General features: G+C 43.3%; 3 protein-coding genes across 4 annotated transcripts; all 3 read left to right on the forward strand.

Annotated features, from left to right (window-relative positions):
* Nucleotides 1-15,591: 15,591 nt before the first annotated feature.
* LOC109869707 (polyhomeotic-like protein 2) lies at nt 15,592-22,022 on the forward strand. 2 transcript variants are annotated; one of them, XM_020459975.2, is made up of 7 exons: nt 15,592-15,743; nt 16,368-16,579; nt 16,815-16,944; nt 18,728-18,839; nt 19,708-19,834; nt 19,980-20,253; nt 20,558-22,022. In XM_020459975.2, the coding sequence occupies exons 2-7, from the start codon at nt 16,427-16,429 to the stop codon at nt 20,710-20,712; spliced, it is 951 nt and encodes a 316-aa protein (XP_020315564.1). In that variant the 5' UTR covers nt 15,592-15,743; nt 16,368-16,426; the 3' UTR covers nt 20,713-22,022. The 2 variants fall into 2 exon arrangements, with proteins under 2 accessions (XP_020315564.1, XP_020315565.1); XM_020459976.2 differs by having other exon boundaries at nt 16,371-16,579.
* Nucleotides 22,023-45,677: 23,655 nt separating this feature from the next.
* On the forward strand, nt 45,678-102,783 carry LOC109869324 (ephrin type-B receptor 2-like). The gene is made up of 15 exons (XM_020459401.2): nt 45,678-45,838; nt 74,688-74,752; nt 76,249-76,933; nt 90,296-90,451; nt 92,524-92,859; nt 93,832-93,956; nt 94,047-94,209; nt 94,357-94,530; nt 94,810-94,932; nt 95,296-95,543; nt 96,571-96,786; nt 97,522-97,671; nt 97,934-98,127; nt 98,547-98,702; nt 98,966-102,783. Exons 1-15 carry the CDS (start codon nt 45,742-45,744, stop codon nt 99,072-99,074), a joined length of 2,997 nt encoding a protein of 998 aa, XP_020314990.2. The 5' UTR covers nt 45,678-45,741; the 3' UTR covers nt 99,075-102,783.
* Nucleotides 102,784-104,831: 2,048 nt separating this feature from the next.
* LOC109869811 (leucine-rich repeat-containing protein 38-like) lies at nt 104,832-121,469 on the forward strand. The gene is made up of 3 exons (XM_020460068.2): nt 104,832-105,622; nt 105,766-106,950; nt 119,124-121,469. The coding sequence occupies exons 2-3, from the start codon at nt 106,323-106,325 to the stop codon at nt 119,369-119,371; spliced, it is 876 nt and encodes a 291-aa protein (XP_020315657.1). The 5' UTR covers nt 104,832-105,622; nt 105,766-106,322; the 3' UTR covers nt 119,372-121,469.
* Nucleotides 121,470-134,271: the final 12,802 nt, after the last annotated feature.

The following is a 134,271-nucleotide window of genomic DNA, read 5'->3' on the forward strand; positions in this document are numbered from 1 at the left end:
TCGCCCAAGCCTCTCCAGGTTCTCCTTTACCCAAATCCAGATAGCAGATGTTCTGAAAGAGCTGCAAAACCTGGACCCGTACAAATCAGCTGGGCTTGACAATCTGGACCCTCTATTTCTGAAACTATCTGCCACCATTGTCGCAACCCCTATTACCAGCCTGTTCAACCTCTCTTTCATCTCGTCTGAGATCCCCAAGGATTGGAAAGCTGCCGCAGTCATCCCCCTCTTCAAAGGGGGAGACACCCTGGACCCAAACTGTTACAGACCTATATCCATCCTGCCCTGCCTATCTAAGGTCTTCGAAAGCCAAGTCAACAAACAGGTCACTGACCATCTCGAATCCCACCGTACCTTCTCCGCTGTGCAATCTGGTTTCCGAGCCGGTCATGGGTGCACCTCAGCCACACTCAAGGTACTAAACGATATCATAACCGCCATCGATAAAAGACAGTACTGTGCAGCCGTCTTCATCGACCTTGCCAAGGCTTTCGACTCTGTCAATCACCATATTCTTATCGGCAGACTCAGTAGCCTCGGTTTTTCGGATGACTGCCTTGCCTGGTTCACCAATTACTTTGCAGACAGAGTTCAGTGTGTCAAATCGGAGGGCATGCTGTCCGGTCCTCTGGCAGTCTCTATGGGGGTGCCACAGGGTTCAATTCTCGGGCCGACTCTTTTCTCTGTGTATATCAATGATGTTGCTCTTGCTGCGGGCGATTCCCTGATCCACCTCTACGCAGACGACACCATTCTATATACTTTCGGCCCGTCTTTGGACACTGTGCTATCTAACCTCCAAACAAGCTTCAATGCCATACAACACTCCTTCCGTGGCCTCCAACTGCTCTTAAACGCTAGTAAAACCAAATGCATGCTTTTCAACCGGTCGCTGCCTGCACCTGCATGCCCGACTAGCATCACCACCCTGGATGGTTCCGACCTAGAATATGTGGACGTCTATAAGTACCTAGGTGTCTGGCTAGACTGCAAACTCTCCTTCCAGACTCATATCAAACATCTCCAATCGAAAATCAAATCAAGAGTCGGCTTTCTATTCCGCAACAAAGCCTCCTTCACTCACGCCGCCAAGCTTACCCTAGTAAAACTGACTATCCTACCGATCCTCGACTTCGGCGATGTCATCTACAAAATGGCTTCCAACACTCTACTCAGCAAACTGGATGCAGTCTATCACAGTGCCACCCGTTTTGTCACTAAAGCACCTTATACCACCCACCACTGCGACTTGTATGCTCTAGTCGGCTGGCCCTCGCTACATATTCGTCGCCAGACCCACTGGCTCCAGGTCATCTACAAGTCTATGCTAGGTAAAGCTCCGCCTTATCTCAGCTCACTGGTCACGATGGCAACACCCATCCGTAGCACGCGCTCCAGCAGGTGTATCTCACTGATCATCCCTAAAGCCAACATCTCATTTGGCCGCCTTTCGTTCCAGTACTCTGCTGCCTGTGACTGGAACGAATTGCAAAAATCGCTGAAGTTGGAGACTTTTATCTCCCTCACCAACTTCAAACATCAGCTATCTGAGCAGCTAACCGATCGCTGCAGCTGTACATAGTCTATTGGTAAATAGCCCACCCTTTTCACCTACCTCATCCCCATACTGTTTTTATTTATTTACTTTTCTGCTCTTCTGCACACCAATATCTCTACCTGTACATGACCATCTGATCATTTATCACTCCAGTGTTAATCTGCAAAATTGTAATTATTTGCCTACCTCCTCATGCCTTTTGCACACATTGTATATAGACCCCCCCTTTGTTTTCTACTGTGTTATTGACTTGTTAATTGTTTACTCCATGTGTAACTCTTTGTGGTATGCTCACACTGCTATGCTTTATCTTGGCCAGGTCGCAGTTGCAAATGAGAACTTGTTCTCAACTAGCCTACCTGGTTAAATGAAGGTGAAATAAATAAAAAATAAAATAAAAATTAGAGTGTCTAGTTTGAGAAACAGACGCCTCACAAGTCCTTAACTGCTTCATTAAATAGTACCTGCAAAACACCAGTCTCAATGACAACAGTGAAGAGGCGACACTGGCCTTTTCGGCAGAGTTCCTCTGTCCAGTGTCTGTGTTCTTTTTCCCATCTTAATCTTTTCTTTTTATTGGCCAGTCTGAGATATGTCTTTTTCTTTGCATCCCAGAGTCACCTCTTCACTGTTTCCTATAATTTTGTCATTTAGCAGACACTCTTATCCGGTGCGACTTACAGGAGCAATTAGCTAGGGGCCATCAACAGATTTTCCATTTAGTCGGCTCTGGGATTTGAACCAGTGACCTATTGTTTACTGGCCCAATGCTCTTTTTCCCTAAGCTATCTGCCGCGCTGTTCCTCTTTTCCAACTAGAACTGACTTTGCTGATAACTTCTTTATTGAGGAGTAATGTACTTACTACGACTGTGATGTGTGCTAAATGTAATGTAAAATCCTGCCTCCATATTTATTATGCTCCTTCTTTCCTTCTTTTGTTTTTTCTTTCTCTCCCCTCATTCTTTATCTGTCATTCTTTCTTTCTGTTTCTCTCGCTCTCTCTTTCTATCCCTCTCTCTTTGCAGGTGATGCAACAGGCGCATCATAGACAGTCCAGTACTTGCAGCAGATGTACGCACAACACTTCATGTTATAGACAGCAGCCCTCCAACAGCAGCAGTAACTAAGCAACGCTCAGTTCCAAAATCTAGTCGCTGTGCAGCAGGTGTTTGTGTGTGTGTGTCTGTCTGTATTTGTTAGAGCATTAGTTGTTTAGAAGTTAATTAGAAATAGGGTGCATATTAATGACCTTAATAATAGGGGGTGCCCTTTGAGCCTAACAAACCTATTCAAAAACAGTGTGACAGTGACATGTCATTTATAGCGTTTATGGTTTTAAGGGACATTTTTTAAACAAGGCATAGGTTGTGTGCGCTATTGACTTGCTAGCTGACAGACTGCCAAAAATACTTCCCAACGCTGCCTTCCTTCCCTCAATTTTTATCTGCGATGGCAATGCTTCCTGTGGGCTAATGTGTGGATGGATGGAGAGCCCTCTTTTGTACACTGCACTTGTTTGTACATTGTTACCTCTCTCTCTCTCTCAATTAAATTCAATTCAAGGGCTTTATTGGCATGGGAAACATGTGTTAACATTGCCAAAGCAAGTGAGGTAGACAACATACAAAGTGAATATATAAAGTGAAAAACAACAAAAATTAACAGTAAACATTACACATACAGAAGTTTCAAAACAGTAAAGACATTACAAATGTCATATTATATATATATACAGTGTTTTAACAATGTACAAATGGTTAAAGGACACAAGATAAAATAAATAAGCATAAATATGGGTTGTATTTACAATGGTGTTTGTTCTTCACTGGTTGCCCTTTTCTCGTGGCAACAGGTCACAAATCTTGCTGCTGTGATGGCACACTGTGGAATTTCACCCAAAATTGGATTTGTTTTCGAATTCTTTGTGGATCTGTGTAATCTGAGGAAAATATGTCTCTCTAATATGGTCATACATTGGGCAGGAGGTTAGGAAGTGCAGCTCAGTTTCCACCTCATTTTGTGGGCAGTGAGCACATAGCCTGTCTTCTCTTGAGAGCCATGTCTGCCTACAAAGCTCAGAGGGAGAATGTATGTATACCTGGGAGACTCCAAGGCATATACCAGTGTCAAGGGACCCACAGCATACTTCATATACAGTACCTTGTTAGAAAGAAAGAGTTTTGTTTTGTTTGGGGAAACGAGGGAAGGTCCAGAAACAGGAATACAAAGGTCGGCCATTTTCTAAACACACAGAGATGATAGCTCTCGCAGTACGTCCAAGTAAACACGTCAGTTGAATGGAGAATGGAGTCCTTGCCTATGTCTCTGTCTCACTATCCTGGGGTTCAAGGCATCGACTTTTGTTTAGAAATCTGTGAAAAATGACAGTGACATGGAAATGGACCTCAATAGGATGACATTGAATTGAGAGTATATCTTAATAGCACAGGAGACTGCTGAGGGAGGCCGGCTCATAATAATGGCTGGAATGGAGTAAATGGAATGGTATCAACCACATGGAAAACATGTGTTTGATGTGTGCGATACCATTCAATTTATTTCATTCCAGCCATTTCTATGAGGCCGTCCTCCCCATTAACATTTTACTGCAGTGAGCTAAATCAGGGTCACAGAGTTTCTTGGTAGTCTTAAATAAATCTACTTTGAAACAAAAGTATACACCTCACACACATGATTATGGGCTTAAAATAAGAGGAAACCTTTACCATGTCGGATATAGAGGTGAAATGTATTACATTAGCATTTGCATCCCAACATTACACTTTATATATATCACAGAAGACTGAAATATAACAAAAATAGTTAGATTTTTAAAATTTGTATGTATGTTTAATTATTAAATTAATTATGAAATTATGAAAAATATCAATAACGTTACACACGAGGCCACTAGAGGGCAATATGGTAATTTGACTGCAGGAGAGGGCTACGATGCCGCCGGCCGCCTGTGCTCAGTAGAGATGGTTAATAATTAACCTATCTGATCAGTGGTCAGTGAATCGCGTATCTATCCTCCTAACAACATTGATTAAAACAATGGACAGTCCAGCATTGACAGCAGTCATTATAGCAGTAACACTTCACAGCCTGCCGGTATAATGCTTTATAACTTGCTATAAGCATGTATGAGCCCCATTACAGCTATAGCTAAAGAGAACTACTGGTTGCTCACAACTAACCAAGTTAAGACTCCCGTATAGTTTCCCCCAACATAACATGAATTGGTTCTCCATCAGTATGAGGCCTGGCTGGGTAACAACTCTCGTGGGTTGAAGAAGGAGACCAAGGTGCAACGTGATTTTTAATTAACTGAACACCGCAACAAAATAACAAAGTAGAAAAAACGAAAGTGCACAGTTCTGTCAGGCAACAAAACAGCTAAACAGAAAATAACTCCCCACAAAACCCAAATGGAAAATCACAACTTATATATGATCCCCAATCAGAGACAACGATAGACAGCTGCCTCTGATTGGGAACCACACTAGGCAAAAACAACAAAGAAATAGAAAACAGATTCTCCCACCCGAGTCACACCCTGACCTAACCAAACATAGAGAATAAATAAGGATCTCGAAGGTCAGGGCGTGACAGGCTGGTCAACATGGGCTCTTGATGGCTGACGTGTCAGTCCCTCCGTGGTGGCACACTCATCTTACATCTTATGAAGGTCTTCACCCTCCATTAGAGAAGCGTAGGCTACACTTGGGGGCAAAAACTGTCCATTACTCTGGCCTGTATTGGATTTTCCCTATGTAGTGGCAAATATAAGTAATAAAGTATGTAGAGCCATTCAGAGCCAGAATAGTCCATAGAGCATTAGCCCGTGTCCTGTTTCTGTAGCCTGAGGCAGCTTACAAGTACACTCTCTGGACAGGACGTTAATCTATAGCATGGCCTACTTATAAGGGACAACATGAATGAATGTTTAGTATATTGCAGGGTGGCACAAATTATCTATTGATGGTTTTGATATTGGAACCATTTCATTTCCTACATTTCCCACGTTACCATAGTGGCAGGATGACAGAGCTACAATCTGAGTGGGAACACTTCTTAGCAGACAGGTTCCACACAGACCACTGTAAGTAGAACTGTATAGCTGTCTTAGTCTGTAGCTAGTCCACTGAGTTCAATGACTGTCCCAGTTTCTGTCTGCTTGTGTCCTTGTATTCTTGTTTATCTTGGTGTGTGCTGCATGTCCATGTCTGTAAGTCTGTTCCTGCATCTCTGTGTCTTTTTCAGGACTTTCTGTGACTGATTATATATAGGGCGTGTTCATGAGGGGGCAATCTTACAAAACATTCATCACATTAACATATTGTGCTGAAGAAATATGTTTGGAATTGTGTTAGTATAGTCATAACAGTACACTTCCTTCCTCCTCTCCCAGGTAAACCTGGCCACACCTCCAGCAGCAGCCCAGCTAATCAGCAGAGCCCAAAATGTTACCTCTGCCCCCACATGTATCCTCCAGCAGGCCATGCTCCTGGGCAACGCCTCCAGTCCCGCCCTCACCACCAGCCAAGCTCAGATGTATCTGCAGGCTCAGATGGTAAGGAAATGGCACACACGCACGCACGCACACACACTCCACATTTCTCATTCCTATTTCACCTAGGTCAATAGTCATCTCCTCTCCACATGACTGGATGGGCACCCTTCATCTGAATAGTGATGGAAAGTTTGGATATGGCTTTATTTTCTGAAAACTTTCCTTCCTCTGTCTACCTCATCTAGTTTTTGTTTTCCATATGATTCAATATGATGTTTTCTTTCATGTGGCCAGGGTATAGAACTGTGGCACAGCAGAGGCTAATTTAGGTGAAAAACAAAACTCAAGACTTGAGTGTCAGTCATATTTTTCCTGGTAGAAATACATATGATTTTTGGAGTCATGTATTTTTTTGGACAACGTTGCAATCTGTAACCATCAAGCGCCACTGAGTTGCTATCCATTTTAGATCAGAGTAACACAATAGGTACAATACTGCACAAGACTGGCCTTATTCAAAATTCAAATTGCTGCCATGGAAGAAAATGCCTTAGCCATGTAGTTCATGGAGTGCGAGATCCAGTTGAAAGAGCTTTGTTACTGTTGTTATTTTTTTGTATTAGCACAGTGGGATAACACAACCTTGGCCGAGGGCTTAGCTGGTCCTGATTTGGAGCAGTGTTAGTGCCAATATTTGTTGTTCTTTGTCCCCCCAGCTCATCTTCACCCCAACTGCAGCTGTTGCCACTGTCCAATCAGAGGCCTCCGTACAGTCCCCCATCAACCAACAGTCTAATAGTGCACAGGTAATATTCACCCCACAACATGCACATCCATGTGCACTCACAACCTCAATGAGCACACATACTGTATGCACAGACACAGGCACACACATTATCACACAACACACATCCTCACCACACACATACCATGGACACTATATTGTCGCTCTAAATACCCTGATTCCCACAGGTGCAGAACATTGCCATCCGTAGCCAGCAGGAGGCTCCCTCCTCCTCCTCTCAGCTCCAGGGCCTGTATCTCAAACAGATGTCTGGAGAGGCCCAGCTCTCCCTGGCTGGCCAGCTCAGGAGTCCCACCCTGGGGCCACAAGGAGCCCAGCTGGGGCCCCTGTAGGCCCCTTCAGAGGGCGGGCAGAAGGGCGAGGGCCACATGGAGCTGAGTGCCCACCTGGTGAGTGTGAGACACAGTTTGACAGCTGTCAGCAGTCAACCCAGGTAGATAAAATTCTAAGCACCCTGGTCAGGACTTCCATGCTCAAACACATTATTAGGTTAGCATAACAGAGAAGCATAGGTTTTCATAAACATGACAATTGTAGTGCATGTAGCCGCAGCCAGAGCTGCTATTTCTGCGCCATGCTGAACAGATTTGGAGAAGTGTTAAGCAACATGAGTGTCCACATTCAAAAGAGAATCATTCTGCTGTTGATTTTTTACTTTTGTGATATAGACATCACATTTCACGTGTTCTTTCATCATTTTGTCAAAAGGCACTTCCATAACCTCGTCTCCACTATAGGGCCTTTTGAGTTCTACAGTATTTCCTAACCACATCACCAGGGACTCACAGGGCTGTCTGTCAGACCTATCCAAAGGCTTTTCTGTAAATGCATGCCAGCCCTTCATTAGACAGACAGCCCTGTCCATGTGAACCCACTAACAGAGGAAATGGGTTATTATTACAGGACTTAAAGGGGAAATGGCCTAATCAGACAGAAAGCCTCAGCCAGACCCCAGTAACAGCTCCTATACTGAGCAGACATGGCAGAGATGAGTCCTAAAAGTATCTTAATGGCAAGAGGAATGACAGATTCAAAACACAGCAACAGCAGCAGTACACTCAGCATATTTCTAATATAAAGAGTTCCTTGACTTTAACTAGATTTCCAATAGTCCATCAACATCAACATTCAACCTCTACTGCCTGTGTGAAGTATGCAACACTATGTGAAGACAGTGATCCAATTCCGTCTTTCTTGTTATTGGTAGAATTCTTTAGAAATGTTGACAGTTTTGTGCTGAATCTCTCCGCTCAATTTTTTCCTCATGAGGATCAAATTAGAATTTGGGATAAAGGGGATCTCCCAAACACTGTCTTACACAATCACCTCCTTCCTGCAGCAGTGTAGCTTTAAGAAGCTCTAAGCAGAACCAGACCGTTTCCGTAGTAAAGCTAAAGGTGAGGAGGACAAGCTTGCAGCGGAGGCCTGACCCATGGGTCTCCACAACCGAGCTAAGGTACTCCTAATCAGCTACTACCAGATGGGGGTTGGCTGGGTGCACGCCATTCAGCGCAGCACATCTTCCTCTCTGCCACCATGTGCGCACAGGAACCCCCCCCCCCCCATCTCAGGGACCAAAATCAATAGATCAGAGGCAGTTTTTGGTGGTATTTCCTTTTGATTTAGTTGTGTTTGTTGGGTTACTTTGACAGGCTCAATTGGTTCATGTACGGAACATTGTGTACTGGATTCTATTATTTATTGATATGTGTAAAACCAAAAATACACTGCGGGGGGTGAGATCTAAAAATAGTTCTGCTTTATGGCATTTCGCGAAGGCTCTATGTTATACTAATTGCCCTATACTTTTTTGTGCATGTAGATATGATTGTCCTTGTTCGATAGAGCCATTGGATGTCTTTCAGCGATATTTGGATTCATTGCTAAATATACAAGCAGACCATTTTTTTTCCAGTCTCTGAAAGCCTACAACTTGTGTTGGGTGGTGCTTCGTGGTCTGGCGCCCATCACTCCCCCAAGGCGGGCCTTTTTGAAAAGGAGGCGGACACTAACAACAAAATCGTTTGGTCAAAACTGAAAGAACTGACCAGACGCAATGGCTTCAAGTGATTCCTTTTATCAATACGAATCACGAAGCATTTTTTATAGGGATGCACGATATATTGGTGAACATATCGGAATCGGACGATATTAGGTAAAAATGGCAACATCGGTATCGGCCGATGTCTAGTTTAACGCCGTTGTGAAAAACAAATGTCAAAGCTGACGTGCATACCTATATAATGTAGGTACATGACGTTATGACGCCACATAAAATTTTGCGCTGCACCTGCAACACAGTATTCCTAATAGAATGCTTAAAATGAAGCAAATTTTTTTTTATATCGATATCAGGTTTTTTTGGCAAGAAAAATATCGGATATCGGTATCGGCCAAAAATGTCATATCGGTGCATCACTATTTTTGTTCTGACCTTAGTTCCTTTGTTTTGTCTTTGTTTTAGTATAGTCAGGGCGTGAGTTGGGGTGGGCAGTCTATGTTCTTTTTTCTATAATTTGGGATTTCTGTGTTTGGCCTGGTATGGATCTCAATCGGAGGCAGCTGTCAATCGTTGTCCCTGATTGAGAACCATACTTAGGTAGCCTGGTTTCCCCTTTGAGTTGTGGGTGAATACTTTCTATACTGTGTTTTTGTATATTCACCGTATAGGACTGTTTCGTTTTGTTCGTTGTTGCTTTATTGTTTTCGTTCTTTAGTGTTCTGAGTTATAATAAATATCATGAACACTTACCACGCTGCGCATTGGTCCTCCGATCCTTCCTACTACTCCTCCTCGTCAGAGGAGGAGGAGGAGGACCACCGTTACAGATTCACCCACCACCAAAGGACCAAGTAGCGTGGTAACTGGCAGCAACAGCGATCTCCAGACTCCTGGACATGGGAGGAGATCTTGGATGGCAAGGGACCCTGGGTACAGCCGGGAGAATATCGCCGCCCCAAGGCAGAGCTGGAGGCAGCGAAAGCCGAGAGGCGGTGGTATGAGGAGGCAGCACGGCTGCGCGGCTGGGACGAGAGGCAGCCCCAAAAATTTCAGTGTTGGAAAAAGTACCCAATAGTCGAATAAAAGTTGAAAGTTACCCAGTAAAATTCTACTTGAGTAAAAGTATTTGATTTGAAATATTGTGGCAGATGGCAGGGAGAGGTGAGGGGAGTGGTGATTGAAGGGAGATATCTTGCAGCCCGCTGGCTCCACCCCCGTGCCTTATATGGACTTCCTGCCCCAACGAGGCAAGCCTTTGCATCATTAAGTCATGGATTGCTTGGGGATAAAAGAGGAAGCGGGCTGCACTTATTGGGAGAGGACTGAGAGTGTTATGGAGAGTGTGAGAAGAGAGAATTAGCTGTCTAATTACCCGCCCTCCCCCGTGTACCGAACTGGTTTGGCTGAGGAGCCGAGTTTTAGGATTACCCCTGGAGAATGGAACGGACAACGAGAACAGACTGTGAACTGGTTGCTGAATACCCCCATTTCCTACAGTCCGCAATTCTCCCTAATAAATTCCCCATTTGTATTCTAGTTGTGCTTTGTGTGCGTTTTTGGTTATTGAACTTGGTGATGTGGAAACCCCACCCCCCTTGAGCCTGCTATATGTGGTGGAGAATGCGGGCAAACCAAGCTCAATAACTAAACAGACACAGAGCACAATGGAAGCATTGGTGAAACAGCTGGTGGAGGTGAACCTAGCGCATCGGTAGCTGCTGGAGGAACAGCGTCAGCAGACCGCTCTCCTGTGAGCTAGACTCAGCCAGCTGACAGCCGCCCAGGCTGGCGTGGCTGCAGGTGCAGCAGTCTCTTGTTCCAAACTCAGTAGGTTTATACTGTAGCTGACAGAGGCTGACGACATCAAGGCTTACCTCCAAGCCTTTGAGAGGATGGTGGCTACGAAGAAATGGCCCCATGAGCAATGGGCCAGCCTGCTAGCACCCTTCCTGTCAGGCACAGCACAGAAGACCTATCAGGATCTGACGGCTGACCAGGAGATGCATTACAAGGGGCTGAAAAAGGAAATCCTGAGCCGGTATGGTTACACCCTAATTAGGCTGGTCAAGAGCTGGCTAACTGCTGAACCACTGATGCTCACACCCATCGAGAAAGTGGTCATAGATACATTTCTACGCTCTATCCAGTTCAAAGCTAAAACGTAAGCAAGCTAACCCGCAGAGCGCAGATCAGCTGGTGGAACTGGTGGGAGGTCAACAGGTGGCTTTGAAGGTCCTGCACAGCGGACAACCATGGAAGGCTGAACCCTCCACTCGCCCAATGGAGCGGAAAAGGGCGGAGGACAACGCTGCGACCCAGGCTAAGGACCATGCCGGGACCCCCAACAACAGCCAGCTCCCCGAGACAACGGCCCTTCCTGAACCTGGACAACAGGAAGAACTACAAGTGTGGCGAGCAGGGACACATCACCTGGAACTGTCCAAACCACGATATCCCGATGCCTTAGCCACTAAGGTAGCCACCGGGAGTCTCTGCGGCTTGCTGATGACATGCTGGGCTAAGGAGAGTGGTCCTTCCCCTGTCACCCCGGTAAGAGCCAACAGAAAGGACACCACAGCACTTTTGGACTCCGGGAGTATGGTGACCCTGATCAAACCTGACTTTGCCCAGTCCCCGAACCTGACTGACACTGTGGCCATCACATGCATACACGGTGAGACCAAGGACTACCCTACCACACTCATCCACCTACAGACCACTAAGGAACAACACACAGGGCCAGTGGGAGTTGTCCCAAACCTGCCTGTGCCCGTCCTTATTGGGAGGGATTTCCTGATATTCCGCCAACTGTGGACCAGTATGTCCAGAGACATGGGGTACCAGAAGGGAGGAGGAAGCCAGAGAGGTGGGAGGGATGCCAGAAGGAGGGATGACCGGATGTGTGGATTCCAGGAAGTGGACCCCCAGGCTTCAACAGAACCCCTCTCGGAGGGTGACTCGGGTGAAGCAAGACTGAGTCTGGAAGACATGTTCCCGATGGATCATGAGGTGGCGCCAGAGCACGCCTCCCTAGCGGTCCGGTTCTGCACTGCCCAATTGTAGGATCCTAACCTGGCCAGCGCTCTCCAGCAGGTGACCTTAGTGGATGGAAAGCCCATGGAGGGGGTAAGTCAGATCACCTACCTCCATTTTTCTATAAAGAAGAAATTGCTGTATCAGGTCATGAAGAAGAATGACGAATGTATGGCATTGTTTTTGGTGCTCCATCCCTTTGTACAATCTGCCCTGCAGTTGGCGCACTCACACCTTCTTGGGGCTCGCCTAGGGGTGGAGAAGACCTTAGACCAGATCAAGGCATGATTTTACTGGCCAGGTGTGAAGAGAGCAGTGGAAGATTACTGCCGCAGTAGCCTGAAGTACCAGCAGGTGGCTCCAAAACCACACTATCAGCCCTTTAATTCTCCTACCGATTATTTCAGTCCCTTTCAGCAGGATCACAATGGACCTGGTGGGACCTCTACCCAAGAGCATCCGAGGGCACCAATACAGCCTGGTGATTTTGGATTATGCAATGGCAGTTCTCAAGTTCCTAATTCTGATTGTTCGCTTACAACGAGGGATTCCGACACAACACCTCCAGCCCCAACTACCCAAAGTCCAACAGCTTAGCAGAGAGTTCAGTCAAAATTGTCAAAGGTCTGATGAAAAAGGCACACGATGGAAATGAGAATTTCCTAAAAAGTCTGATCTACCGCAGCGCACAGCTGCAGAACAGACAAATGTTGATGGGACATTGCATCAGAACCAACCTACCCATCCATGAGGACATGCTAACACCCAGAGGTACTCACAAGTCAAACTCGCAAAGGGAAAAACAAAGAGAAACAAAAACAGCGACATGACAACAGTGCAAGACATTTATCTGAACTGAAATCTGGAGATCATGTATGACTCCGAGACATCACTACAGGAACCTGGATGCAGCAAGAGTGTGTGCAGAGAGAAGTTGCACTGCGATCCTATGAGATCCAAACGGAGCATGGATCACAACTGAGACGAAACAGGGTGGATCTAAGGCTTCAGCCATTCAGTCAAGAGACTGAGGATCATCAGGAGGATACTGCTGAAGTGTCTTTACCAATGGACAAAAGAGTCAGAACAACCCTGAGTGACAACGACCACTGTCCAACTTTTTCAGGAAGCACTTCAGCAGAACGACCAAAAAGGACTGTCAGAGCCCCAGAAAGGCTTATTGAGAATTGCTCAAAAATATAAAAGCAACTGGACTGAATGTTTTCGTTTATGTGAAAACAAATAGAGCCCCAAAAGAGTATTGTTGGACAGAATGTGTTTAGTTGAAAAATAAAAATGTTCACTTCCTCTTAAATGATGAGAGCGATTTTGAAAAGAAAAAGGAAGAAATGTATGTTATTGAAAATTGTATGTTATGCAGGTTGAGTAAACAAATGTGCGATTTGATATGTGACATGTTTAGTTACAGAGAAAATGTGTTTTTTTAAAGGAAGGAATATGTGTTATTTCTTAATAACATGAAGACTACGTTACAGCAATCTATGCGAGGATGGGGGTAGTTAGAAGTATGCATTGGATGGCTACACAAGGATATTGCTAGCTGAAGTATCAGTTTATTAAAAGCAGTTAAATCTTTATCTTTATCCCCAGATGTTTGTTATCTTTAAGTTCCATAGACCATGATAATGTGTTAGGCCTCAGGGCATCTACTGTTTGGTTCACTTTCTGTGAGCGGAAGCCTCACTCCAGGCTTCACCGACTAAAGCCAAGACTAAACATCCCCTGGGGTGTCTGTCTGTTTGGGAAGTTATTGCTGTGGTAACCATTGTACAATATACCTGGGGCTTTATAGGCATACACACTTGGGGCCAAATCCTAACTCAATGTGCTCAACATATAATTGTGTACATGGACTGTTTGTAGTTTATTGTTCGTTTTGTGAAAGAAACCTGACATTTCTTAGTTTAAAGCAAAGACTAATGTTGATTTGTGTTGTTTTTACAGAGTACACATAAATCCAGACACACCAGATCCTGCAGCAGCATAAACAGCAGCAGTTTGTTCTAGCATCACCAGACCCAGCAGCTTCCTCTGAGGGGCCAGGCCCTAGTGCTGTACACATCCTCCATCCACAGCCACTCTCATGCCCAGATGCTACAGGCCCTGTTTATCCAGCACCAGCCCAAGCAGGGCCTTGTCCCTGTGCTGTCCAAACCCCCTGTTTATGCTCCTGTTCCCAGCCAGCAGGCCACTATCTCCACTATCAGCTCCAAGATCCTTACCCACAATGTGCCAGACCCAGGCTGCCCCTCTGCCCAATACTAAGCTAGGGAAGCTAGCTGCAGTCAACCTCCAGATCCAGCCAACAGCTTCTGCCCCGGACTCTCAGCTGGTTCAGGACAGTGCCAGCAAGGAGCTGCCCACATCTGAGGTAGTCACGGAGAACAGTTTCACTTCCCTCGTACAGCAGCCAACAGCCCCTTGTACTCTTGAGGTCATCACTACTGAGCAATGCCCATTGGACCCCAGCAGCCCCACCGCACACACTGGAGGTAGATATTACTGTATATTTTATATTTCACATAAGGTTGCATCTCAAAGTCATTAGACTTATGGATGACCAGAAGCCCTGACGCTGTTCAAGTTGATACAGTAATGTGAAGGTCCACCCACTTGGCAGAGAGGGGTTCACACTCCCTCCCACCCTCAGACTCACTCCGTCTGTAGGCCTAGGCAGCCCAGGCACAATGGCCATCCCCACTCCAGCACTCCCCTCAAGCGGAAGACTAAATCTGTCACGCCCCAGAGTCCATTGTTCTGCCCTGCCACTTGGGGGAACGCGACAGCTTTAGCCATAATTAGGGGAGAGGGGCCGGGCTTTGTCATTCTCCCCATGGGCTAGGGGGAAGAAAGGAGCACTTGTAATGTCTGGCAGGTGTATACGCGCAAGGCCCATCCACATTCAAACATGAATAATATACAGCAGTGGAGGCTTCTGAGGGGAGGATGGCTCAAAATAATGACTGGAACGGAGCGAATGGAATGGCATCAAACACATGGAAACCATGTTTGATGAATTTGATACCATTTCACCTATACTGCCCCAGCCATTACCACATGCCTGTCCTTCCCAAAACTTGCCACCAACCTCCTGTGATATACAGTACTTTCAAAGGGCCAGGAGGCTGTTACTCAGCGTATACTGAAGAGTGTCCAACAGTGCCACTTCGCTACTTCGAGTTAGACCACCATGTGATCAGGGCAGTCCGCCTCTAAGTGCTATTATTAGGTGGTCCATATTATAGCCTTCATCTAGCAAGACCAGTGGTGCCTTGGACTAATTCTCAAGGCCCAGCATGTCTGCTTGTCTGACATACAATGAACATTGTCTTTACCATTTATGTCGTTTTTTAAAATATAATGATAAGATATGAAATCATTAGAGGCCCTACCTCTAGGGCCATAGCTCAAAAGTTGAGAAAATCCATCTTTCAACAATTCCCATTCCAATGATTTGTCTCTAATCAAGGAAAATTGTATTTTTACATAGACTTTCACTTCTGTTTTGACACTATATTTCTCAAATAATGTGGTAGATTAAACTTGAAATGAGTGGGAGGTGAAAATAGTACCAACCAATCAGAGAGGAAGTCCGTTTGAGATACTCGCCGCCATTGGATCACATTCCAAATAGCACGGGCCAATGGTGGGGGCGGTTTATTTCCTATTCACTTCCCGCATACAAAGCGATTAAAGTGTGTACTGTGTGCTTGCTGCAGGGGTAATAGCGACCGAACAAACAGAAGAAAGCACGTTAAAACGTTGGAATGATTGCATTGCTTGTGTAGCTTCTACTGATGTAACGGGTGCGTATTTCCACGGAATATTTGAGATTTTTGAGCACATGATTTGTTTGCTTCATGTTGCCTCGGCAGAGAGGATATGAAAGGGAAGGTTGTTTGGAGCATTGGAACAAAAGGGTGTTCTTTCGCTCCGTGTTGACCATTGTCCGGGCGTTTGAATCAGTTATCAGATCCCCTATATTTGTAATTTCTTGTGGCAGGTTTCTCAATTTAAGTTAGTGTTAAAATGTGGTCACATTTACTTTTCAAGCAGATGTCGATGAAACCTTTGCTTTTTGTTATAATGGATTAACAATACGAATTTGGGATAATCAAATTGCGTAATATCATTTAGTAGTTACAGTACACATTCATTGTATGAAGTACAACCAATTGTTTTTTGTTGCCCTAGGTGTAGAATTAAGTGGGAAGAAAAGTAAACAAACAATTACTAAGTGTTCCAGATATTCTGCTGAAAATATTATCCACTGTATAAAATGTTAACAGATTAATCAACGACATGAGTGATCATTCACTTTGAACTATTTTATTTTTGTATACATCAGTACCGACTCTTGCATGATGTCAGTCATTTGACATATCAATATATAATTTTATTTACTCGCGTTTGAATATTATTATTCCCAGCAGGTAAGGGAGACGCTGAGGGGCTGAATGCGCAACCAGGTGCAGGCTCGCTTCCAGTCATGACCTCGGGGAATGGGAACAATGCGCCCACGGTGACCGGCAGCACCCCTCATAATGGCGAGAGCAAACCGCCCCAGGCAATAGTGAAACCCCAGATCCTCACCCACGTCATTGAGGGATTTGTGATCCAGGAGGGAGCCGAGCCTTTCCCTGTAAGTAGTAGGATAATGAAGAAGCTTTCCACCCACTGGGCACATGGCTGTTCAGAAAAACACACAATATGTAAGGTGGGCTTTCAACTGAACCATAAGGACACAGTTAGCCCTGTCCACGAGAAGGTGTGCACTTCCCTCTAGTGGACAACATTTGACTAAACCCTCCATTCTGTACTGTTCAGCATTTTACTATGGGGGTAAAGCAGCATGTCTAAAGTGTCTGTTCTTTCAGGTGGAACGTCCGTTGTCATTGCTGATCGAGAACCTGAAGAAACACAAACAGCAAACACTTTCCGACTCAGAGAAAACGACCTCCTCCAACAGCACCACAGACTCTGAGATGGAGGACTTATCACACCAAGGTAAAGGGCCTGGAGGACATAGGGCTGCACAATGAATCAAATTCACATCAAAATTGCAATACTGACATGTGCAATATCCATATTGAAAGAGATCATATCGCATGCAATATTTTGTTTACTGTTTTTTTTGTCTCTCCCTCTTCTTGCGGCTGCTTCTCACACATATAAAGCCCTCCCCACTGTCACTCAAGCAGTGCAGTTCTTCCTCGCTGTTAGATACACTATACATTTGCATGATGTTCTTATAGGTCAAGTGCAGTCAACAGATTGTACCAAACAAGAACGATTCTACTTTTTGTTTTAATGTAAATGGCTATTTTTATGATTCCAGTTCACCCAAGTATTGGTCACATATTTACCAGATGTTATTGTGGGTGTAGCGAAATGCTTGTTTTCCTAGCTCCAACAGTGCAAAGTATCTAACAATACACCAATCTAAAAGTAAAAGAAAGTCATTAAGAAATGTATAAATATTAGGACGAGCAATGTCAGAGGTATTGACTAAAATACAGTAGAATAGAACACAATATATACATATGAGATGAGTAAAGCAGTATGTAAACATGTATTAAAGTGACTAGTGTTCCATTATTGAAGTGTACAGTGATTCCATGTATATAGGGCAGCAGCCTCTAAGGTGCAGGGATGAGTAACCAGGTGGTAGCCAGCTAGTGATGAATATTTAAGTCTGATGGCCTTGAGAGAGAAGCAGTTTTTTTTTAGTCTCTGTCCCAGCTTTGATGCACTTGTACTGACCTCGCCTTCTGGATGTTAGCAGGTGAACAGGCCGTGGCCCGGTTGGTTGATGTCCTTGATGATCTTTTTCGCCATCCTGTGACATCGGTGCTGTAGGTGTCTTGAAGGGCAGGCAGTGTGTCCCTGGGGATACTTTGGGCAGACCGCACCACCCTCTGGAGAGCTTTGCGGTCGGTGCGGTTGCTGTACCAGGTGGTGATGCAGCCTGACCGGATGCTCTCAATTGTCTTTCTGTAGAAGTTTGAGGGTCTTGGGGGGGCCAAGCCAAATTTCCTCAGCCTCCTGAGGTTGAAGAGGCACTATTTCAGATTTTCAGTGACGTGTATGCTGAGGAACTTGAAGTTTTTCTACTTCTACACTTTTAATTTTGTTGAGGGAGAAGTTATTTTCCTGACACCACTCTGCCAGGGCCTCACCTCCCCTGTAGGCTCTCGTCATTGTTGGTAATCAGGCCTATTACTGTTGTCTGAACTTGAGGATTGGCCACGCAGTCATGGGTGAACAGGGAATACAGGAGGAGGCTGAGCATGCATCATTGTGGGGGCCCCCGTGTTAAGCATCAGCGAAGTGGAGATGTTGTTTCCTACCTTCACCACCTGGGGGTGGCCTGTCAGCAAGTCAAATCCCAATTGCAATATTTGGTTACATTTGTTATAATAATGATTTTGCCCTTATTGTGCAGCCCAAAGAGGACATCTTGCTTGGCCCACTCTAAAACCAGAACTACAAGTTTCTCATTGTGTCATTGGCTACCTGGCTTCATAATCTCACTTCAGCTGGAATTTCATTGGCTCATTGTTGGCACAAATTGGCACTTTGATAAGTGCCTTGATATTTGGCACATACTGTACAAATGTCTTGTATACCTTTTTTATTTATGTGTCAAATCAGCCAAATGTCTGAGCCATGTGACCATGCCACTCACTGCCTGCCATGTCAACTGGGATTCAATGTTTATACCAACTGTATTTTTTACCACTGCATCCCTGGTTCCCATTTGTTGATGTGTATCTGTTTTGCTGGGCAGAGCTGAAGCAGCAGCAGGAGCCCACCCTGACGTGTGAGCTATGTGGCAGAGTGGACTTTGCCTACAACTTCAAGAGATCCAAGAGGTTCTGCTCCACTGTATGTGCCAAACGGTAAGGCCTGGGTAGAGAACATGCTGGGACTGAACTATGAGGTGTATTCATTAGGCACCAAATGGAAGGATACAGACTACAACAGGGAGGGACTATTTGAACTAATTTCCTTTTCCCATTGTAAAACATTTTCCTTAGGTGTGGTTTAATGCAGTGGTTCACAAACTGTAGGGGGCGTTCCCCCTAGTCCAGCTTTAAACTTACTCTTGAAAGTTGTAATGGTAGAATGTGCAATTACGAAATTGGCTAGTGCATCATTTCATCTTGTCATGTTAGTTATTGTATACGTTAAGTTAAATAGCTCTATCAGAAATGTCCAGATCAACTAGCCCATGTCAGCTGTTTTTTGTCTGTCTTTTTTTTTTTGTCACTCAAATACAGTATCACATGAATACACTATAGACTTGGCAAAATGTATAGAATTGCAAGAAGATATTTGCACCTCATGACGATGTGTAAGAATTGCACTAAATTACCTTCAAACTTCCAAATCTCAACATCAACAAGTTGTCATGAACAGTGCTCGTGCCCATAGAAATAGACATGGTGTGTGCAGGGTGGAAGCAGGATTTTTTCCAATATTGGAAGGGGGGCCTAGAGTGGAAAAGTTTAGGAAACCCTGGTCTAAATAATACAACTCAGGCTTTCTGAATTACATGTTTGTCAGCAGTTGTTGCTGTAGTAATTATAGCAGTAGTACACACAAATAAATTGCTTGTTCTTTACTTTAGCCTATAATTTGTTTCTCTGACAAATGTAGACCCACAATTAAATGGCTTGCTCAGCTTCTGACATACTTGATTACCCAAGCTACTTGTTGATACATTGTCCATTCTCCACCCCTACACACAATTTCATTTTTGTGCAGGTATAATGTGGGCTGTACAAAGCGAATGGGCCTCTTTCCAAATCGACAAACCACCATGGAGAAACTGAAGAAGCAAAGAATGTTGGATGGAAACCAACAGAACTCAAGTTCAGAAACCAAAAAACGGGTGAAATGGCACTGTTCAAAATATAGAGAATAAATGCAGTATGACTTTAAAAATGTATTTCCATTGATGCCCTCTTTGCAAGGCAGGTTGAGGCAGACCTGTCCTATATGATCACTTAAAAGCTAAACCCTTCCTGTGCTTTCAGACTCTCACCACTGGCCAACAAACTGGGGGTGGATCGTTGACGTCCAGCCACCCCTCTCACGGGGAGTCCAGCCAGTGTTCGGACATGTCTAGCTACGAGGGTCCTCCTTCGCCCCCCCTGTCTGCTGCCAGCTTTGGTGCTCACAGGCCTCAGGTGGACAGAGGGCCCGAGCACATGGAAGGCTGTGGACAAAACCTCACACAGCACTTCCTGCCCAGCGATCCAGCCAAGTGGAACGTGGAGGACGTCTACGGGTTCATCTGCTCCCTGCCAGGTTGGCATTGCCACATTTTCCACATACCCCAACAGATGCTTAATATCAGCCAAAATGGTGGAGTAGCAGCCCCATACAGCAGTGGTCACCAACCTTGGTATTGGAGGCTTTTGTTTTAGCCCTGTAGTAAAACACCTACTTCAGCCAACAAACTTAGTTCAAATCCAAATTAAATCAAACTTTATTTAGAGGTTGAAGTTAATTTTTATTTTGCACATGATACAGCAGGTGTAAAACAGTACAGTGAAATGCTTGCTTCCAAGCTCTTTCCTAGCAATGCAGTGGCTGTTTGATTTGTTCCCAGGTTGCCTGGCGATAGCCGAGGAGTTCCGCTCCCAGGAGATCGACGGCCAGTCCTTGCTGCTGCTTAAAGAGGACCACCTTATGGGCACAATGAACATTAAACTGGGGCCCGCACTCAAGATCTTTGCCCAGATCAGTGTGCTGAGAGACTCGTAGCCCCTCTCTGGAGTCGCTACACACTGTCTTTTTCTGCAATGTTCTCTGTCCTCAACTCCGACCATGCTCAAGCCTACTGCTGTTGCAGGTGTGTTCCAGGGTGGTGGCGGATGGACGACGGTTGTGTCTCTGTCCCATAGAAGATGATGGTCCACAGGATATTGACAGCGCTATTGAATTTTAGAGCTTTGACTCTGGACTGTCTCCCATGCCATGCAGGAACGGTTAGCTACTGTATGAGTTGTACTGTGGATGTTGTACTGTGCACAAGTAGCTCACCCAGCCAGACTCCAAGTGGACAACGTGGTACTTAAGTAAGGAAATGCCATTACTAGTAGTCAGTTTCTAACAATTGTGAGGTAGTTGCATCGTATAACTTTTCCATAGATAATATATATTTGGTTCTTGACTGGAAGTTTAGGGCATTTTGGTCTTGGTGGAAAGTGATTGAAAACCTGCCTAGGACTGTATTTTACAGTTCATGCCTTGGAATGTTGTAATTAAGTATTTTATATATATATATAAATTCAACTAAATATCCTCAAATCATTGCAGCCTTTAAACATTTTTTTAAATAAATGTTTGTCTGGTATTTTCTCTACATAACCAGTGTTTTGAGGATTGTAAATTGGAATTACTTTGTTCAATTTCTCAAAATTCTTCCTACTTCTGCGAAGGCCATTTTCAAAGGGACAAGCTGTAACAATATGTAATTGTCTGTCCTAACTGGCCTCAGTCGTGACCCTGGCCTCCAGAAATCAGGGCTAATAGAGATGGATTTAATGTTATGAACTCTGTGTGAAAGCCAGAAAAAGTAACTCTCATTCCAACTTTGAATTATTCTGTGTGATGTACTATTAAGGTTTAATTTGGCAGGAACATTGTGGAGGGGCATTCAGTTTCCCTCACCTGTTGTGGATGAAATGCCTCAGTGACATTTTGAATAGACTGGTGGGTTAAAATGATAAAGGAATTGATTTACCAGACCATCACCATTCCATTTTGTACTCAGTATTGAATTAAAGGGTTAGTTCACACAAGGAAAAGCAGGTGTTATTAGATTTAAATCGCTCTGAATTGAGTTTATTTTGGTCATCACTGCAACATGTCTAGTAGGCATTTAGACTTTTATTGAAGCCTGTTGTAACACTTAAACCAAAGCAGCATCATGTTTATCTGATGTTTAGCATTAGAAACTCACGTGTTTTTCAAGTTCTAAACTTGTTGGTTGAGTATTTGTAGTTATGGAACTAGTTCTCTCATACCACATTTTGTACTTAAAAAATAAACATTTAAATGGTATGTGTTTACTCTTCTTCACCAGACCATACTGTCATTTATTACAAATATATTCAATTGTGACAAATCCAGATAAAGATTCGACTGTTTGTGAATGTTTAATTGAAATACATTTTGAGTGGTGTATCCCATACAAATAATCAGTTAATAAGCACTATTCAACTGGCTGATTTTAAAAATAGAATCATCTTTCACAAATATGCTCCTCTACTGTATTATCAAAATAAGACATGTAAGAACAGCAATTGAAGATTAATATTTTTCAATCAGACATATTACGGAAGAAGCTGACAATTTGTATAGAAAAATAATATCTAGAATGTCTTATTTTAGAAAGGTTGGCAGCTGTCTATTTCAACAGCCAGTACAAGCAGCAAACATGCAGATCTCAGAGTCATGAGGATGGGCAGCCACAAATGTTCACAACCATTCAAATTACCACAGATTATTCTTAAGTATTTACACAAGCATACACTGTATTTATCGGTGCTCACAAGATTACAGTAAGAATCCACTAATCAGCAAATGAACTAGACAACACTTAGCCTTTTGAAGATAAATTTGAAAATACCAATGTTTTCAGCCAATCAATCCTCGGGTTACTCCCTCTTCTCGTGACTCCCACAAACTTCCTTTAAAATTTGTCTGGGAGCTTAGTTGCTAATTAGCATGGTTTCCAACCTGGACCCCAAACTGCGGATCTCTGATCCAGTTTTAGTCATGAGTGCCCCTAGTGGAAAATGTTATGGAGTGCAGCTTTAACTCACCTAGCCTGGTACAAAGGCATGAATTCTTCGGTTAGAGAAGACTTGGCACACACAGCCACTGTTGGTCTGCGCCAAATGAAGATTCTGCTTAACGGTCCCTTCACTTCCAGAGAGAATATAAAGTCTGCTTCCTGTGGAGAAAATAGAATACGAAAATGGATCATTGCAGCAGCATCATGTGCATAGTAGTGCCCAGCTCACTCTCTAGGAGTGCTTTTGGAAAAACCGCAACAGAGAAATACAATGCATTCGAAAGTATTCAGACCCCTTGACTTTTTTCACATTTTACGTTACAGCCTTACTCAAAAATGTTCCTCATCAATCTACACACAATACCCAATAATTACAAAGCAAAGACAGGTTTTATATTTTTTTGCAAATTTATAAAAAATGAAAAACAGCTTATTTGTGTAAGCATTGCAAAAAAAATAAAATGTTTTTGCTTAGTCATTATGGGGTATTGTGTGTAGATTGATAAGGGGGGAAACTATTTAATCAATTTTAGAATAAGGCTGTATCGTAAGAAAATGTGGAAAAAGTCAAGGGGTCTGAATACTTTCCGAATGCACTGTCTATACTCATTGATTTAACGTTTCCAGGTTTCTGTTCTGTTGTCCGCGGGAAGAGGTTTACATTTGCATAGTTGATATGTAGCTACCTGATGGCTGTTTCACTTAGTCTTTTTCCTCTAATTATTTCAATGCTTCTTTGTGGATGCTGTTCAGGTGAACTCTATACCACACAGGCTACCATCTAACCTGACAATACATTTACTTGTGTCTCTCTCATCAATGTACTCAAAATAATCCCATATGGGGCTTTGTCGTTATTGACCGAACACTGGTGGTTTAGGGTTTGCTGCTGCCATTGTTCACGCTCTGTGCGCCCTTTGGCTAGTTTAAGTACCTAGCAGATTTATTCACTGTTAGCTAGTGGTAATCTACTATTTGTTTTATTTTATTAAACAGTAACATGCAAAACACAAAAAAAACAGAACAGCCAGAGGGATAAATACAGACCAAATCAAATACAGACATGTAGCGATTACATGTTGTAAACATTTTGTTTTGCATACGTTTTAATGATTATAAATGGTTTTCCAAATCAGATAATAAATATGGTGCATTTTGATTTGTGTATGAACATATTTCCTAATAAAATAAAGAGATGTATGACCTACTGACATTCAATTGTGGAATCAGTGTTGTAAAATAATATGTCAAACAATATTTCAATGGTTGTAAAACTTTTGTTGCCCAGATATAGATCTCCTTTACTTAATTTGTCACTTTAAATATGTGTGGAGTGAGCCAAACACGGCACCATTTCACATCAAATGATGAAGCCCAACAAATATAGCAGAAGGAATAGAATTCCCGTATAAAATATCCCTTAATAAACAATTGTTGAATTGCTTACCTAGTAAACCTATGCCATTCAGCTCGACATTGCTTACAATAGGTGTTCCAGAATATGCATTATTCTGTAGTAAAGATTTTATCCCACTGGGTATAGCTTTTATAACAGTGTCATATTCCTTGCTTGAAACTTCAAAGTTGTATCTTTCCATAAATTCTCTCCGTATAAAAAAAGATTCCCACTAATACTAACTAATTGGCTGACAAGGACAATGTTTTTTAAGAACCAATTATGGTAAGATAACATCTTGTTTCTATGTAATGTCGACCCATAATTCCATATAAAACATTTATGAGGTAAAAAGTTGTGTTTCTACAGCAAAGCCCAGCACATTAAAGCCTGCTTGTGAAAAGTCGCCAATTTCACGGGAAGTTTACTCACAATATAAGGACATTGTAGTAAACAATTAAGCTCTCGGAGTTTATTAAAAAAAAAGAACAATATTCCAAAAACGATGAGGATTTTTTAAGTCCCTTTTAATCCAGTTGACTTTTGATATTTGATTAAAGAGAGGGAAGTCTAAGACATTTAGACCGCCATCACAAGCCCTTTTTATCTTATGTGGCTTGTTTTTCCATATGAAATTGTACAATAAACTTTCTAAGGATTTTGGAATGTCAATAGATGAAAAAAGATAGGATTTATGAGATAGCCCCTCAGCTTTGGATAAAAGCACACTCCCTTGAAGACTTAAATCCCTCTCTAACCATGAGGATAATTTAATTTTGATAGATTCAGTTACAGGATTCAAATTAAGATCATTAACAGCCATAAGATTTTTGGTGATCTTTACACCAAGGTAGGCTACATTATCTTTTTCAGAGATGTTACAATCTGCTGGATTGACAGCTCCTTTCAGAACAAACATCTCACATTTGGACCTGAGAATTTGAAGAACTGCTTCACAATATCCAATGCCAATCTAGCTTGTGACACATTTTTTTATTTTTTTTAAGTGAGGTGTCACCCGTCAGTCAGTTGGGATATCTTGAGCTCTCTGGCTTGGAATGTAATGCCTTCAAATTGACTTTGAGAAACTAATGAGCATAAGGTTTGAGATACTAACAAAAATAAAAAAGGTGAGATTGGACAACCTTGTCGTATTCCTTTGTAAATGTTAAACCTTGAGGAAGTTCCATGACAGAGTTTGATTCAGCTATTGCCACCATTATACAGAGTTCTAATAGCATCAACAAAAAAATGACCAAACTTCAAATGCTTAAGACAATCAAAGATAAAATTGTGACTTACGGTATCAAATGCTTTCTGAAAATTGAAAAATACGATAACAGGGAAGTCATCCAATAGATCACCGTACTTAACCAAATCCAACACCAGCCTCAAATTATTCGATATATGGCGCCCTTTCATAAACCCTGATTGACATTCATCAAACAGATCATTCAAGCTCGACTTGAACCTTTTCACAAATATTGAGGCTATAATTTTGTAGTCGTTATTGAGGAGTGTGATTGGACGCCAAATATCAATAATTAAGAGACCCTTGTGTGGTTTAGGTATAAGAGTAATAACCCCTTGCTTCAGAGAGGCAGGTAGTTCTCCCTTCTTTATAGCCTCCTTGAAGGTTTCTAGTAAAAATGTTTTGTAAAATTCAGAGGTTACTCCATCACAGCCTGGAGATTTGTGCTTTTTTAATTGAGTAATTTGATATTGGATGTCCATAATGGATAACTCTTGACAACAAGACCAATTGAATGATTTACTAACTGAGTTAACATTCTCTATAGAATCAAAGAGATCCTTAGAGTCACTGAAACTGTTATCTATGGAGCAAAGATTCTCATAAAACTTAGTGTTAAAGTCTGATAACAAATCTCTATCCTCAGAGTTTACACCATTAATCTTACTTTTCCAACGTGTGTTAAATTCCCCACTCCTCTTTAAAAAAGGATTTACTGTTCTTTTCGCCTTTTTCAATCTAGTGTTTTCTGGACCTTATGAAGGATCCTCTAGCTTTTTCCTCATAAAATGTATCTATTTCTTTCTGTAAATCATTCAATTTAGCTTTCTCATTATTATTACAATGCTCAATCTCTGTGATATCAGCAATTTTCTTAGAACGCTCAGCTGCCTCACATCTCCTGTTTCCCATAAGTAATACAGGTTGAGGGGATTTTACATTTCTGCAGTTCCCAATATTTCCCATATTCTGCATTAGAGGTAGCTAAATTCCAATAAACAGAAATTTGATTCTTAATCATCATTAAGAAATCATCATGCAATAACAATGAGTTATTCAATTTCCAATAACAACTAGAGTATTTCTTACCATCATTACTGTACATTATTACAGACAGCCATATGATGTTATGATCCATCAGGACTGCAGGCTGTATTTTTACCTCTACAGTGTTGGGCTCAAGGCTAGAGGTTATCACCCACAAGTAAATTCTTGATTGTACTGAACAATCTCTATTACTACATGTGTACTGTTTCTCTCCATGGTTTTTAACTCTCCATATGTCAATTAAGTCCAGGCTTTGGCAGAAATTCACCAATTTGTTCACACCAATGTTAGGCCTATGGGGCACTCTATCAGTCTCATTAGAATAAACAATATTAAAATCCCCACCAACTATATTCTGACTGGATGAGTATTTTCCCAAAATACTTTTCTCAATTTCCTATAGAAGTAAGTCATTTGCAAGACTAGAACATTATACATATACAGTACCAGTCAAAGGTTTGGATGCACCTACTCATTCCAGGGTTTTTCTTTATTTTTACTATTGTAGAATAATAGTTAAGACATCAAAACTATGAAATAACACATATGGAATCATGCAGTAACCAAAAAAGTATTAAACAAATAAAAATATTTTTTATATTTGAGATTCTTTAAAGTATCCACCCTTTGCCTTGATGACAGCTTTGCATTCTCTTGGCATTTTTATTGAACCTTTATTTAACTAGGCAAGTCAGAAACATTGAGCATTCTCTCAACCAGCTTCATGAGGAATGCATTTCAATTAACAGGTGTGCCTTTGTTAAATTGGAATTTCATTCCTTCATAATGCATTTGAGCCAATCAGTTGTGTTGTGACAAGGTAGGGGTGGTATACAGAAGATAGCCTTATTTGGTAAAAGACCAAGTCCATATTATAGCAAGAACAGCTCAAATAAGCAAAGAGAAACGATAATCCATCTTTACTTCAAAACATGATGGTCAGTCAATCCAGAAAATTTCAATAAACTGAAAGTTTCTTCAAGTGCAGTCACAAAAATCATCAAGCTCTATAATGAAACTGGCTCTTATGAGGACTGCCACAGGAAAGGAAGACCCAGAGTTACCTCTGCTGTAGAGGACAAGTTACCAGCCTCAGAAATTGCATGCCAAATAAATTCTTCACAGGGTTCAAGTAACAGACACATCTCAACATTAACTGTTCAGAGGAGACTGCATGAATAAGGCCTTCATGATCACATTTTTGCAAAGAAACCATGACTAAAGGACACCAATAAGAAGAGACTTGCCTCGGCCAAGAAACACAAACAATGGAAATCTGTCTTTTGGTCTGATGAGTCCCAATTTGAGATTTTTAGTTCCATGAAGCATGGAGGAGGATGTGTGATGGTGTGAGGATGCTTTGCTGTTGACACCGTCAGTGATCTATTTAGAATTCAAGGCACACTTAACCAGCATGGCTACCACAGCATTTTGCAGCGATACGCCATCACATCTGGTTTGCGGTTAGTGGGACTATCATTCGTTTTTCAAAAGAACAATGTTCCAACACACCTCCAGGCTGTGTAAGGGCTATTTGACCAAGAAGGAGATTGATGGAGTGCTGCATCAGATGACCTGGCCTCCACAATCACCCGACCTCAACCCAGTTGAAATGGTTTGGGATGAGTTGGACCGTAGAGTGAAGGAAAAGCAGCCAATAAGTGCTCATCATATGTGGGAACTCCTTCAAGACTGTTGGAAAAGCATTCCAGGTGAAGCTGGTTGAGAGAATGCCAAGGTTGTGCAAAGGTGTTATCAAGGCAAAGGGTAGCTACTTTGAAGAATCTAAAATATATTTTGATTTGTTTAACACTTTTTTGGTTGCTACATGATTCCATATGTGTATTTCATAGTTGTTGTTTTTTATTCTACAATGTAGAAAATAGTACAAATATAAAACCCTTGAATGAGTAGGTGTATCCAAACTTTGACTGATACTGTACATTACACAACAAAAATGATATGTCCACTAGCCAATGTCCATTGGTTTCCATTTGAGTAAAAAAAAAAAGTTAAAATTGTGTGCTAAAATTGCAACCCCAGTTGAATGATTCACTGCCTTACTGATTTTTCCCCAAAATATAGTCCTCTTTGCATGAATGTGTCTCTTGCACGAATACAAGATCTGCGTTGCAGTCCTTACAAAACATAGAAAAGCTTTCCTCTTCAACAAGTTTCGTATCCCCCTGGCACTCATTTACAAACTTCAAGTCCATATATACAAAATAGAAAGGAAAATCATATACAATCTCAACTCTACCCTCTCTATAGAAAGATGCTTCATAAATGTATTAACAGAAGTCAACTTGTAAACCATAACACCACAATTAAAAACTAGAACAGTAGATAATTGTGGAGGAAGGGGCTAACTTGTAAGCCTACCGGTGGAGCAAATCACCCCCAGTTGAGCCAATCAGAGACTTTCCCATCTGCGAAAAAGGTGGAAAAGATTCCCTTGTAGTATCCACCCTTTCCTTGATTTCGGGCCAGTTGGACAAGAAGCCACAACTTTGCCTTTGCTGCCTTGTCTGCTGCAATCAGGTCACCAGTTTCCTTTGCTTTCTTCCAAACTGCATCTCTCGCTGTGCGAAAGCGAACTGGATGAGGATCGAGTGGCTGCCGATGGCATCTTGCTTCTTCCCAATACTATGAGCGACATCCACAGCCATGTCAATATATCCTTCTGGGAAGTCTGGGGCCACACGGTTATAGATGTCACTTACTTTGCACATCACATTCTCACCCTGGTCCTCAGGACACCTTAAAGCTGTAGCCCCTACCTTCTCCGGTATTGCTCTGCTTCCGACAACTGCTCTTGGATGATGGCAATGGTTTTCTCCTGTGCAGTACATTTATCAGAGGTTGCAGTGTTTGCAAGTTTAAGATCTTTGATACTCTCCTTTTTTTGTGTTTTCAAGTATCATTTTCTCCAGACCATCAGCTCTTTCATTTATCTTTGCAGTGACATCATCGATTCAATTGACCTGGAGTTCACGCAAAGACAATTCTTTGTATTTTGGGGTGCAGATCTACTGACTGGAGAATCAGAATAAACCGAATGTCCAGATTCCTCCATTTCTTCTCCTGAGGAGTTTGGTGGCGGTGTCTCTCAGGTGTATGGACTGGCGACCTGTCATTCAGGGCAGAAAATATACGGAGAGTTGCACCGTGATTGGCTCAGTGCTCTGTCATTCATGGGGACACTACATCACCGCCAAGTCTAACGGTAGAGCTTGAATTCAAGCCCCTTGGGTGCTGCCATAGAGTTACATTAGAAGTGCCCATCCAAGAAGGATCAGGGTTATTGCTTTTTCACACATATTTTTCTTCCCTTTAGCCAAGTTTCAGATTAAATTAGCAGTTTACTGAGTGTTGTTCTCTGTTGTGTTAACTATAAACCGAGTTTTGTTACATTTATGTAAGTTTGAGAAGGATAAAAGTTTAGGTTACTCGGAGTAAGATAAATTACCGTCTGTACGCATCGCCATCTTCTCTCTTTCCGCTAATTGGCTATTCTGAGAGCAACGCTAGCTTCACCCTCTTGTGGGTTCTAGCAAGCTAGCTAGCATGCTAGGTAGTGCTATTTATCAACAGCCAATCAAGTAGGGGCTTGAAGCTGTAGTGAGCTTCGATTTGTCATTGAAAATGAATCGGCTTCTGTTGTTTCATCACCCCCCAACATGCTTTACTGATCTCGGCCGTTATGCACAAGCTAGGCCTATTTGAAACATGGCAATCTCCTGGCAGCATTTACCCTGCCAGCTTCAGAAGCTTTTTTTTAAGCTTAAAAACCCCATTAGATTTGAGCCCAAAACTAAGATGAAAAAAATACTAAAACTGAATCTAATTGATTATGGTTTTTATTTTACGTATCTTTTCAAACAGGTTTCTTAGTTATTTTATGTCAGTTTACAATGTCTCTTTTTTTAATGATTAGTTTTTGTTTCATTTTTCATTTACTACAATGACCTTGCAGTACATTTTTATTAAAGCTCAGTTCTCCCTAAGTAGGATTGGTACTTACCTGGGCAAGAACAGCATTAGACACAAGGAGGCCTGCATGACCAGGTCCCTGTCTGCTGCTGGCGCCCTCACTCCGGCCATCAGCACCACAAGGCCCACCTTCAACCGGAGAACCAGGGAGAAGGTGGCGGCGTAGCCGTCCTGTTCTGCGTCCTTACGGACCACCTCATAGCCCAGCTGCTCATTGACCTCCCAGGGTGTGCCAGTGTAGTTGGTGAAGTAGCCCTTGTGACAGCGGAACAGAGGGGTCAGCAGGGTCTTTAGGGTGTCCTGTTAGAGGAGGGACCGGCTGTAAGCCCCCAGAATCACCATGGCCAACCACCCTTTACAAAAATGTACTGGAAAAGATGTTGACAGGAAGGGGAATTAGGTGTACCCTACTTGGTGCTTGGGTCCTGCCATTAGGACATCATCCTGTAACAGATCTATAGCAACCTCTGTGTCTCCACCCCACAGTCGATTTGTTGCCCGAAGCTGCCTTGGTAACCCTGAAATGGAAACACAAATTTGGGAGTCAACCGCTATGGTCAAATGAATGACAAAACTGAGTTCTGGAGTCAGAGGAATGTACAAGGGAACTTTCCTCAGATTTAATCCAGTGAAAGTACAGTAGAGTACAATACAGCACATACAGAGGGATCTGGTCAGGAGAAAAGGCTAACAAGACATGAGCTCATTAACCTCTAAGTATAGCCTCTCTCTTCTCTAATCAAGTAATGGCCAGGGTAAGCTAGTCATGATGAGGAAGAGTGCCTTTACAAGAGAGCTGTCCGGCCATCAGGGTGACAGAGGTTTGAGTGAGGCTGGGTATCTCTGAACCAACCTTCACATCCACATCATCCCGCCACTTCCCCAGCAGGTTTTTGATGGTGACGTTTGCTGCATACTTCTCCAGAGAGTCATCCAAGAAGGCCACCTTCCCTTCCTCCCATAGCTTGTACAGCATCAGTGTGGGAAAGATATTCGAGAGACTAGCGATGCTGCGGGAAAAACAATTGTCTAGTGTTATTCCTCCTGCAACCTGTGGATGGAAAATACATTAAAGTTGGTCTCCAGTTATCTTACAGATATTGCACCTCTTAAAGTATTTTCCTCAATCAAAGACTTTACCTAACTAAGCATTCCTTGGCAGATGAGGATAAATTGGTTAGTGGACAAGAAGTGTCTGATTAACACAACAGTGCCTAATATCTTTTCAAAAGTAAACATGACATTGAACCAAAATATTGTTGCATCAAGCACATGGCAGTCTATAGCAATACAAGCCAATAGCAAAACAAACCAGAACACTGTCAATCCCAGGTGCTAATGCAATCAAATGTACTGTCCATTGCTATCTACCCACACTTAATCCCAGCCGGTGATCCCTGAACGGGTGATTCTATTCCCTGTCCGCCAACTAGGGGATGTGATGTCATAATCTGCAGAGATTCTGCTGTAAAGCCATGTTGGAGAAGGCCTAGGAGAGGAGGGAACCCTTAAGCTCAGCTCTCATCCTCAGCAATCAAATCAGTTCACGACAAACAGGGGGAGGGCAAATTGATTCACTACACAAATCAACCATCTATACCATTCTCTTAATTACACATGGTTGGTGTGACCATTAGAGATATATGGAGAAATACTCGTTGATGATTGTAGATGTGGTCTAATTAGAAATTGGCCATGTACATTTGACATGTAATATTGTCTCTCTGTAACACTAATCTATCACACTGTCTCTCTCTACTTCCACCAAGCCATTAGGTTTGCCTCTGGTTGAAGTGATGTACTTACAGCATTGAGGATGAGGATTTACACCAGCTAGAGACAAATTATAATTCACCTCTTCACGTGACAGCCACTGTAGCTGAGATTTGGTTTGGGGTGCCAAGATTACCACTGCCTGTATATGTTGCTTTGGAAGAAGGATTACATTTGTATGACATATGTAATATGCACTCAATTCCAACACATATTTATTCAAGGGTAATGTTGCACCTTTCTAAACTGATTATGTTAACTGGGTCACTGTATGGGCAACCAATTACTAATTACTATCTTATATATATATATATATACACTGCTCCAAAAAATAAAGGGAACACTAAAATAACACATCCTAGATCTGAATGAATTAAATATTCTTATTAAATACTTTTTTCTTTACATAGTTGAATGTGCTGACAACAAAATCACACAAAAAGTTATCAACCCATGGAGGTCTGGATTTGGAGTCACACTCAAAATTAAAGTGGAAAACCACACTACAGGCTGATCCAGCTTTGATGTAATGTCCTTAAAACAAGTCAAAATGAGGCTCAGTAGTGTGTGTGGCCTACACGTGCCTGTAAGACCTCCCTACAACGCCTGGGCATGCTCCTGATGAGGTGGCGGGTGGTCTCCTGAGAGATCTCCTCCCAGACCTGGACTAAAGCATCCGCCAACTCCTGGACAGTTTGTGGTGCAACGTGGCGTTGGTGGATGGAGCGAGACATGATGTCCCAGATGTGCTCAATTGGATTCAGGTCTGGGGAACGGGCGGGCCAGTCCATAGCATCAATGCCTTCCTCTTGCAGGAACTGCTGACACACTCCAGCCACATGAGGTCTAGCATTGTCTTGCATTACGAGGAACCCAGGGCCAACCGCACCAGCATATGGTCTCACAAGGGGTCTGAGGATCTCATCTCGGTACCTAATGGCAGTCAGGCTACCTCTGGCGAGCACATGGAGGGCTGTGCGGCCCCCCCAAAGAAATGCCACCCCACACCATGACTGACCCACTGCCAAACCGATCATGCTGGAGGATGTTGCAGGCAGCAGAACGTTCTCCACGGCGTCTCCAGACTGTCACGTCTGTCACATGTGCTCAATGTGAACCTGCTTTCATCTGTGAAGAGCACAGGGCACCAGTGGCGAATTTACCAATCTTGGTGTTCTCTGGAAAATGCCAAACGTCCTGCACGGTGTTGGGCTGTAAGCACAACCCCCACCTGTGGACGTCGGGCCCTCATACCAGACACATGCACATTTGTGGCCTGCTGGAGGTCATTTTGCAGGGCTCTGGCAGTGCTCCTCCTGCTCCTCCTTGCACAAAGGCAGAGGTAGCGGTCCTGCTGCTGGGTTGTTGCCCTCCTACGGCCTCCTCCACATCTCCTGATGTACTGGCCTGTCTCCTGGTAGCGCCTCCATGCTCTGGACACTACGCTGACAGACACAGCAAACCTTCTTGCCACAGCTCGCATTGATGTGCCATCCTGGATGAGCTGCACTACCTGAGCCACTTGTGTGGGTTGTAGACTCCGTCTCATGCTACTACTAGAGTGAAAGCACCACCAGCATTCAAAAGTGACCAAAACATCAGCCAGGAAGCATAGGAATTGAGAAGTCTGAGGTTATCACCTTCAGAACCACTCCTTTATTGGGGGTGTCTTGCTAATTGCCTATAATTTCCACCTGTTGTCTATTCCATTTGCACAACATCATGTGAAATGTATTGTCAATCAGTGTTGCTTCCTAAGTGGACAGTTTGATTTCACAGAAGTGTGATTGACTTGGAGTTACATTGTGTTGTTTAAGTGTTCCTTTTATTTTTTTGAGTAGTGTATATATATGTATATATACAGTGGGGAGAACAAGTATTTGATACACTGCCGATTTTCCAGATGTTATTGCTGGTGTAACGAAATAGATGTGTTCCTAGCTCCAACAGTACAGTATTATCTAACAATTCACAACAATACATACAAATCTCAAAGTAAAGGAATGGAATTAAGAAATATCTAAATATTAGGACGAGCAATGTCAGAGTGGCATTGACTAGAATACAGTAAAATACAGTATGTAAACATTATTCAAGTGACCAGTAATCCCATGTCTACAGTGTGGCAAAAAAGTATTTAGTCAGCCACCAATTGTGCAAGTTCTCCCACTTAAAAAGATGAGAGAGGCCTGTAATTTTCATCATAGGTACACTTCAACTATGACAGACAAAATGAGAAAAAAAATCCAGAAAATCACATTTTAGGATTTTTTATGAATTTATTTGCAAATTATGGTGGAAAATAAGTATTTGGTCAAGAACAAAAGTTTATCTCAATACTTTGTTATATACCCTTTGTTGGCAATGACAGAGGTCAAACGTTTTCTGTAAGTCTTCACAAGGTTTTCACACACAGTTGCTGATATTTTGGCCCATTCCTCCATGCAGATCTCCTCTAGAGCAGTGATGTTTTGGGGCTGTTGCTGGGCAACACGGACTTTCAACTCCCTCCAAAGATTTTCTATGGGGTTGAGATTTGGAGACTGGCTAGGCCACTCCAGGACCTTGAAATGCTTCTTACGAAGCCACTCCTTACGAAGCCACTCCTTCGTTGCCTGGGCGGTGTGTTTGAGATCATCGTCATGCTGAAAGACCCAGCCACGTTTCATCTTCAATGCCCTTGCTGATGGAAGGAGGTTTTCACTCAAAATCTCACGATACATGGCCCCATTCATTCTTTCCTTTACACGGATCAGTCGTCCTGGTCCCTTTGCAGAAAAACAGCCCCAAAGCATAATGTTTCCACCCCTATGCTTCACAGTAGGTATGGTGTTCTTTGGATGCAACTCAGAATTCTTTGTCCTTCAAACATGACGAGTTGAGTTTTTACCAAAAAGTTCCATTTTGGTTTCATCTGACCATATGACATTCTCCCCATCTTCTTCTGGATCATCCAAATGCTCTCTAGCAAACTTCAGACGGGCCTGGACATGTACTGGCTTAAGCAGGGGGACATGTCTGGCACTGCAGGATTTGAGTCCCTGGCGGCATAGTGTGTTACTGATGGTAGGCTTTGTTACTTTGGTCCCAGCTCTCTGCAGGTCATTCACTAGGTCCCCCCGTGTGGTCCTGGGATTTTTGCTCATCGTTCTTGTGATCATTTTGACCCCACGGGGTGAGATCTTGCGTGGAGCCCCAGATCGAGGGAGATTATCAGTGGTCTTGTATGTCTTCCATTTCCTAATATGTGCAGGTCTACAATTTTGTTTCTGGTGTCCTTTGACAGCTCTTTGGTCTTGGCCATAGTGGAGTTTGGAGTGTGACTGTTTGAGGTTGTGGACAGGTGTCTTTTATACTGATAACAAGTTCAAACAGGTGCCATTAATACAGGTAACAAGTGGAGGACAGAGGAGCCTCTTAAAGAAGAAGTTACAGGTCTGTGAGAGCCAGAAATATTGCTTGTTTGTAGGTGACCAAATACTTATTTTCCACCATAATTTGCTAATAAATTCATTAAAAATCCTACAATGTGATTCCCACCACAAACCCCAGATCAGCAAAGATGTTGAACTCTCTTACTATAGAGATGGGACTGATATCTGGAGAGAGAATAATGGCTTATCTCTGGACTATACATACTATTCCAATAAAACCTTCTCTCGTACAGATTACATTTTTATCCCTAAGATTTTCATAAATTCTGCCACTTGTACAATCAGACCCATAGCACTTTCAGATCACGCCTCTGTCTGCCTCCGCTTTGACCTCTATAAAAACATCCCGAGGTCAAAGAGCTGGAAATTCAACATCTCCATGCTATCAAACAAAGGATACCATACATTGGTCACTACATGGATAGACAACTACACACAAGACAATTAAAAATTGGGGTGGCAGGGTAGCCTAGTGGTTAGAGCATTGTCCTGAACAGGCAGTTAACCCACTGTTCCTAGGCCGTCATTGAAAATAAGAATTTGTTCTTAACTCACTTGCCCAGTTAAATAAAGGTAAAATAAAAATGTAAAATCTCCTGTTTCTCTGGCCACAATGCAGGGCTCTGCCAAAGCCACACTAAGAGGTCATCTGATTGCATGTGCTTCCTCTAAGAAAAAAGCAATGGAAGCACACAGGTTAGATCTTGAGAAGGACCTGGAATGCTATGAAAAAGTACATAAACAATCCCCAGACAGTGCCTCCAGAAGTCAACTTAAAACAGCCAAACTTAACTTTGGCCAAACTTAACTCTTTACTAAATAGAATACCATGAGTATAGCAATAGGCCTAAAAGATTGCTTGCATACCAATTTTAAAAAATGTGTACAATCATGGCCATCAAAACAGCAGATGATCCAAATAAGATACATTTAACTTTTCATTATTTTTTTATGCAAATGATATATTTCTGAGAGAAAACATACAGGTGCAGAGACCGACCAAGAACATCTCAACTCCCACTTACTCCTGAGAAGGTCCTAGAGGCAATTATCTCCATGCCACCTAACAAGTCGCCAGGTCCAGACCGATTTCCCAGATTCTACAAAGCCTTTTGGCCCCAGTTTAGCCCTATATACATGCCAATCCTGGAAAACGGAGCTCTCCCAGACCATATGTACACAGCCTGCCTTACAGTGTTTCTCAAAAAGACAAGGACCCTCTCTCCTGCTCGTCCTTCCGGCCAGTAAACTTGTTCGACTTTGACTACAAAATCATTACCAAATTGCTCACCAAAAGACAAAACATACTTCTTCCCAAAATAATAAAAGCGGAGCAAACTGAATTTATTAGAGACAGGTACTCTTCTGATAACATTCACCGTCTTTTTGATATCATTAAACACACAGAAGACCCCTGTCCTGCTGGCTTCATTGGATGCTGAGAAGGAGTTTGACAGGATGGAGTGGAGCTTTCTGTTCTCAGTCTTAGAAAAGACATTTGGCATTTCATATGCTGACTGCAGAAGGTTTATGAAAGCACTAGATATAAGTTCATATGTATGAGGAAGAGTTTATGAGTTATACAAGTACAGGTAGGAAGCAGATGGGTAGGAAGCTCAAATACGTAAGAGAGACAGATACAGTAGCTTCCTACATAATGTATCAGGCATGACACATTCGAGTCATAATGCATTCCAATCAGACCACAAGAGGGCAGTAGATACTGTGGCTATAACCAGGCTGCGGCACACTCATCACATCATAAAAGATTAAAACTGGATTTGGTAATAACAACCATGATAGCAACATTAAGCACCAGTAAGGATTGATTGGATTTCTCCAGGATCTGAGTTAAGCCAGCAACAATATTATTAGGACAATATAATTGTGTCTAACAAAACACATTTTCCTCTAATAGTTTACTCAGAGTAGGTTCTAGATATACCACGACAACTCTTACAAAATCTAAACTAATGTATGCTTTTAGTGCAGAAATTGAGGAGGCCTTATCAAAATAATTCAAAGTAAGGCTTGTAAAGGGATGGAGGTGCCTGACCTAGTTAGAGTAACTACAGTAGTCATGTGAACTGTGTATGCTCACCCATTGGTCAGTTTAAATGAATTGTTTCTGTGCTCTGACTGGTTCCAGGTGTGACTATGAACAATGCACCTCCACCTGTTCTCTCAAAACGGTGGTGCATTTCCTGGAGCCAGGAGACGGCAAGCCCAGGACAGTCCTGCTGTCTGCAAAGCCCCGCTCCAGCTATAGTCCATGAACATTCCGTTTGTAGTTGACAATCCTTTTTCAGTCTCTGTGTGTTTTTTGTAAGGTTAATAGTAGGTATTCTGAAAACAACTATTGTGTGTTTTTTGTAAGGTTAATAGTAGGTATTCTGAATACAACTTTTGTGTGTTTTTTGTAAGGTTAACAGTAGGTATTCTGAACACAACTATTGTGTGTTTTTTGTAAGGTTAATAGTAGGTATTCTGAATACAACTATTGTGTGTTTTTATATTGTGTTGGTTAGTATATTTAAGGGCTTGACTTATTTGTATGCATGCAGCACATATAGTCCCACTGTTCATTGCTTCGCGTGATGTATTGTTGCCTCTACCTTCTTGCCTTTGTGATATTGTTTGTGCCCAATAATGTTTGTACCATGTTTTGTGCTGCTACCATGTGGTGCTGCTGCCATGTTGTGTTGCTACCATGTTGTTGTCATGTGATGTTTCTACCATGCTGTGTTGCTGCCATGTTGCTGTCTTAGGTCTCTCTTTATGTAGTGTTGTGGTGTCTCTCTTGTCTTGATGTGTGTTTTGTCCTATATTTTTTATTTTTAATCCCAACCCTTGTCCCCGCAGGAGGACTTTTGCCTTTTGGTTGGTCGTCATTGTAAATAAGAAGCAAATGTTATGCAGTGTCTTTGTTTACTAATGTCACCCCGCACACACACTTCTTTACATATATCATTAGTTCTTCTTCATATTTCATATACATTTCATGGTTTACAATATCAGATTAATTCATACAATCAGATGGGTCATTACACAACTTTTTAAACATATTTTTTTGTAAAGCTTGCATTTAATTGCCACTCCTTGTTGCACACAACAACAAGCTTTCATTCCCCCTGTCATATGGGGATTCATGGCTGATTTAAGATTAAATCGTGAAACCCTGTTACAGTCAACCCTGTTATTTTATTTGGCACTTAATAGGCTCTTACTATAGTCCTTTTTAAAATGTAACCTCTTGAGATGGGATAACTTGTTTTTTATTAAGTTGGACATTATGCACTTCATGACAGAATGTTCAAATTATTGAAATAATAAGTCATTTGTTAACTAAGTTATACTTCTCAAAAGGCACCAAACTGGTGGAACAGCCAATATATATTTATATGGGTAATGGACATGGACATTTTTACATTGTTAGAAGGTCATGCCTCCACATACCTAAAATGAATGAGAGGTTAGATAGGGCCAGGACCAAGAAGCACAGCTCAGAGGTATATGGACAGGTATGATAGAAGATTCTCAGCGGGACCAAGCCATCCACACATAATGGATGCAAATCAAATATTTTAAAATAAATAATTATAACAATAGCAACAACATCAGTCAGGCAAGCAGTTTTCATATTCAAAATGAAAGAGGTAATAACTTCATCTAGATTGTTAAAGAAGGATTTAGTAATAAAAACTGGAACACATTGAAATAGATGGATTAACCTTGAAAGAAGCCTCCAGCTCTCAAAGTCTAGTTTGGTATGTTATAGTAACTCTGTTTGGTATGTTATAGTAACTCTGTTTGGTATGTTATAGTAACTCTGTTTGGTATGTTATAGTAACTCTGTTTGGTATGTTATAGTAACTCTGTGGTATGTAGTACTCTGTTGGTATGTTATGGTAACTCTGTTTGGTATGTTATAGTAACTCTGTTTGGTATGTTATAGTAACTCTGTTTGGTATGTTATAGTAACTCTGTTTGGTATGTTATAGTAACTCTGTTTGGTATGTTATAGTAACTCTGTTTGGTATGTTATAGTAACTATGTTTGGTATGTTATAGTAACTCTGTTTGGTATGTTATGGTAACTCTGTTTGGTATGTTATAGTAACTCTGTTTGGTATGTTATAGTAACTCTGTTTGGTATGTTATAGTAACTATGTTTGGTATGTTATAGTAACTATGTTTGGTATGTTATAGTAACTATGTTTGGTATGTTATAGTAACTCTGTTTGGTATGTTATAGTAACTCTGTTTGGTATGTTATGGTAACTCTGTTTGCCTTTAGGAGGTCTTTCAAATGGCGGGTAACTGAGACACCCAGATATGCAGCTAAACTGATGGAGCCATCATGAGAGAATACAAAATATTTGACTTTTATGCAGATTCATCTCACGTCCAGATATTTTCCCAAATGTTTCAAGAACATTCAATTAAATTATACTACTAAGGAAGTGTTGCTCACCAGAACAAAGGACCTCCAACTTCCTAACATAACTTTATTATTATTCGTTTGGAAGTTAATATGTATCACAGGCAGTCGGCCATACAGTAGCTACAGACAAAACACAAAGTGAATCCACACCCTTAGAAAAAAGCGTTCCAAAAGGGTTCTTTGGCAATCCCCATAAGACAATACTTTTGGTTCCAGATAGAGCCCTTTTGGGTTCCATGTAGAACCAACAGGGTTCTAGCTGGAACCAAAAAGGGTTCTTCAAAGGGTTTTCCTATGGGGACAGCCGAAGAACCTTTTTAGGTTCTCGATAGCTCCTTTTTTTTCTAAGAGTGAATCCTCAGAATGGATTACTGCATGTGAGTGTAGGAGGAATTCCTAAGTCTCAGAGCCTGTCTTATATTCACAATTTGTGTTAGATATGTGCTTATGTGAGTAACTATGGACTGTACCAAAATGCAAAAGAGAGAGAGAATGCAAATGAGAGATTTTCTAGACACCTCTCCACCCTCGCTCCATAAGCCAAGCCACTTCCGGATGGAGTGAAAAGAGGAAGATGCTATTTGCTGCTGTCCATTTCTGACCCCTCCTATCTCTGCTGTGACCTCATCACTGCAGCCAAGCAGGAGAAAGTGGAAGGTCACTGACAGACAGATAGACATTAACCCCATGCAGCGTGAATAGTTTTTCTTCACATTGCCATCATACAGGAGTCAAAGTGAGATGTCAATTACAGTCATCTTGACATTTATATGTTCTACATCATTCCTTAATTAATATTGACTTTTTAAATTAAGATTTTTAATTATGCAAAATTTACAGAACGTAGGTTTTGGGCACAAGTCATGCATGACTGACTGCCTATTTCTGCTAGTTTCTTCTAAACAGCATTTATGAAAATGTTTAAATAAAAAAGATGGTGAATTCTCAGGAGAACAATGTCTGGCACAAGATATTAAAGTACTTTTTAACTACTGTATTTGCTTCTTCCTGCAGCTGCGTGGCAGTCTTTGTAGAGACCATTTAGCTCCGGAAATGTCTTCCAGAGCAGGCTCGTGTCACCTCCATCAGCAAGGTCAATTTTTTCAATTTAGTGCAGAGGCCTGAAAGGCCAGACGCACTTCAGTACACATCATAATCAAGGACAAGTTCACTGGGTGCGTGGGACTGGAAATAGTCAGTGTGGTGTTTACTTACTGTACTTCTCATTTCAGGAAACAGTTAGGATTTGTGGTGGTGAAATACTGAAGAAAAAAAAAATCAGGTATGGCATTAAGTACGGCATCCATATTAGGACATCTTCGGACATCTTCAGACATCCACCATGTACCTTGTCACCTCTTCACCTCACGCCTCACTCTGACTTATCTCACTCTGCACTGCACTAGTCAGGGGTCACCGAAAAGTTACCTTGACCATTTCAACCTTATTCTTTGCAATTAATTAATTGCAATAATTTTTTGTCTAGTAAATACTTATTTCCCAAGCATTGGTTTTTGCCTGGAGGCCCAATTTGTCCACATAATGATCCAATCCCTGATGGTTTTGTTTTGTCATTACAGGCAGGAAACAGTCAGGGGAGTTGTTTGATCATAGTGTCTTCAGCATTTGCCTCGAGGAAAATCAGGAAAGTGAGTGGGTGTGTGTCTTTTCGTAATGCATGATGTAAGTCCATAGACTATTGAATTCTATAAAAAGACCTTTATCCAAGACCACACTAGTTGTGTAGCTCTTTTGTACACCGTGTTACCATGTGTGTACGTATCTGTGTGTGTGTGTTTGTGTGTTTGTGTGTGTGTTTTATCCCTTTGTATTTGAGGGTATGAGCTGACCATGGATCAGTTTTATAACATTCATTAAAAAATCTGTGGCCAACTTTACTTCCCTATCTAGTCAGGTTGTGTTGCTAAATTTGGCTGTGTGGCAGGATCGACATTAGATAATAAAGAAATGAGCGTCATCAGTGAAGGAAGCCAGAGAGGGAACCAGCTTCCAAGTTCAATTTATGACCCATAAATCAAGACAGATTAGACCTGACTGGATTGTTGGTGCCATGTGTGACCTACAATCTGTGCTCAGCTCACATTGTCAGACTAGAGGGTGGCCAAACTCCCTGTGCAAAGGTTTCCATGGGAACGACCTCTGGCTCCTCTTAATCTGCTGTTTTCCAGCCCTCACTCATCTTGAGACTGAGTTATGCTGGATTCCTTTATGTCAGTCCCATAATCTTCTGCTCTATTTCCTCACCCTAGACCCACTCCCTCTTTGCCTCCCCCTGCCCCCCTCCTCACTTCCTCCCGCCCTCTCTGGTCGGCAGGCGCTGCTCTGTTTTATCTTCCTTACATCTTTATCTACCAAAACTCTACTGTGTTTTGCTGTGAATCAGCCTGGTTTTCCAACTGAAATCCCAGCAGCATGTTTCACATTCATCTGCTATATAATTGAACTGAAATACTCGAAAAATATGCCAGATATCAATTTTTCCACAAAATTCATTGTATGATTAATGTTGGCAAATATTCTAGATGTAAATATGAAATACACAGAAGCGCGACTGGGATGCTTTGTCATTATTTTGTTATTTCTCATTGAGCGGATCTCAGCTGTCCACAGGCAGCACAGGAACACAGATCCAGCGCCAGCCTGCTGCGCACTCTCTGAGAGTGTACAGTGACAATAGACATGCATATGGTTTTGATCAGCACATCAATGTGTTTGATGTGTCCCTGTGCATCAAACATGTATAATTCAGAATCCAAACAGATGTGATGTGCTAGATCCACCTAGCCGCTAAATGATGCTAGTACGACCCATAGTATACTAGTAAGTATGTATGCTAATAAGTATGCTAGTAAGACCCATAGTATACAGTATTCAGGTAGGATCAACATTCAAATGATTAATGCAGTGGCCAGTGGGTGGTTTAATTGTTTTCATTCTAAATAGTTTTTTCTTTGGTTGTGTTATTCTGTTTTTATGCAATATGGAAACAGAAATAGCAGGTGTTTGTTTTTTTACTACAAAATATAATCTTAAATACACATTTATTCAAACTATTAAATTAGGACTGTATCCAACAATCTTATCATAATTAATTAATTTTATAATAAATGTAATTAATATAATAAATAATTATCTCATCATAATAAATGTAGTGATGGGCAGATCTTAATTAAGGTGTTGTTGGGAAATGAACGTACTGTTCTTACAGTAGGGGGTTTTAAGGCTTGATATCAGGTGCCCTGCGCTCCATGTCTGTCACATTACTTTAAGTGCTGTTGATTAGAGAAATGGGAAGTGTTAATCCATGACTAAATAGGGGTCAATTCCAGGATGCATTGCTTTGTTGATGTTCTCAGGTTAGGGTCAAAGACCAAGTGTGCACTTGACAATTGGCCACTTGTTTCTTACTGACCATACCAAATCCTAGCATTCCAATTGGATGATCCATCACACTAAGCAGAATCAGACAATAGTCGACCCTCTCTATGATTATAAAGCCCCAATCTGTAATTTCTGTTTCCAGGCGCCAACCTGACTCCCAACCTCTCCAGAAACCATTATTTCTAAAAAACACAACTCATATCATGTTGTTTCTATTTCCTACTCACGGTGGCACCCTTGTTCTTGAAGGATACTGTACATTCAGGAGAAGCGCCAAAGATGTCGGACCTTTTCATTTGAAAATAGTTTACATGCTTTTCTTTGTTTATTATTCACCTACAGATTATCATAAGTATAAATATATACATTTATAAAAATGATACTTACTGCTGAGGCATTTGAAAAGTCTTAATATTTTAGCAGAGAGGTGTAATAATGTTCATGCAGCTGCTTCAAAGAGCCAGTGGCTTTAATGACCATTAGTTAAGAAACACTATGCACTACTCTTATCTCCACTCAACAGTGTGATCCTAACATGTGTGTGTGTGTGTGTGTGTGTGTGTGTGTGTGTGTGTGTGTGTGTGTGTGTGTGTGTGTGTGTGTGTGTCTGTGTGTGTGTGTGTGTGTGTGTGTGTGTGTGTGTGTGTGTGTGTGTGTGTGTGTGTGTGTGTGTGTTCCAAAACATGTCCTATAAAGACAGGCTCAGTCAATCAACAAAACGTGCAATTTAACCACTTTATTCAAATATTTTATGAATGTATGCTCTATGTAATTGTAGCTACAACTGGTGGCAGGATATTTATAGTGGTGGTGGTAGTATTGTTGCTAGTATGTACACAAAAAAAGATGAAATCCACCGTATAATAGTGCACATTGAGTTGATTTAATTACAACAATTATTAAAATCGCATATCAGAGGGATCTTGCAAAGGAAGATTGCAGCCATCTCCAAATTACAGATACACTACAACAGTATGTGGACCCCTGCTCGTTGAACATCTCATTCCAAAATCATGGGCATTACATTTAAGTTAGTCCACCCTTTGCTGCTTTAACAGCCTCCACTCTTCTGGGAAGGCTTTCCTCTACATGTTGGAACGTGGCTGCGGGGACTTGCTTCCATTCAGCCGCAAGAGCATAGGTGAGGTTGGGCACTGATGTTTGGTATTTAAGTCTGGCACACAGTCAACGTTTCAATTCATCCCAAAGGTGTTGGATAGCGTTGAGGTCAGGGCTCTATGCAGGCCAGTCAAGTTCTTCCACATAGATCTTGACAAACCCTTCCTGTATAGACCTCGCTTTGTGCATGGGGGCATTGTCATGCTGAAACAGGAAAGGGCCTTCCCCAAACTGTGCGTCTAGAATGTCATTGTATGCTGAAGCATTAAGATTAGCCTTCACTGGAGCAAAGGGCACAATCCCAAACAATGAAAAACAGCCCAAGACCATTGTTCCTCCTCCACCAAACATTACAGTTGACACTATGCATTTGGGCAGGTAGCATTCTCCTGGCATCCACCAAACAAAGATTTGTCCGTCGGACTGCCAGATGGTGAAGTGTGAAGAGCTATACACCACTCCAGACGACGCTTGGCATTGGGCAGGATGATCTTGCTTGGCCATGGAAACCCATTTCATGAATCTCCCAACGAACAGTCATTGTGCTGACCTTGCTTCCAGGGGCAGTTTGGAAATTGGTTGTGAGTGTTGCAACCGAGGACAGACGATTTTTACACGCTGCGTGCTTCAGAACTCGGCGGTCCCGTTCTGTGAGCTTGACTGGCTTACCACTACGTGGCTGAGCCGTTGTTGCTCCTAGACGTTTCCACTTCACAATAACAGCACTTACAGTTGACTGGGCAGCTCTGAAATTTGACAAACTGACTTGTTGGAAAGGTGGCATCCTATGATGGTGCCACGTTGAAAGTCATTGATCTCTTCAGTACGGGCCATTCTACTGCCAATGTTTGTCTATGGAGATTGCATGGCTGTGTGCTCAATATTAAACACCTTTCAGCAACGTGTGTGGCTGAAATTGCCGAATCCACTAATTCGAAGGGGTGTCCACACACCATTGGCCATGTCGTGTACATTGCCCCCTGTATGATTCACGTTGGTTTCGCCCAAACGTTTAGATTATGCGTGTTCTCCCTGCAAAAGCGGTTCGTTCTAACCATTGGCTGTGTGTGGTTTTGCGCTTCTGTAGATGAATTCGCTGTCAATGGCCCGCTGGTGGACCTGTTTTCTATGAATGCCTTGGCTTCTTACAGCCAAAATGCCAAGTATTTCAGTTGTTATGGATATGTTATATTTTGTATGGATATTCCCAATGGTAGGGGCTGTCGAAGGTAAGAACGCTGCTTTTTCTTTATCTCGTCAGAATGCATCATTAAAACGTGCATGAACGACTGTCATAAGCACTCAGCAAAAATATATTAATTATACAGTGTCAATTATTCATTCCGTAGGCGTAAGGCATACCGCAAATACCCTGTAGCCTACATACAGGAATTATGTGGTATTCTGATAGTGTTTTTGATGACAGTAAAGGCTTTCTGAGGGACTGTCACATTGGAACGCCGATGTTTGTATGCATCAAAGCCTGATTAAAATCTGTTGAGAGAAAAAACTATTATATTAGATTAAATGCTCAAAAAGAAATGCAGTATATCGTTTAAGCAATGATAGGTAAAATAGTGCTACAGTCATTTTAATAGTCCAAACCACAAGTTTTGACTCATAAACGAACTGTAGGCATAAATATTGTAGCAATGAACATGTTTCATAGCATATAATTATAATACGGTAGAAAATGTCGTTTAGACTCCTAGCTGTGTGTGTGTTTGTGTGTGTGTGTGTGTGTGTGTGCGTGCAGGGGGAGGGGAGGGGAATACTTGTGTGAACAAACCCTGTAACCCAATGCTCATGGCGAGTCGTTTGTGTTATTCCTTCAATAATAGAAAGTAGAGTATGTCAAATAGACTGCCTATACAGGAAACATTAAGAACACCTTCCTCATATGTAGTTGCCCTCAGAACAGCCTCAATTCGTCAGGGCATGGACTCCACAAGGTGTCAAAAGCTTTTTACAGGGATGCTGGCCCATGTTGACTCCAATGCTTCCCACAGTTGTGTCAAGTTGACTGAATGTCCTTTGGGTGGTGGAACATTCTTGATACACACTGGAAACTGTTAAGCGTGAAAAACCCAGCAGCGTTGCAGTTCTTGACACAAACCGGTGCACCTGGCACTTAATACCATACCCCATTCAAAGGCACTTAAATGTTTTGTCTTGCCCATTCACCCTCTGAATGGCACGCATGCATAATCCATGTCTCAATTGTCTCAAGGCTTAAAAATCCTTCTTTAACTTGTCTCCTCCTATTCATCTACACTGATTGAAGTGGATTTAACAAGTGACTTCAATAAGGGATCTGAACTTTGACCTGGATTCACATTGCCAGTCTATGTCACGGAAAGAGCAGATGTTCTTAATGTTTTGTATACTCAGTGTATATGTTTCATTGGTACATCCCTCATCTATTCTGAACATTAAAACAAAATGAGAAGAAGATTTGAACCATGAATTCTCAGATGATGAATGGAAGCATGTATTGTTTAGTGTCCATTTATCATACATTTGTGCTACACATGTACTTGTTCATGTACCCAAACCTAAATCCTCTTTGTGACCGATATGTGTACAAATGTTTTGTACACTCAGTGTATGTTAAATGTTATGTTGAATCATGGCCTTGCTTGCAATTCAATTACACACACGCACATATATATATATATATATATATATATATATATATATATATATATATATATATATAGAGAGAGAGAGAGAGAGAGAGAGAGAGAGAGAGAGAGAGAGAGAGAGAGAGAGAGAGAGAGAGAGAGAGAGAGAGAGAGAGAGAGAGAGAGAGAGAGAGAGAGAGAGAGAGAGAGAGAGAGAGAGAGAGAGAGAGAGAGAGAGAGAGAGAGAGAGAGAGAGAGAGAGAGAGAGAGAGAGAGAGAGAGAGAGAGAGAGAGAGAGAGAGAGAGAGAGAGATTTTTATTATAAATGTATATCCTATTGTATGTACAGGTGTCATTTTTTTAAAAAGCAAGCATTCACCCTGAACAGCATCCATGGGATATTTTGGTCTGGAGTTAAGTTATATGCTCCCTCAGTCATTCCACAACAGTTCAAGTTTCGTATGTATTTAATGAAAGATGGGTTTGAAGTGGGGAAGCATAACTGACCCATGATTACCAAATTTAGCCCAAAGAAATCAGATTGGTTGTGCTTGGAAAGGCTTTTTGTAATAAAAAGCTGATCTGGCCCTGTGGTGTGATTTTCAGGGTTTGAGAGTTAAAGCTACTTAGTCTGAGTTTAAAGAATATGATTGCAGAAGAACTTAAAATATATTCAAGATTCCTTCATTTACTGCTTTGGTAACAACAGTGTAACAACGGTTGCAATATGTAACCTTTTGGGCGACCTGACCAAATGTACATAGAAATGAGAATTATAGATGTGTCATTCTCATTCAAAGCAAGTCTAAGAAGGGGTAGATCTATTTAATGTGCTCTATTTCTATTTTTCAGTTTCGTTATTGTGTCTTTTGCTTTCGGTTTTGCACACCAGCTTCAAACAGCTGAAAATATAATATCTTTGGTTATTGAAAATATATTTCACAGCGATTTAGATGGCAAAATGACTCTCTACACTATACATTGCTTGTTTTGTCACATAAACTGAAATGAGGCAAACTATTTGAATTTTAGCAACCAAGAAATGGCGAAGTGATTTTCACAATTGCACCTTTAACATTGAAAGTACATTTGAAACATAATAACAGAAGTTATTATGAAGAAGAATTGTAAATGATCTAACTCAAAGGTCACTGAACTAGTTGTAGTATAGAGCCTACATGGGATAAAGGCAAGTTCATGAGAAGTTTTACCTTACATGTTAAAACTTGATACATCAAGATATGTGATAAGAAATCACAGAAAATTACTTAACAAATGTGTTACTGGTTAACAGTATGCCTGCCTAACTGTGTGACTGTTGTGCTTATGTGCATAACATCAAACATATGCCAAGCCTATTACAATGTCACCAAACTTCTGACAAAAACTGTTCTAAAATCTAAAAGTCTAGATGCCTTTTAATTATTCCCCTCACCCCCTTCTTACTAAGGGACCATGTTCTCTTGCTTCAGTCAGTCAATCGAAAAAATAAGAAGTTGTGTGGGGTCATGTGATATCTGTCTCTCAGCTCTCGGCCCATGTGACGTCTGCTTTCTCTGCTCTCACAGCCTGCTGTCCTCTCTTGTCCCGCTGTATCATCAGTGAGACCTCCCTCCCGCCCCCTGGCTGGGCTGCACTCTCTCCCATGTTTCCATGCCTTTATGTAAGCGGGGCAGACCTGACCGATTTCAGCCATGTCAAGAGCTATCGACTCAGCACTGGCCTGCATAGACTGCCCCTCCCTCTTCCTCTTCCTCTCCCTCTCACTCTCTCTCTCTCCTTCTCTCTCTCTCTCTCTCTCTCTCTCTCCTTCTCTCTCTCTCTCTCTCCTTCTATTTCTCTCTCTCTCTCTCTCTCTCTCTCTCTCTCTCTCTCTCTCTCCTTCTATTTCTCTCTCTCTCTCTCTCTCTCTCTCTCTCCTTCTATTTCTCTCTCTCTCTCTCTCTCTCTCTCTCTCTCTCTCTCTCTCTCCTTCTATCTCTCTCTCTCTCTCTCTCTCCTTCTATCTCTCTCTCTCTCTCTCTCTCTCTCTCTCTCTCTCTCTCTCTCTCTCTCTCTCTCTCCTTCTATTTCTCTCTCTCTCTCTCTCTCTCTCCTTCTATTTCTCTCTCTCTCTCCTATTTCTCTCTCTCTCTCTCCCTCTCCTTCTATTTCTCTCTCTCTCTCTGCTTCTCTCTCTTTCTTTCTCTCTCTCTCTCATTCGATTTCTCTCTCACTCTCTCTCTCTCTCTCTCTCTCCCCACTATGTTCTTTCACAGACATGGCTTCCTTTTTTGATCTCACTGAGTGGGGTCTTTGTTGTGGTTGGTTACACATAACAAACAGTTAGATGCAGATGGTACCCATGTATGTGAATTTAGGTCTTTTTTATCCAGAGGAGAGGAGTGCAACTGTAAATGTTTGGCACGTAATGGCAGAGTCATGTACCTGGGTGTCTTTGCTGTTCCACACCTGGCCTACAGGCTTGGACTGTGTGATACAGTATGTAATCGTTCACAGCAGCAGTAGGCTACTGCAGTTCGGTGGTTCTTCTTTCCATCCACCTCTTTGGTCTATCTATCTATACACTTTTTACCATGGTCAAATAAAATAGCAGATTTCTTTAGGAAAAATGAGCTCTGCAATATCACAACAACTCTGCCGTAAATAGTCATGCCATGCATTAGTCAGCGAGTTTTTTTTAGCATTGTCCTCCGACATGCGCCAGGCTAAGTCCATTTTGGTTCACCTTAAGCCCAGGCCATACCTGGCCATTGGTTCCAGACAAAACACACCCCTTATATTAAACATAAGTTCAATCAAATCCATGAATCACAATTTCTTCACTTACGTATTCAGAAGAATAGCCTTTCTGCTCTTTGCAGACATTTTGTTGTGCAGGACAATCAATATTCAGTGTTATGCTGCTCTTCAGTGCAGTACTCTTTCCCCTTTCCCCTCTGGGAGCAGTGACAGAAAATATTGAGCATCAAAACAGCCCATGACCTACTTCTCCTTCTGCCCTATGGTGGGCTTGCAAAACTCAGAGAACATGGTTACGCTTACATGACTGAGACACTCAACAGGGAGTGATATGTAAATGTCACAAGCTATATAGGATGCCCCGCATCTGTGCATGGGAGTCCTAGAAGGCTATAATGTTGAGCCTTAGGGGGGTACTTGATTCTGAAAATCCTGTTACTGAAGGCAAATCTCTAATCCGTAACTCCTTGTCCGTCCATCCGGATTGTATAATGTGTGTGGATATCTGTAAAGAAACCTATAACTCAGCTGGGGTAGACAGTGGTAGGCTACATGGAAGAATGTCTTTCAAGCTGTCTACCACAGCCGAGTTATAGGTGCGGGTTTGGATAAAGATAGGCTCGGACGGTTTCTTTACAGATATCCACACATTATACAGTCCGGATGGATGGACAAGGAGTTATGGATTATAGGTATACCTTCAGTAAGAGGATTTTCGGAAATAAGTACTTCCCTAAAAGATTTTGCCAGTTATTTTCCAGGCCTCGCCTTGTAGCCTTCTAGGACTCCCATGCGCAGATTCGCGGCATCCTATATAGGGCTATACAGTATATACCCTAGTTATGGTTATAGATTTGTTATGGGTCTATCCTTGTAACCATGTTGAATTATAGCCTGACAACCATTCAGCAGGTAAGAAGGACAAGCACATGCGCCAAAGAAGCAAATCTGCCTCTTGGACAGATTTATTAAGGGTTTGCACCTGTGGAACATTGACACATTTTGCATCTAAAAAATTTCTCTACACCTTACCTCAATACCTTATTCCTTCTCTACGTTTCATCTACGTTTTATCCAGAGGGATGTTGTTCATCCCTCTGGATAACAACAGGTATAACATTTCACTGTGGAAAAGTCTTAGTAAATTGTCTTTATACATTAAGATTAAATGTCCAATGCAGCCATTTTATCTCAATTTCAAATAATTTCTGGGAAACAATTAACTACCTTACTGTGTATGTTAAATTAAAATGGCAAAAAAAACATAACTTCTAAGCAAAGAGCAATTTCTCAAGCAATAATTTTACTAGAACTGTCTGGGAGTGGTCTAATTGGGGAGGGGGAAAACTAGTTGTTATTGGCAGAGAGGTATGGTACTCCCTTTCTTATTTCACTAGGCAGGCCAAAACTCCATGCCTCCAAAACAGGCTGAAATTGAATGTGTTTTTTTTCAAACAGCTCTTACACTAAAAGGGAATTATCATAATTTTCACAATTTCACAGTATTATTCCAACCTTGTAGTGTGGAAATATACTGTATATAAAACACAGGACGATCACGTTTTTTACTGCACCTTTAAGATCACATTATTGGTCAATTATAAGGTCCAACCAAAATTTGACTTCTGCTTTTAACCCAACTCCTCTGGGGAGCTGTTGTGGGGTGTTAAGTGCCTTGTTCAAGGGCACAACGGCAGGCAGTGGCATCTAGGATTTGATACCAGCAACCCTCCTGTTGCCAGCTTGCTTTCCTCCTGATTTTTCCCGTCGGTCACAGGATTCGAACTGGCAGCCCTCCGGTTGCTGGCTTGCCTCTATAACTGCTAGGCCACCTGCCTATCAGGTTTCAGGTAAGACCCCAGTGCAGACTGTGTTGAAGTAACAATGGTTATTGCAACAACAGGGATCAGTAAACGACAGGTCAAGGCAGGCAGGGGTCGATAATTCAGAGTAGTGAGGCCAAGGTACAGGATGGCAAGCAGGCCCAGGGTCAGGTCAGGCAGAGGTCGGTAATCCAGAGTGGGTGCAAAGGCACAGGACGGCAGGCAGGCTCATGGTCAGGACAGGCAAGGGTCAAAACCAGGAGGACGAGAAAAGAGAGACTGGGGAAACAGGAGACAAAGAGCTGTGAGACATGGGTTTAGATCTAGACACATGAAAAGTAGAAAGTAGACAGAGGGTACGGGGCAACAGAGGATGAACAGCAGAGGGGCTATTGATTTTGGAGCAGGGGGGGAAAGGTCGCGGCTTGTAGCCGCGGAGCCATAGCGTCGTGCCAGCGCATGCAGCTTAATCTCCTTGAGTGCTGGTCGGTGTTTTGGAAGCGAAGTGGCCCGGGCCTTACTGAACCCCTCCCGGAGGTCCTGGTACTCCGCGGGAATGGCGGAGAGGTTCGGGGAATTTCCAAGCCCCCAGGAAGACATCCCGGGGCAGGCAGAGCTGATTTCAGGCAATGGGCATGGCAGAACAGATTCCAGCCCACGATGGCACCAATAGACCAGTCAATCAAGGGATTGTGTCGCTGGAGCCAAGAGAATGCAGAGACTCAATTAGCAGGAATTAGATTGTCTCGCTGTGGTTCCCCAACACTCGTAGGATGATAGGAGGGGTTGAGTGGGGATGCCCAGATCGGACGCCAGGGTAACGTCCATAAGACTCATATCGGCCCCCGAGTCGATGAGTCTCTGGAGAGACTTAGACTGGTCGCCCCACAGCAGGGTGGCATGGAGAAGGGGGCGAGAAGAAACATTATCCTTTATACACCAGAGTACTCATTCCTACCAATGAGCTAGGTCTCGTGAAGGGACAGGTAGACACATAATGACCGGCAGAACCACAATACAGACAACTCTGGGTGTTAAGTCTGCGTACCCGTTCGGCTGAAGGCAGCCTAGCCCTGCCGAGCTGCATCGGCTCGGGAAAGGGCATATCGGCAGTCTTCGGAGGCTCTTGGAGGAACTCGGGTAAGCTCGGATCCTTTCAGGGACAAAAACGCTGGGGACATCCGGAGTTCATCAGATGTAATGTGGGATCCTCGAGTGAGCGATTGGAACCGCAATCAGACGTCTTGTCTCTCCTACGTTCCTGTAGCCAACCATCGATCCGGATGGTTAAAGCGATGAGTGAGTCAAGATCCATTGGGTGTTCCTGGGCTGCAAGCTGATCCTTTACCTCCTCCGATAATCCATGCAGGAATCCATACAGCGCTTTCGGGTTCCAGGCACCCTCCTCTGCTAGCATGCTGAAATCCACCACATAGTCTGCCACACTGAGGGAGTCCTGCCGAAACTGAAGTAACTTCCAGGCTGCCTCTCTCCCGGACCCCGGAGCCTCGAAAACCTTTCTCACCTCCACCACAAATACCTCCAGACTGAGGCAGACAGTGGATTGTTGCTCCCACACCACCGTGGCCCAGGCGAGTGCCCTCCCGGACATAAGCATAATATGTATGCTATCTTCGAGCAGTCCGAGGAGAATGAAGAAGGCTGCAGCTCGAAAACGAGGGAGCACTGGGAGACAAAGGCCCGGCAGGTTCTGGAATCTCCATCGTAGCGCTACGGGGTAGGTAAGCAGGGTTCCCGGGAAACCGGGGTGACGGTTACTGAGGGGCTGGGAGGTTACCGTCTAGTAGGCAACCCACGGAATTGCTCCCGCAAAGAGTCCAATGCTAGGTTGTGGCGTTCGGCCACTTCCTGGAACCCTTCCATCGGACCACAAAGCATCTCCTCATGTCTACCAATGAGGGCTCCTTGGGAGGAGATAGCATTGCGGAGCTGGTCCAAATCTGCTGGGTCAGTCATGGCCAGTTTGTACTATCAGGTAAGACCCAAGTGCAGACTGTGTTGAAGTAACAATGTTTATTGCAACAACAGGGGAAGGTAATTGACAGGTCAAGGCAGGCAGGGGTTGATAATCCAGAGTAGTGGGGCCAAGGTACAGGACGGCAGGCAGGCCCAGGGTCAGGCCAGGCTGAGGTCGGTAATCCAGAGTAGTGGGGCCAAGGTACAGGACGGCAGGCAGGCCCAGGGTCAGGCCAGGCTGAGGTCGGTAATCCAGAGTAGTGGGGCCAAGGTACAGGACGGCAGGCAGGCCCAGGGTCAGGCCAGGCTGAGGTCGGTAATCCAGAGTAGTGGGGCCAAGGTACAGGACGGCAGGCAGGGCCAGGGTCAGGCCAGGCTGAGGTCGGTAATCCAGAGTAGTGGGGCCAAGGTACAGGACGGCAGGCAGGCAAAGAGTCAGGACAGGCAAGGGTCAAAATCAGGAGGACGAGAAAAGAGAGACTGGGGAAGCAGGAGCTGAGACAAAATGCTGGTTGACTTGGAACAAACAAGACGAACTGGCACAGACAGACAGAAAACACAGGTATAAATACCCAGGGTTAAGTCGGGAAGATGGGCGACACCTGGAGGGGGGTGGAGACAAGCACAAGGACAGGTGAAACAGATCAGGAAGTGACACCTACCACCCCTATACATGGCTTAGCACTAATTTTGCATTGGAACAGGATCAGGATGTTGTCCAGTTGAGACTTGATATGATCACCAGTGGGGGACAAACTTTATTTTCTTCCTTGAAAATCATTGAAAAGTAATTGACAATTGGAGAGTGGGAAATCCTGATGAATGGCAATATTCTGAGGTTTACTGAGGTGAGCACTCCAGTGACAGAGGCAGGATAACTGTAAACCTCCTTGTTATTGTACTCTTATCAACTTCAATGAACTCCCATATTTCCAGTGGGCTACCTGTTTGCAATTTCTATTTATCCTTTTTATGTCATTCTGTCACATGGCTCCTGAGTGGCGCAGTGGTCTAAGGCACTGCATTTTAGTGCTAGAGGCATCACTACAGACCCTGGTTTGATTCCAGACTGTATCACAACCGGCCATGATTGGGAGGCTCATAGGGAGGTGCACAATTGGCGCAGTCTCTTCCAGGTTAGGGTTTGGCCGGGGTAGGCTGTCATTGTAAATAAGAATTTGTTCTTAACTGACTTGACTAGTTAAATAAATAAAACATCATCCCAAGTACTGTTTATGTTACCATACAAGGACAAATACTAACTTGAGGTACTTGTGTGTGTAAACACTCAAACATCGAGTAATCTATGTCAGTCACATGGAGAACATAAGATTTCAGGCCCTCAACTCATGTAGTCACAATGTTTTTTTGACTCGATGAATGTTACCGATAGGAAGGAGAGTGCACACACACTTGGTTCCTCTGGCAGAAAACACTTTCAGGTTTTGATACAATTTAGCCTTACATTTTGTGTTGCAATGTTATTCTGTGTTAACAGATGCAACTGCACATTAATTTGAGTTCAATGTACTTGATCCAGTGTATTGTGTCAGTGCTGTAAGCCTCATCAGTCAAGTGTTTTCCATCCCAATATTTCATCAACCCTCTCACAGTACAGAGAGACTGACAGAAATGGAGCACTTGAAAATCAATGGGTCCCAATTCTCCCATTAGACAAATTCTGTGTGAAAATGTCGATGCTGCTCCCATGAGCAGTAGCATACTAAAGAAGGTCATTAACTGGGACACTCCTTATAAATCAGTGCATGCAGCGTCTGTCTGTCCATGGAATGGAAATTGATATACAGTACTTCAGCATATTTAGAACATTTTTCCCCATTGCTCAACTTCTCTTGTTTTGTTCAGTTCACTTGACTGTAACTTTACTGATTAGGTTTCCCCCCATTGGCTTAACACCTAAGACCAATACAGTATTTTGCCTCCACATACCACAAATGACAGGATTTGAAAGAACTCAGATAAGCCATGTGTTGCATTCACTTCCAGTTAAGTCTTTTCTTGATGCCTGGATACATTTACATCACTTACGTCATGCTTGTTTTTGTTTGCAAACTTTGTGGTGGCTTGGCTTAATTCGTTATGTAGGAGTTGTTTAACCAACATTGACGTGGGACATGGAAGCTGAAAGAAATGCTTTGTTGGGATGTCCTTTAAAGTTCATCAGGTACATTTAGGGCTGGAATACGCACAAACAAAAATGGTTGATACCTGTTGACTGCATCTGGTTGTCCAAAGGAATGGAGCACCACATGGGTCTGTCAAATTCTTTAGAATTACCACATTGATCATACATGCTAACTATTTGGGATGAAATGTATTTAGTTTTTCTGTTCACTTCAATGTAAGCATTATCACTTCTGCTACATATGCACACAACTCTTTTCCTGACGTGGCTTGGAATGGGGCAATGAAGGACATCCAATTCACACAAATGCCAATACCAGAGAAGAAGGGTGAAGAAATGCTCTGCTGGTGTTCTTTTCTGTTCTAGGTCTTGACACAGTAGAAGGATAGCCTTACTGAGAGTATGGACACTGGTTCAGGCAGGGAGGTGGAGAAAGCTTTTCAACTGGAGCAAGTCACGTCGGATCAAGGCTATGCTGTTAATTAGTTAACCTGCCATTATTCAGCAAGTTTCAAGAGCTATCAATGAAATCTACCATTATTCCTCTTGGGAAAGTAGAGAATGATCTTAAAGATGTCATATTACAGTTTCACTATTTCTTACCATCATTTAAAAAATATATATATATTTCATCTTTATTTAACCAAGATAAAGCAGAGCAGTTCGACACATATAACAACACAGAGTTACATATGGAGTAAAGCAAACATAGATTCAATAATACAGTAGAAAAATAAGTCTATATACAATGTGAGCAAATGAGGTGAGATAAGGGAGGTAAAGGCAATAAATAGGCCATGGTGGCGAAGTAAATACAATTCAGCAATTAAAACACTGGAATGGTAGATTTGACAGTAGATGAGGGTGCAAAGCAGAAATACTGGGGTGCAAAGGAGCAAAATAAATAAATAAATACAGTAGGGGAAGAAGGAGTTGTTTGGGCTATTTATAGATGGGCTATGTACAGGTGCAGTGATCTGTGAGCTGCTCTGACAGCTGGTGCTTAAAGCTAGTGAGGGAGATAAGTGTTTCCAGTTTCATAGATTTTTGTAGTTCGTTCCAGTCATTGGCAGCAGAGAACTGGAAGGGAGAGGCGGCCAAAGGAGGAATTGGCATTGGGTGTGACAAGTGAGATATACCTGCTGGAACGAGTGTTACGGTGGGTGCTGCTATGGTGCCAAAACGGATGGCACTGTGATAGACTGCATCCAATTTGTTGAGTAGGGTATTGGAGGCTATTTTGTAAATGACAACGCCGAAGTCGAGGATCGGTAAGATGGTCAGTTTTACGAGAGTATGTTTTGCAGCATGAGTGAAGGATGCTTTGTTGCGAAATAGGAAGCCAATTCTAGATGTAACTTTGGATTGGAGATGTTTTATGTGAGTCTGGAAGGAGATGTTACAGTCTAACCAGACACCTAGGTATTTGTAGTTGTCCACATATTCTATTCATGTCCACAAGTCAGAACCGTCCAGAGTAGTGATGCTGGACGGGTGGGCAGGTGCAGGCATCAATCGATTGAAGAGCATGCATTTAGTTTTACTTGTATTTAAGAGCAATTGGAGGCCACGGAAGGAGAGTTGTATGGCATTGAAGCTCGTCTGGAGGGTTGTTAACACAGTGTCCAAAGAAGGGCTAGAGGTATACAGAATGGTGTCATCTGCGTAGAGGTGGATCAGAGACTCACCAGCAGCAAGAGTGACATCATTGATGTGTGCAGAGAAGAGAGTCGGCCCAAGAATTGAACCCTGTGGCACCCCCATAGAGACTGCCAGAGGCCCGGACAACAGACCCTCAGATTTGACACACTGAACTCTGTCGGAGAAGTAGTTGGTGAACCAGGTGAGGCAATCATTTGAGAAACCAAGGCTGTTGAGTCTGCCGATGAGGATGTTGTGTTTGACAGAGTCGAAAGCCTTGGCCAGGTCAATGAATACAGCTACACAGTATTGTTTCTTATCGATGGCGGTTAAGATATCGTTTAGGACCTTGAGCGTGGCTGAGGTGCACCCATGACCAGCTCTGAAACCAGATTGCGTAGCGGAAAAGGTATGGTGGGATTCGAAATGGTTGGTGATCTGTTTGTTAACTTGGCTTTCAAAGACCTTAGAAAGGCAGGGTAGGACAGATATTGGTCTGTAGCAGTTTGGGTCAAGAGTGTCCCCCCCTTTGAAGAGGGGGATGACCGCAGCTGCTTTCCTATCTTTGGGAATCTCAGACGACACGAAAGAGGAGTTGAACAGGCTAGTAATAGGAATTGCAACAATTTCGGCAGATCATTTTAGAAAGAAAGGGTCCAGATTGTCTAGCCCGGCTGATTTGTGGGGGTCCAGATTTTGCAGCTCTTTCAGAACATCAGCTGACTGGATTTGGGAGAAGGAGAAATGGGGGATGCTTGGGCGAGTTGCTGTGGGGGGTGCAGTGCTGTTGACCGGGGTAGGGGTAGCCAGGTGGAAAGCATGGCCAGCCGTAGAAAAATGCTTATTGAAATTCTCAATTATAGTGGATTTATCGGTGGTGACAGAGTTTCCTATCCTCAGTGCAGTGGGCAGCTGGTTGGAGGTGTTCCTATTCTCCATGGACTTTACAATGTCCCAGAACTTTTTTGAGTTTGTGTTGAAGGTTTATTATTTCTATGTGTATTCTATGTAAATTTCTGCTTGAAAAAGCTAGCCTTGGCTTTTCTAACTGCCTGTGTATATTGGTTTCTAACTTCCCTGAAAGTTGCATTTCACTGAGGCTGTTCGATGCTAATGGAGAACGCCATGTTTTTGTGTTGGTTAAGGGCAGTCAGGTCTGGAGAGAACCAAGGGCTATATCTGTTCCTGGTTCTAAATTTCTTGAATGGGGCATGCTTATTTAAGATGGTGAGGAAGGCATTTTTAAAGAATAACCAGGCATCCTCTACTGACGGGTTGAGGTCAATAGCCTTCCAGGGTACCCGGGCCAGGTCGATTAGAAAGGCCTGCTCGCTGAAGTGTTTCAGGGAGCGTTTGATAGTGATGAGTGGAGGTTGTTTGACCGCTGACCCATTATGGATGCAGGCAATGAGGCAGTGATCGCTGAGATCTTGGTTGAAAACAGCAGAGGTGTATTTAGAGGGCAAGTTGGTTAGGATGATATCTATGATGGTGCCCGTGTTTACGACTTTGGGGTTAATCATAACCAAATTGGGCATATACATGCCCTTTGATTCGATTGTTTGGCTTTGCAGAACAGGCATGAGCCAAGATGATTTGGTCCATTTAGTTGCATTCTACAATGCAGGCGGGTCTCTGTGCTGTAGTGAAACATGACACAAGTCTGGGAAATTCCCTTCCAGTGTTAATATAAAAGCAGCAGAAGAATCAGGGCCATAAAATGGATACATTTGAAATGTGCGACTGAGAGTTGCGGTTGCGGCGGGTGGCACAGTGACATAAAACCCAGTGAGTGAAGCCCAGGGATGTGTCCCCTGGGTTTAATCCAGTGTGGCGTACAGAGCATGGCGCAGCCTGCAAGGATTATGTGTGCTGTACTAAGTTGCCCTACTATCTCCTCCTCGTTGCCCTACTTTTCATTGAAATATGGAGAGAAAGAGAGCGAGAGAGGGATAGAGTGATTTCTATATTGGAGGAATGCAGGGACAGATGGAGTCATGTGGTGGGGAGGGGGACATGGAGAAAGAAGGAGAGGGAGAGAGAGGCAGATAGACCACCACAACTTTATTCCTCTCTCCCTCTCACATTGTTAATTCTGGTTTAAAAATACTTATTGGGCGGTAGATAATGGTGGATTTGTTTATGTTACACATTACAGGCGAGTTAGCTTTGTCGTGCATAGTTTTATTTGAGCAAATACAGCTTCAAAACCTACCCTTTAACCTTACCATACATAACATAGCATTGCAATTTTAGGTATTACGTATTTTTTTATATATATTTTTTTATATATCCTCTTTATCTCTTACAGAATTTATAATACTCAGCTTTAACATAGCCTTCCATGTGTTGTGTGTAACACGATCTCTGCAACATACTGTGCACACTCAGTTGGACTGAAATTGAAGAGCCTTGATGACCCATCTAGTCACGAAAGAAGGGGGCGACGCACAGTTACTAATGTCACCCCCCTTCCCCTGTCCCCTAATGCAGCTACAGTTCATCATATTGTGCATGCCTTCAGTGTTGAGCCTTGTGTGTTAGCTACTGTATGACATGGAGAGCTGTAGCTAGCATCCACATAGACCCGTCTTTTCCCTTCTCCATCCTTTCCGCTCAGACTCCCACTCCCTTCCCTAAACCCTCTTGGCTCAGTCCATGGGAATTCTTAGTGGGTCACTGCTCCTGGCCTCTTTATTCCCATTTAGCGGCAGCACCAACACCTGGCTCGCCACTTCCTCACAGCTCCTCATTAATCCACACTGATACTAACAGGAACTGAGCACCTGGAAAATGGCCTAATTGGAAGCAACAGTGGTTCCCCGTGTTCAGAACTGATTTGCAGACCAATTGTTTAGTCTGAGCTTGACTATAAAATGTTTACTGTTGTAATGTGATATACACCTATGTGAGAATGCTGTTCATTGACTGTAGCTCAGCGTTCAATGCCATAGTGCCCTCCAAGCTCATCACTAAGCTCAGGACCCTGGTACTGAACACCTTCCTCAGCAACTGGATCCAGGACTTTCTGACGGGCCTCCCCCAGAAGGTGAGGGTAGGCTACAACACGTCTTCTACACTGACCCTCAACATGGGGGCCCTTAAGTGGTGCGTGTTTAGTCCCCTCCTGTACTCCCTGTTCACCCACGACTGCCATGGTCACGCACAACTCCAACACCATCATTTTGTTTTCTGACGACACAACAGTGGTTGGCCTGATCACAGACGACAATGAGACAGCCTATAGGAAAGAGATCAGAGACGCCAGGACAACAACCTCTCCCTCAGCATCAGCAAGACAAGGGAGCTGATCATGGACTACAGGAATCCGAGGGTCGAGCCCTCATCCACATTGACGGGGATGTAGTGGAGTGGGTCAACAGCTTCAAATTACTCGGAGTCCACATCACTAAGGAATTATGATGGTCCACACAAACCAACACAGTTGTGAAGAAGGCACAACAACCCCTCTTCCCCCTCAGGAGGCTGCAAAGATTTGGCATGGGCCCTCAGAACCTCTAAAAGTTCTACAGCTTCACCATTGAGAGCATCTTGACTGGCTGCATCACCGCTTGGTATGGCAACTGCTTGGCATCTGACCACAAGGCGCTACAGAGGGTAGTGTGTACGGCCCAGTACATCACTGGGGCCGAGCTCCCTGCCATCCAGGACCTCTATACCAGGCGGTGTCAGAGGAAGTGTCACGATCGTCATAAGGAGTGGACCAAAGCGCAGCATGATTTGGGTTCATCATAAATTATTTAAATGTGAACCAGCAACAAAACCATAAAGAGAAACAAACGAACGTACAGCCTTGTAGGGCTCAAATGCAACAATACAAAAACAAGATCCCACAAATAACAAGTGGAAAAAGGCTGCCTAAAGTATGATCCCCAATCAGAGACACTGATAGACAGCTGTCTCTGATTGGAAACCATACCCGGCCAACAAAGAAATAGAAAACATAGAATACACATAGAAATAATAAACTAGAACACCCCCCCAGTCATGCCCTGACCTACTCCACCAATAAAGGCTTTCTATGGTCAGGCCGACAGGAAGGCCCTAAAAATGTACTCCAGCCACCCAAGTCATAGGCTGTTGTCTGTTACCACACGGCAAGCAGGCCATCAGACAGCTAAATAGTTATTTAAATAGGTAACCAATAGCTATCCGGACTATCTGCATTGACCCTTTTATTATATAATTGTTTATTTTCTATTGTATTTAACCTTTTTGTAACTAGGCAAGTAAGTGAAGAACAAATTCTTATTTACAATGACGGCCTACAAGAAGGTAAAAGGCCTCCTGCGGGACTATCTCTTTTGACTCATCACATACGATGCTGCAACTGTTTATGATCTGTTCTGTTGCCTTGTCACTTTATCCCTACCTACATGTATATGTACATACAGTATCAACCTCAATTACCTCGTACCCCTGAACATCAACTCGGTACTGGTACCCCGTGTATATAGCCAAGTTATCGTTACTCATTGTGTATTTATTCGATTATTTGTCTATTATTTCTCTAAGTACAGTAAGCCTTTCACTGTTGATCTACACCTGTTGTTTACAAAGCATGTGACAAATACAATTACATTTTATTTGATGTCCTTCAGCCTCTCTGATCAGTTGATTATGGGAAGTTTCAAGTCTTTTGTTGTTACTCCACTGCCTCTCTACCACAGGTGGCTTACATGAAACTGGAATCGTTGACCATTGTGGTTATTTGTGGTAATGTAATTGACACAGATATAGTAATGGACACTAGATCCTGGTTCATATTGGTCTAGTTTAATGTTTGGTGGCATATATTGCTGACATAACATTCTAATGTGGAATTTGTTGTGCTAATGCTGGTTACAAAGTAGAGGTCGACCGATTAATCGGAATGGCCGATTAATTAGGGACGATTTCAAATTTTCATAACAATCGGAAATCGGTATTTTTGGGCGCTGATTTCCGATTTTAACTAGGCAAGTCAGTTAAGAACACATTCTTATTTTCAATGACGGCCTAGGAACTGTGGGTTAACTGCCTTGATCAGGGGCAGAACGACAGATTTTCACCTTGTCAGCTCAGGGGTTCCAATCTTGCAACCGCACAGTTAACTAGTCCAAAGCTCTAACCATTGCACTCCATAAGTAGCCTGCCTGTTACGCGAATGCAGTAGAAGCCAAGGTAAATTGCTAGCTAGCATTAAACTTATCTTAAAAAAAACAATCAATCATAATCACTAGTTATAAACTACTAATCCAGTTTAGCAGGCAATATTAACCAGGTGAAATGATCATTTCTCTTGTGTTCATTGCACGTAGAGTCAGGGTATATGCAACAGTTTGGGCTGCCTGGCTCATTGCGAACTAATTTGCCAGAATTTTACGTAATTATGACATAGATTGAAGGTTGTGCAATGTAACAAGATTATTTAGACTTAGGGATACCACCCGTTAGATAAAATACCAAACGGTTCCGTATTTCACTGAAATAATAAACGTTTTGTTTGCGAAATGATAGTTTCCGGATTCGATCATATTAATGACCAAAGGCTCGTATTTCTGTGTGTTATTATGTTATAATTAAGTCTAATTTGATAGAGCAGTCTGACTGAGCAGCAGCAGGCCCGTAATCATTAATTCAAACAGCACTTTTGTTTTGCCAGCAGCTCTTCGCAAGCACAGCGCTGTTTATGACTTCAAGCCTATCAGCCTAATGGCTGGTGTAACCAATGTGAAATGGCTAGCTAGTTAGCTGGGTGTGCGCTAATACTGTTTCAAACGTCACTCGCTTTTAGATTTGGAGTAGTTATTCCCCTTGCGCAGCAAGGGCCGCGGATTTTGTGGAGCGATGGGTAACGATGCTTCGAGTGTGGAGGTTGTCGATGTGTTCCTGGTTCGAGCCCAGGTAGGGGCGAGGAGAGGGACAGAAGCTATACTGTTACACTGGCAATACTATAGTGCCTATAAGAACATCCAATAGTCAAAGGTATATGAAATACAAATGGTATAGAGAGAAATAGTCCTATAAATACTATATTAACTACAACCTAAAACCTTTTACCTCATGTTAAAAGGAACCACCAACTTTCATATGTTCTCATGTTTTGAGCAAGGAACTTACAGTGCCTTGCGAAAGTATTCGGCCCCCTTGAACTTTGCGACCTTTTGCCACAATTCAGGCTTCAAACATAAAGATATAAAACTGTATTTTTTTGTGAAGAATCAACAACAAGTGGGACACAATCATGAAGTGGAACGACATTTATTGGATATTTCAAACTTTTTTAACAATCAAAAACTGAAAAATTTGGGCATGCAAAATTATTCAGCCCTCTTAAGTTAATACTTTGTAGCGCCACCTTTTGCTGCGATTACAGCTGTAAGTCGCTTGGGGTATGTCTCTATCAGTTTTGCACATCGAGAGACTGAAATGTTTTCCCATTCCTCCTTGCAAAACAGCTCGAGCTCAGTGAGGTTGGATGGAGAGCATTTGTGAACAGCAGTTTTCAGTTCTTTCCACAGATTCTCGATTGGATTCAGGTCTGGACTTTGACTTGGCCATTCTAATTCATTATTTTTGAACCATTCCATTGTAGATTTTGCTTTATGTTTTGGATCATTGTCTTGTTGGAAGACAAATCTCCGTCCCAGTCTCAGGTCTTTTGCAGACTCCATCAGGTTTTCTTCCAGAATGGTCCTGTATTTGGCTCCATCCATCTTCCCATCAATTTTAACCATCTTCCCTGTCCCTGCTGAAGAAAAGCAGGCCCAAACCATGATGCCGCCACCACCATGTTTGACAGTGGGGATGGTGTGGTCAGGGTGATGAGCTGTGTTGCTTTTACGCCAAACATAACGTTTTGCATTGTTGCCAAAAAGTTCAATTTTGGTTTCATCTGACCAGAGCACCTTCTTCCACATGTTTGGTGTGTCTCCCAGGTGGCTTGTGGCAAACTTTAAACGACACTTTTTATGGATATCTTTAAGAAATGGCTTTCTTCTTGCCACTCTTCCATAAAGGCCAGATTTGTGCAATATACGACTGATTGTTGTCCTATGGACAGAGTCTCCCACCTCAGCTGTAGATCTCTGCAGTTCATCCAGAGTGATCATGGGCCTCTTGGCTGCATCTCTGATCAGTCTTCTCCTTGTATGAGCTGAAAGTTTAGAGGGACGGCCAGGTCTTGGTAGATTTGCAGTGGTCTGATACTCCTTCCATTTCAATATTATCGCTTGCACAGTGCTCCTTGGGATGTTCAAAGCTTGGGAAATCTTTTTGTATCCAAATCCGGCTTTAAACTTCTTCACAACAGTATCTCGGACCTGCCTGGTGTGTTCCTTGTTCTTCATGATGCTCTCTGCGCTTTTAACGGACCTCTGAGACTATCACAGTGCAGGTGCATTTATACGGAGACTTGATTACACACAGGTGGATTGTATTTATCACATTAGTCATTTAGGTCAACATTAGATCATTCAGAGATCCTCACTGAACTTCTGGAGAGAGTTTGCTGCACTGAAAGTAAAGGGGCTGCCCAATTTTTCAGTTTTTGATTTGTTAAAAAGGTTTGAAATATCCAATAAATGTCGTTCCACTTCATGATTGTGTCCCACTTGTTGTTGATTCTTCACAAAAAAATACAGTTTTATATCTTTATGTCTGAAGCCTGAAATGTGGCAAAAGGTCGCAAAGTTCAAGGGGGCCGAATACTTTCGCAAGGCACTGTAAATGTTAGCTTTTTTACATGGCACATATTTTACATGGCACACATTTTTACATGTCACATATTACTTTCTTCTCCAACACTTTGTTTTTGCAATATTTATACCAAATTGAACATGTTTCATTATTTATTTGAGGCTAAATTGATTCTAATGATGTTTTATATTAAGTTCAAGTAAGTGTTAATTCAGTATTGTTGTCATTGTCATTATTACAACAACAGTTTTTTATTTATTAAATCGGCCGACCAATCGGTAGCTGCTTTTTTCGTCCTCCAATAATCGGTATCGGTATCGCCGTTGAAAAATCATAATCGGTCGACCTCTATTACAAAGACTTTTTGGTTATTTCTGGTTATAAAAAATACACTACATGTCCAAAAGGATGTTGACACCTGTTCGTCGACCATCTCATTCCAAAATCATGGGGGTTAATATGAGTTGGTTCCCCCTTTGCTGCCATAATAGCCTCCACTCTTCTGGGAAGGCTTTCCACTAGATGTTGCAACATTGCTGTGGGGACTTGCTTCCATTCAGCCACAAGAGCATTAGTGAGGTCGGGCTCGTGGTCGGCGTTCCAATTAATCTCAAAGGTGTTCGATGGGGTTAAGGTCAGGGTTCTGTGCAGGCCAGTCAAGTTCTTCCGCGCCGATCTCGACAAACCATTTCTGTATACACCTCACTTTGTGCATGGGGGCATTGTCATGCTGGAGCAGGGAAGGACTTTCCCCAAACTGTTGCCATGAAGTTGGAAGCACAGAATCATCTAGAATGTCATTGTATGCTGTATCGTTAAGATTTTCCTTCACTGTAACAAAGATGCCTGAACAATGAAAAACAGCCCAAGCCCATTATTCCTCCTCCACCAAACTTTACAGTTGGCACTATCGGGCAGGAAGCGTTCTCCTGGCATCCGCCAAACCCAGATTAGTCCGTCGGATTGCCAGATGGTGAAGTGTGATTCATCACGTCAGAGAACTCGTTTCCACTGCTCCAGAGTCCAATGGCGGCAAGCTTTACATCACTCCAGCCGATGCTTGTCATTGTGCGTGGTGATCTTAGGCTTGTGTGCGGCTGCTCGGCCATGGAAACCCATTTCATGAAGCTCTCGACGAACAGTTCTTGTACTGACGTTGTTTCAGAGGCCTTTCAGAGGCAGTTTGGAACTCCGTTGAGGACAGACAATTTTACGAGCTACACGCTTCAGCACTCGGCTGTCCCGTTCTGTGAGCTTGTGTGGCCTACCACTTCGCGGCTGACCCGTTGTTGCTCTTAGATGTTTCCACTTCACAATAACAGCACTTACAGTTGACCGGGCAACTCTAGCAGGGCAGAAATTTGACGAACTGACTTGTTGGAAAGGTGGCATCCTATGATGGTACCACGTTGAAAGTCACTGAGCTCTTCAGTACGGGCCTACTGCCAATGTTCGTCTATGGAGATTGCATGGTTGTGTGATCGATTTTATGCACCTGTCTTGTTGTTCAATGTCATGACCGAGCACTCTGAGCTGGCTCTGTTTGGCAGCCAGTAGGTTTGCCTATCTGTTTGTACTTTCACTCTACCTCTGTGTTTTCACTATAATCAGTTAGCTAGGTCCATATTGATTCACATGTACTGTTAGAAGGATGTTAGAAGAATCTCAGGTCAATGATCATTAGACGTGATGAAGTATAGAGTAACTACATGATGTTGTGATCCATCTCTAAGAACTCAGGGTCAGCCATGGTCTTTGCCCTTTCAGCAACCAATGGTGTAACAAAGCAATCTGTCAATCAATCAAAGTCTATTTATATATCATTGTTACATCAACAATAACCCAGCCTAGATCCCAAAGACCAAGCAGCAGCACAGTGGAAAAGACAAAATAAATCTGGAGAGGAACCAGACTCAGAGGTTCCTCCAATAATGGAAATCATAATGTACTGTACAGTGTGTCCCATCTCTCCTTTCTGTCCATCAGTCGAGAGTTTCAGACAGAGGTGTGCTAAAGAGAGATCATCTGGGGCTGTTTTTCTCCTGAACATGTGACCTGACTGGGGGGGGGGGTTGTTTTTTAATGGTTAAAAGCAGGAGATTTTCCTGGTTGGGTTTGGTTGCCAGTGCGAAATCCTGGCCCTAGTATGGTGACTCGAGTGTTGATTCTCTAGGGTGGCAGACTGTATTTCAGTGTCCTTGTGGACTGGCCATTGATGCTCATGGCTTTCCATAAGTCGTTGTCCTCAACAGCAGATGTGGGGGTACCAGGCAGTGTGTTATCATGAGGATAAACACTTGATAAACAACTAACCCTTTCCCCCCAAAGTATAGTTTCCATATAGTTCCATTTTGCTAGTGCTCAGTCTGCATAGTCAGAGAACAATTCATGTTCTACCACTGTATAAGTATATTGTAGCCTGTCCCCCTCCCTGTATTCCCTACCACCATATAAGGCTTAAATATATCTCTTCACTCAGCAGCACTGCACTAATAGGACCCTGTGAATAATTGAAAATGTGTCAGTCTACACAAGCAAAGTCAGTCTACAGTGGGCGAATTGTGGCCTACTTGCCCTCCCCCCTCTGGTGGGGGTAGGAAGATGAGAGATTATGAGCTTTACTATATATGTGTGTGTGTGTGTGTGTGTGTGTGTGTGTGTGTGTGTGTGTGTGTGTGTGTGTGTGTGTGTGTGTGGATACTGATGTTCAATTATTATGGATTGGATATAGTTATAGATTGGTGGCGCTGTTTGTATGTTTTGGTGTTGCTGTGTGTGTATGTGTGTGAGGAAGAGTGAGAGAGAGGGGGGACGAGGACAAGAGAGAGAGCAAGAGAGAGCAGATGTCACCGGGCAGAGTCATCCATGACCCTTCCTTCTGTAGCAAGTGCGGTTGAGGTGCAGGTGAATGTCTCTGTGTCCCCCTTAGCGAGACTGCACAATAGAGGTCTTCACAGGACCAACAGGCACGAAATTCTGAGATCTGACCTGGGACTCAAGCGGGTCCGGTTCCTAAATTTAGACTTTGTCTCGGATCTAGGTCGGGTCTGATATAATTGTTTCAGGTATGTGCAATTAAATGTGCAATTAAAATAAATGTACTGACTGGACCCGATTGGACTCGTCCTCTGTTAATTTAATGTGTGTGAGTCAATGAAAACTGCGTGAGCTTGTTATCTGTGTCAGCCAATTACAACACAATAAAACATATAGCTTATGTCCAGCTGAAACTGGTTCCAGCTGCTCACGTCACATGCGCCTGCTGCTGAAGAGAGCGAGTGCGAGTGAAAGGAGCCTTGGCCTGGGCTACTGTTGATTGTGTAGATGGAGGCCATTTTTATTGAAGTAAAGCAAAAGCTAGAGGAGAAAGAGTATAGTGAAAAGCAACTTACAAGACCCCGGAGCCCGGAAGACGGTATCCCGGAGCCTATTATTTTCTCTTTGTTTGTTATTTAATTATACACCCTTGAAACCGAGCTAATACAATTCTGTCCGTGTCTGATCTGTGTAAACAGCTTGAACAAGCCCCCTGGTCTGCCACAAGTGGTGGAGAATGCGGGCTGATAATGTGGTCAGTTCAGGGTTGTCGTTTACGCAGCATCAGCACATACGAGTTGATAGCTCAGTTCATCTGGGCCCAACAAGCACAACAGGCAGGTCAGGAACAAACGCTAGAGGAACAGCGCCTACAAAATGTCCACCTCGTTGAGGAAATCAGGAATCTACAAGGAGGAGTGAAGCTCTATTGGACTCTGGGAGTGTAGTTACGCTCGTAGCCACGAGTCTGCTGGCCCAGGTGACCGAACGTGGCAGGGAGATGTCCGTTTCCTATGTCCACGGTGACACCAAGCGATATCTGACCGTACAAGCCAACATCGTGACGCCACAAGGGAGTTGCCAGATGATGGTTGGTGCTGAACCGGAGTTGCCGATACCTCTCCTTGTGGGACGAGATTGTCCGCTGTGGAGGCATGAGCTGAGGAAAAAGGTACGAGCCGGCGGGAGACGAGAGCGAGGACTACACGTCGCCTGCACGGCACGGAAACAAGCGGTTGACAAACCCGTATGTACAGATTCAGAGTCTGAGGGGGTGCCAGACACCGACCCCCCTGGTGAACAACTGGAGGAGGGGCCCATCCTCCCCCTCATCGATTTCGAGGGACCAGCAAAGACCCAAGTGATAGCGGTGGATGGCCAGCTACTTTCGGGGTGAGTGACTGGCGATACCCCCATTTCCAAATCAAGAATAACCTTTTGTATCAGGTGTTGCGCCACAAGGGGAACTTGGAGAGGTACTGTTGCTGCCCCGACAGTAGGTGGGAACCGTTCTTCAGCTGGCCCACACCCATCTGTTGGGGGCGCACCTGGGAATGGAGAAGACTCGGGAACGGATTGCCGCCCGGGTCCACTGGCCCAGGATGAGGATGGCCGTGGAAGACTATTGTCACAGCTGCCCGGAATGTCAAAACACTGCCCCAAAAGCCCACTTCCGAAACCCTCTGGTCCCCCTACCGATCATCGGGTTTCCCTTTGAACGCATCACCATGGACATAGTGGAACTCCTGGTAAAAACGTCACGAGGACACCGGAACATCTTGGTAATAGTAGATTATGCCACCAAGTATCCCGAGGCCATTCCCCTACAGGCGGCGGTCTCCAAGGGAATCGCCCAGGAGCTGTTCCACCTCTTTAGCTGGGTAGGCATCCCGAACAAGATCCTGACTGACCAGGGTACCGAGTTCATGTCCCACCCAATAAAAGATTTGTCTGCTCTCCTGCAGATCAAGCAGATCCGGACCACCATCTTTCACCCGCAGACGGATGGGCTCGTCGAGCGGTTCAATAAAATGCTCAATCAAATGCTGCAGAAGGTCATCGAGCAGGACGAGAAAAACTAGGACCAGCTACTACCATACCTAATTTTCTCGGTCAGAGAAGTGCCCCAGTCATCCACCGCGTTTTCCCCTTTTGAACTCCTCTATGGGAGGGGGCCACTTGGTCTACTGGACCTCGCCAAGAAGGTATGGGAAGCACAACCGACCCCCTGACGCAGTGTGGTAGAACACGTGGAGATGACGAGGGAGCAAATGACAGCCATATAGCCAGTGGTAAGGGAACATATGGAGAAGGCCCAATGCGCCCAAGCCCAGGTCTACAATCGGGGAACCCATACCCAATAATTCCAGGTGGGAGACAAGGTGCTGGTCCTAATCCCCATGTCAGAAAGTATGTTCGTGGCATCATGGCACGGGCCGAAGAGGTGATAGAGAAGCTGGAACCCGTCAATTACCGCGTACAGCAGCCGGGGAGGCGGAAACCCCAACAGATTTCCCACGTTAACCTATTGAAGAGGTGACACGAGAGGACATCCTTGGCCGTGTTATGTTAGGGACCCAGGATGCAAACGGTACCAGTAGTGGTCACAAGCAATAATGATCTCAACCCGACCCAGAAGCAAACGCTCCTGGAGCTCGTCGATCGGAACACGGTGGTCATTGAACAGCACGTCCGCACCCAGCTCGGGGGAAACGGTACGAAAAAGAGGCCATGTCGGATCCCCGAGGCCCGAAGGAAGGCAGTGAAGCAGGAAGTGGAGGCTATGCTGAGGATGGGGTACATCGAAGAGTCCCACAGCACATGGTGCAGCTCCATCGTGTTGGACGGTAGCCTGTGGTTCTGTAATGACTTCCGGGGTGTGAACAACATCAGTTTGTTCGATGCCTACCCCATTCCAAGGGTGGACTAGCTCATCGACCAATTAGGAAAGGCCCAGTACACCAGCACCCTCGACCTGACCAAAGGATATTGGCAGGTACCGTTGGCAACCTCCTCCTGGGAGAAGACAGCGTTTTCAATACCGGAGAGCTTATATCAGTACCGTGTGCTCCCATTCGGTCTCGGACCCCCGCCCACATTCCAGCGCCTGATGGACCGAGTCCTCCGACCCCACCAACAGTACTCAGTGGCCTATTTGGATGATATCTACAGCCAAGGTTGGGAAGAGCACCTGACACACCTCCAGGCGGTGCTGGATGTGCTCAGGCAAGCCGAATTGACAGCGAACCCCACAAAATGCAAGCTAGGCTTCGAGGAGGTGGAGTACCTGGGGTATTTGATTGGACAGGAGGAACGTCAAGCCCCAGGAGAGGAAGGTCCATGCGGTACGTGATTGGCCCGTTCAATGTACCAAGACACACGTCAAGTCCTTCCTGGGAATGGCAGGATACTACAGCTGGTTAATCCCCAACTTTGAGGCTATAGCCTCCCCCCTTACCGATCTAACCAGTGTCCGCCTCCCGTAAACAGTGAAATGGATGGGCGAGACCGAAGCGGCATTCAGGCGCCTAAAGGATCTGCTGTGCTCCCATCCGATTCTTGTAACACCAGATGGACGCATGTGACACGGGACTAGGGGCCGTCCTGTCCCAGGTACACAATGGGGAGGAGCACCCCATCATGTACGAAAGCTGAAAGCTGATACAGTGCCTTGCGAAAGTATTCGGCCCCCTTGAACTTTGCGACCTTTTGCCACATTTCAGGCTTCAACATAAAGATATAAAACTGTATTTTTTGTGAAGAATCAACAACAAGTGGGACACAATCATGAAGTGGAACGACATTTATTGGATATTTCAAACTTTTTTAACAAATCAAAAACTGAAAAATTGGGCGTGCAAAATTATTCAGCCCCCTTAAGTTAATACTTTGTAGCGCCACCTTTTGCTGCGATTACAGCTGTAAGTCACTTGGGGTATGTCTCTATCAGTTTTGCACATCGAGAGACTGAATGTTTTCCCATTCCTCCTTGCAAAACAGCTCGAGCTCAGTGAGGTTGGATGGAGAGCATTTGTGAACAGCAGTTTTCAGTTCTTTCCACAGATTCTCGATTGGATTCAGGTCTGGACTATGACTTGGCCATTCTAACACCTGGATATGTTTATTTTTGAACCATTCCATTGTAGATTTTGCTTTATGTTTTGGATCATTGTCTTGTTGGAAGACAAATCTCCGTCCCAGTCTCAGGTCTTTTGCAGACTCCATCAGGTTTTCTTCCAGAATGGTCCTGTATTTGGCTCCATCCATTTTCCCATCAATTTTAACCATCTTCCCTGTCCCTGCTGAAGAAAAGCAGGCCCAAACCATGATGCTGCCACCACCATGTTTGACAGTGGGGATGGTGTGTTCAGGGTGATGAGCTGTGTTGCTTTTACGCCAAACATAACGTTTTGCATTGTTGCCAAAAAGTTCAATTTTGGTTTCATCTGACCAGAGCACCTTCTTCCACATGTTTGGTGTGTCTCCCAGGTGGCTTGTGGCAAACTTTAAACGACACTTTTTATGGATATCTTTAAGAAATGGCTTTCTTCTTGCCACTCTTCCATAAAGGCCAGATTTGTGCAATATACGACTGATTGTTGTCCTATGGACAGAGTCTCCCACCTCAGCTGTAGATCTCTGCAGTTCATCCAGAGTGATCATGGGCCTCTTGGCTGCATCTCTGATCAGTCTTCTCCTTGTATGAGCTGAAAGTTTAGAGGGACGGCCAGGTCTTGGTAGATTTGCAGTGGTCTGATACTCCTTCCATTTCAATATTATCGCTTGCACAGTGCTCCTTGGGATGTTCAAAGCTTGGGAAATCTTTTTGTATCCAAATCCGGCTTTAAACTTCTTCACAACAGTATCTCGGACCTGCCTGGTGTGTTCCTTGTTCTTCATGATGCTCTCTGCGCTTTTAACGGACCTCTGAGACTATCACAGTGCAGGTGCATTTATACGGAGACTTGATTACACACAGGTGGATTGTATTTATCATCATTAGTCATTTAGGTCAACATTGGATCATTCAGAGATCCTCACTGAACTTCTGGAGAGAGTTTGCTGCACTGAAAGTAAAGGGGCTGAATAATTTTGCACGCCCAATTTTTCAGTTTTTGATTTGTTAAAAAAGTTTGAAATATCCAATAAATGTCGTTCCACTTCATGATTGTGTCCCACTTGTTGTTGATTCTTCACAGAAAAATACAGTTTTATATCTTTATGTTTGAAGCCTGAAATGTGGCAAAAGGTCGCAAAGTTCAAGGGGGCCGAATACTTTCGCAAGGCACTGTACCCAGAGAAAGAAGTACTCTATTGTCGAGAAAGACTGCCTAGCGGTAAAGTGGGCGCTAGACACTCAAGTATTACCTGTTGGGTACCCACTTCACCCTGGTCTCAGACCATGCTCCCCTGGGGGGACACAAACGATCGGTTCACCAGGTGGTTGTTGTCCCTTCAACGCCTCTCTTTTTCTGTTGTGTACATGTCTGGAGCGAAGCATGGTAATGGGGATTCCCTATCGAGAAGGGAGACATACGTTGCACTGTCGACAGCCCCCCCCCCTAGAAGGCCAGCATCCCGGACTCGCCTCTTCACTGTTGACGTTGAGACTGGTGTTTTGCGGGTACTATTTCATGAAGCTGCCAGTTGAGGACTTGTGAGGCATCTGTTTCTCAAAGTAGACACTCTAATGTACTTGTCCTCTTGCTCAATTGTGCACCGGGGCCTCCCACTCCTCTTTCTATTCTGGTTAGGGCCAGTTTGCACTGTTCTACAGAAGGAAGTAGTACACAGCGCTGTACGAGATCTTCAGTTTCTTGGCAATTTCTCGTATGGAATAGCCTTAATTTCTCAGAACAAGAATAGACTGACGAGTTTCAGAAGAAAGTTATTTGTTTCTGGCCCTTTTGAGGCTGTAATCTAACCCACAAATGCTGATGCTCCAGATACTCAACCAGCCTAAAGAATGCCCGTTTTATTGCTTCTTTAATCAGAACAACAGTTTTTAGCTCTGCTCACATAATTGCAAAAGGGTTTTCTAATGATCAATTAGCCTTTTAAAATTATAAACTTGGATTAGCTAACACAATGGGCCATTGGAACACAGGAGTGATGGTTGCTGATAATGGGCCTCAGTACGCCTATGTAGATATTCCATAAAAATACAAATTGTCTACACTGTATTTCTGATCAATTTGATGTTATTTTAATGGCCACATTTTTTCCTTTTCTCTCAAAAACAAGGAAATGTCAAAATGACCCCAAACTTTTGAACGGTAGTGTACATGTAAAGACTCCAGAGATTTACAGGTAAAGACTCCAGAGATTTACAGGTAAAGACTCCAGAGATTTACAGGTAAAGACTCCAGAGGTATACAAATAAAGAATCCAGAGATCAAGCGAATAGCAGAGGGGATGGAAGGTATCCCTGTTACAACCCTCTATCGAAGGATGAATGGATGAATCTGTGGCTAGAGAAACAGACTACTATTTTTCCACACAGTATTTCACAATGAGATGTAACATGTGTCTTGCTGTATGGGGCACCCTGTTTTGCAGTTGTGCTTTTTAATAGTACATGAACTTGTACCTCTTGATTTCTCTGTAGAAATACTCATGGACTCTACGACGGCAACAGCAGAGCTGGGATGGACTATCTATCCAGCATTGGGGGTGAGTAGAACATTTTACTAGCTTTTAAAACTTTTAGTAATTTTGCAGATCCATTTTTGGATCGTCTCCAGTAGCAGCAACATGAGAAGGCCAATGTAGAACAACAACAACAACAGTATATCATGAATTTATACTTCCCCTATTTGTTTACCACCATGTTCATACAGCACTGTTGTGGGAAAACAATTAGGGGCAGTAATACTGTATATCAGGTCTTAGGCAGGAAAATAAATGCAGGTTGACATTTATTGTCATGAATCTTGCCCTAGAGGCAGAACTGAGTGATTTCCGGTAGATGGACCAGCTTCAAAATCACAATTGGCTATATCGTAAAAATGCATGAAAACAAAAATGTGCTTTTTGGTTTTAATTTAAGGTTTGGGTTTGGCATTAAGGTCAGCAGTGTGGTTAAGGTTAGAGTTAGGTTTAAAATCCAATTGTATGACTTTGTGGCTGTGCCAGCTAGCGACCACTCTGTAGAGCTGCCTCAAGGCAAAATTCATGACAATAAATTCCAACCTCCTCCTGGTGTAGGCGTTAGAGTTAATCAAAATAAACTTCTAAGTCAAAGTGATTTGGGGGAAATTTGCCTACTGATGCCTTTACTGTCAAATGGAAAGGGGGGAGTTTGAGGAATTGCAAAGTTGTTTTATTTATTATGTTGAAGGAAGATTTTCTTGTCATACTGAAATTAATCATTTATCAAGTGTGTGTGTGATGTAAGGAAGATAAACAATGTGAAAGCAGGTCAAGCCGCAAACCAAGTGATACTTCAAGGGAGTCTTATTGCTTAATAGTCTGACTGTCAGCTCTTTGTGCAAGCCTCCGAACAATGTAGCCCAGGAAGACAATTGTCTGACATGAAAATGTACTATTTTATGTTTGGTATCTACGGTCCACAGGAGGTTGGTGGTACCTTAATTGGGGAGGAGGGCTTGTGCTAATGGCTGGACAGAATAGGTTGAATGGTATCAAATACATCAAACACATGGTTTGATGCCGTAACATTCGCTCCGTTCCAGCCATAATTAAGAACCGTCCTCCCCACAGCAGCCTCCACTGAGCCATTATTAAGAGCCGTCCTCCCCTCAGCAGCCTCCACTGCTACGGACTGTGTTAGTAATTTTGAAGAGGTGTGAAGTCTGGCCCAGACAAAGGTCTAAAATAAAATGCAGAAATATAGCAATCTTATCTGATAACAATGTTATCTGACAGTTTATTAAATTGGATTTTGTAACTTAGAAACTTGTTGGAAAGTGTCAAATTGGATGATTTATGTATTTCAATTATATTTCATATCATATTGTTACCACATTTATTGTGATAATAACCATAATATGGGTTTTGGGGGTTTTATTGCCTTGAACAATAATACAATGACCAGTATTAAAATGACCAGTAATCAAATGTCCTGTTAAATTAACATGTTGACTGATGACTTGTTTTCACTGGTCATGGATGTTAAACTGACCTCTTGCTCTATCTGTCCCTGGCAGTGGGAGGAGGTGAGTGGATACGACGAGAACATGAACACCATCCGCACTTACCAGGTGTGCAATGTCTTTGACAACAACCAGAACAACTGGGTACGCACCAAGTACATCAGCCGGCGAGGGGCCCAGCGCATCCACGTGGAGATGAAGTTCTCGGTGCGGGACTGCAGCTCCATCCCCAGTGTCCCCGGCTCCTGTAAGGAGACCTTTAACCTTTACTACTACGAGACGGACTCAGACACGGCCAATAAGGTGTCCCCTGCCTGGATGGAAAACCCCTGGATCAAGGTCGACACCATCGCAGCCGACGAGAGCTTCTCCCAGGTGGATCTGGGCGTCCGAGTGATGAAAATCAACACGGAGGTACGAAGCTTTGGCCCTGTGTCACGCCAAGGCTTCTATCTGGCCTTCCAGGACTATGGTGGCTGCATGTCGCTCATCGCCGTGCGCATCTTCTACAGGAAGTGCCCCCGCGTGGTCCTGAACGGCGCTGTGTTCCCCGAGACCCTGTCAGGGGCGGAGAGCACCTCTCTGGTGGCAGCACGGGGCGTGTGTGTGCACAACGGGGAGGAGGTGGACGTGCCCATCAAGCTCTACTGTAACGGGGACGGGGAGTGGATGGTGCCCATCGGGCGCTGCATGTGCAAGGCTGGGCACGAGGCGTTGGAGAATGGCACCGTGTGTAGAGGTGAGAGCTGCTGACATAATGTGTTTACTGCTAATGTGGGTGTTTGGCCTTAGGGTCTACACATGTTGCAGAATGAGAAGGAGAGAGATATTGTTGTGGTCTCACTTTTATGTTTTCCAAGTTCCTCCCATATAGAAGTAATCATTATGTTTACTTGTGAGACTAATGATAAACCAGAGGATAGAGACATAAAGTGTCATGGACATAAGGACTTTGGTTTACTAACTACAGAAGTATTACTAGGGGAATGAAATTAATGCCCGGAAAGATGGATCAAGAACGTACTGTAAAGGGTAGAGTGTTGATGGTAATTAGGTCTTTAAACCGTAGACCTGTGTCCCAGCCAGCCTGGTCTCATAGACTGGAAGTGACATAGTAAATGTAATCCTGCATACTCAAATTATACTGAACAAAAATATAAACTCAACATGCAATAATTTAAAAAAATGTTACTGAGTTACAGTTCATATAATGAAATCAGTCCATTGAAATAAATTCATTAGGCTGAATCTATGGATTTCACATGACTGGGCAGGGGCGCAGCCATGGGTGAGCCTGGGAGTGCATAGACCACTCCCACAGTGGGAGCCAGGGCCAACCAATCAGAATGAGTTTTTCCCCACAAAAGGGCTTTATTACAGACAGAAATACTCCTCATTTTCATCAGCTGTCTGGGTGGCTGGTCTCAGACGATGCCGCAGGTGAAGAAGCCGGATGTGGAGGGCTGGAGTGGTTATATTTGGTCTGCGGTTGTGAGACCGGTTGGACGTACTGCCAAATTCTCTAAAACGATGTTGGAGGTAGCTTATGGTAGAACATGAACATTAAATTCTCTGGCAAAAGCTCTGGTGAACATTCCTGCATGCCAATTGCACACTCCCTCAACATTTGAGACATCTGTGGCATTATGTTGTGTGACAAAACTACACATTTTAGAGTGGACTTTTATTGTCCCCAGCACAAGGTGCACCTATGGAATGATCATGCTGTTTAATCAGCTTCTACATATGCCACACCTGTCAGGTGGATGGATTATCTTGGCAAAGGAGATATGCTCACTTAACAGGAATGTAAACAAATTTGTGCACAAAATTAAAGAGAAATCAGCTTTTTGTGCTTATGAAAAATATATAGGATCTTTCAGTTCAGCCTATGAAACATGTGACCAACACTTTACGTGTTGTGTTTATTTTTTTGTTCAGTATAATATAATTGGTTACATAAGGTTACTTAAGGCAAAAAACGAAAGTCAGGTGGTTGGTTAGGGTGGATGGATCGGTAAATTATGACATTATTATTATTGGAGTGTCTCGGATTTACATTTACTATGTTACGTCTACACCTGAGTCCAGGTTGCATCCTTACTTTCAAAGAGATCTCACTGTATGCCAAGAAAGCACTATCCCTGTCTCTTCACTTACCCCTAGTGTAGGGAGAGACAAGGAAAATGTCCTACTCACACACACACACACACACACACACACACACACACACACACACACACACACACACACACACACACACACACACACACACACACACACACACACACACACACCAGTGATGCAGTGTTAAAAAAATTGGTGTGTAAACGCTGATCGCCGTTCATGGTGAGTAAAGTACCACTCCCTATACTTTCAATAAAAGTGGGTTAACACTCAGGCAAAATAAAAAGGTGCGTAACCAGTGTTTATGTGTTTATTCTCCACTGCACCACTGTCACACACACACACCGTTAGACACGTCTAGACAACAGACAATTGTTACTCCTCTTTTTTTTCCTCTGTACCGGCGGATATGATTCCACTGAACGAGTGGGGAGTAAGAATGAAGAGAGACTTTTGGCAGCACCCTCCCTGCTGCCATTGACAGAATCTAAATGGGGGGAACTGATGGATGGAGATGGCTAACATCCTCAGCTGCCATGCGGCAGCAGTATGTCTCACTCATTTCCCCCTACAATAATCCCCTATAATTCCCTGCTTTAATGGTGGCCATAATATACTAATTATGAGCATGGGAGGGCTCATTTTCATGTGTCCCTGGTCATTTGATTAGAAATATCAAGCACTGCTAATGAAGCCCTTGACGACCCATTCTGCTATGTTTCATGGTGTGATGGTTTGTATCTTTGGGGGGAGGAGCACTTAAATAGCCAGGGGTAGCCAGTGGTATCACTGCACTTTAGTCATATTGTTACACCCAGTGATACCCAGTGACATTTCGTTTAGTCCTTTAGGAAGTCATTATTTGTGATTGTAATTTGACATGGCAGGCCTCGTATGACAATTGAATGAAAACAGAGACTTCATATCACCAGGCACCATCATACTTAGCTTTTATATATAGTCCATAGCCGACTCATATATTAATAACCTACAGTGAGCTCCAAAAGTATTGGGACAGTGAAACATTGTGTTTTTGTTTTGGCTCTGTACGCCAGCACTTTGGATTTGATATGATACAATGACTATGAGGTTAAAGTGCAGACTCTCATCTTTAATTTGAGGGTGATTTTCATTCATTTCCATTGGGCACAAAATAATCTGAAACACAACCAAAACAAGCAGCAAATGCATCCAACATGCGTGCTAGGATATAGGAACAAATACTCAACTTTAGACTATTTTAATACACATATAAGTGAATTTGTCCCAATCGGTTTGGTCCCCTAAAATTGGGGGACAGTGTACAAAAGTGCTGTGATTTCTAAACGATTCACCCGATATGGATGAAAATACTGTCAAATTAAAGCTGCTAATTTCATCCAAAGTGCTGGATGGATTACAGAGACAAAATAACAAAAAGATTGTTAATGTCCCAATACTTTTGGAGATCACTGAATACTTCCAGGTTTACATACAGTAAACAATGTTCGGACCAGAAATGCCATATGTTTGGAGGAAATACATGAATAGAGATTGCATTACCCCAGCTCCTCAGTCCCACATCCTAAAGGCGATAGCACAGCAAATACAGGCAAACATTTGAAAAATACTGTGATATGATATTTTGGCCATTTCGCCCAGCCCTACATACACCATAGGCATTTACACTGTCCTGTGGGGAAACCAGGGTTATCTCCTGCAACAGTGGATCTTGTCCTATGAATTTTGGCTTCTACAGAGAAGTCAATGGTCATTGAACATAATGACAGAGAGAGAAGTCACCTGCTGCCCCCAGTGTAAATAAAATGCTCAATTAGGTTCCTCTCATTCAACATCAGATTTACAAATCTTACATTGTAAATTACAATAAAATTCCGTATACATTTTTAAAAACATTTGTAGGGTTATTTGCAAAGAGTACACTACGCTTTATGTGAGAGATGTGCATGACTGCTTCTATACATGCAACATGGCAACACCCTGTAGTGTTTACCCCTCTCTTTCTCCATCCAACAGACATATGCTCCTATGGTATGCTCTGTCACACTCAGATTATTGGGTGTAAAATAGTAATTTGAGGCAAGCCATTGAAAAGGAAGTCTTTCTGAAAATTAAATGTCAGACTATGTTAGTGCAGACTCCCAAGCCCAAGTGTTTACTAACGGGTCAGGAGATCTGTAAATGCATGAGGGGCAAAGACTGTCCTCTCAATTCACCACCAATCCTACAAACATGGTGCATTAGACTCCCTCAGAAACTGAGTTACACACATCCCTCTTTTTCTCTCTCTGTCTTTCTGTCCTCCCCCTCTCTCACACACACAGTTGATACAGATGTGACCAATATATTGTCACCATTGGCACAATTCACTATTTCTTCAAAATTCACTATTTCTTCTATTTCTTTCATGCGTATTTTGTTTGATTTTCAACTATACAGCAACAAGAAAATCTTAACTGAACTTTAGTTTTTTCATTCACCAAAATGGCCTGGACTAAATTATTCAAACTTTAAATGATTGTGGTTGGAGGCAAGGGATTCTCATTTACTGGTAATTTATCTGTGATAAATTGCAGGAGTCTACAGGATTAAACTAGCCATTCAACTAGTTTTGAAAAGACAAATCAGAACATTCTGCTCCATTGCACTGCATTGTACATTTCTTGGTTGCCAATATATTTGACTTCATCGGTATGTTTTGACTTACCCAGAGTGTTCAAAGATTCACAGGGCTGGCTATGTAGAGGAGACAGAGTGATAATGGTGGAGGTGACCTATCGGGATATTGCTTTCAGTACCCCTGCCACTCCTGAAATCAGCTTCTCTGATACAAGTGCCTCTTCTTCGTCTCTGACAGAGCCTATTAGTGCAGACTGTGTGTTGTGTGTGCTTGCAAGTGGGCCTATTTATAGCCTATACGGTGGGGAAACACAAACAGCTTCTCGCCCTATTACGAGAATGTCCCCTCCGAATGTTAGCGACATTGCATGGCACTGGCTTTTCTCTACCTGCTACTGGACCAAAGTCAGGCACTGTTTAAAAATTGACCTTTGCTACATGTCCTGTTTTGTTAAACTCTTGATAAGGGCAAAGTAAAATGTTGACTGCTCCAGAATGGTATGCCACATCAGGTTGACTCATTCATTATTTCATTTTGTAAAGAGAAAGTGTCTAAAGAACATGATTATTTAGGTGTTTTCAGTTTCATTTTTTACTGTAGCATCACATAATGTAATCCAACACTTACATTTTTTTCAATCTATAGATATTTTGTAAAGTGACATCTATTTGCATAAGGCATATACCTAATTAAGCACTTAAAATCTTATAGAGTATTTGTAGGTTACCTGCATGTATATCTCCATATCAATTCTATTTCAAAACCTAGTTCGATTTCATCTTTCTAACTTCCAGTTCACATACAGTAGAATCTCCAGCCTAGATATCCTGTCAGTGTCTACATTTCCTGAACAGCCTGATAGGACAGAGAGCCAGACCTAATCTCTGCTGATTGGTGGCTGTCCACACAGTTGTTACTGGGGGCAACCCCTTTTGATGGAGTGCAGGTGTGCCGTTGTCATTGCCGACAGACTCATTGATCAAAGGTTTCTCGAGGAGCGGAGCTGTCGTCCCTCCGGCTCCAACTGCCTATCCAAGGATCTGCCTCGAACAGACACTTCCTGTCAGTGGCGATATCACTTCCTCCCGGCTCTCCTTTCTCTCTGCCGGGCCACGATGAGAGAAGTTGGGCACCAGAACGAGACAAAGGAGAGAGAGAAAAAACATTTTTTCTCTCTCTTATCCACCCTGTTACATGCCCTGGACTCAATATTTGTAAAGCATTCATTATTTGCGGTTGACCTATTCATTATGAAGTGATGTACACCCGATAATTACACACCCTCACCTACCAAAAGTCAAAGGTTTATGGACGTCGTTGACCATATAGGCTAATTAATGTAGCATGGCTGGGAATAGCCACGCAGAGAAGTGGGATGTCCTTGTGTAACAGTGTCAGTAAATGACAGTGTGCTCAGTGCTCTCGCACATCAACTAACACCTGCTCAGATAGGTGCTGCCAAAACCACATTGAAGGGAGCGGAGGGGCACTCACACCCACAGCACATAAAGCCATTGAAGTGATAATGACAGTCATTACAACATCAAAAACATCATCATAATGATAATACTTATAGAGTGATTATCATAAATGATGCTCAAACTTAACAGAATATTGATAGTTACATGGGAGGGTTGATCACAATACATTAAGTTAGATAAAATCAAATGAACAAGCTTTCAAAGGGACTCTGACTTTTGCGTAGTTTCCCAGTAAAGAGAGTGAGAGTATTTTGTAGGTTTCACCACAGTAACCAGCGTTTTTGTGGCAGCTGTGGACTCCAATGAGTCAGCAGTGGTGTAAAGCAGTTAAGTAAAAAATACAAAGTAAGTTGTTTTTTTAAGGTATCTGTACTTTACTTTACTATTTATATTTTTGCCTATTTTTACTTTTACTTAACTACATTCCTAAAGAAAATAATGTACTTTTTACTCCATACATTTTCCCTGACACCTGAAAGTACTACATTGTGAATGACAGGAAAATGGTCCAATTCACACATTTATCAAGAGAACATCCCTGGTCATCCCTACTGCCTCTGATCTGGCAGACTCACGAAACACAAATTATTTGTTTGTAAATCTCTTAACAATGCTAATGTTACTAGCTCTTAACAATGCTCATGTTGAATTGCTCATGTTGAATTTATACATCTTGAATCGATTCTATCGTGCCCAGAAACCTGTCAGAGTGTGCCCATGGTGGCTATCTGTCAATAACAATAAATAAATAAAAATAATTTTAGCAATTCCATTTACTTTTGAGTATATTAAGTATATTTATAACCAAATACCTTTAGACTTTTACTCAAGTAGTATTTTACTGGGTGACTTTTACTTGAGTCATTTTTTATTAAGGTGTCTTTACTTTTATTCAAGTATGACAATTGAGTACTTTTTCCACCACTGTGAGTCAGTCACTAACATACTCATTGAACCTTCCTCTGGTTCCTCTGGTTCTTTATGGATGGATGGTGTATTGCCTCCATAATGATCATGTCATATTTCATTTACACCATACAGTATAATACAATACTTTGGTTTACTTTATGCACTGTAGTGTATGTGATTTGTCTGTTTGACTATTTAGCCCATGTAAATAGCTTTCATTACTCTGAATTGATGCTCTATTTTCTCATGTTTTGAAGGGAACCATGTTTTAACACCTACTCGCCACACCTTACGTCAGTGGGAATGCCAACGCCTCTGTTTCTATGTCTAATATGATTTGACACTGTTCTCGTGGTCACACATTTACGGATCACTCACCCGCTAGTGTACACACCTGGACACACACACACACACACACACTGTACACAATGTACACATGCATCAATACACATACACACTTACAGGCGTGCGCAGACACACACAGACTCACTCACACCACAGTACACTAGTAAGACCAAGAGATCTAAAAAAACAATAACAGCAAATAACAGCAAAAAGAAATGGGTTCTTATTACAGGTGACAAAGGAAGCAGGAAAATCACCTCTTGAGACCGGTATTTCAGGCGACCGGGAGAATATTGAAATAATAAAGGCAAACACAGATGAATAGATATATGAAAAATGGAAGAGGTGTTCCCTGAATGGACAGTTAACACTACTTATTTCTTTACTCAGGGCATGAAACTGCTGAGCCATAAAAGTACAATCAGCTTGATGTTAAAGACTGCTCTATTCACAGCCGTATATGAAACTGCTTTTTGTGTGTGTGTGCGTGTGTGTGCGCGTGTGCGCGTGTGTGTGTGTGTGTGTGTGTGTGTGTGTGCGCGCCGATAAGCAGTAAGGTTCTGATTAGGGCTGTTACGGTGACCGTATTACCGCCCCACCGGCGGTCACGTGTCATGACGGCAGTCAAATTCCACGTGACCGTTTAGTCACGGTAATTAGGCTTCTCCAAGCTCTGATGCTGCTGATGGTCATTAGTAGCCTACCGAACTTACCAACTTCCCTGGTACCCCGCTCTCTATTGTCCCTGTAATCGAAAATCTAATCAAACACTTGATAGCCCATTGCTCAACATTTCTATAGGCGATGCAATTGTGTGAGAATACAGAGTGATGGCCTTAATTAAAAAGAGGAGGATCCCATCAGCTTTCTATAGGCTAGGCCTACTATATTTATTTCTCAACTTTTCTAATATTAAGCACATTGCTTCTCTTTACAACACGAGTAGAGCCTACCTGGAGGAAAAGCATCCTCCATTTGCTATTTAAGTGTATAGACATGTCATTTTTCCTCTTTCCCTACTGTATTTAATTAATTTATTTATTTTGCTCCTTTGCACCCCATTATTTTTATTTCTACTTTGCACATTCTTCCATTGCAAATCTACCATTCCAGTATTTTACTTGCTATATTGTATTTACTTCGCCACCATGGCCTTTTTTTGCCTTTACCTCCCTTCTCACCTCATTTGCTCACATCGTATATAGACTTGTTTACACTGTATTATTGACTGTATGTTTGTTTTACTCCATGTGTAACTCTGTGTCGTTGTATCTGTCGAACTGCTTTGCTTTATCTTGGCCAGGTCGCAATTGTAAATGAGAACTTGTTCTCAACTTGCCTAACTGGTTAAATAAAGGTGAAAAAAAAAATAATAATATCTAAACAAATTTCACACATATATTATTTAGTATATGTAAAAACAAGATTACATTTAGAATAGTGTGATAATATTAGCCTATCACTTGTGAATGATGCCCAGCTTAATGGAAAACAGCACGCTTTTTTTGCAAATCATAGTCACACACCTCATGTAGCCTTTAAAAAAAATACTCAAATGTATCCCTTATTTTACCAGGTAAGTTGACTGAGAACATTCTCATTTACAGCAACAACCTGGGGAATAGTTACAGAGGAGCTGGGGATGATTAGGTGACCGTGATGGTATGAGGGACAGCTTGGGAATTTATCCAGTACACCAGGGTTAACACCCCTACTCTTACGATAAGTGCCATGGGATCTTTAGTGACCACAGAGAGTCAGGACACCTGTTTAACGTCCCATCCGAAAGACAGCACCCTACACAGGGCAATGTCCCCAATCACTGCCCTGTGGAATTGGGATATTGTTTTTAGACCAGAGGAAAGGGTGCCTCCTACTGGCCCTCCAACACCACTTCGAGCAGCATCTGGTCTCCCATCCAGGGACCAACCCTTCTTAGCTTCAGAAGCAAGCCAGCAGTGGTATGCTGCAGCCAAAATATTTAGATAAAATATGTATCAGAATTAAAGTGGCCAAGTAACTTCTTAAAATGAAGCACATTAATCTGCTTTACAATGGCTGTAGAGCCTAACTGGCATACATACACAGCAAGTGAGTTTCAAGTTTGGGGAAGATCATTTCACCATAAAATGCACCTTTATAATAAAAGCACTATATGCATAATCACATTTGTGGTCACTTTTGAGAATGGTGTTTTCCTGCTACTGGAACATACGAGCATATAGCCTACTGCCGTGTGTGCGTTGCTGCACTTATAATGTGAAGAAATAGCCTAATAGTTGATCAACATTTTAAGCTAAACGTTCTCATCTGTTTCACCAGGTACATTGCTTAAATGCTTAAAACAGTTTTTTTTTATGCTAGTGGTTGTATTCATTTGGGATCTATTGCATCTGACTATGGACGGTGGAATATGTATTTCTCTCCCAAAATACAATAGGTCAACTTTTGTACAATTGGGGATAGTAGATTGACATAGGCTAGTGCTTTTGTTGTTCGTTAGGCCTACTCATCTTGTTGGCTGACGGAAATTAAATGTGGATAGTTTTTCCAATATCTTCAATATGCACCTCGGAATTGGATAAAATAATATAATATAATGCCATAGAACTGCTAAATGAACTAGTGTAGCCCACATCCATTTGGCAGAGCCAGATCAGGACCTAATATAAGGACAACTCAAAGTATGCTATTCTGTTCTTCTGAAATATACATTTTCTTCATAACATGTTTCTTTAGACCTGTTTAAAATAAGTAATGGATTTATTGTAATGGTGTAGGCTGTATTACATGGATTTATTGTAATGGTGTAGGCTGTATTACATGGATTTATTGTAATGGTGTAGGCTGTATTACATGGATTTATTGTAATGGTGTAGGCTGTATTACATGGATTTATTGTAATGGTGTAGGCTGTATTATATGGATTTATTGTAATGGTGTAGGCTGTATTACATGGATTTATTGTAATGGTGTAGGCTGTATTACATGGATTTATTGTAATGGTGTAGGCTGTATTACATGGATTTATTGTAATGGTGTAGGCTGTATTATATGGATTTATTGTAATGGTGTAGGCTGTATTATATGGATTTATTGTAATGGTGTAGGCTGTATTACATGGATTTATTGTAATGGTGTAGGCTGTATTATATGGATTTATTATAATGGTGTAGGCTGTATTATATGGATTTATTGTAATGGTGTAGGCTGTATTACATGGATTTATTGTAATGGTGTAGGCTGTATTATATGGATTTATTGTAATGGTGTAGGCTGTATTACATGGATTTATTGTAATGGTGTAGGCTGTATTATATGGATTTATTGTAATGGTGTAGGCTGTATTATATGGATTTATTGTAATGGTGTAGGCTGTATTACATGGATTTATTGTAATGGTGTAGGCTGTATTACATGGATTTATTGTAATGGTGTAGGCTGTATTACATGGATTTATTGTAATGGTGTAGGCTGTATTACATGGATTTATTGTAATGGTGTAGGCTGTATTATATGGATTTATTGTAATGGTGTAGGCTGTATTATATGGATTTATTGTAATGGTGTAGGCTGTATTACATGGATTTATTGTAATGGTGTAGGCTGTATTACATGGATTTATTGTAATGGTGTAGGCTGTATTACATGGATTTATTGTAATGGTGTAGGCTGTATTACATGGATTTATTGTAATGCGTAGGCTGTATTACATGGATTTATTAGACTTTTTAAAATGTAAATGTTCCAAAGGTCTGCATCGGTGGCTTGTAGACTGTGTGTGGAAGCCAGGAGATGCTAAATGTGTTTATGTTAATTAACGGTAAATTATAGTGAGACTGGCAGTTATTTGCTTGACAATCATTGGCTGACAAAATTTCATGACCGCCACAGCCCTAGTTCTGATCGAGCCATTAAGACACATTATTTAATTATTATTTTACAATACCATTGTATTTCAGAGTACTTCACCATTAAAGGAGCATCTCGCAGCATGGTAAAAAAAAATGCAGTACATATTGTGCTCTTCTATTGCGCGTGCGATAATGTCTGGTGTTTGCACGAACTTCTTTGTCTTTGCAATATCGCAAACGGGCGTGGCTGTTTCACCATTAAGGATTACAGATTTAAATAAAATGATATGTTTTTAATGGTGAGCAAGCATTGTACCATTTCTTTGATTTGTATTTTATTATATTAGATGAGTTTATTTGTTTAGTATTCACATGCACAGGGTATTTGTAAATGCAGGGTACAGTGAAATTCTTAGAATGTCCGAGAGGGAATGTCCATAGGGGGAGCAGCAGGGAGGGATATGAGAAGTGGATGATACAACATTTGGTTGCACCTCAGAGTTGTTGGTTGAGCCCCCTCCACTTCTATCCATATTTTACAGTATCTGAAATGAATTTGATAGAGAGCTATGAATGCTTGGTGATACGGTACGCTCATCCATTTCTAACAGGCAAAATCAATGTTCCACCACAAGCCTCAGATGACCCATTTCAGATATGTCAATAGCTCTCCACAAGATTTAATGATGGCTGTTATTTAGCCTTTAGTTTGCTATTCATTACTGTACTGTAGGATTCATAACACATTTATCTCTGGAGGGTGGTGTTGTGGTATAAATAGAATTTCATAGAAATAGAATGAGTAGAATGGGAAAAACACCTGAGACCACTGTCATTTGAATGCACCCTCAGTGACTTCAAAGGGGAAACCCATTCTAGTAATTATATTTCTATGGTGGTAGGATCTAGGACCCAAGATCCAGGGGCTGGGATGACATTGGTCCATACTATATTTGAGTGTGCAACTTTCTTCCTTTATTGAATGACTCTCTGTCATAGAACTGTCAATCCCCTCTCCTTTTTCTCCCCCTTCAGTCCTCCTCTCTATCTGGGGCTAGCCATGGGGGTTCCCTGGACCCTCTGCCAACAGACTCTTCCTTTTGTCTCGTCACACTGGCTGTCCTTTGACCGCCTAGGATTCCTAGAGCTTCTCATTGTGGAAGTGGAAGACAGGACAGTTATTCAAAGAGGGATGATGTGAGATACCTCCCACTGGGCAGAAACTGGTTGAATCAACCATGTTTCCATGTAATTTCAACAACAAAATTCAATGTGAGGACGTTGAATCAACTTGGAAAACTGATTGGAAAAAGTCATCAACTTAAGGAACTTTAAACCTAAATACAATGACAGGGCGATTTTCTTTTCTTTCATATTGAATTAACGTTAGTGGAGAATTCAACCAAATGTAAATCGAAACTCGACGTTGAACTGACGTCTGTGCCCAGTGGGTTTGTTAGGGAGTGTTTGGACCTCTTGGGAAATAAGACAAAACCTAAATGAATTCAATAAGATGAAACATGTTTTAAAAGAGACAAACACTCTTTCAATACAAGAGAATAATGTGGTAATAGTGGGTATAATAAATATACTACTGTATATATTTGTTCTCACTGGCAAGACACAGACTGGATAAATGCACCCCAGAGAGGGCTGGGATAGACTACCACGTCTCTGCCAGTGTCAGACAGTCAGAGGATGTGTCCCAAGTGGCACCCTATTCCTTTATAGTGCACTACTCTTGACTAGAGCCCTATGGGCCCTGGTCAAAAGTAGTGTACTATATAGGGAATAAGGTGCAATTTGGGACAAATACAGAAAGTTGAGGAAGTGCCAGCCAGGGATCTAATTACTTTCACACCATCTTGATTGGATTAGCTTGCAAAGCTGGAGGCTGTAGTAACCTTTACACATTTATTTTACCCTTATTTTACCAGGTAAGTAGACTGAGAACACATTCTGATTTACAGAAACAATCTGTGAAGTACTGTAGTTACAGGGGAATGGAGGGGGGATGAATGAGCCAATTGGAAGCTGGGGATGGCCAACTGACTTGCCTAGTTAAATAAAGGTTAAATAAAATAAAACATAAAAGATGGTATTTCACGTCACTTACCCCTGTTTCAGATGACACACTCCATGGTTTTTGTAGGATATTGGTTAGCAGTATGTGCTGTTTGGAACAAAGGGTTCTACACAAACTACAAGTGTACAGTGAGACATTGTGGGAAATCATGGAGGAGAATATTGATGGAGAGTAGTAGCCTCAGAGTAGTAGCCTCCTATGGTGGTAATATTCTGCTACCGATCCCAATAAGATTTGCTACTGATCCCATTCTCTCTCTTTAAACCCTACTTCAACACAGTTGTAGAATATGTATAACCATTCAATTCCAGACCTCCAGATATCAAAGTCTCTTTGACTACGCCTCACTCTGTTCTTCCAGAGTTTAAAATGCCATGAGACAAAAACCTGAATAGCAACAAGCCTCAGACTCCTGGAAGGTATATTTTATTAACCATATGAAGAAGGACATGCCAAAGCGTATTATGTCTGTGCATTTCAAGACCAATATTTTATTATATGTCTGGAAATGTGTCTTTCTATCGACTCTGTACCCTTTTTCCTCTCAAGCTGTCATGTTGTAAGATGTCTGGAGTATGCCATTTTATGTCACTTTAGTATAATAAGTTCATTCATAAACTCTCTCTCTCTCTCTAACTCCCTCTGTCTTCCCCTCTCCCTCACTCTCTCTCATCTGCAGCGTGTGGCTCGGGGTTCTTTAAGTCTTCCCAGGGGGACCACCTGTGTCTCCAGTGTCCCATCAACAGTCGCACCACCAACGAGGGGGCCACCAACTGTGTGTGCCGCAACGGGTACTACCGCAGCGACTCGGATCCCCCGCAGATACCCTGCACCAGTAGGTTTCTAGTCCTTACAGTTCCACATACTCTCCATGGGTGGTACTACACAGTGTTAAGGAAAGACACAGTAGAGATTATCATACAGCAGTCTATTTAGTAGGCTTTTGTGTATATAAGAATTGCATAAAAATTCACATTTTAAATAATTAATTGACAAATGCTCCCAGGACATTATGGGCCATTATCAATTGTTGAATTGAGTTTTCATTTTGTCTATGAATTTACTAACAGAATCCATCAGCTCAACCCTAATAATGTAAATGCAGGCCTTATGTGGCATTCACTATAAAAAATGCACCTGTCTAGCGAAAACAGAATGATTCTGATATACTGTATGTTGTGCATAATGCAATGAGCACAAACAAAAGTGCTAACCTTAAGCCAAATCTTTTCAACTTTCACTTTTGTACCAAGACTCCAGCTCCACTCATACATTTTCACATAAAAAATACCAAAGTCATACATTCTTCTAGGCGCCCAAGGGCGAAACAAGGGTTATGTTTCATTCCAACAGCACTGAACTGTTGGAATGTCCCTTCCATTCTCTTCCATTGGTGCACCAGTCCGACAAGGACCTCAGAGAAAATATCCTGAGAGATTTGCATAAGCCCTTCCATTATGAAGGGGGCAGCTGTTTTGAATGTGAAAATGGGGTCTCGGTCACAAATGGCACCCTTTTGCTTTTATAGTGCACTACTTTTGACCAGAGCCCTATGGACACCCTATGGGCCCTGGTGAAAAGTAGTGCACAAAAAAAGGCAATAGGGTGTCATTTGGGATGTAGCCAGGGCCACAATGGAGATATGGCCCTCAGCGGTCTCTCTCTAATTGAAGAGGCAGAAATGAGCATGCAGGGGCATTCATTGTGTCTCTCAGATTCCACCAGGACGCTAGTTAACTACCACACTGCTCTTTTCATCGCTCTCTCTTCCTTCTATAGAAAAGTTGATCAGAAGCCTGATGGACGTGAATGGAGCTCATGCAAATGAATTTAGTGTCTGAATAAAAGTTACATATCACAACATTTCTATTTGAAATATTTTGGACATCAGAGCAACCTTGAGGTAATCTTATTTGAGTCAGAAAAATAACTTCATATGATATATACAACCTTGCAGAGAGCATATCCAACCGACTGTCTCTTAGAAAAAAATACAAACATTTGGAACCAAGACTAAAAAACAACTGATGTTGGCACAAGATGGAGGGAAAGTTAACGAAAATATACGCTTAATCCAGTATAAACTAATGTATTGAATTTATTATACAAGAGACAAAATTCACAAATGCTGCAGCACAATGACAGAGTCATGTCTTAAGTGTAACACGAATGATGACTCAATAACCCATGCTTTCTGGGAATGCTAGAAAGTCCGGAAGTTGTGGGCGGAGCTAGAAAGTTGGCTGTCAGAAGTATTAACAATGTAACCTTTTATTCCGTCTGTCTGCATATTGTAAGACATGTCATATTGGGGTCTAATGACATACAGGATGGGTTGGACCATTCTCTTCTCATCACTCATCTTGAAAAAACATATGCTAAAAGCTTGGAAATCTGTCAATGGGCCATCATTATCACAAAGGAAAAATCACATGATTTATTATTTAAATATTAAAAGTGTGTGGGCTGCAGAGAGAAGCAAAATGCAGTTTCAGGCCATGTGGTTGGGAAGTGATACATGCACTAGAGATGGGGGGGGGGGGGCTAGTGGGTCTGGGCAGGAGTGATGTAGTAGATGTTTGCATGTATATGTTTTGTATTGTTTATAAAAGAACAAACACAAAAAAAATGGTGTCCGATTATTGAAATGTGGAGACTAGTTTTGTGACCTACTGTATACTACTTTAACCACACAGAGTTCATTTATTACAGAGTTAACCAGCGGTCAACAACCCTGATGCTGGAGAGCTATAGTACAGGGTGGAGAGCTATAGTACAGGGTGTGGGTTGGGTTGGAATCAGACCCTGAATCCCCTGTAGCTCCTTATGACCACTGTCTGGAGTATAAACCTCATCATCACTGATCCTCCCTGAACTCTTCTTTATCTCCCCCCTCTCCTCTGACAGCCATCCCCTCCGCGCCCCAGAGTGTAATCTCGATCGTGAACGAGACGTCCCTGAGGTTGGAGTGGAGCACGCCACGCGATGGCGGGGGCCGCGAGGACGTGGTCTACAACATCATCTGTAAGAGCTGTGGAGGGGGCCGGGGAGGCTGTACACGCTGCGGGGACAACGTCCAGTTCATCCCTCGTCAACTGGGCCTGACGGAAACCAGCGTCCACATCAGTGACCTGCTGGCCCACACGCAGTACACCTTTGAGATCCAAGCGGTCAACGGGGTCTCCGACCAGAGCCCCTACTCACCACACTACTCCTCAGTCAACATCACCACCAACCAGGCCGGTAAGGGAGACAGCCATTCATTCACTCTCCTCTCAAAGTACTGCGTTCCAGTGTGAAGTTCAGTGAAGAGATATTATCCGGAGTGTGTTCAGTCTGATAAGGAGAGGCACAGGAAATATTACACCTAATATGGGTTTAGATATTTTGACGGTATTTTGCAATGGCAAGATCTGTATAAGTAAACCTGTATGTCATGTAGTACCAATGAACAATGTCTGTGTAAGGATGCCTAAGCAATGTTTATGATGTCTGCCTGAAAAATTTAGTGACATATGTGTGACCCTTATTAGTATTGAGTGAGTTCAATTGCATTTAGGGCACTTGAAATGCAGTATTCAGACATGATTTACAGCGTTATTTGTTGAGGTTCAAATTTCAAATGGACTGGGTGTTAGGTAGTGTTGGTATTAGGGCCAGGCTATACACTTTCTACTCTCTGCCCTTAACACTGTAGTCTTTTCTCCACTGCACTAGATGTCAGTCCTAATTACTGTCTGGGATGGGACTGTGAAAAGAGCAAACTCAGGTTCCCATGAGCCCCAGTGTTTTTACAGGGTATAACCGAAAGCACTAATGTTACATAAACATGCCCTAATTAAGCCCTCATTAGGAAATACCTTGTGTGTGTGTGTGTCTTTGCCGGCAAAGTGAATATTTCACACACCAGAGTGAAAACAAATACATTATTACGATTAGTATTTTCAGTGAATGGGTGACTGTAATAATACTCAATAAACCATCTCCGATGCTCCTGGCTCTTTTGTTCCTTGCTGCATCATTAGTCTTGTTCTTGATTACCAGGGGATTTGAAAGCTTCTTCCTAGTGTTGTAGTAATGTCACTAACCTTAACCCTTCTCTCTCTCTCTCTCTCTCTCTCTCTCTCTCTCTCTCTCTCTCTCTCTCTCTCTCTCTCTCTCTCTCTCTCTCTCTCTCTCTCTCTCTCTCTCTCTCACTCACTCACTCACTCACAGCACCATCAGCCGTGTCGATTATGCACCAGGTGAGCCGGACACCTGACAGCATCACTCTCTCCTGGTCCCAACCGGACCAGCCCAACGGCCTCATACTGGACTATGAGCTGCAGTACTATGATAAGGTGAAGTCAGTTGACAGGTTTTACTGCTGTAATTCAAACAGTGAGCCGATCCAGTCTTACACCCTCTGTGTGTGTGTCTGTGTGTTCCAGAGCATGGCGGAGTGGAACTCATCGGTGGTGCGCAGTCAGACTAACACAGCAGTCATCCGTGGCCTGAAGCCCGGAGCTATATACGTCTTCCAGGTACGGGCTCGAACAGTGGCCGGATTTGGACGCTTCAGCGGAAAGATGTACTTCCAGACCATGACCGAAGGTACGCCATTCGAACCAGTGTTTTTCAAACACTTTTGAATTACATTGCCGAGTATATGGTATAGTCCCAAAAGTTCAACATTACAGAGTAGGCCAACCTTGTAGACGTTAATATGAGGAATGGGTTTGTTTTGTTGTGTATTTGCAGAGGAGTACAAGTCCAGCTTTCAGGAGAAGCTCCCCCTCATCATTGGCTCAGCTGCTGCAGGTGTGGTCTTAATCATCGCTGTCGTCGTATTGGTCATCGTCTGCAATCGAAGAAGCTCTGAGAGAACAGAATCTGAATACACCGACAAGGTCCAGCACTACACCAGTGGCCACAGTGAGTAGCATGGTTTACAGACAACCTTCTATCCATGGGAAATGGGTTGAAAAGTGGAGTGAACCATTTGTTAAGGAATAACACTACCATCCTGGGGACAGTGGTGACATTTCCATTAGATGTGGAGTACTGGAAGTTAAAGGTTACTACTACTGTAGCTAACCACCTGTATCAGGTCTAAGCCCAGGCAAGGTTCCAGCTACTGTTTTCTGTAGCCAATACATACTGCCAGGCTGTATATTATGCATATCCTCTGTTTTTTCTGTTTCTCCTTCCAAGTGTCTCCAGGAATGAAGATCTATATTGATCCCTTCACTTATGAGGACCCCAACGAGGCAGTGAGGGAGTTTGCCAAAGAGATTGACACCTCCTGTGTCAAGATCGAGCAAGTCATTGGCGCAGGTAAAAAATCAACCGGTGAAGGTGAAAACCCTATATACTGTACATTATAACATATACGTAATAACACAGATTGAGCTTAGTCCTGGACTAAAAAGCATTCTCAATGAAGATTCTCAGTTGAAAGCACTTTTGAGTCCTTGACTAGACTTAATCTGTGTCTGGGAAACTGGCCTATAAAATGTTATATTGATATACAGTGTGGATTAAACCTAATAATACATCTTGTACATTTTTCTTACAGTACATTTAAGATATCCAAGTGACAGTCCCATGTCATAGCACTTGGATACATCTTATAGTGGTGTATCAGAGTCCTTTGCTGATGGACAGTATATCTGAAACCTGAACCTCTTTATTGTTCAGGAGAGTTTGGGGAAGTGTGCAGCGGGAACCTGCGTCTCCCTGGGAAGAGAGAGATCCTGGTGGCCATTAAGACACTGAAGGTGGGCTACACAGAGCGCCAGAGGCGGGACTTCCTGTCTGAGGCATCCATCATGGGTCAGTTTGACCACCCCAACATCATCCACCTGGAGGGTGTGGTTACCAAGAGCGCCCCCGTCATGATCATCACTGAGTTCATGGAGAACGGATCGCTGGACTCCTTCCTCAGGGTCAGTACAGATGTAGGATCTTAATTTGATTACCTTGTTAGAGGAGAAGTTTCCTAGTGTATTTTGAGGTTTAAAAAGGCTTCTGAAGTTCTGCAATTTCCACAACATTGTTTGCACTTTATTTAAACCCCACAAATCGATATGATGACGTTGAATCAACATGGAAAAGTAATTTGATTTGCAAAAAGTCATCAATGTAAGAGCATTTTGAATTAATCCAATGATATGGTGAAATGTTTAGTTCTTCAGTTTATTTAGTAAATATTTTCTTAACTCATTCACCTGTTGTATTCAGTGCATGTGACAAATAAAACATGTGAGCATGAAGTACCTAAATGACATGAACTACGTGCACCGGGACTCCTGTCCTTTTCTACTTTCCTTACTTCTTCCAAACATGTATCTGGTTAAAATACATCAGGTGGCTTTCACCTGTCTTGTCTTTTGGATCAGTGCAAACAAATGGAAAGTCGACTAGATTAGGAAATGAGTTGAGGAGTACCTAAAGGCTAGATCTCTGCCTTATCTCATGAGTGAATTTCAGAGATAATAGAATCAAAACTATATTTAGATGTGAAGCATTGTAGGTCATATGAAATATCACAGTAACCATACAGATTTTTCAACTGTTTTCAACATCTAGAACCCAATGGATTCAAGAACACAGTGGCTGTCTCTTCTTCACATCTACACTTAATAGCTTTTAGTTTTTTGATTAGCTCTGGTGGGTCCCTCCCGGGCTGGCCCAGGTGTGAGGTGTGTAGAGTAGGCTTAATTAGATCCGGTGAGCTCACAGATCCAGGTGAGAGGATCAACCAGACGCTCAATTTTGTGTGGCTAACAATGCTAGGGGAACTAATATGAGAACCAGCCACATTTTTTGGAATGTGTAACACATATCAGAGAATATAGCGTACAACATAACATAGCATAACACTGCTTAATATAGCTTAACACATCAGTATGGCATATCATAGTATAACATAACATAGCATAGCAATATAACATTTCAGTGTTTTTTTTAAAGCAAAATGACGGGCAGTTCACGGTGATCCAGCTGGTGGGCATGCTACGTGGCATTGCGGCGGGCATGAAATACCTAAATGACATGAACTACGTGCACCGGGACCTTGCTGCCCGCAACATCCTGGTCAATAGTAACCTGGTGTGTAAGGTGTCTGACTTCGGGCTCTCGCGGTTTCTGGAGGAAGACACATCAGATCCCACCTACACCAGCGCCCTGGTGAGTGTGGTTCTGTCCCAAAATCCATACTTCCATACTATATAGTATGAAGCAATGTATTTTGGGCAAGTTAGACCCCACAAACACCAGTGTCCTGGTGAGTATGGCTCTGTTCCAATCATAGGAATAGATTATATTTCTATGGTTCCAATTTACACACTAGAATACCACTTATTATGAAGCAATGTATTGGGCATGCATTCTAAGTGGTATGCTAGTATGGAAATGTATCAGGTTTGAGATTATACATGCAGGATGCATCCTAGTAGTCTAATGTGGCTTCCTTTTCTCAGCTCATTCCTTTCATCACCACTGATTTGCAAGCATAGGACACAGGAAAGCAATATCAGTGTCTTAACAAAGGATTTGCTTTTACCTGTCCAGTGCTATCAGATCAGTGCAGAAGAAGACAATGAAACATCGCCACTTCTTGAGACTACTGAGATCCACCCAAAACCTATGCTTTATTTGCGGGCTGCAGTCTGGTTTTCTACCCTTATCCTCAAGTGTGCACTGAAGTACTCCTTATAGATTTAAAGAAATGGTCTGGTTTAAGAAATATGGTGGAAACGAAGTCACTCTGGAGAAGATGATCTGCTTAATGACCAAAATGTAACTCCCTTCAGGCATATTTGCACCAATCCAATACTTCTAAATGCATGAGGGGAGTGACCAAGTGCACGGTCCTGGCTGAAGGGTAGAGAATTGGTACGAAACACTTGTCTGTCTTTACAGGGAGGGAAGATCCCTATACGATGGACCGCCCCGGAAGCCATTCAGTACAGGAAGTTCACCTCCTCCAGTGATGGGTGGAGCTATGGCATCGTCATGTGGGAGGTGATGTCATACGGAGAGAGGCCCTACTGGGACATGAGTAATCAAGATGTGAGTATCCAGGAGGAGTCATTATCATCATCGTTTCACCTACAATATTTAGTCCTAAAGCAGATTGTTGCAGTCACTTGGAGAAAACAGAGAGAAAAGGGGGGAGGCAGCAATTGAGACAAAGAGACACATTCAGAGAGAGAGAGACTGAGACAGTCTCACTATACATTTGATTCAGGCTGTATTAACCACATGGAAAGACCAACAATTTAGGCCAAGGCCTCTATTCATTTTCGTATCAATCTGTGCCAATGCCCTGTAGGTGATCAATGCCATAGAGCAGGACTACCGGTTGCCCCCGCCCATGGACTGTCCTAGTGCCCTGCACCAGCTCATGCTGGACTGCTGGCAGAAGGACCGCAACAACCGGCCCAAGTTCAGCCAGATTGTCAACAACCTGGACAAGATGATCCGCAACCCCAACAGTCTGAAGGCCATGACGCCGCTGTCATCAAGGTAAGGCACTCACGGGCTGTGTCCCAGTCATCTTAAATAGCTTCCATCCTTTCCTCATCTCCTTTCCACAATGCCGACCACACATTTTAGTGGACTCTCCAGTCCAAGGAAAGGACTTAAGGAAAGGAAGCTGTAAAGGACAGACTCATGCACTGTTTCGTCTGAGGCTCTTTGATTCACTGTTTCTTTCTCTTTGATCCTTTGTTTTGGGTTCTCACTGGGTTCTCAATGGATTTGTTTGGGTTCTCAATGGATTTGTTTGGGTTCTCACTGGGTTCTCAATGGATTTGTTTGGGTTCTCACTGGGTTCTCAATGGATTTGTTTGGGTTCTGACTGGGTCCAATGGATTTGTTTGGGTTCTCACTGGGTTGTTATTGGGTTTGTTTGGGTTCTCACTGGATTCCTCTCCTGTTTCTAGTGTGCACCTACCTCTGCTAGACCGCAGCACGCCTGACTTCTCCAGCTTCAGCACCGTGGATGAGTGGCTGGATGCCATCAGGATGGGCCAGTACAAGGAGAACTTTGCCAATGAGGAGTTCACTAGCTTCGATGTGGTCTCCCAAATGACCACAGAGTAAGTTAACCTCCCCAGACACCCTCCACCTGCTAAATGTGTCCTAGACTGTGTTGAATGTGTTTTAGACTAATCTTAATGTGTCATAGACTGTGCTAAATGTGTAGTAGACCTAGACTGTGTTAAAAGTGTTCTAGACTGTGCTATCTGTGATAAATCTGGCCTCATAGAGTGTGCTAAATGTGTCATAGACTGCTGTGTCGCTGACTTGCTAAATGTGTCATAGAATGCTGTGTTGCTGATTGCTTTCTCTCTCTCCACAGGGACATCATCCGAGTAGGGGTGACGCTAGCAGGCCACCAAAAGAAGATCCTGAACAGTGTCCAGTCCATGCGGGCCCAGATGAACCAGATCACCTCTGTGGAGGTCTGACCTCTAGACGAGGAGGACACCAGACTATACCGGACCCCAGCCTGGTCTCCCTGTCAGACTGTGACCCTCCACCCCCATCAGACCCCTTTCTCTAGACCATCCTCCCCTGAGTTCAGTCAACAGTCTGCAGCCCGTACTGTACGGTCAGTCTGGTCAGTTTGCAGCCGTGCTCAGTCCACAACCACCACCCCCTCGTATGTTAAGTCTGTCTCCAGTGCTGAGCCTACGACGGTGTCCAGACTGTGTCCAGTCTCCGACTGCAGCCTGCCTGTGTTGAGTGCACAGCTGCAGCCCCTCCCTTTGTTTGTAGTAGGATATTGTTTACAGTCTATTAGTTGGATATGATTTCTACTAGTCCCCAGACTGAAACTCAACAACACGACTGCCCTTTAAAAGGGCTATTAAGAGAAGGTTGGGACCAGACTTCATAGGACTCTCATCTTTCACAGTTCTGAGGGTATCAGCGACTCCAACAATATGACCAGTACTCTGAACGGAGTGGATGGAAAAATTGTAGACTACAATACAGTTCCATAGACTTTATGGATGTAAAATGAAATTACTCATCTTCTGGAAGCATCAGACTCAGCGTTCTTGTGAATAATGCTCTCTTTTGACAATTTGAAAATTGTGGAGATTATATTTCTGTTTGCTATCTACAGTACCTACACTTCTAATCTCTTGAAAATACGTTTTGAAAGTTATTTTAAAAACCTTTGAACACACTACTTCCAACAGCCCAAAAGAACCATAATATAAATGTAATGTACTGTGCATGTCATTGTCTGGTACATATCAGATGCACTTGACTCTCTGTCTGCAGACTATGCGCTGCACGTAGCGCCCTGCGGTTGCTAGGGTTCTCAGTCGGGGTCTCAATTTACTGTGGAGAGTTAGAAAAGTAGATTACACAAGGTGCAATTTCGGAATTTGGTTGTGCATCAGCAGTTCCAAAATTATTGGGACATTTTTACCATTTTTGTGGTTGTTTTGGCTCTATACTCCAGCACTTTGGATTTGAAATGACACAATAACTATGAGGTTAAAGTGCAGACTGTCAACTTTATTTTGAGGGTATTTTCATCAATATCAGGTGAACCGTTTAGAAATTACAGCACTTTTTGTACATTGTCCCCACATTTTAGGGGACCAAAAGTATTGGGAGAAATTCACCTATATGTATATTAAAGCATTTGCTATTTGTTTTGGTTGTGTTTCAGATTATTTTATAATAGAAATCTATGGTAAATAATGTATTGTGTTATTTTGGAGTCACTTTTATTGTAAATAAGAATATAATATGTTTCTAAACACAAATAATGATGAGTGAGAAAGTTACAGAAGCATAAATATATCTCTCTTCGAAAAAGGCTAACCTCCCATGTTATATGAAATGATAACATGGTAGCATGTCTTGAGGGTATGATATTTGTGCATCTAACTTTCTCACTCATTATCACTCACGATTCATTCAGGACTATCAATAATCATTGTATCATCCACATTAATGTAGAAGTGTTTAGAAACATATGAAACATACCCTCAAATGTAAGCTGACAGTCTGCACTTTAACCTCATAGTCATTGTATAATTTCATATCCAAGAGGTTGGAGTACAGAGTCAAAACAACAACAAAAATTGTCACTGTCACAATATTTTGGAGATCACTATATTGTCAGTCAGTGGCAGTCACTCAATTAGCTCATGTCAGCTAACCAAATCTTGTTTAGGGTCCCCAAAAGCCTAGGGGCTGTTTCTCTCTCTTCTGGGAATCACAGGTTGCCATAGCCACTGAACCATGTCGGCCATTTTCATTGTTTTGGAGTTCTGCTCCGTGCAATCTTTGCTTCAGTGACTCAGTGAGTAGTTTTTTAAATGTTTCTATGTGCACCTTAATGATGAAGTAGAATGGGCGCTACCATGAATTCTTCCATTACAAAATTGTTGTGTGCAAAGTTTAGATTACGCTTTCCTTTTGCCCTCCGCTATGTTTAAAGGATCTCATGTGAATACCAATGTACTTTGGTCCTGTCATGAAAAAGCACTTGCCCTCCCCTTTATGGTACATACAAAATGGCTGCCTTAGGTTATGCAGCCAGGTGTTCAAAACTGTACTTGCACAAAATGGCAGCCTCTGAAGCTCCACAGGTGGGAAATGATCAGAAAAGGAGCCTGCTGGTATTTAAAAGACTTCACAGAACACTGTGCTCATTTGGTTGGTTTTTAAATAGTTTTTGTTTTTTGTTTTTATACTGCTACATATGATCACCTTTGACAATATGGAGCTGTGAATTGTCACGTAATCTGGGGTCATACACTGCCGGCATATTGACATGTATATACTGTTGCCGTTACTATTTAAAAAGCTAGAACACGTGTTTATGAATCGTCTCAGAGAAAAGTGGGGACTTTTTAAAGAAATGGATGAAAGGTCATTTAAAAAACGGACGGGCTTCAGTTTTTGTTGTACTGAGCGGTAGGGTATACGTCTTCCTCCTATTGTGCCAGCACAAATCACAACAAGTTTACACGTTGATACTCCGTCCATAACGTAGTGAACTTGAGGTTCAGGGATCAGCAGGAAAACATTTGAAATGTTTTTGAAAAGTGTTGTTCTAAGCAGCCAAAAGATACTAGACAAGTAAAACCAGGATATTGCAACCTCTGCTCTTTGAGTGCTACAGTGTCTGCATGCTTCCATTGTCTCAGCACTTCATGGAGAAATCCCAATCAGCCATTCCATAGGGCATCTCACATAGCATTTAATAGTTATAAATAAGGTACTAATTAGGAGACACCTCAATGAGACAACAGTGTTATTAAAATGTTATACTACTGCTACTCAACCAACAAACTCTGCTTTTCTTGGGAAAAGAGACACTCCCCACTTCAATAAATAGGGATATGTTCTTCCAAAGACTATCATCTGCAGTTCTTTACAGATACATTGTCCTCATCTTATTATGTATTATCTGTTGTTTAGCATAGCTTCTCATCAAGGTACAGCTTGTGCATTAATGTGTTGGAAGCTTTGCTATTTGATCATAAAGGATAGCCCCAGACACTAATTTACTTTGTTTTTATAGGCCTAGCATAACAAGTGGGGAGGCAATGTACTATACAAGACCTGAATTTGTGAATGAAGGAAGACTGTCAAATCAAACAAATCTTTATTTGTTTATTTTTTTGCTTCTGTCAACAAATACACTCAGAAAGAACCTGCCATCTCTGTGTGTGCCATTTACTAACAAAAGAAACCAAAATGGACGCTTCTACTGTAACCTCAAGTCAATATTGTTGTGCCCTCTCTATATGACCACATTTAAGTTTTTGTCATTCTCTGTGTGTAAAAAGAACTCTCATTCCCTATGCTGGTCCCATGTTAAAACTGTGCTATTACTATACCTCTATACCATTATAGTACCTTTTTCACATTCTTTCACTTTTGTCCTCCGTCCTTGGTCTACCAGCCCCCCCTCCCCGTCCAGTCCTAACCACTGTGATTGCATTGGGACGTTTCGTTTTCTGTATAAATGTACATTGACTGTAACCCTGTGAAGGATGTAACAATTTTAATTATTTGTAATACTGTTATTTGTCTATTTTATTTAAAAAAAAAAGACAAAACAAAAGAAAACAACATCTACAACAACAAACTGAAAGCCGGTACAACTGTTTCAATAATAATAATAATAAAATATTGGTTACATTCCGTCTCAAAGTACTTTTATTTTCTTCAAGAACCTTTCCCCTTTATCCTGCATTACATTTATATTCACCAAATAAAGATCTTATCCCTTACTATTTTCTACTTCTACTTAATGTGTTTTATCTTCACTGTAAAATGACTGGTCCTGAGACTGTAAAGGACACATTGAACACAAGAGGGAAGTAGAGACCACTCTAGGATATTTGTCCAACAATGTCAACAGTCAAGTTGCTTGTCTGTTTGTTTTTGCATTGGTGAGCATTTGCCCGAAGTCTCATCTGTTCAGTAATTTATCGTATAGTAATTACATTTCCAAATACAAGAATTAGAAGGCTTGATTCCAAGTTGTACATCAACAGTTTTCTTTCACTCACTGGGTCATTGTGTGGTCATGTGTGCTTTCGGAGAGAGTGCTGTCATTCTTTACCATCAAATGTAAACAAACTTGGAGCAAATCCGGATATATACATACATCTGTCAATGTAACGGACGTGGGTGCAACTTTCTCTGCTAGATAAGAGATTTCCTCAGCTGAAGACATTTGTGATCAAGTACTTCTGGATTCCTTTATTTCAGAAACATAATCTGGGTAAGTGTATCTCATTTCCCAGAAGGCACATTGTACTACACCCTCGAAAGCCCAACTGCCCATTGTCTGCCTGCCTGTTTGTCTGTCAAATTCCTGCAGCTTGATCCTGATTCTTGATAGTACAGAATGTAGCTAGACTTCAGTCAGATATCACAAAAGATGACTCACATAGCTGACAACCTTGTTCAAGTCTCACAGTTGGCAGGTGTGGTGTTTGGACACACGCACGCAAACTCACAGAACGACTGACAGGTGGTCTCAGGTTTCTTTTTGAAGAGGAACAAGATGTCTGTCTAACTTTCCACAGTGGCACTCCCCCTCAGAGCCCTAGCTCTCTGTCCTTGACTGGCACCCAGGGTACACAGCCAGCGGGCACAGTTACACCTGCCAACGTGCAACTAAAGAAGTGACAGCTGGGCCCCACTGTCTTGGATGCTTGGGTCACTTTGAAAATGACCGTTGGAAAGTGAGGCGCCATGCTTTTCCATTGGCACCTCCCTCCCTCCCAGCCCTGTATGTGCAGCTGTTTCCGACCCAGGGTGCCACACATCAGGTTACACTGACATTTATTTACATGCTAAACATGAACTGCATGGGGGGAAACACATTAGCCTATTTTCACTTCATAGGGCCCTAACGGCCTCTGCAGGCAAGCTCCCTACAATTACACTAAAGAATAAAACTTATCAACTAGTCAATAACAATAATAATTTCTGTGTTGGTGCCAATGAAATTAGTGATTAATGTTGATGCAGGCACGTGCACAGATATGGCTCTAGGGGTGCTTGAGCACCTGCCCTGTTGCCCTCCTATAAGTGAAGTGCCCTTTCCATTTTTATTCAACTTTTAGTCAAATTTTTGTCCTTTTCTATAAAGAATTGCCCATCAAATTCGCTAATTTCTCATTTTTGAATCTTGGAAAATGTCCCCTCCCCCGCTCCTCTGCCCACACAGGAGTGCTCACTCAGCTGCACTGCACGCATCCTCCGACTGCTGCACAAGCAGAAACTACAACTCAGATGTTAGCAGCAGAACAAACTTCAATCACAGGTAAAGACTAGTTACATTGTAACAACAGCATAGCTAACAGTTAGCTGATTTACATAATCTCAATTACTGGGATTCATTGGAATTTACCCTTCTTATAGGAACCTCCAACTCCAAGTGCACCCCCTCCCTAACGTTCAAAATGATTTTCACCTGCAGTGAATGTGGAGTTTGTCAGGATCAAAAGAAATATGAAATCAAGACATCTTTTTTTAAATGACATTTTATTACATTTTTTTAAATAGACTTTTTCTTCCACTTTGTAAATGTGGAGTACATCGGTCGGAAAAAAATCTAATTTAATACATTTTCTATTTCATTTTAAGGCTGTATGTAAAATGTCCAGATTGTGCAAGGGGTGTGTAGACTTTTACTAGTGACTGTATACAGGTATTTGTTATACCAAGGCCCGATGGCCCTGTAGCAAATGGCCCTTCTTCAAAAGAAAAAAATACATTTTTTAATTAATATTTAATTGTATTTATGTTTTTCAGGGGGTGTTGCAGCACCCTCAGTACACCTGCTTCCCACAATTATATCTGTGACATGCTATTCCCAACAAGCATGTTTGATGTATCAGGAAATGCTCTTGGTGGACATAGCATATATTCTGTTTCTGTAACTGCGGTCTGTGGACATGATGTCTGACTACTGTACTGTAGCATAGAGGTACATAGCATGTAAACAACAACAGCTGGCAAATTAGCTGCCGTTGGTAAGGTAACTGCCATTGGGAACACATTGCTTAGTTTAAGGTACAGTATTTCTGAAGACCACTTGGCTTTTGCAGTGGATGTGTTAAAACTGTAGTGTATGTACTGTATGTTTTTCTAACTGTGAATGTATAGGACATGCATTAAAGCTACAGGAGTGGATTGTATGAGACAGCCATTCAGCTTGTTGCTCAGGAAAGGCACGAGACAAACGCATCACCCCGCTGTGGCAAGCTGTCATGTGATGGCGTTCCTCAATATGACACTTTTGGGATATTCGCCTGTGCTGCACAGGCAGCTTCACACCACGGTGTATGTTTAGAGCATGTTGTCATGGCAACAGAGCTGGGATGGCCGGATCGTGCAGCACAGTGAGACAGAGGACAGTTGAGGAGGAGACGTATGTGATGATGATTCCCAAGGATCACAGTCATCAGGATTATATTCCTCCTGGGATTCTGCTGGGAGCCATGTGACATCATCACAACATGTGAGTTATCTGATGTCATTTGGACTCGAGTCACTGTCGGTATCTCCCCAGCCCATACGGTTGGATATAAATACCCATGCTTTCAGTGAGTCTAGCCTTCCAATGCTTAGATCCTCACAGTATATTCTTCTTCTGACTCACAGACGGTGTCCCTCGTTAATTGTTCTGAAGAAGGAGTAATGAGACTCTGAGGGTCGACCCTCCTGCAAACTCACACCACCTTCTGGCTTACCCTATGTCCCTCCACCCCCCATCCCCCACTCTCCCCACTCCCAACACACACCCTCCCCAGCGCACGTCTCTGGTTTGCTAGTTTCTATTTAACCCCCCTCCCTTACTCTCTCTCTCTCTCTCGCTCACTCCCTCTCTCTCACTCCTCCCCTTATTCCCTCAAAGCCAGCAGGCTGCTTTTCGATCCAGACCGCTTGCTACATGATCTCCTTGAAAACACCGTTGCGCATCTCTCTCGCCGCTCGATGGCTTAGCCTTTGTAGACTACTCAACAAGAGGAAGAGAGATGCCAGCGCCAGGACATTGACTCCTTTCTTTCTTCTGCTTCCCCCTCCCCTTCCTTAATCTCCCATCCCTTGATCTCTACCCCCTCCCCTGTGCCCTCTCCTGTCCTGTACCTCCTTCCTCCCAACCTCCTCCTCCCCTACCTAAACCCCTGCTCTCCCTCTCACCTCGCACCCCCTTGACAATGTTACCATGCATTAACTGGCTTCAGCCTTTCCTTGCCTTGCTTTCCTCCACCTTGCTGACTCGGGGCCACAACTGTCCGTCCAGCTGCCTGTGTCCAGACCACCACACCGTGGACTGCCAGGGCCAAGGTCTCACCAGCCTCCCTAGCCCCATCCCCCTGGACGTCCGGCGCCTCCTTCTCTCCGACAACTGGATTCCCTGGATCCCCTCGGACTTCCTGGTTCTGTACAGTGACCTGGTCTACCTGGACCTGAGGAATAACTCCCTGTCGGTGCTGGAGCCCGGCACCCTCAGCACCTCATCTCGCCTAGTCTTCCTGGACCTGGGCAGCAACAACCTGACAGAGATCCAGTCAGGGACCTTTGTGGAGTCCCGGAGCCTGATCAAGCTGCGTCTGGGGAACAACCCCTACCTTAGCCTGGTGGAAGAGGATGCTTTCCTGGGGCTGACCTCGCTGCGAGAGCTGGAGCTGGAGAGGAACGGCCTGCAGGGGCTGGATGTGGGGGTGCTGGAGCCCCTAACCTCACTCCGGGTGGTGCGCCTGGAGGGCAACCCCTGGGTGTGCAACTGTCACTTTGCCAAACTTTTTGTGTGGCTCACGGAGAACTGCCACAAGCTTCCAATGGGTATGTAAGCTGCTTAACAGCACGTATTTGTTTTACCATCTTTGCCTGTGCTAGGACATAGAAAACCAATCTTTTGTCATAATCCAGCAGCCCACTCGTTTCTGATTCAAACCATTTATAAGCTATCAAACCTTAAGCCAATCAGTTATAGAATAATAATATAAGACTGCACAGTACACTGAAATACAGATAGTGTAATGCATGTAACAGTGGTTAGTATTACATTAAATGACTCTACTTGGCCCAATATCTATGAACATATCAAAATTAAATCAAAACAAATCAAAAATGTATTAGTCACATGCACCGAATACAACAGGTCCACCTTACAGTGAAATGCTTACGAGCCCCAACCAACAATGCAGTTTTAAAAAATACGGACAAGAATAAGAAATAAAAGTAACAAGTAATTAAAGAGCAGCAGTAAAGTAACAATAGCGAGACTATATACAGGGGGGTACCGATACAGAGTCAATGTGCAGGGGCACCGGTTAGTTGAGTTAATATGTAGGTAGAGTTATTTAAAGTGACTATGCATAGATGATAACAACAGAGAGTAGCAGCGGTGTAAAAGGGGGGGGGGGGCAATGCAAATAGTCTGGATAGCCATTTGATTAGATGTTCAGGAGTCTTATGGCTTGGGGTAGAAGCTGTTTAGAAGCCTCTTGGACTTAGACTTGGTGCTCTGGTACCAGAGACAACAGCCACACTATGACTAGGGTGGCTGGAGTCTTTGACAATTGTTAGGGCCTTCCTCTGACACCGCCTGGTATAGAGGTCCTGGATGGCAGGAAGCTTGGCCCCAGTGATGTACTGGGCTGTTCGCACTACCCTCTGTAGTGCCAAGCGGTCAGAGGCCGAGCAGTTGCCATACCAGGCAATGATACAACCAGATGCTCTCGATGGTGCAGCTGTAGAACCTTTTGAGGATCTGAGGACCCATGACAAATCTTTTCAGTCTCCTGAGGGGAATAGGCTTTGTCGTGCCCTCTTCACGACTGTCTTGGTGTGTTTGTACCATGTTAGTATGTTGGTGATGTGGACACCAAGGAACTTAAAGCTCTCAACCTGCTCCACTACAGCCCCGTCGATGAGAATGGAGGCGTGCTCAGTCCTCTTTTTCCTGTAGTCCAAAATCATCTCCTTTATGGTTACTACTCTTTGTTTTCAATTGTCTATCATTTAAACAGCTATTGGCTATCAACCTCATCTTTATTTATTTCAAGTGCAGCTTGTTGCTCATACTACTGATAATTCTGTATAGATATGGACAAGTCAATGTTGTTATGAATAAGATCACTCTGAGACATCTTGGTGAGCATGAGAAAAGCAGAAAGATAATTGTGGTAGACTAGTGGGGAGTCCCAGATTCAAGATACCAGATTGTGTCTGAATAATTAATTAACCATATGCCTCATTAGAGTCTGTTCTCAGATTGTGTGTGTGTTTGCATGTGTGTGTTTGTGTGTGTGTGTGTTTACGTGTGGGGGTGTGTTTGTGCGCACAAGTTCTAAAATCACAACAAGAAGACTGTTTATTGTTTACATCCTCAAACACTGTCCGACAAAATATACAAGGAGTAGATCACGAGTAAGATCTTCAAGATCAAAAAGATATGAGGCCAGGGTATCACATTCAATAGGATCTGAATCACTTGATAGATCATAATATACCTGCATTGTTCATTTAATGACGGACAAAAAGCATTTCTGATCCACTCGATGTACTGTTACAGTATGGACAGTTAGGCTATTAATGTCTATTAATGTTTACATAATTCTTCCTTGTTTGCAGTGTTGACAGGTCATTGCACGCATTGTATAATGCTCACTGTCATTCTCCAGAGCTACTGTAACACGTCACATTGTATGCAGGTGCACAGTGCTGAGATCTGACCAACATTCTATGCGTGGAAGTCCAACTGCATGCTAGCAGATACCCATAGACTTCCAGTCATTGATCATATAGGATAGTTAGCATTGGCTCGCGAAACTACCTCTAACTTCCTTCATACTGGATACATACACATCAAAATGGTAGTTCATCTGACTCTGGGGAAAATGGACAAATTCCCAAAGTATCCCTTTAACTGCTTCCCAAGAGAGCTTGGCTAGTGCTACTAAATACATGTTCTTACAAGTTTATTAAGGTCTGTCCAAATGACACACATCAATATTATTTCCGCTGGAATTAGGGCCATATGTGTGTCCCAAATGGCACCCCATTCCCTTTATAGTTCACTACTTTTGACCAGGGCCCATAAGGCTCTTGTCAAAAGTAGTGCAGTATATAGGGAATAGGGTGCCATGTGGGAGGCAACCTATGTTATTACAGTACGCTAATCAAAGCAACAGGATGTTCTATGGATCATAATAATTATCAAATTGACACATCAACAATCTTCACAGTGGATTTATTTTCAATAGCTGTGACCTGGACTCGTGGCAGAACACAATGTTATACTAACAACATTCTGTGTGGCACATTAGCGCCTAGCCTTCGGTGAGCCCAGACACATACAGTACACACACCGACACTATGGTGCTTTCTAAGTGCTCTTCTGTCCTCCTGAAACCCAGAAATGTATTTTTGTCCTCTCTAGTGGACATCAGTTCTTGGTCTGTGTCTCTGAGGCCATACAAGCCACTGTATTAAATCCTGTTGTCCCTTTGAGAGGACATTCTGGACTTTTCAATGATATCACGTGTAGGGGTGTGACCTTGACAACTTTATCTTCCTGGTTCTTTAAAAGATGGCTGCCGTTAAAATTAGCACATTTTATGGACATGTGAAAAGTGTGTGTAATTATTAATTATAGTTTTTGTGAGTTTGATATTCAAATGTTTTCTAGTAAGTGAGTATTTCAGCAATAGTTAAGTGAGTTGGTCAGGACTTTGTCATATTTTTTTCACATTAAATAAGAGCTAAATAAGAGCTTATCAAGAAATGTCCTCTGTAGTGGACACCCAGATGCCACAACTATGTTTTTCACCTACAGTACTGTACCCATTGACTGTCATGTTAATTTGTGTATATTTACATCCTAATGACCACTACGGAGGACAATTTTGCACTTACAATAAAAATAACAATATTTGTTCCCACATTTTTTGGGGTTACATGTATTTTTCACCCCAAACACTTACGTTATAGAAAAAATATTGAAATCCCAAACACATTTTTTTCAGGTCTCAGGACGCTATAGGCCTTAGCAACTTTAGGCTCCTTGCTAATTAAGGCTCACCCTAGAAAACCTCTACTGTATGTTACTCTAAAGGACATGTGAATGTACAGTATATTTTACATATAGTCAGACTTAATCTTTCCCATTGCATTGGGGACAAACTAGTTGCAAGCCATGATAATCTTGTCATCATTCAGACAAGGCAGCAGACTAGAAACATGGATCGGAGTGTATATTCATTAATAAGAAATTAAGATTTGATGGATTAAACAAGTCATTTACTCCCTTATTACTAAATTCCTGACCCTCTGAGGCTTAATCACAATCAATACTTCTTAATTACTGAGTGTGAACTAGAACTGTGAACAAACTGGGGGCTGGAGGGCGCAGGATAATGGATCACTTGTTGTCCTGGACGCTTCCACAGAACCATTCAATCAAGCGCAGTCACTTTGTGGAATAAGTCAAAAAGTACATTTGCTCTTGGACACTGTATTTTCACTGACCCAAACAGTAACATCTTTCTTTGACCCACTTTTCTATCTAGCATCAGTGACATTGCTCTGTCAGTTCCTGATTGAGATTATATTGATCTGTATAGCATCTGAGAACATAAATAGACATTTACAAACTATTGAGCTTTACTCATTGAGTTTGTGAGTGCTGGTTTCACATACACATTGTAGCCTGCTCTCAGGTACTGTATCATCAAGATGCAACAAAGCTCAGTAATAGGGTCAATCTGCGATTGGGACAGCTTTAAAAAAAAAAAGATATATACTCATTGATTCTTGAAGAATATAACCACTTTGTTGTTGTTTGAACTGCAGATTGCCCCTTTAAAACACAGTAGCTGAGGATATTTCACAATGGTGCCTTTAGGTGAGTGTGTGTGAATTATTCAAAGCGGTAACCTGTATAATCATACCATTGAGTGCTGTTCTCTAGTGCTGTTGAGTCAAGGATGAACAATCAGCATGCATGTTTTACTACACTTCATTTTATACTGACGACAGCTTACCATTGACACTGATATTGTCTAGACCAGGGATGGGCAACTGTAGGCCCGCGGATCACCCCCCCCCCCCCCCCCCCCCCCCCAAATAAAAATTATATTAACAACAACCTGGGACTCAACTTACTGTTGAGAGTTAGAATAGTAGAATACACAAGGTGCAATTTAGAAATTTGGTTGTGCATCAGCAGTTTTTCTCTTGTTATGTGAGTCACTGACAGTCACTCAATTAGCCCATGTCAGCTAAAAGGTTTTGATTGTTGAGTTAGTCTAGCCAGCTATCTAAACTTGTAGTTATCATGGTCAAATTACCGACTGGGTGGCCCCCATTGATTTTTTTAGTCACGCTCAATCAGATATCATATTCTAAATTGCTAACATTTCTCTCCACCCTATAGCAAAATGAGTCAAATTAGTTGTAAAACTGCAAATTCTTCTCTCTGCTCCATGGCAAAATGAGTAGAATTGCATGAAATTAGTTATACAATTGAAAAATCTTCTCTCTGTCCTATGGTAAAATGTGTAGAATTGCAAAATTTTCTCCATGCCCATGGCAAAATGTCTAAAATTGCAGGAAATTAACTCTAATACATATTTTTTATTTATTTCCGCTGTCAAGAGGAGGGCCGTTAAAATGTTTGGTTGCAAGGTGGGGGGGCTCCCCAACCAAATTTCACTTAGGTCCCCAAAAGTCTACGGCCAGCTCAGACTGCATGTGTCGGTATGGATGAGGGTATGCAGACCCATGAGTCACTGTGGCCCATCATAGTTAGTTCCGATTTTTTTGTGGACCCCAGCCCCATCGAAGTTGCACATCCCTGGTCTAGACTAATGTTCCCTCACAGTAAAAGATACTCCATTGCTCTAAGAGTGACACACACACAAACATATACATAAACAAACACACACAAAAGTACATGCACCCATGGATGCAGACAAGCACGCATGTCCATATGCAGGTAAGTGTCACGTCCTGACCTTAGTTCCTTTTTTATGTCTCTGTTTTAGTTTTGTCAGGGCGTGAGTTGGGGTGGGCATTCAAGGTTTTTGTTCTAGGTTTTGTATTTCTGCTTTTGGCGTGGTATAGTTCCCAATCAGAGGCAGCTGTCAATCGTTGTCTCTGATTGAGAACCACACTTAGGTAGCCTGTTTTGTGTATTCACCTGACAGAACTGTTTAGTTTCTTCCTTTCACTTTGTTATTTTGTCTCGTGTGTTCAGTCGAATAAATAATTAACATGGACACTTACAACGCTGTATATTGGTCCGATCCTTCTTACTCCTCCTCAGATGATGAAGAGGTTCGTTACAGAACTACCCACCACAACCGGACTAAGCAGCGTGGTAACCAGGAGCAGAGGGTTCTGGACTCCTGGAAATGGGAGGAGATTTTGGACGGTAAGGGACCCTGGGCACAGGCTGGGGAATATCGCCGCCCCAGGCAGGAGCTGAAGGCAGCTAAAGCAGAGCGGCGGCATTATGAGGAGTTAGCACAACAGCGCAACAGGGACGAGAGGCAGCCCCAAAAATGTCTTGGGGGAAGGCACACGGGGAGTGTGGCTAAGTCAGGTAGGAGACTAGAGCCAACTCCCCATGCTTACCGTGGCGCAGGCATAGCCCGGTGCGCTACATCGCAGCTCCTCGTATCGGCCGGGCCAGAGTGGGCATCGAGCCAGGAGCAATGAAGCCGGCTCAGCGCATCTGGTCTCCAGTGCGTCTCCTCAGCCCGGGCTATATGGCACCAGCCCTACGCACTGTGTCCCCAGTTCGCCAGCACAGCCCAGTGCGGTCTGTTCCACCCCGCCGCACTTGCCGGGTTACGGGGAGTATCCAGCCAGGACAGGTTGTGCAGGCTCGGTGCTCGAGACCTCCAGTGCGCCTCCACGGTCCAGTCGATCCGGTGCCGCCTCCACGCACCAGGCCTCCTGTGGCAGCCCCACGCACCAATCTGTCTCTCCGTCTCCTCCCTCCAGGTGCTCCCGCCTGTCCAGCGCTTCCAGAGTCTCCCTCCTGTCCAGCGCTTCCAGAGTGTCCCCCCTGTCCAGCGCTTCCAGAGTCTCCCTCCTGTCCAGCTCTTCCAGAGCCTCCCTCCTGTCCGGAGCTACCAGAGCCTCCATCCTGTCCAGAGCTGCCAGAGCCGCCCGTCAGTCAGGAGCTGCCAGAGCCGCCCGTCAGTCAGGAGCTGCCAAAGCCGCCCGTCAGTCAGGAGCTGCCAGAGCTGCCCGTCAGTCAGGAGCTGCCAGAGCCGCCCGTCAACCAGGAGCTGCCAGAGCCGCCCGTCAGTCAGGCGCTGCCGGAGTCTCCCGTCTATAGCCACTTAAGAGGGCCAAGACTATGGTAGAGTGGGGCCGCCACCGCGGGGGGGGGGGGGGGGGGGGGGGGGGGGGGGGGGGGGGGGGGGGGGGGGGGGGCATTCGAGGTTTTTGTTCTAGGTTTTGTATTTCTGCTTTTGGCCTGGTATGGTTCCCAATTAGAGGCAGCTATCAATCGTTGTCTCTGATTGAGAACCATACTTAGGTAGCCTGTGTTCCCACTATTATTTGTGGGTAGTTCCCACTATTATTTTGTGTATTCACCTGACAGGACTGTTTTGTTTCTTCCTTTCACTTTGTTATTTTGTTTTGTGTGTTCAGTCGAATAAATAATTAACATGGACACTTACCACGCTGCATATTGGTCCGATCCTTCCTACTCCTCCTCAGACGACGAAGAGATTCATTACAGTAAGCACTAGCACACACAGGCACAAACTAAAATATAATTCCAACTATATAGCAGCATGGCAGCTGATATATATATATACAGTACCTTCAGAAAGTGCTTAGACCCATTGACTTTTTACACATTTTGTTAGGTTATAGCGTTATTATAACATTTTTAAAATCCTCAGCAATCTACACACAATACCCCATGATGACAAAATGAAAACAGGTTTTAAGACATTTTTACAAATGTACTAAAAATCAAAAACAGAAATACCTTATTTACATAAGTATTCAGACCCTTTCTATGAGACTCAAAATTGAGTTCAGGTGGATCCTGTTTCCATTGATCATCCTTGAGATGTGTCTACAAGTTGATTGGAGTCCACCTGTGGTAAATTCAATTGATTGGACATGATTTGGAAAGGCACACACCTGTCTATATAAGGTACCACAGTTGACAGCTCATGTCAGAGCAAAATCCAAGCCATGAGGTCAAAAGGATTTGTTCGTAGAGCTCCGAGACAGGATTGTGTTGATGCACAGATGTGGAGAAGGGTACCATAAAATGTCTGCAGCATCGAAGGTCTCCAAGAACACAGTGGCCTCTATCATTCTTAAATGGAAGAAGTTTTGAACCACCAAGACTCTTCCTGGAGCTGGCTGCCCAGCCAAACTGAGCAATTGGGGGAGAAGGGCCTTGGTCAGTGAGGTGACCAATAACCTGTTGGTCACTCTGACAGAGCTCTAGAGTTCCTCTGTGGAGCTGAGAGAACCTTCCAGAAGGACAACCATCTCTGCAGCATTCCACCAATCAGGCCTTCATGGCAGAGTGGCCAGACGGAAGCCACTCCTCAGTAAAAGGTACATGACAGCCCGCTTGGAGTTTGCCAAAAGGCACCTAAAGACACTCAGACCATGCGAAACAAGAATCTCTGGTCTGATGAAACCAAGTTTGACCTCTTTGGCCTGAATGTCAAGCATCACGTCTGGAGGAAACCTGGCCCAACGGTGAGGCATGGTCATGCTTTGGGGACACCATCATGCTTTGGGGATGTTGTTCAGCTGCAGGGACTGGGAGACTGGTCAGGATTGAGGCAAAGATGAACAGTGCCAAGTGTAGAGAGATCCTTGAAGAAAACCTGCTCCAAAGCACCTCAGACAGGGGCGAAGGTTCACCTTCCAACAGGACAACGTCCCTAAGCACACAGCCAAAACAACGCAGGAGTGGCGTAAAGACAAGTTTCTGAATGTCCTTGAGAGGCCCAGCCAGAGCCTGGACTTGAACCCGATCGAACAGCTCTGGAGAGACCTGAAAATAGCTGTGCAGCAACGCTCCCCATCCAAGCTGACAGATCTTGAGAGGATCTGCAGAGAAGAATGGGAGAAACTCCCCAAATACAGATGTGCCAAGTTTGTAGCATCATACTTGGGCGGCAGGGTAGCCTAGTGGTTAGAGCGGTGGACTAGTAACCGCAAAGGTTGCAAGTTCAAATCCCCGAGCTGACAAGGTACAAATCTGTCATTGGTACAAGGTACAAATTCTGCCCCTGAACAGGCAGTTAACCCACTGTTCCTAGGCTGTCATTGAAAATAAGAGTTTGTTCTTACTGACTTGCCTAGTTAAATAAAGGTACAAGAAGACTTGATGCTGTAATCGCTGCCAAAGGTGCTTCAACAAAGTGCTGCGTAAATGTTCTGAATACTTATGCAAATTCGATTTTTCCGTTAGATTTTAGATTTTTTATAATTTTAATACATTTGATTTTTAATAATTTAACAAAAAAAACGTGTTTTTGCTTTGTCATTATGAAGTATTGTGTGTAGATTGATGAGGGAAAAAAACGATTTAATACAATTTAGAATAAGTTTGTAACGTAACAAAATGTGGAAAAAGTCAAGGGGTCTGAATACTTTCCGAAGGCACTGTATATAACACATCAATATAGGACACTATGCATACTCATGTCAAATATGATGCAGTGATTTTGTTGACGATGTTAAGTCTATAGGCAGCATCAGACAATGTAGGCATACTCAACATTTCCCCACCCCTACCCCCACATCCATCGCCATCACCACCAACACTGAAACCATGCGGACTCTGTCCATCTATTTACAATGTAGTATTCTGGTCCTCTCCACACGAGACACTATGGCTGTGGCGTGCAGAGCCAGGAATAGATCCAGAGACAGAGTCAGAGACAGAGAGAGAGACTACTGTATATATGCATAATATGACATTTGAAATGCCTTCATTGTTTTGGAACTTTTGTAAGTGTAATGTTTACTGTTAATTTTTTGTTTATTTCACCTTTGTTTATGATCTATTTCACTTGCTTTTGGCAACGTAAACGTATGTTTCCCATGCCAATAAAGCCCTTAAATTGAATTGAATTGAGAACAGAAGAGCCAGTGTCTGGGCTTTGCTTGTTGTGCTGCACAGTGAGGAGAGGAGAACCACGTGACTGGAATTTCACAGAGCGATGAGGTCACTGAGTCCCTCCGCATGTGGAAAACCCCTTCTGGTCTAACTGTGACTCACCACACATATACACTTACACACACACATACATACACATGCACACACACTCACACGCTTGATAATGATGTCTACTGACTGCTGGCCACTGCAGCTACAGACACAGGCAGGATAAAAATGGAAGCGCCCCGAACTGCTTTTTATTAGAACATGACTGAGGTACACCATATGTGCTTTTAGATTACGTAATGTTTTATTCAAATACTTCTTTCAAAAACAGTGAATACTGATTGAAAATATAACAAATATTTAACACTTCGTATTAGTGGAATAGATTGGATTAGTTCACAAGAAAACCAGAGCCTCAATGATGCCCCTTGTCATTATAAATCAAATAATTCACAGTATAATCTATCTATATATAATTTGGTGCTGTTACATTATTGTCTGTTATCGTGTATTACTGTATCTTATTACGATATTATCAAATCACCAGAGCGCAAATATCAGTCTCGTCCTTGTTCTGCACACTTCTGTTATTCTCATGCAGAAAGAAATCACGTGACTGTATATTTTCATCCTCTCAAATTAGGGTAGGCTACTATAATACTTATACTTATGCATTCTTACATGTCATATAGCAACTGAACACAAAACAATAACAAAACCTTTTGAACCCTAACTTATAAGTGAAGAGTTTATATATCCACTAATCTTTCACATACAGTATGTGTGTTTTCATCAGAAATGATTGCTTATGGGTACCTTCATCTGTGTTTAAAATATTCTTGTTCTCAGATGTCATTATTCATAGATTTTAGGTGTATGAAAATTGTTTTGTTTATGTGTTATTCAAAACGCTAGCTATATATCCATTGTTTAGCTGTATATCCATTGTTTAGCTGCATCCTGTATATTTGACTATGATATGTGGTATTCTCACCTAGCTATTTTAAGATGAATGCACTTACTGAAAGAAGCTCTGGATAACAGTATCTGCTAAATGACTAAAATGTAAAATGTAAATATTTTACATACAGATCTGTTTTAACATGTTTTAAATGTTGATGTCAAAGATGTATCATTTGCACAGTTCTTTATTAAAATTTAGTTATTTCTTACATTTGGCTGTGTAAAACCTAGCAGGACTACTTATAGCATTTAGCAAAAGAAATACATTATTATTTGTCTCTCTGAAATGAAACCATCAAGTGATACATTTTAAACAAATACATGTCTGTCATTGAACAACCCCAGTACATAATTAGATAGTGAAGTAAACACACCAATGTCTTTCAGAATTTATTTAAACAATAAAAGCTAATTTACCAACATTTCTGAAAATGGATATGTAGCATTTTGTAATTAAACTCTTCAAGTGTTGTGATGTTTTTTCTCCAAAACAGACAAGATCACAATGGACAAAGCATTTAATCTGAGTAGTGTTCTTCTAAAGCACTAATGCATCTGTCTCTGTTGTATTAATACCCAGGGGTTGTTCCCCTTTAAATCTGTCATCTGGTGTCTGCTAGTAACTCACTGGTTGGAGCAGAGATTACTCTCCTTCTTCTGTGAAAACCAAAGCAGATAGGTCTAATCGCAAAGTCGAAATTTCACAAATTAATGTTTGCCTCGGAGGGGTGAAAAATGCTAAATTGGAGGGATCCATGGTCAAATCATATCAAGAAATTATGTAATAGGGGTGATGTGTGTGTCTGTTACAAGTGTTCAGCGAAGCCTCGTAGATCACACCAATCTACGACACCAGGAATATAGCTTGGCACTAAACACATGTATTTATATGACTGTTAAAAGCATTGTGTTATCTCCAAATCGCCTAGCTATAACAGAGATGTGTTAAGACCACACACTTCTCTAGATGCATTAGGCCATTCAGCTCTGTGTGTGTTACTGTACATGTAGGTCAGAGTTTCCCAAACTCGGGCCTCGGGACCCCAGGGGGTGCATGTTTTGGTTTTTGCACCAACACTATACAGCTGATTCAAATGACCAAAGCTTGACGATTATTTGATTATTTGAGTCAGCTGTGTAGTGCTCGGGCAAAAAACGAAACGTGTACCCTTTGGAGTCAACAGGACCAAGTTTGGGGAACCCTGGTGTAGGTGTTGATGTATGGTAATGCAGTCACTTGATACTGCCAAGAGACAAGCTTTTCATAATCGTTATAATTTTTTAAGTGGGAAAACTTAACACAAATGATCAAATGGGTGGGTTTTTTAGACTTGATGTGACTCAATGTGTGGGAAATGGTGAGACACATGAACAGGCACAGTAGCTACTACTGTAGGCGTACTGGGCTATAGCTAATATATCAAACAACTCTGAGGCAAAACAATGGCACCCAACTGTTCCCTCAGTGTCCTCACTTACTGTAAATTGTTACAGTAAGATGATATCACAGACGAGACATTCTTAGTGGATTCCAACCACAGTGCCATTCCAAACTGTATGGCCAACATGCTTTTCAGCAGTTGAAAGTGACATTGAGTGACACAGTACTGTGAGCAGACAGGACAGCTGATCCCCTGTGTATTTATTCAGTCATCTGAGGAGAGGTCAGCTCCACCATGCATTAGATCTGAAAGGACAGGATAGAAGAATGAAGCTGTTACCTTCACTGCTGCCTGTTAAGCTGTTACCATACTTATACATTTCTAATCATTTTAGATATACACTGTGTGTAGGCCGGGGTTGATTTGAGATTGGTCCATAGAGTGACTGTGTTCAAGACTGATGACATCATATCCTGTTCTCTCTCTCTCTTTCTCAGGTATGGAGGGGTTGCAGTGTTCCCTCCCCATGGATGGGAGTCTTATGTCCCTGAGCCTGCTCTCTGAGGCCAGTTTCCGGGAATGCCGGGGCTACCTCTCTCTTACGGACATCCTCATTGTCATCTTCTCGGGCATCTCAGTCTCTGTGGTGGCCATTATAGCCAGCTTCTTCCTGGCCTCCATGGTCCACTGCTTTCAGCGACTGGGCAAAGCTGGTCAGGCGGAAGAGGAGGAGGGCAACGACTGAGGTGAAGAAAAAGCATGATCTGGGACCAGATTCAGTATCACTGCAGACATAGCAGACCCGACTAGGTGCCTCGTAAGAGTGCCAGGAAGAAGGGCAGGACAATGGGAGAGCAAGGCGTGGACAACGAGGAGGGAGTATATGGCCTAGGAATTGTGCAAGAAAGCTCTTACCATGTGAATTCCTGTGTGCTGCATTGGTGGCAGTCAGCAGCACAGGGGTTAAACCATGTCAGGAAAGATTGTGTTAAATAACCTTGAATGATACACGTTTTCTTATCACTGAAGTACGAAATGTGCTACACTCTTAGAAAAAAGGGTTGGAAAAGGGTTCTTCGGCTGTCCCCATAGGATAACCCTTTTTGGTTCCAGGTAGAACCCTTTTGGGTTCCATGTAAAATCCTCTGTGGAAAGAGTTTTTACATGGAACCCAAAAGAGTTCTACCTGGAACCAAAAAGGATTCTTCAAAGGGTTCTTCTATGAGGACAGCTGAAGAACCCTTTCAGGTTTCAAGAGTGTATGTTTCATTGATTGAACACAGCCTTACTACAGATGTAGGATTTTCATTTGACCTACACTATATTGTCACAGCAAAATTATCCTGCAGCTACAGGATTTGAACATTTAGTCCATAATGTTGCTTGATCGGTGGTTAGGCTATTAGCTGGCCAAAAGTAGGCTACATGAAAAGTGCAATACAGTTAATATAACTGTGTGTTACTGTGGGTTTTCAGTGAATTTACGTATATATCAAAGCTCATCTGCATTTCCTGCGGTGCAGGAAAAATCTTAGTAACAAAAGAGTGATCAAATTAAGATCATAAATCTGTACCTTACTTTGGAGAGATCATTCAGCATTCTCTTGAAATCGTAGTTGTACTATATTTGGCCTACAAACACCACCCTTTCAAAGAGGACTATTCCTCTGCTGCCAGGGGGTTCTTTAAGATCTGGCTTGAGCTGGGAAGTAAAGGGACAGAGAGGAGGACAAGGGACCGGCACACAGCAGTCTAATGCACACTTATGTCCATTGCATTGATTTGAGTAGCAACCTACGTAACCTTTGTTTACCAAAGAACAGTCCGAATGAGAAGATTCTATTGTTACAATATAGAACACAGAAATGGGATAGCATGAGCAATCAACATGGATGTTACACTAAACTTTGACACAAACTCCAAAAATGCAAAAAACGAGTAAATATGGAGGGCATTGTTACAATATCTGTTTTTGGAGCATAAATGTAGCCTGACCATGTTTGGTGTTACAACACCCAAAGGAGTAGGCAAGAGAGCAGAAACAGACTGGCACTCAGGCTAGCATAAATGTGTTATTGGCTAAAAAACTGTCACACGTTAGGTACAGTATACTATATAGAACAATATGCTAAAATATCCTGCCAATTATCTCCCATAAATGCAATTATGGAAATCTTTATATTATACATGTAAATGGACCAATGTATTTCCTTGTTTCAGGCATAATGTAACTTATTTTACATTTGACACTTATTTTACATATTAATGCAGATTTTTATTTTTTTTCTCCTTTTTTTTAACAAATTAAGTATCTTTTTTGTATGGGGATTTCACATCCGATGTGAGCGAAGTCTCTAATTCCAAGCTAACAGGGCTAAGGTTAAAATCTGTTAATTTATTTCAATATCTTGATCATCCTTGATGTTTGGGCCTTCCAGTCCTTTCCCATGTCGGCCTTTATTACGACTGGGTACTGGAGCCATCCTCAAAAGACCAGCAGCTAGTAGCAGCCAGGTGAAATTGATGAATGAATGCTTTTGGTCAATGATGGCATGTGTATTTTTTTGGCTTCCTGAAACGACTGGGAGATCATAAATGAAAACCAGCATACTCATAGATGCTTCAAGACCTGAGTTTGAGAGGTTGTCTGTCAAACTATATCTGTCTCTGGCACTTGTGACCTACCAATGAGATTTGAGATCCCAAAAACAGATTAAAGGGCTTTTTTTCTGATGCACCTTAACAAACACATAAAAAATATTAACACGGGGTTGCAAAAGTGCAATGTTACAAAATGTAAGAGAGAAAATGAAGCAGTAAAATAAACACATTATGCTCTGGAACTTTGCTTTTACAACTTTTATTTCACATAACCTTTCTGTTTCTTTGAATGAGTATGTACAGTAAGTACACTGTCGACTGAGTGTTCAAATCATTACGAACATCTACTCTTTCCATGACATAGACTGACCAGGTGAATCCAGGTAAAAGCTATGATCCTTTATTGATTTCACCTTAATCCACTTCAATCAGTGTAGATGAAGGGGAGGAGACGGGTTAAATATATATTTTTTAAGCCTTGAGACAATTGAGACATGATTTGTGTACGTGTGTCATTCAGAAGGTGAATGGAAAAAACAAAACATTTAAGTGCCTTTGAACGGGGTATGGTAGTAGGTGCCAGGCGCACCGGTTTGAGTGTGTAAAGAATTGCTTGGTTTTTCACGCTCAACAGTTTCCCCGTGTGTATCAAAAATGGTCCACCACCAAAAGGACATCAGCCAACTTGACACAACTGTGGAATGCTTTTGACACCTTGTAGAGTCCATCCCCCGACAAATGGAGGCTGTTCTGCAGTCAAAAGGGGGTGCAACTCAATATTAGGAAGGTGTTCCTAATGTTTTATACACTCAGGGTATGTAGAATATTTGTATTTTATTGATTTAACCCTTATATAACAAGGTGTGTAAATAGGGAACCAATTCTCATTTGCAATAACAACCCGGCTAATAAGTACACTTTGGAACCAACATTGTATACTAAACAAAATATAAACGCAACATGTAAAGTATTGGTCCCATGTTTCATGAACTGAAATAAAAAATCCCAGAAACTGTCTATACACACAAAAAGCGTATTTCTCTCAAATGTTGTGAACAAATGTGTTTACATCCCTGTTAGTGAGCATTTCTCCCTTGCCAAGATAATCCATCCACCTGACAGGTGTGGCATATCAAAAAGCTGATTAAACAGTATGATGCATCAAGTGCAACTTGTGCTGGGGACAATAAAAGGCCACTCTAAAATGTGCAGTTTTGTCACACAACACAATGCCACAGAAGTCTCCAGTTTTGAGGGAGCGTGCAATTGGCTGACTGCAGGAATTTCCGTTTTAGAGAATTTGGCAGTACGTCCAACTGGCCTCACAACCGCAGACCACTTGTAACGACGCCAACCCAGGACCTCCACATACTTCACCTGCGGGATCGTCTGAGACCAGCCACCTGGACACCTGATGAAACTGTGGGTTGGCACAACCAAATCATTTCTACACAAACTGACAGAAACCCTTTCAGGGAAGCTCATCTGCTCGCTCCTCGTCCTCAACCGGGGTCTTTACCTGACTGCAGTTTGGTGTCGTAACTTACTTCAGTGAGCAAATGCTTACGTTAGATGGCCACTGGGATGCTGTAGAAGTGTGCTTTTTATGGATGAATCTCGGTTTCAACTGTACCGGGCAGACAGCGTGTATGACGTTGTGTGGGCGAGGGGTTTGCTGATGTAAACGTTGTGAACAGAGTGCCCCATTGTGGCGGCGGGGGTATGTTATAGGCAGGCATTTTATCGATGGCTATTGGAATGCACAGAGATACTGTGACGAGATCCTAACACCCATTGTTGTGCTATTCATCCGCCATAACCTCATGTTTCAGCATGATAATGCACAGCTTCTGAAAAGTGTCTCAGTTCTTCTTCCTGCATACTCACCAGATATGTCACTCATGAGCATATTTGGGCTGTTTGTGATGCTCTGGATCATGTACTGTACAACAACAGCACGTTCCAGTTCCTGCCAATATCCAGCAAATCAGTAGAATCTTTGAAATTGTTGCATGTTGCATTTATATTTTTGTTCCAGTGTATAATACAATTTATATTTTTCTCTGTTAAACAAAACAAGTAAAAACAATCAATGTATGAACATTTTTGACACTTTTATTGCTTGAAATAGTGGCCCACAATTTTCCATTATTGCTTTAGTTCAGGCTCCTGGATTTACACAAACATCTCAATGTGAGGAGCTGCTGTCACTGTCCAACCATATGGGTGCCCTTTACGCTCAATGAAATCTGTTTCTTCGGTCCAATAATCACAGGTGCCATAATGCTAAAGCTGGCATCCACATCACATGCCATAGAACAGAGAGACAGAAGTTTGTGGTGTTTTTGAACATGAGCTGTTCAATTTCATTTTGAAGAGCTGCCAAGGATGTTTTAATTTCCATTCAGGGTCAGGTCTTATTCCCATGTCATAACAGTACAGTAACAATTCTAGATTAACTGTACAAAAGAGATTTAGTGATCATCACTTAATATAAATACAAACATTAACTATAGGCCTATCATTTTTTAGGTTTTGTTAAACCCAATAACACAATCGTGTATATTGTTCTGAAGATAATGCTAGTAAAATTTCTCATTTCGTGGTATCTAACTCATAACATCATAAAAATAACATATATTAATCAAGTCTTATGCTCCAGCTTGATGTTACAGTATTATACACACGGAAATAGTGCACTGGGAGTCAGCGTGCTGTTAGAGAGTCTTTGCGAAGGGAGATGAACAACACTGTCTTGTGTGCTGTAAAACAACTGGACGGAGTACATACCCTGTGGGCATGGACACAAACAAAACAAATGGATCAACAGTGGGGTGTGATGTCAGAACAGACCTCCGACCAACACGCCACTGATGAAGATGAGAGTGGAGGGAGTGTGAGCCTTCCTGCCAGTGCCATGCAGCTAGCTGAGTCAACATACAGAATGATAGAAGTAGGATGAGAGAGGAGGGGGGAAAGAACAGCAGAAAATTTGGATTTTCCCGCAACCTCTGAATTCCTGTTGTCACCATGGTAACATGGCTGGAGGCCAGTTCGGAAAACGAAACAACCACTGAGGAAGAGCTTTCAAAATTGCTACATCACTGCCCCCCCTGTAGCTTACACCGCAGCGTTAACTGCAAAGACAGTTAGAAGTAATGCTACATCTTTAGTGAGTTGAACAGTACAAATCATTTCTCTAAGCCCAATAAAACGGAATGAAGTGACTTGAGGTTCACGACACTGTAACAAAAGTCATGACAAGACTGCCATAGCACCAACAAGTGACAAACTACTACCAGTTTAAGTTTAAAATCCTGTGATAATGATAGTGATCCAGTACGATGTTAATGATTGAAATCAGCGGTTAGAAAAAGAAGGAAGCACGATGCCAGAGCCCACACAACCTGCATGATCTTCTTTGTATTCTTCTTCTATGCTATACAGTGTCAATATTTCTGATACACCTCTGTGTATACTCAATCCCATGTTAAAGTGTGATTAATGGAACAACAGGTTGCATACATTCAAGCCTGTTATGTGCTGAAAGGGAGCTGCTGCCTGCTGTAAGCTTTAGGCTTTTGTTGCACATTACTGTGGGTCACATCACATCACCAAGATACAGTGCGAAGCATGTACAAGATAAACAAATGATAACATAATGCAACCATATAAGGACAATATAGGAGGAAGGTAGAATCCTATTACACCAGCTCCGACGCTCGTTATATGTGACAGGGCTTGCAGACTATAACGGATTACAAAGGAAATCCCAGCCGTGAGATGCCTTGTGATGTAGAACTCCCAAACGAACTAAATGCCTTTTATACTGAGTCTTGCATGAAAGCCCGTGTTGTTCCAGATGACTGTGTGATCTTGCTCTCCCTGGCTGATGTGAGTAAAGCGTTTATAAACAGGTTAACACTCGCAAGGTCTCCGGGGCAGACGGAATACCAGGGCGCGTTTTCAAAGCATGTGCGAACCAGCTGGAAAGTGTCTTTGCAGGCATTTTTATCCGATCCCTGACCAGCTGTGTTACCAACTTTGTTCAAGCAGACCACTATAGTCACCGTGCCCAAAAACAGCAAGGTAACCTGCCTAAATGACTATCAGCCCATAGCACTCACGCCTATAGCCATGCAATGCTTTGAAAGGCTGATTATGGCTCACAATCATCATCCCAGACACCCCAGACACCCTGGAGATAGGGAGCTTTGGGGAGGGGGATGGAGGTTGAGTTTTTTTGGGGCGGACTGTGGGGGGTCTTGGATAGTTGAGCGGCTTAAATGCAGGTGGATTGTGGTTTAAAATAAGGTTTTCAAAAATGCTGTTCATTGACCGCAGATCAGCATTCAACAGCATAGTCCTTTACAAGCTCATCACCTAGCTCTGGACCCTGGGACTGACCATCTCCCTCTGCAACTGGATTCTGGACATTCTGGATTCCCTTGCGGGTCGCCCCCAGCTGATGAGGGTAGGCAACAACACATCTGCCACGCTAACTATCAACACTGAGACCCGTCAGGGGTGTGTGCTTAGTCCTCTCCTGTACTCTCTGTTCACCCAGGACTGCATGGCCGCGTACGACTCGAACACCATCGTCAAGTTTGCTGACGACACGACGTGGTAGGACTGATCACTGATGACAATGAGGCAGCCTATAGGGAGGAAGTCAGAGACCTGGCAGCGTGGCGCTAGGACAACAACCTCTCCCTCAACGTCAGCAAGACAAAGGAGCTAATCGTTGACTACAGGAAACAGAGGGGCGAGCACCCCCCAATCCACATCGATGGGGCTGTAGTGGAGTAGGTTGAGTGCTTCAAGTTCCTCAGTGTCCTCATCACTAAGCACATGGTCTACACACACCCACAAAGAGGGCACGACAGCGCCTTTTCCGCATCAGGAGGCTGAAAATATTTGGCATGGGCCTTCAGATCCTCAAAATATTCTACAGCTGCACCACTGAGAGCATCTTGACTGGCTGCATGACTGCTTGGTCAACTACAAGGCACCCAATCACAGGGCGCTTCAGAGTGTCACGCCCTGACCATAGAGAGCCCTTGGCATTCTCTATGGTGCAATAGGTAAGAGTGTGACTAGGGGGTGTTCTAGTCCTGTATTTCTATGTTGGTGTGAGTATGGTTCCCAATTGGAGGCAGCTGATGATCGTTGCCTCTAATTGGGGATCTTACTCAGTGTGGTCCTTTTCCCACCTGCGTTTCATTTTGGTTTAGTGCTATGTGCGCTACGAACTTCACATTAGTTTATTCTTTGTTGTTTTTTGAAGGTTCGCTTTAATAAATATGTGGAACTCTACTCACGCTGCGCCTTGGTCCGCTCATTATGTATACGACGAATGTGACAGAATATCCCACCACTACAGGACCAAGCAGCGTACCATGGAGGTAAAGGAGAGCTGGATATGGGAGGAAATAATGGGTGGATGCGAGACCCTTCCTTGGCGGGAGTCGCCAAGGAGTATAGGAGGACAGCGACGACGCCGGGGTCTGCGGCCACAGAAACCCCAAGATTTATTTTTGTCGGGGCACAAGGGGCTGTCGGTTGAGCCGAGGAGAGAGCCAGAGACCATCGGGGAGTCGATGGAGCTGTTGGAGGAGAGAGATGTTGGTTAGGTGTATTCTGCAAGGCTTTCGCCCTGAAGAGCGTGTAATCAATCCAGCGCCACCTGTGCCGGCTCCACGCACCAGGCCTCCAGTGCGCCTCCCCAGCCCGGGAAGTCCTGTGGCGGCTCCCCTCACTCGCCCTGAAGAGCGTGTCATCAGTCCGGTACCACCTGTGCCGGCTACACGCACCAGGCCTCCAGTGCGCCTCCCCAGCCCGGTAAGTCCTGTTGCGGCTCCCCGCACTCGCCCTGAAGAGCGTGTCATCAGTCCGGTGCCACCTGTGCCAGCTCCACGCACCAGGCCTCCAGTGCGCCTCCCCAGCCCGGTAAGTCCTGTGCCGGCTCCCTACGCTCGTCCACCAGTGCGTGTCATCAGTCCGGTGCCACCTGTGCCGGCTCCACGCACCAGGCCTCCAGTGCGCCTCCCCAGCCCGGTAAGTCCTGTGCCGGCTCCCTGCGCTCGTCCACCAGTGCGTGTCATCAGTCCGGTGCCACCTGTGCTGGCTCCACGCACCAGGCCTCCAGTGCGCCTCCCCAGCCCGGTACGTCCTGTGCCGGCTCCCCGCACTCGCCCTGAAGAGCGTGTCATCAGTCCGGTGCCACCTGTGCCGGCTCCACGCACCAGGCCTCCAGTGCGCCTCCCCAGCCCAGTACATCCTGTGCCGGCTCCCCGTGCTCGTCCACTAGTGCGTGTGTACAGTCCGGAGTCTCCAGCAACAGTCTACAGCCCGGAACCTCCAGCGACAGTTCCCAGTCCGGAGCTTCCAGTGACGGTTCACAGTCCGGAGCTTCCATCGACAGTCAACGGTCCAGAGCTTCCAGAGACGGTCAACGGTTCGGAGCCTTCAGCAACGGTCAACGGTCCGGAGCCTCCAGTGACGGTCCATGGCCTGGAGAGTTAGTGCAAAAAAGGGTCAATGCTGCTAGTTCGGGTAGCCATTTGATTAGCTATCTAGCAGTCTTGTTTAGCAGTCGTATGGCTGGAGGTAGAAGATGTTCAGGGTCCTTTTGGTTCCAGTCTTGGTACACTGGTACAGCTTGCCATGCGGTAGAAGAAAGAACAGTCTATGGCATGTGTGGCTAGAGTCTTTGTTAATTTTTTGGGGCCTTGTATAGAGGTCCTGGATGGCAAGCGGCTCTGTCCAGAGATGTACTGGGCAGTACTCAACACCCTCAGTGTCTCGTACTCGAGGGTGGGTAATTTGCCATACCAAGCGGTGATGTAGCTAGTCAAAACACTCTTGATGGTGCAGCTGTAGAACTTTTTGAGGATCCGAGGGCCCAATGGCAAATCTTTTCAGCCTCCAGAGGGCGAAGAGGCGCCCTCTTTACGACTGTGTCGGTGTGTGTGGACCTGTCACGGACGTCGTCGTGGAAATGACCGGACCAAGGTACAGCGTGGTGAGCGTACATTTTCCTTTATTTATATCAATGTCGCCAACAAAACAAGAAACAGAGAAACGACAGTGAAACTTACTAGGGCTATAGTGGAACTAACAAAGTCAACTACCCACAAAATACAAAGGAAAAAAGGCTGCTTAAGTGTGATTCCCAATCAGAGACAACGATAGACAGCTGTCCCTGATTGAGAACCATACCCGGCCAAACATACTGCATAAGCCAACACACATAACATGCACACATGCATACTGATGCCTCACACACACATTCACACTCGTCACATGCGCTGCTGCTACTGTCTATTATCTATCCTGTTGCCTAGTCACTTTACCCCTACCTAGATGTACATAGCTACTTCAATTACCTTTTACCCCTGCAGATTGACTCGGTAATGGTACTTCCTGTATATAGTCATGTACATTACTGAGGCCGAGCTCAGGGCCTCTATGTCAAGCGTTATCAGAGGAAGGCCCCAATAACTTCCAAAGACTAAAGCTGTAACGTTCAATGAGTGAAGAGGTGTGGAGTCAGGCGCAGAGAGCAAAAGGATTTGGGAAAAACACGCTTTAATGTCCAGGAAAAATAACATGAACAAAAGTAAGAAACAAATTATCAGAAATAATAACGGACAGCGCGAAACCCGAAATGCAAACAAAAACACTCTAACACAAAACAGACGAACAAGCCCGCACGAAACAGAAGCGGTCTGTATAAACTTAAATAACCACACCCTAACAACCAAACAAGAAACAGGTGATACCAATTAGACAAAACCAAACAAACACAGAACAAAGGATCGGTGATAGCTAGTAGACCGGTGCCGACGACCGCCACCCGAATAAGAAGGGGAGTCACCTTCGGTAATATTTGTGACAGTACCCCCCCTGACGCGCAGCTCCCGCAGAGCGCCGACGCCGGCCTCGGGGACGACCCGGGGGCCGAGGCACCGGGCGATCCGGACGGAGGCGATGGAACTCTCTCAACATAGATGGATTTAGAATATCCCCCACCGGAACCCAGCACCTCTCCTCCGGACCGTACCCCTCCCAGTCAACGAGGTACTGCAAGCCCCTCACCCGGCGTCTCGAGTCCAGAATAGCTCGTATCGTGTATGCCGGGGACCCCTCGATGTCCAGAGGGGGCGGAGGGACCTCCAGAACCTCACCTTCCTGCATGGGACCAGCTACCACCGACCTGAGAAGAGACACATGAAACGAGGGGTTAATACGATAATACGAAGGAAGTAATAATCGATAACAAACCTCGTTTTTCACCTCAGGACTTTAAATGGCCCTATACACTGCGGACCCAGCTTCCGGCAGGGCAAGCGGAGAGGCAGGTTTCGGGTCGGGAGCCAGACCCTGTCCCCAGGCGCAAATACGGGGGCCTCACTGCGGTGAAGGTCAGCGCTCTTTTCTGCCTTACACTCGCTTGGCGTAATAACTCTTGGACAGCCCTCCAGGTCTCCTTAGAGTGCTGCACCCACTCCTCCACCGCAGGAGCCTCAGTCTGGCTCTGATGTCAGGGTGCCAGGACCGGCTGGTACCCCAACACGCACTCAAATGGTGACATGTTGGTAGAGGAGTGGCTTAGTGAGTTCTGGGCCATTTCTGCCCAGGGAATGTATCTCGCCCACTCCCCTGGCCGGTCCTGGCAATACGACCGCAGAAACCTACCCACCTCCTGGTTCACTCTCTCCACCTGCCCATTACTCTCCAGGTGATACCCTGAGGTCAGGCTGACCGAGACCCCCAGACGTTCCATAAATGCCCTCCATACACGGGAGGTAAACTGGGGGCCCCGATCAGAAACTATATCCTCGGGCACCCCGTAGTGCCGGAAGACATGAGTGAAAAGAGCTTCCGCAGTCTGTAGGGCCGTAGGGAGACCGGGCAATGGGATAAGACGGCAGGACTTAGAGAACCGATCTACAACGACCAGGATCGTTGTGTTACCCTGAGAGGGGGAGGTCAGTAAGAAAATCCACCGATAGATGGGTCCACGGCCGTTGTGGAACGGGGAGAGGTTGTAATTTACCTCGTGGCAGCTGCCTAGGAGCCTTACTCTGGGCGCACACCGAACAGGAGGAGACATAGAATCGCACATCCCTCACCAAAGTGGGCCACCAGTACTTCCTCCGAAGACCTCGCACTGTCCTAGAAATACCTGGGTGACCCGACGAGGGTAGACTATGAGCCCATCGAATCAATTGATCACGAACAGCGAGCAGCACGTACCTACGACCCTCCGGACACTGTGGAGGCGCAGGTTCCTCCCTTAGCGCCCGCTCGATGTCCGCGTCCACCTCCCATACTACTGGTACCACCAGCTTAGCTGCCGGAATGATGGGAGTAGGATCGATGGACCTGTCCTCAGTGTCATAGAGTCGTGACAGCGCGTCAGCCTTAGTGTTGAAGGAACCTGGTCGATACGAGATAGTAAAACTAAATCTAGTGAAATACATGGCCCACCTTGCCTGACGAGGATTCAGTCTCCTAGCTGATCGGATATACTCCAGGTTACGGTGGTCAGTCCAGATAAGGAAAGGGTGCTTAGCCCCCTCAAGCCAGTGTCTCCACACCTTCAGGGCCTTAACCATAGCCAACAACTCCCTGTCCCCCACATTATAATTCCGTTCCGCTGGCCCGAGCTTCTTCGGAAAAAAGGCACGGAGGCGGAGCTTCGGTGGTGCACCCGAACGCTGTGAGAGCACCGCTCCAACCCCAGCCTTGGATGCGTCCACCTCTATAAACGCCAAAGAAGGGTCCGGATGCGCCAACACCGGCGCCTCAGTGAACATCGCCTTCAACCTACGAAAAGCTCCATCCGCCTCTGCTGACCACTGCAAACGCACCGGCCCCCCCTTCAGCAGTGAGCTAATAGGAGCTGCTACCTGACCAAAACCCCGGATAAACCTTCGGTAGTAATTGGCAAACCCTAAGAACCGCTGCACCTCCTTTACCGTGGTCGGAGTCAGCCAATTACGCACGGCCTTTACGCGGTTACCCTCCATTACCAACCCAGAGCTGAAATACGATAACCCAGGAAGGAAACTGATCGTTTGGAAAACTCACATTTCTCCGCCTTCACGTACAGGTCATGCTCCAGCAGTCGTCTAAGAACCTTGCGCACTAGAGACACATGCGCAGTGCGTGTAGCGGAGTAGATCAAAATATCGTCAATATACACCACTACACCCTGTCCGTGCAGGTCTCTGAGAATCTCATCCACGAAGGATTGAAAGATAGCTGGAGCATTCTTTAACCCGTATGGCATGACGAGGTACTCATAATGGCCAGATGTAGTGCTAAATGCAGTTTTCCATTAATCTCACTCCTGAATACACACCAGATTATACGCACTCCTGAGATCCAGTTTCGTGAAGAACTGCGCTCCGTGAAATGATTCCACTGCCGTAGCAATGAGAGGTAGTGGGTAACTAAAACCCACCATGATGGAATTTAGACCTCTATAATCAATACACGGACGCAAACCACCATCCTTTTTCTTCACAAAAAAGAAACTTGAGGAGACAGGTGACATGGAGGGCCGAATGTACCCCTGTCCCAGAGCCTCGGTGATATATTTTTCCATAGCCACCGTCTCCTCCTGGGATAAAGGATACACATGACTCCTGGGGAGTGCAGCGTTTACCTGGAGGTTTATCACGCAATCCCCCTGACGATGGGGTGGTAATTGGGTCGCCTTCTTTTTACTGAAAGCGATAGCCAAATCGTCATACTCAGCTGGAATGCGCACGGTGGAAACCTGGTCTGGACTCTCCACAGTTGTCGCACCGATGGAAACCCCTACACACCTGCCTGAACAGACCACCCCTGGAGAGTTCCCTGTTTCCACGAAATCGTAGGATTGTGAATAGCTAGCCAGGGAATCCCCAGCACCACCGGAAACGCAGGTGAATCGATAAGGAACAGACTAATTCGCTCCTTGTGATTCCCCTGCGTAATCATCTCCAACGGAATTGTGGCTTTCCTCACCAGCCCTGACCCTAATGGTCGACTATCTAAAGAGTGCACGGGAAAAGGGGGGTCTACTTTTACTAACTACTTTCCTCAACCTCTGAGCGAGTCCGCGATCTATAAAGTTCCCAGCTGCGCCTGAATCTACCAGTGCCTTATGCTTGAGAGAGGGAGAATAATTAAGGAAACAAATTAATAAGAACATGTGACCAACAGGAAACTCTGGGAGAGTGTGGTGCTTACTCACCTGGGGTGACCGAGGAGTGTTCTGCCTGCCTTCTCGACTCCCAGGTGAATTCCTCCAGCGCCGACCAGACGTGTGCCCTCTCCGGCCACAACTGGTACAGGAGGAGCCTCCTCCTCCGATCTCCCTAGACATGGTCCCTCCTAGCTCCATCGGGATAGGAGCGGGAGGGTCAGGAGGTAGAACTGACAGGACCCTTTCAGAACGTCCGCGAGCAGCTAGCAGATGGTCCAACCGGATCGACAGGTCTATCAGTCCATCCAGGCTAAGTGTAGTGTCCCGACAATCAGGCTACACCGGTAATGGTCTATCAGGGCCCTGTCTTCCACCCTGCTCCAGCGGCCAATGTCCGGAACTCCAGCGCAAAGTCCTGCGCGCTCCTCGTCCCCTGCCTGAGATGGAACAACCTCTTACCCACCGCAGAAACGGAGGGTGAACTCCGGGTAATTGCCCTTAGCTGAGTCGCGCCGTTCCAGACCGCATTGGCCCACTCAAGGGCTCTACCCGTAAGGCATGTGATGAGGACACACACGCTCTCCTCGTCCGAGGGAGCCGGTCGAACGGTGGCCAGGTAGAGTTCTAGTTGAAGCAGGAATCCCTGGCACCCCGTCGCTGCTCCATCGTACTCCCTCGGAGGCGTAATGCGCAGAGCGCTGGAGGATGGACGTGTGATGAAGGACTCTCTCCTCCATCGTGGGAAGAGGAGTGGTCGCTGCTCCTGCTGACTCCATATTAAGGTGCGGGCTTCTGTAACGTTCAATGAGTGAAGAGGTGTGGAGTCAGGCGCAGAGAGCAAAAGGATTTGGGAAGAACACGCTTTAATGTCCAGGAAAAATAACATAAACAAAAGTAAGAAACAAATGATCAGAAATAATAACGGACAGCGCGAAACCCGAAATGCAAACAAAAACACTCTAACACAAAACAGACGAACAAGCCCGCACGAAACAGAAGCGGTCTGTATAAACTTAAATAACCACACCCTAACAACCAAACAAGAAACAGGTGATACCAATTAGACAAAACCAAACGAACACAGAACAAAGGATTGGTGATAGCTAGTAGACCGGTGACTACGCCCAGCGCGTGACAAAAGCTACCCAAGGAATAGACTGTTCACTCTGCTACAGTCTGGCAAACGGTACCGGAGCATCGGCTCTTGGTCCAACAGGCTCTGAGACAGCTTCTACCCCCAAGCCATAAGACTGCTAAATAGTTCATTAAATGGTTACCCGGACTACTTGCACTGACCCTACCTTACACTGACTCACAAGTCTAAATATAGACACTATAACATACACTTACTCACACACACTACACTCTCATACAAATCCCACACACATTCACATACAATACTGTACATACGCACACACACACAACACACATGCATACTGACACAACACAAACACGCACGCGCGTACCGACACAACACGAACACATATACACACGCATACCAACACAACACAAACATGTGCTGCTGCCACTCTGTTCTTTATTTGACTTGTATTGTTATCAATCCTGATGCCTAGTCATTTTACCCTGCCTTTATGTACATACAGTATCTTCTACCTCGAATACCTCGTACCTCTGCACATTGATCGGGTACTGGTACTGCCTGTATATAGCTCCACATTGATCTGGTACTGGTACTGCCTGTATATAGCTCCACATTGATCTAGTACTGGTACTCCCTGTATATAGCTCACATTGATCTGGTACTGGTACTCCCTGTATATAGCTCCACATTTATCTGGTACTGGTACTCCCTGTATATAGCTCCACATTTATCTGGTACT

This window comes from Oncorhynchus kisutch, linkage group LG24, assembly GCF_002021735.2.
Source record: "Oncorhynchus kisutch isolate 150728-3 linkage group LG24, Okis_V2, whole genome shotgun sequence".
Lineage (NCBI taxonomy): Eukaryota > Metazoa > Chordata > Actinopteri > Salmoniformes > Salmonidae > Oncorhynchus > Oncorhynchus kisutch.

Excerpts from the sequence above, each read along its gene's own strand:
- LOC109869707 (XM_020459975.2), top strand. The coding sequence starts at position 16,427 with ATGACCTCGGGGAATGGGAACAATGCGCCCACGGTGACCGGCAGCACC. Across the intron at positions 16,945-18,727 it reads GGAGGACTTATCACACCAAG|AGCTGAAGCAGCAGCAGGAG; the intron begins GTAAAGGGCCTG and ends TTTGCTGGGCAG. Across the intron at positions 19,835-19,979 it reads GTTCAGAAACCAAAAAACGG|ACTCTCACCACTGGCCAACA; the intron begins GTGAAATGGCAC and ends CTGTGCTTTCAG.
- LOC109869811 (XM_020460068.2), top strand. The coding sequence starts at position 106,323 with ATGTTACCATGCATTAACTGGCTTCAGCCTTTCCTTGCCTTGCTTTCC. Across the intron at positions 106,951-119,123 it reads CTGCCACAAGCTTCCAATGG|GTATGGAGGGGTTGCAGTGT; the intron begins GTATGTAAGCTG and ends TCTCTTTCTCAG.
- LOC109869324 (XM_020459401.2), top strand. The coding sequence starts at position 45,742 with ATGCCTTGGCTTCTTACAGCCAAAATGCCAAGTATTTCAGTTGTTATG. Across the intron at positions 45,839-74,687 it reads AATGGTAGGGGCTGTCGAAG|AAATACTCATGGACTCTACG; the intron begins GTAAGAACGCTG and ends ATTTCTCTGTAG. Across the intron at positions 76,934-90,295 it reads GAATGGCACCGTGTGTAGAG|CGTGTGGCTCGGGGTTCTTT; the intron begins GTGAGAGCTGCT and ends TCTCATCTGCAG.